The sequence below is a fragment of the Lagenorhynchus albirostris genome, chromosome 18 (genome assembly GCF_949774975.1).
Source record: "Lagenorhynchus albirostris chromosome 18, mLagAlb1.1, whole genome shotgun sequence".
NCBI lineage: Eukaryota > Metazoa > Chordata > Mammalia > Artiodactyla > Delphinidae > Lagenorhynchus > Lagenorhynchus albirostris.
In genome coordinates, this window is record NC_083112.1 from 19,806,841 (window position 1) to 19,951,019 (window position 144,179).

Below are 144,179 nucleotides of genomic sequence, written 5' to 3' on the forward strand. Positions count from 1 at the left end.
TGGCCAGAGATTCTGGGTGGGCCAGTTGGCAGGGTCTTTGGTCAGGCCAGCTGGCAGGGTCTGTGGGCAGCCTGCTGCCATGGTCCATAGGCAGGCAAGTCTGCTGCCAGAACCTCTGAGCATGCAGTTCTGCTGCTGGGTCCTTAGGTGAGCAGACCTATTGCTGGAGGCTGCAGGCAGGTCTGCTACCAGGGCCTCAGGCCAGCTATCACAATCTGCACACTGGTTGTTGAGAGTCCTTACCCCTTTCCTTTGTCCTTAGGGGATCTAGGTGTGCCACCTTAGTGTTCTGGGTGACAATGGCCTCTCAGGTACCCAAAGTCAAGGGAAGTCCAATATTAACTCTGTTCTCTCTTTCCTGCACAGGAGAATTTGTGGCTAAGGTGACCTCTTTCAGTGTTATGCTGTGCAGCTTGGGGGAGGAGAGATGTGGGTAAAGTGAAACTGTTCTTACCCTTTTCATTTTTTTAAAATCATTTCTGCATCACTGAGGTGCTATAATCTCTCATCTGGATTTCAGAGCTCTCATGATGGTACTTGCATCTGAGAATGGGTGTTAAATTACTGTTTCTGTGGGGTATGAAGGCTAGAACCTCCTATTTATGCCAGCTTGCTGATGTCAGCCCCTTCTTAATTCTTATAACACTATTACAAGTGCTATTTTTCTAATACAATAAATATTCTATTATTAATCAAAATACTTACAAGATATCAAAAAAGAAATTTTAATAAAGCCAAACTTTGAACTGCATATGCTGAGTGATATCAATGACAATATCAGCCTTCCTTACAAAACCATTTAAATGTACCACTTTTTTTTTTTTAGTGGGAATTTCTTAATATACGGCTATTTTTTAGAGAAAGAGTTTCTATAGTATCTCTATCTTTTCTGAGAACCCTAGTAATCCAGAAAGCGCTTTGTTAATACTTGTACCTTTGACAAGAAGACAATTTTAACTGTAAGATTGCCTCTGAAGCCCAATTTAACTTGGAAAGAGTTAATTACTCTTCACCATAAGTCAAAGAGTATTGTTCAAACCCTTCTAGATTTAAAATCAAAAAACTAGTAAAATGCAAAACTAAAACAGTCTAAAGAAAAATATTAGAAATACCAGGTGAATTACTTATGCATACTTTTGCTGAGTTTGGAGAACACTTCTAAACACTAAGGTGTTGCAATTAAATAAAGGGGGGAAAAAGAAAGGGAGAAGATAAATCAGAAGTACCAAATGTAGTTAAGATGTCCCATAGACCCAGAAACTCTCTGACTGTGATAAGTAGAATAATATGAAGTGAGAATAACTACATTTTTTCTTCTAAAAAGAATCAGTGATAGCAAGACATATTTTTGAGGTAGCTATATTCAGAGCATTACCTAGGACGGAGCTGAAGTTAAGAAATTAGAGATGGCTCTGTGACCAAAAGTGTTACCTTGTTCAGTCTCAGTTTAGATCTTAATCATAATCCTAGTAAATGCCACTCTTGTGGTAATGCCAAACCGCAAGGAAACTTTCATATGGAATAGTTTGCTGGAGTTATTCTTAGTTGAACTACTTTTAACTGCCCAGAGGAAAGGCAAATATTTGTGTACACCCTATTCCTCCTCAAAATGCACTTCTTTCCTTTCAGTGTAGTGAAGCAGAAAGAACACTGGCTTCTCTGTGAGCTGTTTGTCTATGAGCTTCACTTTTGTTATCTGTAAAATGGAGAGAATGATTCTGTGTAGGGTTATCGTGAGGTTTAAATGAGATAATATAAATCAAGCACGTCAGATGCAGAAGATATTTAATAAATGTTAGTGTTCTATTTCCAATGGGTCTTGAGTTTAGTGAGCAATTAATTTCCTTCAAGGCGTTAGCAGATAAGAGCTACAAATTCATTTCTCAAAAGAATATTTACATTTTAACAAGAGTCTCTGAGGATTCACAACACTTCAGGGCACCAAGAACATTTACAAAAGTGGAATTTTGGACGCTGTTCAACACATATTTATTGAGTGTCTCTTCTTTGCCAGTACTGAAAACACAAAGATCAATAATGTAGTACTTGTCCTTAATGAAGGTAGGATAGAGGAACAGGTGTTCTGATACCTCTTTCCTATTTCTCAGAGGTTAGCAAGAGGCTACCACAGGGAGAAGGATAGGAGATCAACTTTTGGTAGAAGGACTGAAGGGATTGTACTCTTAGGAGAAGGGAAGGGAAGAGAGGAGAAGAGGATTTCCTTCCAATAGACCTTTTCATTGTAGATTTTTTGGCAGGAAGATTAAATGATCTTCTGGACTCTGCCCTGATCCTATGACCATGGGTGTTTGGGCTCCTGGAAACTTTGGTGCTAGAGTTTTTAATTTATACAAGGACTATCTTCTGCATTGATGGCATCTTTGACTCTAGAAAACTGAGAAGTATGCTTCAGTTCAAACTCAAGTAAGAGAAAGCTGAGTGCTAACTCCATCGAAATAGTTTTAGCCCAAGCAAAAGATGTAAAGGGAATCTACAGGTTTCTCATTGTTCACCCTAGTTGATCGGGGTGGGAAAGGAGAGAATTTCTAGTAAAAAATTATATCTAGGAAGAAATCCTTGGCTGAAGTATACCTGGTTCTATACCTTAGAATAGTGAAAAGAAAAATGGGAAACTCCAGCAGTAGTAAACAGATATTGGCCATTGTAATTTCTTATGCTTCTGAAACAAATTGCTACAAATTTAGTGCCTAAAACATCACCAATTTATTATCCTACAGTTCTGGAGGTCAGCATCTGAAATTTGCCTCACTGGGCTGAAGATCAGGTGTACATTCCTTCCGGTTCTCATGGAGAATCTTTTGCTTTGCTTTTTTCTAGCTTCTAGAGGCCACCTGCATTGCTTGGCCCCCTTCCTCTATCTTCAAAGCCAGCAACCTAACATATTCAGATCTCTCACTTTGATGTCTGACACTATGTTCACAACCCCTTTGATGCTCGCCTTCTGTCTCTTTCTTACAAGAACTGTATGATTACTTTAGATCTACTTAGATAATCAAAAATAATCACGCCATTTCATGATCCTTAATTACATCAGCAAAGTCCTTTTTACTAACTATTGTAAGATCACATATTCATCAGTTTTAAGGATTAGGATTTGTATATGTTTGGGAGGCCACTATTCTGCATTCTATAGCCAGGATCTGAGAAGGTGGATATTAGCATTAACGGAAGTATAAAAATAAACATTGTGATGAGCGAAACTGGGATTTCAGCTTTGCTTTCTTACCATCAAGTGAACACACTTGCCTTTTCACCCAGTGAGTAAGCAGATTCCCCACAATAAATTATATTTAGCTCTAGCGCCAATGGGGGAGGGAGCCTATTTTGTGAAGACGCTCTGTCCCCTACCTTACTGGTAACCTTGGCTTTTCATACATTTACTACTGAATGATTTATTACCCTGATTATAATGTAGTCCAGTCAGTAAGGGATCATGGTTGCTTCCTCTTCCTATCTATCCTTTGGTTTTCTTCTCCCTACTTCTGATACCCAAAGTTCTGAGTTCAGATTTCCCCCATCTTTGACTCTACGCTGCACCATTTCACTTCCTTGTTTCACATACATAATGGCATCCTTCTCATACATAATCATTTCATTGGAAATACTGTGCTGGAGACAGATGTTCACACGTTGCACAGTTATCAGGAATCTTTACCTGGTTGGTTGTGTTGTGGGAAAACTGTGTGTCTGGGCCTCTGGCTGTCAAGGAAACAAAAATACTCTGTAGGAGGCTATTAAGCACATGTCCTATTATCTTCAACTCTGACCTAGATAAGGAACTGAAGACAACAGAGAAATATCCCCACTTGCAGTTCTATGAGTTGTCAGTGAATAGAGCCTGTCTCCTCTTTGCAAGTTTCATCTCCCTTCATGACAAAAGGACACCAGTTCAGATTTGTACTATATCCCTTGCCTCTATCCCAGCAGATCTCAGATGCTTCTGCTTGGGATGCGTGCAGCAGTTCCCTTGGCAATCAAGCACAAGAAACTCAGAAGTGCAGGGGAGTTAGTATCCCAGCAGGCAACACTCAAGTCATGGGGGTTGAAAGCCAATTGATAAAAGGCTCTTCTTTTCATTCCTTCAGTAGACAACTGTGAGGTTCATTCTTTACCATTCTGTAGAAAATCCTAGAATGACTGAGTACCATTGGCCCTCTCTCAAAAACAGCCAATTTTATAATACATTTTTGTACTGGCATTCCCTCTATTTTATTCCCCTCAGTCCCTCAAGCCTGCTCATTTCCTAAAGAAACTGCCCTCCCAGTAAGCATTCATCTCAGGCTCTGATTTTAGGAGAAATCCAGGATAAGAGAGTTGCTATCAGAAGCAGTCCAAGGATGCAAATCCTATGGATGAGTTTTTGGAACTGGATCAGCCACCTGTCAGACAGCAATAATAACCTCATTGCCAGTGTTAAGTGGATTGGTCATAATCCCCAATATGCAGTACCTTCAGATTGAGTAAGATTCTGATTTCAGTCATGGCTATAAGAATTTCCTTTCCTATTTTACTTGCTGTGGTCCCACTCTCCTGCTTAGTTCCCAGCTAAACTTCCTGTATACAAAATTGTATCGAAAGCCCAGACTCAAAACATACATAAGCCATACCATGTGACACCTCTGAACAAAAGACTCTAAAGCTTTTCATGTCACTCAATAAAATCCAAAGACCTAGACCTAATGTATAAGCCCCTACATTAGCCAGCTCCCACTACCTTTCTGACCCCATGGATCAGAGACTGCTAACTGCCTACTCAAAATCTATTCTTTCCTATTTTCCTACTGAAAGTATCCTCATGTTACGGGGATAGGTAAGTCCTCCAGCTAAAAAACCACTATTGGTCACATGGGCACACATAGCCTTCTTTGCAGCTAGGGGTATTCATGTGATATACCTAATTTGTGTCCAATGAGCATAAGTTGCTTAATAGCTTCCCAGCTGGAAAAATAAGTAGATAAAACCTTTAAGAAACTGAGTTCACATGAGGCCTTTGCATCTTCATCTTTCACTTTCTGCCTGCTTGAAAGCCAGAAGGGAAAATAGGAGTAGACCAGCCATCTTGATCATAAGACAACACATGCATTGAATTTATGCCAAGATTGGTAGAGAGAAAAGCGAGAAAGAATCTGGGTTCCTGAGGTCATTATGGAGCTTCCACATCAGCTTGTACACATGATACAAACAAAACCCCCATTTGGTTAAGCCATTGTAAATGCAGTTTTCAGTTGTGTGCAGTAGGACATAATTCTAACTGATGGCTCCACTCCAGCTCTACTGGCCTCCTTTTTAATCCTCAAACACATCAAGCATGCCTCTGCCTCAGATTTTGCACTTACTATGTCCTCTGTCTGGAGAACGCTTTCCCCAGATGTGCACACGATTCATGCCTTAACTTCATTCAGGTCTTACAGGCCACCTCATTAAGACGATTTCCCTAATGATCCTACCTAAGATCTCCCTCCAACTTCTTCCCTTACCATGCTTTGTTTCTTCATCACTTATTAGTCTTGACATAACTTTTATTTCTTAGTTTATTTATACTTATTTTATATATTTTATTTATTTTATACGTACTCATTTGTTAAGCTCCTTGACAGCAGAAACCTTGCATTTTTCACTGCTATATACCCAAAATATAGTAGAGAGTTATGGATAGTGGATTCACAATAAATTGCTATTGAATACGTGGGTAAATTGGGTACCAGAGGTAGGAGTTAATGTCTCAGCAGCTGCACATGAGCTTTTTTTACCTTTCCAAACTCTGAACCCTCTTAAAAAGCAAGTATTGATAAAACCAGACCAAAAAAACACAAGAAAACTATAGACCAAAATCTCTTACAGAAAGACTCAAAATTCTCAACAAAATACTAGCAGAATGAATCAAACACATATAAAAAGACTATGCACTATTAACAAGTGGGATTTAACCCAGGAATGCAAGGTTGTTTTAACATCCAAAAATCAATTACTAAAAAAATCTTATTAATAAAGGACAAAGCACATGATCATCTCAGAATAGGTGCAGAAAAACCATTTGACAAAATTCAACACCCCTTCATGATAAAGAAATACTCAATGAACCAGAAATAACAGGGAACTTCCTCAACCTGATAAAGGACATCTGTAAAAACCCCACACCTAACATCATTACATGAAACATTTGATATGTTTCCCCTAAGACCAGGAAAAAGACAAGGATGTCCATTCTTGCCACTTCTATTCAACACTGTACTGGAGGCCCTTGCTATGGCAATTAGGAAGGAAGGAAGGAAGGGAGGGAGAAAGGGAGGGAGGGAGGGAGGAAAGGTATCTGTGGGAAATAAAAAAGTAATCTATTTCTATTCTCAGAAGATGTAATCGATAGAAAATCCTAAGGAAAGGAATACATTAAAAATTAGAATAAATGAGTTCAGCAAAGTTGCAGAATACAAGATTAATACACAAAAATAAATGGTATTCCTATATGCTTGCAATTAACAACCTGAAAATGAAATTAAGAAAACAATTCCATTTAAAATAACATCAAAAAGAAAAAACTAATACTTAGGGATAAGTTTAACCAAAAAAAGTTGCAAAGCCTACATACTGAAAAATAAAATAAAAATCACTGAAAATTTATTTTCCCAATGAAAAATATTCTGAGTGTTATTTCAAGGTTAGTTTGACAGGGAAAGAAGAGAACAGTCATAGGAGTAGACAGGATTTTGGAGACAGACATAACAGGAGAACATAAGGCACCATAACCTGCAAAACTCATGGGACTTGCACCAAATACCCCACAGGACTTGAGAAAGGAGCTAAAGCCAATTTTAATTCCATTTAAACGACAGAAAACCTCAGCTACTATCTAGGTTATAACAGCAATGTTAACTTGAAAATAAAGCCATAAATAAATAAAGCTGAACACAACTTAATTTTTTTTGAGAATTTAAAGGGTGCTTCAAGACCCCATGTTTGGATATTGTTACTATAGAGATTAGAGAAGTGCAGATGGTAAAAAGATACCTAGTTCATGGAATGCTATCACTCTCTAAATTACCTTTATTTTTATTTCAAGTTTGGCATGAAATTGTGCTTTCAATCTCAGAATAGTTTCTCATAGGTTCTTTTATTGTTTAAGAATTATGTTATCAAAAGTATCTTTCCAGCTTTTATATTCAGCAAATAAGGCATCAATTAGGTCTTCTTTTCCTAATGTGCCATGGTATTTTACCTAAGAAAGTTATAATCAAATTCTATAGTGAATTTCTAGAATCTTAGCTAAAGTAAATTTTGATCCAAAAGGATTGTTTGGATACAGGTGCACTCACCTATGAAATGTCATGAACTCCATGGTAATTATGTTTGAGATGAGAGTAATTTCAATGTATTATTTACTTGCCTTTTGCAGAGTTTATATAATGACCACTGTAACAGATACTTATTTTGAAATACATAAAAGCAATGTTGTTTTAATTTTACTAAATTATAGCAGACAAAATAGTCTCTAGAATTGTCTAAATAAAACCTTGGTTCATTAGAGCATGTGATGGTAAGACTGATATTCCACTATGTACCATACATTTCAGCTTTTTTGAACTTCCTTTGAACATTTGAGAAAATACAAGAAACTGCTCCAAACTTAGATCAAATTGTTCTCTATATAGAAGCCACCCAACTTTTCCTTCCTGTTAGACACTCAACATAGGTAAATTATGTTTCCTTCCACCTGCAAAGTGAAAAATCCTCCTCCCTCATTCTTTTCACTTGGTTACCAAATCCCATTAATTGTCCCTCCTAGAATGAGCCTCCTAACTTCTTTTCCTACCAGTCTCTTCCTGCTCCAGTCTCTTGATGGTAACTGGAGGTACCTTTTTGAAAACACTGCCAGCAAGACGCTCAGCTTAAAAACTTCTGATGCATGTGTGGAGGCAGGGGGTAGATGAGAGCTCTCTGTACTTTCTGCTCAATATTGCTATGAATTTAAAACTGTTCTTAAAAATAGGCTATTAGGGGGAGGAGCTTCAAGATGGCAGAAGAGTAAGACGTGGAGATCACCTTCCTCCCCATAAATACATCAGAAATACATCTACATGTGGAACAACTCCTACAGAACGCTGGCAGAAGACCTCAGACCTCCCAAAAGGCAAGAAACTCCCCACGTGCCTGGGTAGGGCAAAAGAAAAAAAGACAGAGACAAAAGAATAGGGATGGGACCTGCACCAGTGGGAGAGAGCTGTGAAGGAGGAAATTTTTCCACACACTAGGAGCCCCTTCGTGGGCAGAGACTGCGGGTGGCGGAGACGGGGAGCTTCGGAGCCACAGAGGAGAGCGCAGCCACAGGGATGCAGAGGGCAAAGCGGAGAGATTCCCGCACAGAGGATCGGTGCCAACCAGCACTGACCAGCCCGAGAGGCTTGTCTGCTCACCCGCCGGGGCGGGAGGTGGCTGGGAGCTGAGGTTCGGGCTTCGGAGGTCAGATCGCAGGGAGAGGACTGGGGTTCGCGGCGTGAACACAGCCTGCAGGGGGTTAGTGCGCCACAGCTAGCCGGGAGGGAGTACGGGGAAAAGTCTGGAACTACCAAAGAGGCAAGAGACTTCTTCTTGCCTCTTTGTTTCGTGGTGCGCAGGGAGAGGGGATTAAGAGCGCCGCTTAAAGGAGCTCCAGAGGCAGGCGCGAGCCACGGCTAAAAGCGCGGACCCCAGAGACGGGCATGAGACGCTAAGGCTGCTGCTACAGCCACCAAGAAGCCTGTGTGCGAGCACAGGTAACTCTCCACACCTCCCCTTCCGGGAGCCTGTGCAGCCCGCCACTGCCAGGGGCCCGGGATCCAGGGACAACTTCCCCGGGAGAACGCACAGCGTGCCCCAGGCTGGTGCAACGTCATGCTGGCCTCTGCCGCCTCAGGCTCGCCCCGCATCCGTACCCCTCCCTCCCCACGGCCTGAGGGAGCCAGAGTCCCCGAATCAGCTGCTTCTTTAACCCCGTCCTGTCTGAGCAAAGAACAGATGCCCTCCGGTGACCTACATGCAGAAGCAGGTCCAAATCCAAAGCTGAACCCCAGGAGCTGTGCGAACAAAGAAGAGAAAGAGATGTTTCTCCCAGCAGCCTCAGGAGCAGCGGATTAAATCTCCACAATCAACTTGATGTACCCTGCATCTGTGGAATACCTGAATAGACAACAAATCATCCCAAACTGAGGAGGTGGATTTTGGAAGCAACGGTATATATATATTTTTTCCTTTTTCTCTTCTTGTGAGTGTGTATGTGTATGCTTCTGTGTGTGATTTTGTCTATATAGCTTTGCTTTTACCATTTGTCCTAGGGTTCTGTCTGTCTTTTTTTTTTTTTTCCTTTTTTTTAGGATACTTTTTAGCATTTGCAATCATTGGTGGATTTGTTTTTTGGTTTGGTTGCTTTTTCCTCTTTATTTTATTACTTAAAAAATTTTAATAACTTTTTTATTTTAATTATTTTATTTTATTTCATTTTATTTTATCTTTTTCATTCTTTTTTTCTCCATTTTATTCTGAGCTGTGTGGAAGACAGGCTCTTGGTGCTCCAGCCAGGCATCAGGGCTGTGCCTCTGAGGTGGGAGAGCCAAGTTCAGGACGTTGGTCCACCAGAGACCTCCCAGCTCTGCATAATATCAAAAGGCAAAAATCTCCCAGAGATCTCCATCTCAACGCCAAGACCCAGCTCCACTGAATGACCAGCAAGCTACAGTGCTGGACACCCTGTGCCAAACAACTAGCAAGACATGAACACAACTCCACCCATTAACAGAGAGGCTGCCTAAAATCATAATAAGGTCACAGACACCCCAAAACACAGCACCAGATGTGGACCTGCCCACCAGAAAGACAAGATCCAGCCTCATCCATCAGAACACAGGCACTAGTCCCCTCCACCAGGAAGCCTACACAACCCACTGAACCAACCTTAGCCACTGGGGACAGACACCGAAAACAACGGAAACTACGAACCTACAGCCTGCGAAAAGGAGACCCCAAACACAGTAAGATAAGCAAAATGAGAAGACAGAAAAACACACTGCAGATGAAGGAGGAAGATAAAAACCCACCAGACCTAACAAATGAAGAGGAAATAGGCAGTCTACCTGAAAAAGAATTCAGAATAATGATACTAAAGGTGATCCAAAATCTTGGAAATAGAATGGAGAAAATACAAGAAACGTTTAACAAGGACCTAGAAGAACGAAAGAGCAAACAATGATGAACAACACAATAAATGAAATTAACTATTCTCTAGAAGGGATCAATAGCAGAATAACTGAGGCAGAAGAACAGATAGGTGATCTGGAAGATAAAACAGTGCAAGTAACTACTGCAGAGCAGAATAAAGAAAAAAGAATGAAAAGAATTGAGGACAGTAGCAAAGACCTCTGGGACAACATTAAATGCACCAACATTCAAATCATAGGGGTCCCAGAAGAAGAGAAAAAGAAACGTACTGAGAAAATATTTGAAGAAAGTATAGTTGAAAACACCCCTAACATGGGAAAGGAAATAGTTAATAAAGTCCAGAAGGCACAGAGAGTCCAATACAGGATAAATCAAAGGAGAAACATGACAAGACACATATTAATCAAACTATCAAAAATTAAATCCAAGAAAAAATATTAAAAGCAGCAAGGGAAAAGCAATAAATAAAGTACAAGAAACTCTGGTTAACAGCTGATCTTTCACTAGAAACTCTGCAAGCCAGAAGGGAGTGGCAGGACATATTTAAAGTGATGAAAGGGAAAAAACTACAACCAAGATTACTCTACCCAGCAAGGATCTCATTTGGATTTGATGGAGAAATTAAAAACTTTACAGACAAGCAAAAGCTAAGAGAGTTCAGCACCACCAAACCAGCTTTACAACAAATGCTAAAGGAACGTCTCTAGGCAGGAAACACAAGAGAAGGAAAAGACCTACAAAAACAAACACAAAACAACTAAGAAAATGGGAATAGGAACATACATATCAATAACTACCTTAAATGTAAATGGATTAAACGCTCCAACCAAAAGACATAGACCGGCTGAATGGATACAAAAACAAGACCTGTATATATGCTGTCTACAAGAGACCCACTTCAGACCTAGGGACACATACAGACTGAAAGTGAGGGGATGGAAAAAGATATTCAATGTAAATGGAAATCAAAAGAAAGCTGGAGTAGCAAGTCTCATATCAGATAAAATCGACTTTAAAATAAAGACTACTACAAGAGACAAAGAAGGCCACTACATAATGATCAAGGGATCAATCCAAGAAGAAGATATAACAATTGTAAATATTTATGCACCCAACATGGGAGCACCTCAATACATAAGGCAAATACTAACAGCCATAAAAGGGGAAATCAACAGTAACACAATCATATTAGGGGACTTTAACACCCTACTTTCATCAATGGACAGATCATCCAAAATGCAAATAAATACGGAAACACAAGCTTTAAATGACACATTAAACAAGATGGACTTAATTGATATTTATAGGACATTCCATCCAAAAACAACAGAATACACTTTATTCTCAAGTGCTCATGGAACATTCTCCAGGATAGATCATAACTTGGGTCACAAATCAAGCCTTGGTAAATTTAAGAAAATTGAAATCGTATGAAGTATCTTCTGACCACAACACTATGAGACTAGATATCAATTACAGGAAAAAATAGGTAAAAAATACAAACACATGGAGGCTAAACAATACACTACTTAAAAACCAAGAGTTCACTGAAGAAATCAAAAAATACCTAGGAACAAATTACAATGAAAACACAATGACCCAAAACCTATGGGATGCAGCAAAAGCAGTTCTAAGAGGGAAGTTTATAGCAATAAAATCCTACCTTAAGAAACAAGAAATATCTCAAATAAACAACCTAACCTTACACCTAAAACAATTACAGAAAGAAGAGCAAGAAAACCCCAAAGTTAGCAGAAGGAAAGAAAGCATAAACATCAGATCAGAAATAAATGAAAAAGAAATGAAGGAAATGATAGCAAAGATCAATAAAACTAAAAGCGGGTTCTTTGAGAAGATAAACAAAATTGATAAACCATTAGCCGGACTCATCAAGATATAAGGGAGAAGACTCAAATTGATAGAATTAGAAATGAAAAAGAAGTAACAACTGACACTGCAAAAATACACAGGATCGTGAGAGATTACTACAAGCAACTCTATGCCCATAAAATGGACAACCTGGAAGAAATAGACAAATTCTTAGAAATGCACAACCTTCCAAGACTGAACCAGGAAGAAATAGAAAATATAAACAGACCAATCAGAAGCACTGAAATTGAAACTGTGATTAAAAATCTTCCAACAAACAAAAGCCCAGGACCAGATGGATTCACAGGCGAATTCTATCAAACGTTTAGAGAAGAGCTAACACCTATCCTTCTCAAACTCTTCCAAGATATAGCAGAGGGAGGAATACTCCCAAACTCATTCTATGAGGCAACCATCACCCTGATACCAAAACCAGAGAAAGATGTCACAAAGAAATAAAACTACAGGCCAATATCACTGATAAACATAGATGCTAATATCCTCAACAAAATACTAGCAAACAGAATCCAACAGCACATTAAAGGATCATACACCATGGTCAAGTGGGGTTTATCCCAGGAATGCAAGGATTCTTCAATATACTCAAATTAATCAATGTGATACACCATATTAACCAATTGAAAGACAAAAACCATATGATCATCTCAATAGATGCAGAGAAAGCTTTCAACAAAATTCAACACCCATTTATGATAAAAACCCTCCAGAAAGTAGGCATAGAGAGAACTTTCCTCAACATAATAAAGGCCATATATGACCAACCCACAGCCAACATCGTCCTCAATGGTGAAAAACTGAAAGCATTTCCACTAAGATCAGGAACAAGACAAGGTTGCTCACCACTCTTATTCAACATAGTTTTGGAAGTTTTAGCCCCAGCAATCAGAGAAGAAAAAGACATAAAATGAATCCAAATGGGAAAAGAAGAAGTAAAGCTGCCACTGTTTGCAGATGACATGATACTATACATAGAGAATCCTAAAGATGCTACCAGAAAACTACTAGAGCTAATCAATGAATTTGGTAAAGTAGCAGGATACAAAATTAATGCACAGAAATCTCTTGCATTCCTATACACTAATGATGAAAAATCTGAAAGTGAAATCCAGAAAACACTCCCATTTACCATTGCAAGAAAAAGAATAAAATACCTAGGAATAAACCTACCTAAGGACACAAAAGACCTGTATGCAGAAAACTATAAGACACTGATGAAAGAAATTACAGACAATACAAACAGATGGAGAGATATACCCTCTTCTTGGATTGGAAGAATCAACATTGTGAAAATGATTATGCTACCCAAAGCACTCTACAGATTCAGTGCACTCCCTAACAAACTACCACTGGCATTTTTCACAGAACTAGAACCAAAAATTTCACAATTTGTATGAAAACACAAAAGACCCCGAATAGCCAAAACAATTTTGAGAAAGAAAAACGTAACTGGAGGAATCAGCCTCCCTGACTTCAGACTATACTACAAAGCTACAGTAATAAAGACAGTATGGTATTGGAACAAAAACAGAAAGATAGATCAATGGAACAGGATAGAAAGCTCAGAGATAAACCCATGCACATATGGTCACCTTATCTTTGATAAAGGGGGCAAGAATATACAGTGGAGAAAGGACAGCCTCTTTAATAAGTGGTGCTGGGAAAATTGGACAGCTACATGTAAAAGAATGAAATCAGAACACTCCCTAACACCATACACAAAAATAAACTCAAAATGGATTAAAGACCTAAATGCAAGGCCAGACACTATAAAACTCTTAGAGGAAAACATAGGCAGAACACTCTATGACATAAATCACAGCAAGATCATTTTTAACCCACCTCCTAAAGAAATGGAAATAAAAACAAATAAACAAATGGGACCTAATGAAACTTCAAAGCTTTTGCACAGCAAAGGAAACCATAAACAAGACAAAAAGACGATCTTCAGAATGGGAGAAAATATTTGAAAATGAAGCAACTAAGGACTAATCTCCAAAATTTACAAGCAGCACACGCAGCTCAATATCAAAAAAACAAACAACCCAATCGCAAAATAGGCAGAAGACCTAAATAGACATTTCTCCAAAGAAGATATACAGACTGCCAACAAACACATGAAAGAATGCTCCAGATCATTAATCATTAGAGAAATGCAAATCAAAACTACAATGAGATATCATCTCACACGGGTCAGAATGTCCATCACCAAAAATCTAGAAACAATAAATGCTGGAGAGGGTGTGGAGAAAGGGAACACTCTTGCACTGTTGGTGGGAATGTAAATTGATACAGACACTGTGGAGAACAGTATGGAGGTTCCTTAAAAAACTAAAAATAGAACTACCATACGACCCAGCAATCCCACTACTGGGCATATACCCTGAGAAAGCTATAATTCAAAAAGAGCCATGTACCACAATGTTCATTGTAGCTCTATTTACAATAGCCAGTACATGGAAGCAACCTAAGTGTCCATCAGCAGACGAATGGGTAAAGAAGATGTGACACATATATGCAATGGAATATTACTCAGCCATAAAAAGAAACGAAATTGAGTTATTTGTAGTGAGGTGGATGGACCTAGAGTCTGTCATACAGAGTGAAGTAAGTCAGAAAGAGAAAAACAAATACCGTTTGTTAACACGTATATATGGACTCTTAAAAAAAAATGGTTATAAGGAACCTAGGGTCAAGATGGGAATAAAGACACAGACCTCCTAGAGAATGGGCTTGTGGACATAGGGAGGGGGAAGGGTAAGCTGGGACGAAGTGAGAGAGTGGCATGGACATATATACACTACCAAATGTAAAATAGATGGCTAGTGGGAAGCAGCCACATAGCACAGGGAGATCAGCTCAGTGCTTTGTGACCACCTAGAGGGGTGGGATAGGGAGGGTGGGAGGGAGGGAGACGCAAGAGGGAAGAGAAATGGGGATATATGTATCTGTATAACTGATTCACTTTGTTACAAGGCAGAAATAACACAACACCATTGTAAAGCAATTATACTCCAATAAGGATGTTCAAAAAAGGCTATTAAAAGACAATTTAAAAAGAAACTGAACTTCTGATGCCACTGCTTTGTTCACAAGATAAATCCCTAAATCTGTGATGTAGAAACCTACTTCTTCAGCCTTTCCTTCCTGCACTGTCTCTAGGGTCCTGTCCCTCAGAAACACTCAGCTCAGGCCACTCTAGGCATGGTGCCCTCTCCTGCTGCAGGACCCTTGGTTGAATGCTCCTACTTCTCTGTCATTCATGAGGCCTTCCTTTTTCATTCACTCAGAGCCAATTACTCCTTCCTGCACTCCTGCTGTGTTGAGTAGAGCCTAAAGCACAGTAAGCATCTCATTGCATAATTATATGTTTACATTGGTCTTCCTCATTAGGCTTCTTTGGAGGCAGGACTGAGTCTCATTTACTTATGCATTTCCGATGCCTATTATGAGGTGCTTTCCATTAAAAAAAAAAATCAACGTTTAATGAATAAATGGGGCCTGATGAGGCACAGTTTAACAAGGTCTTTGGTCTTCAAAGTCTCTTATCAGTTACTCAAAACCTTCACCAGCCTCCTTGAGGCCTCCTTACCCTTTCATTCTCGGCAGACAGAATCAATCTTACCTTATTGAGAAAATTTTGACTCTAAGGTGCATCCTTCCCACATTAGCTGTCCCTGCAACTTCTCTGAATCTGCTCTCAATGAAGTCTCAATGGCTTTTTAATTGCCATAAACCCCTACACTTTTAAGGTAGGTCAACTGTGCCAATTGTCAAATGTAAATTAATTCCACAGTGAAAAATAATTTCATATCCACCTTTGCAAGATGTGGAAAAATGGGAACTCCAGTGTATAGCCACTGAGAACATAAATTCATATAATCACTTTGGAAAAATAAAGGAAGGACTATCTAAGCAAACTGAAGATGTGCAGAGCCTTTCTGATCCACCAATTTCTCTCCTTGGCATAAATCTCAGGAACGTTCTGGCAAATGTACACCAGAAAACACATGCAAAAATTCCTTAGAGTAGTTTAAAAATAGGAAGCAATCCAAATGTCCGTTTTCCAGAAGAAATGGTAAATAAAACTGCAGCATATTCCTATAATGGCACACCATACAGTGCTGTAAGTGAAGAATAAACTGTAGTGAAACTGTCATGGTTAAATAAGCATCATGTTAAGCAGAAAAATGATAAGTTAGAAAATTTTATTCAGAGTAAAATTGATATAAATTTCAAAAATGTGTAAAAAGAAATGAAGTGATTTAGGATATCAGATACTTGTGTTAAAACCCCAAAGAAAAGAAAGGGAATAAAACCAAGAATTCAAGGCAATGGTTCTATTTCAGTAATAAGTTTAATGGGGAGGGGGAATGCCTCCAAGGAGAGGCATGGGAGCTTCAAAGTTATGGGTTTATGTCTTAAGTTCGGTGCTGTATACGTGTGTTCGTTTCACATATAAGTAATATTCTTACACCTAAGTAATTACACAAGAGTAATATCAAAACATCCATATAATTAATACACTTTTGTATGATTCAGTGGTCTTTAATTTTAAAAGGTAAGAAAAAAAATTTCTTCTAAGATGGCCACATTATTTTTCCGGCAAATTAGAGGTTTGAACTACTTCTGGATTAAAATATATTCCTGTTTTTGAATATTTCAAGGTCAGTGTGAATGACAGAGATTTTGGGGGTTCAGATACCCCAATCCAAATGAAAGCAAGTACTCTGAAATGTGTCCTTTCATGAGTAAACCAGAAAACTTGACTGTTGGAAAAGGTCTTTTTTATTTCTTGTATTTTCTAAAGGATTCACCACTAATACCCACTCAATACAGCAAAAGAAGTGGGGCTTTGGCTTTTCTGAGTGCAACTGACTGATTTCATCTTTTCTCTTTATAGAAAAGGTAACTTTAAATATCCATTTTAAGTTTCCACTAGTAATGTTCTTCCTAATTTCCACATACATCTAATTAAAGTAAGCATCATATAATATCATAGTTGGTATTAGACTAATGCAAATGATAAGAAAGACAGAAAATAAGAATGGCATGCCAGTGAAATACAATTTTACTACTAGCAGTTATTACCTCCTGAGAAGAGAGATTGGCAAATAAAAGGAATTTCACCTTTTTCTTTCTTCCCTTCTATAGTATTCAAATCTTTTACAAGTATGTGTTACTTTTGTAACAACACAAACAAAAGATATAGTATAGATATTACGTGTGTCAAATAATTTATTTATATTTAAGGACACATTTTCATGTGTTTACTCAGAAAACTAGATTTTATAGTAATTATGGCATTTTGTGTAAGGCAAAATTGGAACGCGGGTGAAGTTAGCCTTTGGTCATCTTCCACTTTGCCTTTGTTTCTGTAACCTTGCGTCACACCCTTGACCTAGCCAAGGCATCCACTCTCCAGTCACCCTCTGCCTGCTATAATTCTCTTTCCCGTGCAACAAAATTTCCCCTTCTTCTTTACCTAAATCCAATTCACGCAGTGTCCTCATTTAAGTTAGTCGTCACTAGAGTATCATAGGCTTCAATACAAGCAGACTTTGTACTGTTCTGATAAACAAATTTCAAATTCCATAGTATAGTTAAATACTACCAGTCCCCCTAAAACATGATTCAGATTTCATTACCACATATTAACCGTGAGTCATTGCATAAAGCACACACTTTGCTGCTAGCTCTTCAGTCTGCAAAGCACTAGGTGAATAACAAATGTGCGTCACCATCAGTGACCAATCACATCGTGCCTTTCACATTTTTCTCGGTGATTGGTCACTGCGCTCTGTTATTCAGTTCAGGCACAGGCAGCAAATTGTATTTGGGTTGCCGCCTTGTCTCCCAGGGATAAATCTACATGACCATTTATAAAAACAGATACTCAAAAGGGAGAATAGGCCGACAAAGACAAAAACACAGCAAAGAAGTGAAAGTGATAGCTCTGGAAGTGAAATTCAAATCCCGTGCAAATGGAGTTAGAGAAGAAATAGCTGATCACGGGAAAGTTGATGGTGCTTTGGTTCTAATATTCTGGATATGCACCAGAAGGAACTCTTGAAAGTACGTTTACTGACATAAATGAGGAAAGTGGTTGTAATGAAAAGAATAAAGATGTCCTAGAGGAAGTGACACTAGTGAAAACCTTCAGATTAACGGAACTCTGAGAGATATGTTCTGACATTAAAAAAGCAAAGGATAAAATGTTGGAAGCAGATCCGAACCTAGAAAGGGGTATTACAATTTGTCAAGGCACAGAGAAGATGATCACTCTAGATCGTAGGTTATATGACAAGAAGGCAAGCGCTATTCAAACTGCTCTTGATACTTTTTCTTTAACAAAGAAATAAAACATTTTAATTCTTAATGTGCCTAATGATTTACATTATAGTGTACTAAATAATATGTATACTCAAATACAGTATACTAAATAGTGTATTAAATAAATTAAAATGTTAGTTTTATTTTTTATTTCTCTATACGTGTACAACAGAGTTTTTAAAGTTTTGACAAAAATTTTCAAGTCAATGGAACATTTTAATTTTTTTACCCTGAGATCACTTTGCACAGTTTCAGCTTGCACAACCATCTTCACGGTTCTGTGCTACCATGCGAACTGTGGGATTCCTGTGTTTGACATGAAGGTCAATTAATGTCTGCTACACTAATTAAAACGTTTACAGCAGAAGATAGTAGAACTAGCATAGACCGCGGTGGACTGGACTTGAAGCTCTGACTCTGAAACTTGTTTGCTTTGTGACCTTCACTTTTTCACTTAACCTCTCAGAATTAGTTTTCTCATTTATTTGTACAAGAGAGATGTTAATACTACTTAATTTGTAGCCTGGTTGTGTGGATTAACTCAAGGGAACAAAAGCAGTAAATTATAAAGCATAATTCAAATATTAGTTGCTATCAAAAGGCATACGATTTGGAGGTGAGTGGATCAAACCCTCACGCACATCACATTCTAAAACATGGTGATGAGTGACATAATATGCTCTTCCAAAAAAAAAATTAATCGTAAAGGAGAGGTTTTCATACAGTATTTCAGCAACTAGTGCAAGGCATTTAAAAATACAAATTATTCCTGGAGCTTAAGTTCTACTCCAACCTTTCCTTCCTATTCATAGGTTCTATTAACTGCTTAAACTATTCCCATATTTAAACTTATTTCTCATATTATCATTTGGATTCCAAACTTTTTGAAGTCTGTATCCGTTCTCAAACAACAGCTCCCTGCTGTACTCTTGAATCATTTCATTGACTTAGTAAACTGAGATTCCAATGAACTGTTGATTATACTCAATGCATAACAAAATACTGAAAGGAGGAAAATGTTCAACTGGTTTCAAAAAGGATGTTTTAAATTTAGTTTGAAATTCTTGAATTTTCTAGAAGCCTAATAATTTCAGAACTGGCCTTCAGTGATAAGGTGGTATAAATACAACAAGGTGTCAGTTTTGGAAAGAATGAATGAGCTAGATCCAGAGCAAAATTTACAAATGGTCCCTGGTCATACCAACTTAATTTGTAATCCCAGAGATGGTCTGCAAGATACACCAACGAGCCCAGTCCTTGGCTAAGTAATAAAGTCTATACTGCCTTTAGTGCTCATCACCTTTCATGCCCTAATTTCATTAATTAGAGGACTTTCTTAAAGGGTGGACTCCATACAAAAGCTCTCAGGGACTGCTTGGTTCTCAGAGGAAGAGAGATGTGGGCGAGATCTCTTAAACCTGAATCCTCGAGCAGCTGGCTACTGCGGCCATAGTTTCAGAAGGGAAGTTACTAATGGGTACCTTCCTGATAAACCAATAGTCTTTAATACTGCCTGAAGGGTTGAACAAAAGCCCTGTTTGAATGCTAACCTGGGTACTGCTCTAGCCCTAAAAGCCTAACCAGCAGCAAACATTTTTAGGCTCTTTTATCAGAATATAAACCAGATCTTGGTCCAGAAACTCTTACCTTGCAACTCTGAAATTGCCTCAGATGGGACAAGGGAAAAACAAATCAAGGAAACTAGAAAATAGCTTTTTTCTTTTTAACCTGAGACTCGGAAGAGAACTCACTTAGGCCATGCGTGACATGCCTGCCTTTCCTCAGGTCCAAATTCAGACCTGCTAGGCTGTGAAGGCAAGCCCACTGCCCCAACCCCCACCCCGAGTTGGGAGGTACACTCGAGTTTTCATTTTACACCAGCGGTTAAAGAGCTGCACGAGTCCATCTAAAAGGAAAATGCTACAAATGAGAAAGGGTCTGGAAGATTCTAGAAAGAAGGAAAAAAATCACAGAGACAAAAGAGCTCCACACATCAAAAACCACATAAAAGTAGCGAGAACAGTAAAAAGGATCCCTACGTATCCATTGCCCAGACTCTGTAATTACCAACATTTTGGTAGTCTTGCCCTGTTATACGGGAGGTCAGTAAACTTTTTCTGTGAAGGGTCAGACAGTAAATATTTTGAGCTATTTGACCCGTATGGTCCCTGTCACAACTACTGCACTCTGTTGTTGTAGTGTGAAAGCAGCCATAGATTATAAACAAATGAGCACATATGTGTTCCAATGAATTTCATTTACAAAAACAGTGTATCCTCACCACCCACAGGAAATTCCTCTTCTGAATTCTTTCTTCACAGGTTATTCCTCATCTTGACCATCATTAAACCGTACCCTTTCGCTTCTTTCACTGAGCATAAATTTGCGATTATTTCATGTTGTTGTTTGTATCAGTAGTTCGTTACTTTTATTGCTAAATATTGATAGTATTCCATTATATGATAATGGAATAAATAAAAATATACCTGTTGTTTATCCCTTCTTCTGTTGATGGACATTTGGATTGTTTCCAATTTTTGTTGACATGAATAAAACTTCCTTCAACATTCATGTATAATTTTATAGAAATAAGGTTTAATTTCCTGAGGATGAAATTAATTATTGATTTATGATTTGTCAAAAGTGACTAGTACAGTGAGTGTATCATTGTATACTCCCTTCAGGAATGTATAAGAGATCTAGGTCATCCACATTCTTGCAAACTCTTGGTACTGTCAGTCTTTTAAAATCTTAGCCTTTCTAGTGGTTCTTCAGTGATATTTCATTGTGATTTTAATGTGCACTTCCATGATGATTAATGTGTTTAAGCATTTTTCAAGTATTGGCCATCCAATATATGACTTTTGTGAGTGTCTAAGACTTTTGGCCCTTTTTAATTGAGTTGCTTGCCTTTTAATTATTAGTGTTTCTAGATTTGAGTCTTTTGTCAGATACATGTATTGGGAATATTTTCTCCGAGTCTATAGCTTTCCTTTTTTTAATATTCTTATTCTTTACAGTACTTTTTTCCCATGTACCCTCTCTTTTACCTCCATATACCATTTCTTCTATTATTAATGATTTATATTAATATGGTATTTTTTTGCAATGTATAAGCCAATAGTGACAATTATTATTAAATAAAGACCATAGTTTAATTAGAGTTCATTCTTTTTGTTGTTCAATTCTGTGGGTTTTGATAAAAGCATAATGTCCCGTATCCACCATTACAGTATCATATATAGTAGTTTCACAGACCTGTAAATGTCTTGGGCTCCATTTATGTATTTATTCATTCCTAACCCTCCCCTTCCCACCAAGGCCTGGCAACCACTCATCTTTTTACTGTCTGTAGAGTTTTGCCTTTACTAGAATGTAATAGAGTTGGAATCATACAGTATGTAGCCTTTTCGGCTCCTTTCACTTCGCAATATGTATCTGAGGTTCCCCCTCGTCTTTTCATAGATTGGATAGCTCATGTCTTCTGGTTGCTGAACAATACTTCACTGAATGGATGTACTACAGCGTGTGATAAACACATTCACCTATTTAAGGACATCTTGGTTATTTCCAAATTCCCACTCTGAGCCTGTGCCTCCGGGCCTTGATCTTTACAAGTTTTTCTCAGATTCTTCCACCCCTTAGGTGAGATATGAAGGCTAGTGGGACCTGGGGCTGGGTGTTTCCCTTCCTTCACATCAAAGACTAGAAGAGAACGAAGTTCACTCTTCCCCTACTTCAAAGGCCAGAGGCGACCGAAGTTGATTATTTTCTTTCCCTGCATGAGTTAGGTTCTGGTAAAACATTTTGGTTGGTCTGTGATAAAATAGTTGCCCTTAAGGTCAGGGCTTTTTAAGGAAACTTGAATCCTCTGGCAGCATTTCGAAATGGTTACCTCCCTCTCCCCTGCTATGAGGGGTTTTTTCTCTGATCGCAGTGACAACCTCGAGAGGCTCCGGGGAGGGGAAGTAAAACTCACAGAAGTTTGGGGGTCCCCTAAGGCTGCACCCTCCAGAATTTTAATCTCTTCAACTGGTCCACTCTCAGTCTCCAGCAATTAGCCAATTATCCCTTATTCCTGCTAATTTCTGGCTCCAGGGAAGTTTTCTGCCCCTGGTAAACTGATTCTCTGTATTCACCTCTCTCTTTCCATTTTTCAGGTCAACAGTTTGCTTTGTGACTTCAGTTCTCTGAGGGATCTAAGAAGAATTGTTGATTTTCAATTTGTTCAGCTTTTTCTCACTGCAACGACTTCCAGGCTTTTTATATGCTTGACTAGAAACTGGAAGTTTTTGCTTTTTCATTCACAGCATCTTTTGAGAACAGAAGGTTTAAAATTTGATTAACTCGTTTATCGTTTTTCTTTCTTTTATAGTTAGAGCTTTTTGGAATTCCATATAAAAATAATCTTTGCCTAATTTCCAGTTTGCTAAGATTTTCCTTTCATTTTCTGCTGGGAGCTCTATAATTTTGGCTTTTACATCTAAGACTATAATCCATTTGATAATAATTTTTGTATATCATGCATCAGGATTTTTTCCACACAGATATCCAGTTGGTTATACAGCATCTATTGAAAAACCTGTTCTTTCTTCATTGAATTGCATTGATGCCTTTTTCAAATATTTGACTATACACATGGGTGTATTTTTGGATTTTAATTCTGTTGCATCCGTCTTTCCTAACTCCAGAACCGCACTGTCTTGATTACCTCATCTTAAAATCAGGAAGTAGAAGAGCTCCAACTTTATTCTTTTGCTATTCTAAAACGTTCCCTTTTGCGTACAGATTGTGATATCAGCTGGACAACTTTCATGAAAAACTCTTTGGCATTTTTTATTGTTATTTCATTGAATCTGTAGATTGGGGGGAAATAGTAAATCCTCCAATCTATTAGCATGATGTATTTCTTCATTTATATACATGAAGAGGTCTTCATTCCTCTCAACAAATGTTGTAGTTTTCAGTGAGGAATATTTATGTCTAGATATTTATAGTTATTTATACTTTTGTAAGTAGTGTTAATTTCTGAGTTTTAGTTGCTAATTGCTTTTGCTAGTAAATAGAAATATAACTGATTTTTTTTACATTGACATTATATCCTAAGACCTGTTTGAGCTCCTTTATTACAGCTAGTAGATTTTATGTGGATTTCTTTTGATGTTTTTCATCAATTTTGGAATATTTTCAGTTTATATTCCTTCAAGTATGTTTTTTTTCATTTTTTTTCTCTATGGTTCTGAGATTTCTAAATATATGCATGGTTTTTTTTTAAGGTTTAATTTATACTAGGGTACCTTAAATATCTTAGCTCAGTGTTTCCATATATCAAGAATGTACAGTATCAAAAAAAAGAACATTTGATCTCCAATCGTGGTCAAGAACAACTCATAACTAGCGTAAGTTTGAATCTGGTTATAGTAGAAAATCCAACTTGCTGTCCAACTCTGATATTAGAAAATAATTTAAGTAACAGATGTTGCAAAGTAAAGATACAGACACTAAAACATGATAGTTTAGTAATAAGGTGGCAGCATTCCTCATCTGTCACCATGAAACTGTAGTATCAGTTATTTATACTGTTACATACAGATATGTTTTTCATCAATGTTGGAAAATGTTCAGTTGATATTTCAAGTATTTTCTGATTCGTTTTCTTTCTCTAGTGTTCTGAGGTTTCCAAATATACATGTTAGACCACTTGATATATTGTCCCATTGGTGTCTAACACTGTCTTCTTTAGTCTTTTTTATCGTGTGCTTCATTGCATATAATCTGTACTAGGCTATTTTCAGTTTCACTTATACTTTCTTCAGTATTTATTTTGCTCTTAAAATCAATGTATTTTCTATTTCAGATATTTGTTTTACATACCCAAGATCTCTATGTGATTTTTCTTTAATACTTTCCATTTCTTTACTAATATTCCTTTCCTGTTGACCTATTCTTTCCATGTTTGCCTGAAAATCCTTGGACATTTATATTAATTATTTTAAAATCTTCATCTCCTTGTTCCAATACCTGGTTCACCTATGAATTGGTTCCTTCCTCTCCCCTGCCCACCAATTAAATTGGGGTTCTACATTCTTGCTTCTTTTTACACCTAGTGACTATTTTTTTTTTTTTTTTTTTTTGCCACCCTATGTGGCATGTGGTATCTTAGTTCCCCAGCCAGGGATTCAATCCATGCATTGGAAGTGTGGGGTCTTAACCACTGGATCACCAGGGAAGTCCTTATGCGTAGTGATTTTTGACTGATAACCAGACATTATGTATAGAAAAACAGAGGAGATTGAGAAATATTTTTGCATTGCTTTGTTTTCCCAGAGAGCAGGGTATCTAGTGTCTAAAATGAGATAAGCTGGATTTCACTGAGTGTTGATTTGATCTGTGACTGAGCTTCAGCTTTTAAGGGGTTAAATTTAAGTCTGATTTAGCCCAACCTCTAGTGCTGCCATCACCATGGACCTGTCACTGCCACCACAAATCACTCCCACTTCCAAATACCAGCTAGGGGCTACTTTTTCAAGAGTTTGAGCATTTCAAAGGGTCTTCTCTCTAGAAATCGGCTCATTAAAGCTTTCTCCTTTCCATCTCTCTTAGACAGTTCTATTAAAATACATGATTTTAATATTACCCAGGTTTTTCTTGGTGCTAATATGTCAGAAAAGATAATCTCTGTCTTTCCACATCTAAACCATAGATGGAAGCCCTCATATTTCTGGAGCACTATTTTAATCCAGAAATGATGTCATTTTACCACTGAGTACTTCAATAGGCTTCTCCAATTGGAAAGTTTAACAATCTCCAAACCATTATAACACCTAAAAATTAACTATAATTCCTCAATATCATTTTATACCCAATCCATATTTAAACTTCCCTATTTATCTAAAACACCCTCTTCCTGTTGGCTTATTCAAGTCAGTATTCAAAAAGGGTCTGTAGATTGCATGTGTTTGTTATGTCTCTTGGACTCTATATTTGACAGCAGTCACTCTATTTTGCTATTTTATTTTTACACACCATTCATTTGTTGGAGAAACCAGGTTGTCTCATGCAGTGTCCTACATTCTGGATTTGGATGGTTGCTCTCTTGTCCTTGCGGTTAATGTTTTCCTCTATCTCCCATAGTTATTGTAAAGTATTAGACCTAAAGATTTGGATTATATCCAGATTTATTTAATTTTAGTGCAGATATTTCATGTCTATATCTCATCAGGAGGCCCATAATACCTAGTTACCCCCTTGTGTAATTCCAAAATTGTTGTCAGTCTAACTCCATTATAACATTTTAACACTTAAAAGCTCTCATTGACATCTCACCAAGTGGTTTTAGTGGCTACTGTTTAACATTTTAACCAGTGGTCACAAAAGAATGACTTTCAAATTCTATCATTTCCTCTTCATTTATTAGCTGGAATTCTTCTATAAAGAATATCTTTCATCAACCACAGTCATTTCTTCTATAAAAGTGGTAAGTATATTCCCCAAATCACTGCATTATGGGATTTTGTCAATTAGGTGTAACAGGGTTTATAGGAAAATAAGGCTGAGGCTGGACATGAACTTGAATAATCTTACAGGTAATACAATATAAAGAAAACTCAGATATGTGACACAGTTTAAAATATTTAATTCCTAATAAAGAAAGAAATACTACAGTAAATAACGAACTTTACCTTAGCAGTAGACATCAAATTTGCTTGGCAAAAGTAGATGTGTTCAAGTGCTGTAACTGTTAATTTATGGAGAAGAAGAAGAAAATACATGATCATTCTTAAGATAAAATGTAATGAGGTCAGAGGCTCTAGCTCATTGTCCTGGTGGGTTTTATTGGTTGTTGTTTTTGTTTTTTGGTTGGTGATGGTGGTGATGTTTCTTCCCTACATTGGCTTAAAATATAAAATTGGATTTTGTTGTTTTACCAAGTTTCTCCCTTTCACAAAGCTGCAGCTTATACATCTCAGTGAGCTTATACATCTCAGCTTATACATCATCTTAGAGGCAAAGGTGCCTCTAAATGATACCCTGCTGTACTCAGCATCCTCATCTGTATCCTACAGCCCACTGCAAGCGCTTCTCAGGCCCAGTGAAAGCAAATAATTGTGATGTGTTAAGATCTATTGTTCCTTTTACTTTCACAGCATCGTATTTTAGGGTGCACAATTAGTGGATTCCTTTAGATCTATAGATACTCTCAATAGCACATATTCTCTTGTTTATTTCAAAACACTTTATTATTTCAAGCTTCTCTTCAATACATGAGGTTTTCCTTTTTCATTCATTGCCTGGATTCTTATAACCAGGATATTTACTTATGGTTTAGATTCTGTACCTAAGTTTTCAAACTCTGGAGAACATGTTTCACACAGATAGGGCAATGCATATGAGTAACTGAATAAGAGAGAATATGACACAAGAGTGTAGGTTTCGTATATTCTTCCACAAGCCATTATGCTCTTCTAAGATGAAATGACTGCACACAGTGGGTGTAACTTGGTAGTTCAAGACATTCACCTTGTAAAAAATTGTATATTTTGCATTTTGGTGATTTCTTCTTTTATCTACTACGTATGAACAGATTCAGGCATTACAGACAAGCATTATACCAAAAGGATTATATGTTGTATAGGAAAGATAGGAGAAAATCTTAATTCTTTCTTCTTATTGACCATTTTTCAAAGTAATGAGTTGGTGCCCCAGAAACTTTCAGTGCTGTCCTGTGAGCTGTTTTATACATTTCAGTATTAAGAACTTATGGATTTTTAGGTCGAATGTGCTTTACTCAGTTGCAGTTATTATGTTTTTAATGCTTAAATTTGTCCCATCCTGAGCCAGTGAGAGGCTCTTTTAGCTTGTTTCAGTGTTCTACTGAAATAACACCATTAATCTTTGATAACGTTTTTCGCTTCCCAGCATAATAAGGTATATCTCAGACTCATTTTGCTCATCGCCTATTTCAGGCCTGGAACTGAGCTAGTTTTTCAAGGAGTCCTGCTCCCTTTTAGTAGAAAATGATATTACAAACCACAATCTGGGTGATAAAAAAATTCATTGCTTTGGGATGTCATTGCAAACCTATCATTGCTTCTAGGTTTTTTAATGGACAAAGTCAGGAAACACATATATTAAAAAAATAAATTATAAGTTTGTACTGCTTTTTCTATTTCAAATTTAAGAATACAGAGCTTTTTCTTGACTTCTTTGATTTGACATTTTTACCTTTTTTTCTCTTTGCTGAAAAGTCTTAGTTCCTAAAGGTCTTAACATAATTACTTATTTGGTTTGTATATTATTTCTATGATAGTTTCAAAATCACAATATGATTAATGTTAACTGAATGAAGTTTATGTCAGTCTGTTTTGTCCATGAAATAAATCCCAATAGAGACATTCAGCTAAAATAAGTATGCCTTAAACTCAATTGAAGTAATTACTTCTCTGTGTTTATGTCAGCAACTTCATACAGTTAGGCTTATTTCCTTCTTTTTCTTCCCCCTAATTTTTAGATACTGCTTTTTATTCTCTTTTGAGTTTGATTTTTTTTTAATTATGTAAAAACTTTTACAGGGTTCCAGAAAGAAAAACTTTATGAGGTACATTCACAGAAGTCTCACTAGCATCTCTGTTCCTCCGTCTGGTTACCTCCTTGCCCATGCACATAACCATACTTATTAAGCTGGCGTTATCTTTCCAGTTTCTTTTACAAAATATAAGTAACTACACATATATACCCAAATTGCCTTCCTATTTCTCATACAAAGATAGCATTCTTCTTCATGTTGCCTTTTTAGACTCAACGGTATATTTTGGATATCAGGCCATATTCATATATTGATATCTTATCCATTCCTTTTCTCAGCTGCATAGCACTTCCTTGCGTTAATTAACCATAATTCATTGAACCAATTCCCTGTTAATGGGCATTTCAATTGCTATTATAAATAATGCTGCTATGAATAGGCTTGTTCAAAGACCATATAGTATTTTGCTAATGGGATAGATTTCGAGGCAAAGAGTGGATAAATATGCATATATTATTTCTAAATGGATTAGCAAACACCTAAAGAAAGTCCATGACATGAAAAGACCAAAAGAATCATGTAGCTATAGTGCTCCCAGCAGAAACAAAGATCCTTCTAGGGGACAATACTTTCAAAATAATATCACTATATTACTCAGAATAAAAGAGGAAGAAAAGAATAAAATGACATTAAACGAAGAACATTCAGTGGGACTTTCCTGGCAGCCCAGTGGTTAAGACTTTGCCTTCTAATGCAGGGCATGCGGGTTCAATCCCTGGTCGGGGAGCTAAGATCCCACATGTCTCACAGCCAAAAAACCAAAACATGAAACAGAAGCAATATTGTAACAAATTTAATAAAGACTTTAGAAAATGGTCCACATCAATAAAATCTTTAAAAAAAAAAAAAAGAACATTCAGAGAACAAAAATGAGCTCTTAAAAATTAAAATACTAGGGAAGAAATGAAAAATGCTGTAGTATATTTAGAAGATAAAAAAATCAAAGAAATTTATATGAAATTAGCCGAAGATATGAAAAATAGGAGAGGAAAAAAAAAAGCAAGAATATTAGATTAGATGGAAGGTCCAAACAGTGGAAATCCAGAAATAGAGGACTGAGAAAATAAAAGCAAGGAAGTCATCAAAAACAAATTTATGAAAACATTTCCATGAATAAATGACAAATGTTCCTAGATTAAAAGGATTCATTAGGAGACCAGCAGAGCAGATGAAAGTAAACACTCACCACAGCATGGCATGACATTTTAGCATTTCAGAACACTGAGGACAGTGAAGATTCTAAAAGATTTGAGAGAAGAAGGGGAGAGAGTTACATCACACACAAAGGTCAGAAATAGGACCGACTTCTGACGTCTCAGCAACAACATGGAAGCTAAAAGGCAGTGGACACCAAAAAAATTCTGAAGGAAAGAGGTTTCTAACTATATCAAAGGGGGCCCCAAGACCACCCCCAGGTTCCATGATTCACTAGGAGGACTCACAGGATATAGTTGTACTCACTGCTATGGTTTATAACAGCAAAAGGAGACAAGGCAAAATCAACTCATAGTTTTTCCCCTAAAAAGCTAATGACTTTTGTTACTAATTCTTTTTGGACTCAATCCCCTTATTAGAACAGCAAAAAAGTAATGGAAATAATTTGCTCTAACTGTAGCTTGCATTTATTAATGACTTTTCCCTGTAAAATGAGCCCTGTATAACAGCTCTCATTTGGTCCTCAGCAATGCTGAGAGCAGCAAGGTAGCTGTTATCCCTGTTGCTTAAAATAAGACAAAAACATTGAGTGTTACTGAAATTGTTAAGTCTTGATCAAGCTGACCCCACCGGTCAATAATGAAGCAAGAGCTGAATTCCAGATGTTCTAATGAAAACTCCAGACTCTTTCCACTGTCTTGCTGCCACCTGCTACCAATCTCACCAGGTCACTTGACTCTCAAATGAATAATGGTCATGATAGCCCAAGAGGAAGATGGAACAACATGCCATAAAATATTATTATTATTACACAGCTCTAATGAAGCAACTCACTACAACACTAATCGGTAAATCAAATGCAATGGCTCATCCTATCTGCCTCACAGAAACACTGTAATTAACCTTTTTAAATCCATCAGGCAGAAGAGCTTCTTGGAGATTTTTTTCTTTAATGTGCTTACATTCAAGCTGTGGATAAAGGCAGAAGTGTATGTGAATTACCCTGTGCTAAGTGCAACCCAGAGGCAGAAAAGTTCAACTTGGCTCTTCTGCTTCCCCCTCCCCATTGCGGTCAGTATAGAAACTCCTCTACTCCCTACACACCACCTGCAAGCATCCCACAGGCGTCTTCTCCTTCAAACGGCTGGAAGGTAGCAATTTGAGCAACAGGTGGATATAGCTTTTAATAATGAAGACATAGTGGATAACTCAGAACCAGAACACTTGTAAAGGACCTAAAAACAAATTTCACAAAAGAGAAGAGCCAACAGAAATTTAAAAGATTGCAACAATCACAACCTCCAATTACGTGGAAAACATTTTGGGAGATCATGGTGCCAACGTCATTTTTCACTGGTTGAATAGTGCATGTACAGAAGAGGGAGAGCAGGATGCACATCTGTCCTGCCCTGTTTCTACCGTATCAGGAAGAGAATTAAGTTCCAGAAGAGAAGAGAATCTAAATGACACTTCTTACTCTAAACATAATGTGAACACATGCAGGTTGCCGTGTATTTACTGGACAAACATGACAGAGCTCCCAGTATCCTGTGGTCAACATCATTTACAGTTTTGATTAGATCGAGTATGAAATATTACATAGAAACTCCTCTGTGCATTGATATCTGCACATCCCACAACTAAACCACATACCAAAGCCTTGTTTACACTTGATTTCAGTCACTGGACCACTGCTTGAATGATATACTATATTTTTCAAAGTGTGGAGCAATGATCACTTTCATTGGGATAATGTATAATCATGCTAAAAAATTTTCAGGCTAAAAATCATGTCAAAAGTGGTCCAGAGGGCTTCCCTGGTGGCGCAGTGGTTGAGAGTCCGCCTGCTGATGCAGGGGATGTGGGTTTGTGCCCCGGTCTGGGAAGATCCCATATGCCGCAGAGTGGCTAGGCCCGTGAGCCATGGCCGCTGAGCCTGCGCATCCGGAGTCTGTGCTCTGCAACGGGAGCCAGACCCGCTCCAGACTTATTGACTCAGTCTCCAGAGAGTGAATCTTGCAGATTCCTTTTAAATAGTCTTTCCAGATGATTGTTAACTACACTGAAGTTTGAGAACCAGTGAGCTTCGGGACTCCTATCTGAGTAATACCATCCATAGTGCTTACTGAGGACACTGAACTTTGTTTTTACCTGCATAATTCGTTTATTTTTTTAACCAGCAACTATTGATTGTGTTTTTTTAATAAGCTTTTTAAAAAAATAAATTTGTTTATTTACTTATTTTTGGCTGTGTTGGGTCTTCATTGCAGTGCTCAGGCTTTCTCTAGTTGCGGCAAGCAGGGGCTACTCTGTTGTGGTGCTCAGGCTTCTCACTGCAGCGGCCTCTCTTGTTGTGGAGCACAGGTTCTAGGTGCGCGGGATTCAGTAGTTGTGGCTCACGGGCTGTACAGCGCAGACTCAGTAGCTGTGGCGCACGGGCCACGTGGAGCTGTTGCTCCACGGCATGTGGGATCTTCCCGGACCAGGGCTCGAACCCGTGTCCCCTGTGCTGGCAGGCAGATTCTTAACCACTGCACCACCAGGGAAGTCCGATTGTGCTTTTTCTATATCATACCTTGTTCAAGATAACAAAGTATGATATTGAGCAAAACACACACGGTCCCTGCTGCTCACCAAGGCATTTACATCCTAATGCATCCCACTGTATCGTGAGATTATACTGAAGAGTTTTGGCAGCCACCACAGCAATGGGTATCAAACGTCACATGAGAAGCTTGTTAAACATCACACATATTCAGCATATCTGGAGTGGATTTTAGGAATCTACATAATTAACACACTGCCCAGGTGGTTACAACCACACTTTGAGAAACCCGATTCCGGAGAGTTGGGATATAGAATACATAATTTGTTGTATATGTTTAGGCTTAAGTTAACATGTTGTGCGACGTCTGTGGTTTCACTTAAAAAAAAGAGCACATATTTTATATCTGCCCAACATTTTCCTTCCAATTATTCAAGCAACTAGTTTTTACGAGTTGTAATTATAAATAAGAATATTTATTTAATAACTCAGCAAGTATTCAGCAAGCACTGTTGAGCACCTACTCTGTCTTGCTCCCTGATGGACACCGGGAAAACAGAGATTGAAAGGCTTTGTCTCCTCCCTCAGGGAGCGGACAGGGAGGGGGGCTTGGTAGCTGTCAGTTTCCTCAAATGCCTTAGCAACTCTTATGGACAAAAGTGAGCTGGGGGCACAGAGGAAAATGATGGACTGTGCCTAGGGAATCTGCAAAGTGTGCAGAGAGGAAGTGACATGGGGACAGGTTTAAAGAATCCTTCCAGACAGAGACGTAGAGGATTACAATATGTGCCAGGCATTGTGTGGAGTGTTTGTAAGCATGAGCTCATCCGTTTTCACACCATCCTTTGAGGTAAATGCTTTCATTATCACAATTTTATAGAAAAGGGACCTGCAGCCAGAGAGGGTACATGACTTGCCCCAGGTCACGTGCATAGTGAGCGGCTGAGCTGTCACACCCAGGCTGTGGGAGGCCAGAGCCTGAAGGCTTAGATGCTCTGCTCTGTCCCATCATAGGTGGAGGCAACTCTATGAAGAAGAGCCCGAAGGCATGGGAGACCCTGCTCAGGGATCTCAAACAGCACAGGACCCAGAGCAGAACATATGTGGAAGGAGGAGAAGTTAAGAGCAGAAGTATGGGTGGGGCTCTGATTCCCAAGACACACATAAAAACTGGTGTCCTGACTTGACACTCTGAACTTTACATTTCTATTTTCAGGATTCAATACAAGAATCCATTCATGTAGGCATAAAGAAATACTACAGTTGGTCCTCATTATTTGCAAATTCCATATCTGTGACTCATCAATGCACTCAAATATATTTATAACTCCAAAATCATTACTCGCAGTTTTTTCATGACCATTTGCGGACATGCACACACGCAGAGTAGTGAAAACTTTAAGTCCTCCCGTCACCCCCAACGCCCAAGTTCCTGGCTGAGGGGCACAAGAGCTTTCTGCTCTCATTATATAAGCAAAAGTGTGCTTTCTGCAGTCTATCTAGCATCACTGTTTTCACATGTTTGTGCTTTTTGTTGGTGATTTTGCTGTTTCAAATGGCCTTTAAGCACAGTGCTGAAGGGTTCTCTGGTGTTCTAAAAGCAAGAAGGCTGGCATGTGCATGATGGTGAAAATACACGTTAAGTAAGCTTCTTCAGGCGTGAGTTACAGTGCTGTTGGCCCTGAGTTCAATTAATTAAATATAAATTATAATAATATATATAAACACATAGCATATATTATAGAATATATTATGTACTATAATTATTATACTGTATTATATACTATAATATAGATATTGTTCAATATTGAACTCAGGGCCAACAGCACCATAACTCAGGCCTGAAGGAAGCTTCGCTAACACTTGTATGTTTTGGGTTGGCCAGAAAGTGTGTTTGTGCTTTCCCGTAAGATGCTATGGAAAAACCCAAACGAAGTTTTTGGCCAACCCAATAGTATCTGACACATACACACACACACACAATAAGGTGATTTTATTTATTTGTTTGTTTATTTGTAATGTATTTTTTTAACGTCTTTACTAGAGTATAATTGCTTTACAATGGTGTGTTAGTTTCTGCTGTATAACAAAGTGAATCAGCTATACGTATATCTCCATATCTCCTCCCTCTTGCGTCTCCCTCCCACCCTCCCTATCTCACCTCTCTAGGTGGACACAAAGCACCGAGCTGATCTCCCTGTGCTATGCAGCTGCTTCCCACTAGCTATTTTACATTTGGTAGTGTATATATGTCCATGCCACTCTCTCACTTCATCTCAGCTTACCCTTCCCCCTCCCCGTGTCCTCAAGTCAATTCTCTATGTCTGCATGGACATATATACACTGCCCCTAGGTTCTTCAGAACAATTTTTTTTTTTTTAGATTCCATATATATATGTGTTAGCACACGGTATTTGTTTTTCTCTTTATGACTTACTTCACTCTGTATCACTTCATCTCAGCTTACCCTTCCACCTCCCCGTGTCCTCAAGTCAATTCTCTATGTCTGCATGGACATATATACACTGCCCCTAGGTTCTTCAGAACAATTTTTTTTTTTTTTAGATTCCATATATATATGTGTTAGCACACGGTATTTGTTTTTCTCTTTATGACTTACTTCACTCTGTATGACAGTCTCTGTGTCCATCCACTTCACTACAAATAACTCAATTTTGTTTCCTTTTATGGCTGAGTAATATTCCATTGTATATATGTGCCACATCTTCTTTATCCATTCATCTGTTGATGGACACTTCAGTTGCTTCCATGTCCTGGCTATTGTAAACAGAGCTGCAATGAACATTGGGGTACATGTCTCTTTTTGAATTATGGTTTTCTCAGGGTATATGACCAGTAGTGGGATTGCTGGGTCGTATGGTAATTCTATTTTTAGTTTTTTAAGGAACCTCCATACTGTTCTCCATAGTGGCTGTACCAATTCACATTCCCACCAGCAGTGCAAGAAGGTTCTCTTTTCTCCACACCCTCTCCAGCATTTATTGTTTGTAGATTTTTTGATGATGGCCATTCTGACCGGTGTGAGGTGATACCTTATTGTAGTTTTGAATTGCATTTCTCTAATGATTAGTGATGTTGAGCATCATAAGGTGTCTTTAAACAGAAACACACGTAAAACAAGGTTACATATTGATCAGCTGATAAAAATGTTGTGATCAGAGGTTTGTAGGAACCCAATTTCTGTATTTTGGTTAAAGACAATTGTTCAATGTTTGCTAATTCAGTGTTCACAGTGATTGCATAGAATATAACTACCACAAATGACAAGTATAGTCTGTATTTTCAGAAGTGAAATGAAATTAATAATAATGATAATACCTTCAATATATTGAACATTTGCTCAGATACCATGCCAACTGCCTTATGCTTGTTAACCATTTTAATTTTTGTGACAGCTATATGAGGACAGTATTATTATTGCTGCCCTACAGAGGAGGAAACAAAGATACAAGAGACCAGTTATCTCCTCAGGATGATATAGCTAATTAAGTGACAGAGACAGACTTGAAACTAGGTCTGACTTCAAAGCCCAGGTGATAGGATGGAGCAAGTATTCATACAATCTCCAGAATTAAGGAAGCCCCATTTGTAAACACCAGTATCATCGTTGCATGTTCTCTAATTGAAACCATTTTGGATAAGGATTTTATTTGTTGGGTCACCAGTGTTAACTTCACCATCTTTCTACGTGCTAATAAGTTGGTCCTTTCATTTGGACACCTGTATTCTTCAGTTCCTGATGGGTAAATCTTCAGGACAAAATTTCTTCAGTTCCAGATGGGTAGGTCATACAAGGCAAGGTGGGTCATTCACATAAATGACTTTGGACCCCTCTATATTATTTATGCAACTTCCTGTAAACCTACAGTTATTTCAAAATAAGAAGTTTTTTTTAAATGACCTTTGAAATCCCTTCCAAATCTGAAATTCCATGACTTCCTGAGCTTGTTTTTCCTGATGCTTAGCACAGGATAATGTACTTGTGGATGTTAAAGAGACTCCAGAGGACTAAAGCAGTAATGGACGTACATCAGTTCTTTGCTGGTGCCTAGGAAGATCAGATTTCTAAGTGGTAATATCCCCGAAAGTCCAAGGCTATTTAAAGACAATGTACCTCCATAGATACTACATAGATACTGTGAGGACACTTTCAGAGGAAGGCCAAGTTAATAAAACAGAAATAGACCACATCTGTGTTGTAGAAGGCTTCAACAATATTAACACAGCAAGTGTGACTTGCCTTAAAATAGCTTACTTTCTTTGTAGAATTCACAGAACATAACCACACATCTAAACATCCAAAGTTATTGTAAAACAATATAGTTAGGAGACAACACACTAAAATGCAAAAATAAAACAAAACAACAACAAAAACTACCTGACTTCTTCCCCACTGACACATCGTATAACAAGATATATATTTGGAAGTCTAAACTACTCATCTGAAATACAATGTGCACAATATGGACAATTTGGGGATGTCCTGATTCTCAGGACATAACTTTTTAGCCAATTTATGTAAATAGCTTTTTGGACTTCTAATTACGCTGTTTAGAATCATAAAAATGTAGTTAGTGAAAAACTAATGCACAAAACCCAGCCTAAGTAAAGAACAAGGAAAGTCAAAACACTTGAGGCTACCCAGCCATTCTCTATCTTGTTGACTCATGAAATCTAATGGCTAAGTACTGCAGGCAATATTTTAGATGTTTTCTTTTTTTTTAATCACAGAGGTAGCTGCCAGTTTACTACATGAACAGCCATAATATAATGGAATTAATTTTTGGAAATTACGTATCTAGCAGGATATGAAGGTCATTCTTACAAAGTATTACACCATCAACAAAAATGCTAATGCCTCAAGTGTATTCAGTAGGAAGACTACATTGAATATTGATTTGATCAAGTTTTGATCACGTTTGTGTTCCTCCTGATGAATCTGTGATCAAGTATTCATAGTCTCAAAAGACTGGAACAAGTTTTATCTGCATCAATGATGTCACATGATGTCTCACTGACATTTCAAAAGGTGCAAAATCAAACAAATGTCATCAGGGAAGAGCCAGTTGGCCATATAAACCAGTCCCATAGGGTGACATATTCCCAATTATATTTATCTTTTCTTATTTATTACATTTGTCTATGTAGTTACCAATATGATTTAGTCAAAAAAAACCTTGTATTTTACTTTCTGGTTTGAATCACATTGGCCTCTGAAGTCCAATGCATTTTTTTCAAACTTTTATCATCCAGGCAATTGACTCTTATAGATCCACCTATGCCTTTTCCTGGAAATTATTTTTAACATGAATCTAAGTATAATGCTAGCATGTTTGGAAATGTTGACGATATTTGAATTTCAGACTTTCAGCCTTCTTATGAGCCTAGTTTGATTTAAAGTGAAAGCTGAAAGCATATATCTAATGTATTTTAGATTGAGGAACTCTCTTCAAGCAAGGGCTAATGAATATGTATTTGTTCGAAACAGTACTTAGGCTTTGTCCATATGTAAAGGTACTGAAAACTTTGTGATAAATTGAAAGCTACGTCCATTGAAGAAATAATTGATAAGCTGGACTTCATTAAGATTAAAAACTTCTGCTCTGCAAAAGACAAAACTTCTGCCCTCATTCAAGAGAATGAGAAGACAAGCCACAAACTGGGAGAAAATACTTGCAAAAAAAACACACCTTGTAAAGGACTGTTACAAAATGTACCAAAAAACTGTTAAAATTCAACAATAACAAACAACCCAATTAAAAAATGAGCCGAGGACCTTGAAAAAGAAGATATACAGATGGCAAATAAGCATATTAAAATATACTCTACATCAAGGAAATGCAAATTAAAACAAGATACTACTACGCGCTTATTAAAATGATCAAAGTCCAGAATACTGACAATATCAAATGCTTGTGAAGATGTGGAGCAATAGGAACTCTCATTGGTGGTTTGAATGCAAAATGTCACAGCCACTTTGGGAGACAGTTTGATGGTTTCTTACAAAACTAAACATACTCTTACAATATAATCCTGCAATTATGCTCCTTGGTATTTACCCAGAGGAGTTGAAAACATATCCACACAAAAATCTGCACATGGATGTTTCTACCACTTTATTCACAATTGCCAAAACTTGGAAGCAACCAAGATGTCCTTCAGTAGGTGGTACCTACAGATAATGGAATATTATTCAGAGCTAAGAAACAAATGAGCTATCAGGTCATGAAAAGACATAGAGGAAATTTAAATGTATATTACTAAATAAAAGAAGCCAATATGAAAAGGCTACATACTGTATGATTTCAACTATATGATATTCTGCAAAAGGCAAAACTATGAAGTGAGTCAAAGGATCAGTGGTTGCCAAGGGTTGGGGAGGATTGGAGATAAATAAGCAGAACACAGAGGATTTTTAGAGCAGTGAATATACGCTGTATGATATCATAATGATGGATACATGTCAATACACACTTGTCCAACCCCTAGAATGTAAAACATCAAGAGTGAACCTGAATGTAATCTATAGACTTTGGATGAGTATGATGTGTCAGTGTAGGTTCATCAGTTGCAACAAATGCACCACTCTGGTGGAGGATGTTGATAATAGGGCAGGCAATGCATGCATGGGAGCAGGGGTTCTATGGAAAAATCTCTGTACCTCCCATCCTTAACTTTGCTGTGAGCCTTAAACTGCTCTTAAAAAAGATAATGTCTTACAAAATTTGAAAGCTACTTTTGAAAAGCAAAGAATTCTAAATTTTGAACATAAAATTTGAGCTGTGCCCTCAATAGTAATTGAACCACCTGAAGATATGAGTTAGCCATGCTGGCCAAATATATATAGCATAACATAAGCAGATGATTCCTTTGATTCTGCTTTCATAAGTCAGGAAATAATATAGTTGCCTGAATTATCATAGTCATTGCAGCCATGGTTATCAGGCCACATTGGTTGCATTTTCCTTGAAGACCAATTCAAAACATTATTAGCCTGCAAAACTGTCCATAAACGTTCTTTGTTCTCTATTACCATAGCTACAACTCACCCACTGGTAAGATTGTGAGATATCATTTGATATGTCTACTTTCCCATTTTATTAAAACTGTCATTTCTGTCAAGTCTAATTTCTTTTTGGCACAGCTCAATTTCTTTTTAGATCCTGAGACTGGCAGCCCAATGTTAATTTGAATGTTCAAGCTCTATTACTCTATTGTGTGTATTGACTTTTATCACAATATGAAAACATTGCACACAAAATAAAATCCCTCTCTGGGCTCCACAGGATGTGGGAATCACCCACATATCTAACCTCATCTTCTTCTCCACTCCCTTTCCTCTCTAAGCTCCATCCACATGCCCATGGCCTGCTTTTTTTTTTTTTTTTTTTGCCTGTTGACCTTGACAAGGTCTTTCCTGCCTGACAGCCTTTGCATTTGCTATTCCCTCACTACAACATTCTGCCCCCAGACCTCTACCTGGGTGAGAACTTCTTGTAAAGTCTGTTCTCAACGACTGTATCATCTCCCCAGAGAGTCTTCCCAACCATACCATCAAACAAAGCCAACCTACCGTGTCCTCTTCCCCAAGCAAATTTCTGTCAAATCACCAGGCTTCATTTACCTCTCTGGATTTACCACCATCTAAAATGATACTGCTCATTGATTAGTCTACCTGTTTTTAATGTAGCCCAACTGTACTGTACTGCAGTTTGAAGAAGAATGTCAAGCCCTGCTTTTATCTTTGACATGGAATGACCCAGAGGAATCCCACGGGTAGAATGGACACCTGCAGAAACCTCAGTGTCCCCTCCTTTCACTATAATATGAAAATGTATTAACTTTTAAAGGAATATACCGTTTTATAGGCAATAGGTATACTGTTGAAAAGTTGTATGTGAGTGGGTTTTTTTTGTTTGGGTTTGTTTTAGAAATCAAATTATTTTTCAACTTCATTAGATAGGAAACTCCCTGTTTAAGAAACATTAATTCAAATTCACTTATAAATAACTTTTTAAATTATGATTTCTTTTATAATTAAGAAAATAAAACTTACTCATTGCAGACAATTTAAAAAGTCAAAAAAAAGTATAAGGAAAGTAATTAAAGTAAACAGCATCTTATCACAGATAACATCCTGGTAATATTTCCATTTGTCCTTTTCTTCTATGCACCTAAACATGGACCTAGAAATTATCACACTAAGTAAGTCAGACTGAGAAAGACAAATATTGTATGATATCACTTATATGTGGAGTCTAAAAAAAGGATACAAATGAACTTATTTACTGAATAGAAACAGACTCACAGACATAGAAAACAAACAAGATTATCAAAGGGGAAAGGTGGGAGGGAAGGATAAATTAGGAGGATGGGATTAACAGATAAACTCTACTTTAAAAAAAATGTATACTCAATATACATGCAAAGCCCTAAAGTGTATGCAATTTAGAACCCTACCTTTTTTGTGTGTGAGTTTCAGTTTTATTTTAGAAGCCTACTTTTTAACATTTCATTATATTTTCCTACGTCGTATTTCCTAAAATAAAATATTTAAGAGCTATATTGTATTCCTTCAAGTGAAGCCTTTATAACTGAGCATTTAAGTTACTGATAAAATTTTGATTATTATAAATAGAAGTGTGATGAATATCATCAAACATTTGTATACTCCAAATCATATCAAATTTGGACCAAATATTTCACCAAATGGACCTGTCTGTCCAAGAAACACACAGCTGACACTTATTAAGGTAAATCTAGATTGGTGCTCTTTAAAAACTAGTGATACCAAAAAAACAAATGATGACTCGCAACCAAGTAATTTAGCTGAAAGACTCACTGCTTCTCTTTACTAGCGCATATTAATGAAACCAAATTCACTATCCTTGCCTGGACCCAAGGCATTTCATTACATGACAGACATATGTGACGTTTCTGTGCTTCTCTAATCTTAAATTCAGAAGGAGAATTTAGTAGTCAGAACCAAGTCTAGGTTAAAACAACCACAAAAAGATCAGGGAAGACAAAATAAGGTTTGAAGAAGTTGCCATACGCTATGTTGTGGTATACTTGGAAGACATGGACCTTGGAGTCCAACTCAACTAGTTAGACTCATGGGTCCATTATTTCTAGAGGTTTGATCTTGGATAGTTTACCTATACTCCGAGATTTTTATTAACGGAAATGGAGATAATACCTATTTCACAGACTTCTTTTAAGGATTAAATGTGACAAACTCCTAAGTCAGTATATTGACAACATACTAGGTGCTCAATAAATAGTAGCTCTCTTTTATAAGGATCTAAAGGAAGGCAACGAATCATATACTAATAACCAAGTGACCACAACGAAAGTCTCAAGCTATAATCAAATGCATACAAATGTCAGAGAGCAGAGCAGGGCCAAGGTGTAGGGTATGAACAAAGTCGAGGATGAGAAAGGAGGCAAAAGCTGAAGGGGTGGGGAAGGGGACAGATAAGAAATCTAGGGTGAAACAAACACTCATCCGGAGAAGCTGAAAGCATAGGGAAGGGTAGGGTCAGGCAGGCAGAGGTGAACCAGGAGAGGTACCTGGGCAGCTAAGACAACCCTTGGCATAGAGTGTTATAGATTCTCTTTATGAGCAGCTGATAGTTGAACAGGGCTAGTGTAGGTCTTGAAGGTAAGTCAGAGCACCTGCTAGAGTTGGGAGTGATGGGACAAGTCTCAAACGTATTAACACCTATTCACTGGTTCCCCAAGAACAGCACAGATAAAGAATACTGTGCATCAGTTAGAATGCAATCAGGTGCAAGTAATGAAAAATCCAGTTAAGGCAATTAAAACGTAAACATGTTTGCTTACTTAACAAAAAGTCCAGAGGTAGACGTGGTTGGTTTAGAAACTCACTGACGTCATCATAGACCCAGGGACTTTGCATCCTTTCAGAAAGCCGTCTGCTTTACACAAGAAATGCCTTCCCACTGGTCACAGAATGCCTGAGCAACGCTCCACATGTCGAAGACAATGTCCCAAACCAGAACCAAAAATTGTGGTGGGAAAAAAAGATTTTTTCATCCTGTTCTCTCTTATTAAAGAGAACACACTGAAGAGGCCCCAGAGACCTCCAGTTTACATTGCAGTGGCTTGAACTGTGGTCCCATACCCACTCCTAGGGGATCACTAGCCACGAAGAGCATGCTTGCTGTTCTCCTCTTATATCAATAATGATTTCTCCCATGGGGATACTTCAAAGGGGAAATGAAACTGGGGTTCTCTTAACATGAAGGAAGCTGACTTTAGCTATAGGAAAGACCCCCAGAAGTGTGCCACAGGTTACGAGATAACACAAAGGGCACTGAACTTAGGTCGGATGACCTGGGTATTGGCCCTGTCTCTTTCTAAATCCACTGCTTGGGTATACCGATGATCTTTAAGACGATGTTCATTCTTCTGTAAACTGGAGATAATACTACTCTCACAAGGGCTTATCGTTATGTTATGAGTATTAAATGAGATACGCACATGACAATGCTTTGCAACCAGGCATGTGAAAGGGTCTAGCTATGACTTCAGTTGAATGACAGCAGGGCATTTTCTTTTAGCTTATGCTGTAAGACAAGGGAAGATTCCTTCAAGAGGAAAGGCACCACGTGGTATCAATACTATTATTACATCTTTTAGAGAGTAGGCAGACAGACCATTGTAATTGGTAATATACACTAAATGGCAAATTGGATGGCCTGGAGCTTTGAAAAACATACTGAGCCTACCTTGAAGGTATGACGTGGAAAACTGTTTACAGTGTATCTGACACAGTGGAAGCCACTTTAAATATTCTGTGGAAGACAGAAAAGTCTTGACTGTACCCCGGCAGGAAAATAACTTGTCGAAATCTCAGCAGAAGAAATTTTCAATTTATTAGAACTCTGAGTGTTATATGCTTGAATTACCCCTGGAACAAAACTCCACACATGAATAAACAGATAAATGCAAGGGAGACAAACCAGATGTTTTTCTAACCCGTTCTCACACAAGAATCAGCAAACAGCCATGAGAAGCTGACTGTTACCTCTTGTACCTGATAAATCAACTCAGCATCTTGGCGGTGACAAGGGAGGAAACACTTAACAGCCAAACAGTGATGTAACCCTCTGATCAGACTCCGAGTTTGCAGAAGCCTCTGCCCTCGTGCCCAGGCTGTATTGATTTCTATGTCGCACTGTCATGGCCGCCTGGAAACTGCTTTGTGAATTATTTATATGTTGGATTAGTAATCGGAAGTTTTCAGGTCAGGGTGGTTGGGTAATGACTGAGGGTCATCAGGCTGCTGGGGTCTCCCTTTTTCTACATGCAGAGGGAGGAGCATAATTGGGATGCCATGAGGAGCCCCGTACCCTCTTCCTCCACTGGGCTACGGGCAGGTGAGGAAAAGGTGCAAAGGGATGGACCAGACTGTCCTTCTGCTAATCACCTCCATGCTGCAAGCTTTTCAAACCCTGACTTCTCCTACCGCCGTATTTTCATGTGTGATCTTCCAGTTAAATGTCACAAGGTGTAAATAACTGACCCCATCACCTCTCTGATCTGGCTATCATGTCACTTCCGGTTACTGGTTCTCCTTTCTGAATACACTTTTGTAATAGCCTCCCCTGAAGATGCTGCAATAAAGAAGGCCAAGAGGTAATCGTTGCTGCCCAATTCGCTATTATTTATGCCATGTACAACCTAGAAATGGGATAAGAGGTAGGAAAAATAAGTGGCTATGTTGGAAAGGGGCGTAGGAACAAGAGGGAACTAGCAGGAAGAAATAGAAGCAGGAACAGGGGGTAGTTCAGTTTAGCTTAGCAAATAATTTACAGAGTGCCCAGTACATGCAGATACTGGGCTAAGGTTTGGAAATTAAACAGTGACTAAGAAGTTGGGAAGATTGATGAGGGTGTCAGATACAGTGAAAGATTTTTATTTTAAAATATGGTAAGTAAAAAAAGAGAGAGACTTTTGGGACGGAGTTTAGAGAAGGTGCTATGTGGGAGACAGGGCCTGACCTAAGTCTTAGAGGAAAAGTAAGAGAGTACAAATGGGGCAGGTGTTTCAAGCAAAGGGACTGACGTGAGGGAAGGCATGGAGTGAAAGAAACAGATTAGGCAGAAAGAGGGATGATTAGGCAAAAGACTTTCCCATGCTCAGAATCAACCAATGATCAAAATCACGATACGATGTATATTTTATAACATGCTTCGTTTACAATCCATTAGCTCATCTATTCCTTGTAACAGGACTACGAGAGACAGAAGCTGTCATTCCCATTTTACGGAGAAGACTGAGGTTCAGAGAAATCAATTCAGCAAGGAACGGTCATGCCCGGCAGAGCCTCTGGGCTCCATCTCCAGGGCCCTTTGCCGTCCCTGACTTTTGCTTCTTAACAGTATATTAAACTACTCAAGAGAAAAAACAAACAAACAAACAAAACTTGGGGTATCACGTAATCCAGTGACTTCCAAATTTTGAGCATAACCAGTAAAAAAACTAATTTTTCATTTCAGTCTAGTACCCCTCCCAAAATATACGTAAACAAAAGCATCACAAAACAAGATTTAGTATATACGATGTTTTCTGATGCCGTCTATTCTATTGTTTCAATTCATTTAAAATAAAAAATGCGGGTCAGAACCACTAGATTCATTTCACCACAACGAGACATTTGAGAAAATGGTGATACTCTCAGCCAGTTCATTTAGAGAGAATGAAACGGAGCCCTGAGAAAGGAAGGGGCTTGCTGAGGTCACCTGTGAGGTAGTGAGCTTCCTGGCGGTTCGGGAGACCACCAGAAGGGCACCACAGGTTACAAGGTGAGTAGTGGTCTGCCCAGAACAGAGCCAGCATTGACTGATTTTTTTTTTGCGTATCAGGCCTTGTCCTGGGTGCTTTACCAGCCCTAACTCATCTAATCCCTATAATCCTGTGAAGCAAATTCTTTTGCTAATCCCATCTCACTGGTGAACTGCATAAAGCACAGAAAGATTGCGCTGCTGCCTTGTTGATGGTTACACAGCTAATGGGGGAACTACTGATCCCCAGGCCAAGAAAAACTTTGTTCGGGGACCTCGGAATATTGATGGCTAGCTGTTTTCCATGTGAATTTAAATTATTAGGTTCTCCCCAGTTTGTAGTTTCTTCTCCTCAGAACGTTTATTTCTTCAAAGCTGTGCTCTGTGAACTGGCTGGGAGAATGTGCTCCAATACTTCATGAACTCCATCTGGATTTGAGGAACCCAAAGATGATCTTAGGATTTCTCAGTTCTAGAAATTACAATAGAGTAACTCTAGACTTGTTAGTATTGCTTCAATCCATTCGGTTTGAGGGTTAATTTTTTCTTGTTTCTGCAGAGGTAGAACAGTCTCTTAGTAAGCAGAAAATTGCAACTGCTACACCAGTGGAAAGGGCTACTCGCTTCTATTCACTCATGAGGCACAGACAACTTGGGGCATAGTAATCTACCAAATTGACAGATGATGTACCAGGGAATTTTAATGCACATTATATAATAGGGTGTTCACTTTCATATTGAAATCCCACTACTTCATTATCTCTACTTATTTTTCCTTCTTGTTGGCAGTTCCCCAATTAGTTGTTATGTTTCTACCCACAGGGGAATAGAAAAGTTTATGTAGGGTCTGGTCATTTACAATCAAACCTGTGCCCCAGGTGACAATATCAGGGTTCAGGAGGAAACTAAAAATAACAATAAAACTGGATTTTACAATGGGAATCTACTGAAAGTAGAGCTTAGAGGATTCAGGAATGCAATTCAATATATGCTTTAATGAAGTCTCCCTGACAGAGAATCAATCTTGAGGAAAAAATGTCTCAGTTTTCCTCCAAAGCAAGAGAAATGTTTGCGACAACAGTAAGAGATTCCAGAAAACAGAAATGTTTCGAGAGTATGACATGCCTTCAGCACAATCCTTCTTGCTCTTTTAATTTTTTTTCTCCCCTGGGAGTCACTTACATAATCTAGGCAATGATTGATCACTTTTATTTACTGTTACTTCTCCAGCATGGTAAACCTCCAGAAAACTTGAATCCTTAAGTGCTGTCACTTGAATAAGCAGTAAGCTTTCTTTCCCCCCAGTGCAAGAAATGACTTCATTATCCTAAGACAAAAGCCAGGGAAACCTTGTGGAACACATTTTTCAAAAGGATCCGAAGAGGCAGTTTCGTCTGTGTTCTGAAAGTGGCTCACTGTCAATGAACCATGTGGTCTTGAATACATCATGTCCCCTTTTGGAGCCCCACTTCCTCATCTGTAAAGTAGGAGGGCCAGATCAGATAATCTGCAGCTCCTTCCAGCTATGCCTCGAGGGCTCTTTATCTACATTGCCTTAACTCCTTCGACCTCTGCTTCCAAAAGCATTGGTTTGCTCAGGTCGCTGGATACCAAGTCAGCGTTTTCTTCCAGGTCGAAGGGCAACGTGCCCTCTCCAAGGAGAATTCTACTTCTCCGATGGCCAAAGTCTCCAGCAGCTGTCAGCCTTTTTGGGTATCTCTGAGGAAGGCTGGTTTTAACAAAATATTCTCAACTGTTAGTTACTCTGTCAAAGGCTTCAAGACAGACCCCTGGGTTTCCAAAGACATATTCTCTGGGATCTTCGATCTCCCCGGGACACAAAATGCAACTCTACTTCTGGCTTCTCCATCAGAGTTGCCCATCTCAAACCAGTCCATCTTTCAAACTTCCTGTTTCCTTCAATGCCTACCCTGGATTTCTCCCTTTTCTCAGTCATTACTTGTTCTTGCTTTTCCATCTGACTTCACAGGAGTCTGCCCTGTCTAAGCCCATTGATGGACAGCTCCCCAAGTTAGAACCATGCCCCTCAAATCATGGGCCTCCACCAAGCCTACTGCAGTGCCCCCCCCCCCCACTGAGGGAAGCATCAAATGTTTGTGGCCCATGTTTATGTCAAAGGCAAATTTTTACGCCAAGCATTTAAAAGTAAACGCATCTGTACATACATTAAAAAAATCAGGGCTGGTCAAAACAAAAGAAAATGGAATGAGTGAAAGAAAGCTGAGGTGGAAAGGAGAATGATATCTCCAATATTATTTATGCTTTATTTTACAAATGATAGAACTCAGGATTGTACTGAAAAGACAGAGACAAAATAAATTCTCCTAATTTAGCAGGGATTTGTGCCTCTATAAGGGATACAAACACACACACACACAAATAAATCAAATATATACACATATCGTGTGTGTGTATATACATCATATATATATAACTTGTGTGTATATATGCATATATCTTCTATATACTTGTGTATGTACACAAGTGTATATGTAAATATATGCATGTATATTATATATATCTGTGTATATATAACTTGTATGTATATATGTGTGTATTCATCTTATATATATACTTGAATATCTGTGTGCGTATATATGTATTATCTGTACATATGTATTTCATACACGCACACTTTTGTTTTTCATATAGAATATAAAACAATTTCACCCTTGACTTCCTTCTGTGGAATTTTCAAAAATTCTCTAAGAGGGAAAATCCCATTTTACAGACATGATATTACTATGGCAGGATGATTTATTGCACTATTAAATTGTGCTTTTCCTGCCTCTAATTTTCCTTCCCAGCTCATTTCACTGTCTTTCCCTGAAGCGAAGCAGAAAGAGAACATGACTTCGGTACCCAGCAAGGCTGGGAGGAGAGGTTCTTCGGGTCTGGGAAAGACACAGAGATTTCTGGGTCTCTAAGAAGCCAGAAGAACATCCTACCTTCAGGAAACTTCCCCTCTGGGGAAGCGGCAAAAACCACAGAGTCATGGTATTATGGTCTGCCCCCAGGTCCCAGCCTTGCCAGAGGTTCTTGAAGATGGAGCAGGGCATAGAAACTGAGCGGCTGCAGTCAGGTAGTGTTTGCGTGGCCCAGGGCAGCGGGTGGCCCGGTATGCACTACTGATGCCTTTGCTAGCAGAGCTTCCCCAATGCTTTGGACATGCAAAACTTTGGCACCCTGTGCCACCCATCCCGGGTGCAAGGAGCCCAGGAATAATGATTTTGAACTTTCCGCCAGCAGAGAGAAATAGGCACATACTCTCAAGAAAATAAACAAAGGCAGTGCTTCTTGCTCCCCTGGATTTGTGAACTCTGATTCTTTTCTGCTACTTTGGTTGTGTTGGTTTTGTCTCCGAATGTCTAGTTTAGGGACAATACATAATGTTAGGTTCGTTTTGCATAGAGGAGACGGGGTTGGAGGGTAAGAAGATATTTTATTTCTGGTGAGTATTCTGTATAAACAGAAGGATTTCTTGCTGAAAACTTGGATAAACAGCATTTTGTTCTCTACATCATGTATTACAATATCGCTAACAAAACCTCTGCTACAAGGCCACATTAGAAAATCATTGTCCTAGGATTCTCTGTCAGCAGTGATTAGATTTGGCAGTATTAAGTAAGTCACAGCAGGGCTGTCTTGAGAGCATGTTCACCTTGTATACGTCAGCCAAAAAACCCCAAACAAACAGCCCTGCTCACCCGTGGTGTATGGCTAAAAAGTTGATGGTGCACTATGATATGCCAAGAAGTCTGGGTGCAGCTCTGCCCTGGCTTCCCTGAGACTCTGTTTTAGCCACACTGAAGAGTCACTTGGGGTCTCGAAAATTTGAACTCAGTTTGTTCATGGACCACAGACATTAATTCATCACATAGGCTCAGTATTCTCAGCATGATAACCCTTCTCCTCTCAAAGGCAATGGAGAAATCCAACATGGGGCCTGGCCCAGGCTCTCTTTATATTCAGGGCTGATTGACTAGCACGGGACAGATTGTGTTGGTGAATGAGTCCTGTGGCCTCCATTCCTGGAAAATGATCAGGACCAAAGTCCAAGTGTGCTCACTTGGACTGCTCACTTGTGCAGGCATTTTTCCCATTAGTGGAAGCAAGTTGTAGACAAGGCAGTGGGTGCCACGGTAGAAATCCTGGGTTCTTGTTCCCAGTTTGCATTCCCCACTCACCCTCCCCATTTGACCTACACCCACTAGCTATGCTACCTTGGTGAGGTCCTGAGCCTCAGTTTTCTCCTTTATAAAGTAGGACGGCTCCAGATCAACTGTAGTAGTTATAAGTTTATATTGTTGTTATTACCAAGATAAGTTCACCTTACCTTTCATCATTTTAAGACAAGAAACAAAAACTAGGGTTGAACTGGTAGTATGATAAGATAATGAATCTATTTGACTCCCCGTAATGATCTCTTCTTTCCTCTTCTCCATTTTTATAAATCTCCTTGACATTTCCTTTTGTTAATTTTTCCCCACTCTGAGCTTTCCCCCTGCACACAAACACACTCTGATTTTATGGGGGAGGAGATCGTATATAAAGGAAAGCTTAAAACATTTACTTTTGCAGAAAATGTAGTCGTGCTGTATTTACTCTTTGATCAATGCCTTGTGTTGCATATGGTTGGAACCCTGAGTGTTTGGATCCTCTCTGGTTTTGATCGAGCCACATGGGCAGACCCAGTTCTCCTATGTGAGTGACTGAGGGAGCAAGCCTTGAACCTTCTGCAGCATAATGGAAAGTTTCGCCTCTCCCCAGCTGAGCTTCCACCGTACAGAGAACATTGCAGGTTACAGGAGTTGGCTGCTGGAATGTACAGAGAACAGCCCCTGTTTCTCTCCCAGTCACTTCCACCCTTTATGACTTCTACCACCATAGTTGAGCAAGAGAGAGCAGTGCAGAATGCAGCCAGGCTCAGGAGAAAAGGAGCTGGCTTTGCAACGAGATAAACCTAGTTTTGAATCTCACACTGTGTGCTTTTAGGTAAGCACATCAACTCTGTGAATATAAATTTCCTTTGATAATTAACACCTACTTTTACAATGACACGTCTTTGCAGGGTGCTGCAAGGATTACAAAATATATAAGGAATGTGCCTTGCACCATATGAGCATGCAATGAATCTTAGCCATTGATCAATACTCACTCAACTTCAATTTCACTTAGTTTTCTCTCACCTCTAGCCTTTCACCAGAGGTGGGATCATTTTTATAAAGTATGTTCTTATTTGATAAATATAACATACATTTTAAAAACTGTTAGATATATGCATAGTTTAAATAATAATGAAATGAACTGTAATTATAACTGTAAGGCATTGATGAAGGAAATTGAAAAAGACACAAGTAAATGGAAAAATGTTCCATGCTCATGGATTGGAAGAATTAATAATGTTAAAATGTCCATACTACCCAAAGCAATCTACAGACTCAATGCAATCCCAGTAAAAATTCCAATGGCATTTTTCACAGAAATAGAACAAACACCCCTAAACCTTGTATGGAACCACCAAAGACCCCAAATAGCAAAAGCTATCTTGAGAAAGAAGAACAAAGCTGAAGACATCATGAGCTACAGTAAACAAAACAGTATGACACTGGGCAAAAGAATGAAATCAGACCCCTATCTCACACCACACACAACAAATTAACTCAAAATGGATCAAAGACTTGAACATAGGACCTGAAACCATAAAACTCCTAGAAACACAGGTGATAAACTTCTTGACATCAGTCTTAGAGATGATTTTTTGGATTTAACACTGAAAGCAAAGAAACCAAGCAGGACCACATCAAAGTAAAAAGCTTCAGCACAGCAAAGGAAACCATCAGCAAAATGAAAAGGCAACCTACCAAATGGGAGAAAACATTTGCAAACTGTGTATCTGAAAAATGGTTAATATCGAAAATACAGAAAGAATTCATATAACTCAATAGCAAAAAAAAAAAAGAGAGAGAAAAAAATATGATTAAAAAATGGGCAGAAGACCTGAGTAAACATTTTTCAAAAGAAGACACACAGATGGCCAACAGGTATATGAAAAGGTGCTCAACATCACCAATCATCAGTGAAATGAAAATCAAAACCACAGAATGGCTACTATCAAAAAGAAAAGAAATAACAATTCTTGACAAGGAAAAAAGGGAACCTCATGCATTGTTGACGGAAATGTAAATTGGTGTAGCCACTATCAAAAACAGTACGGCAGTTTCTCAAAAAAGATTAAAAACAGAACTACAATATGATCCAGCAATTTCACTTCTGAGTGTTTTCTTTTTCTTTAGATAAATACTAATTCGAAAAGATACCTGCACCACCATGGTCACTGCAGCATTATTTACAATAGCCATGACATGGAAACCACTTAAGTATCTACTGATGGGTGAATAGATTAAAAAAAAAATGTGGCATACACACACACACACACACACACACACACACACATACAATGGCTTATTATTCAGCCCTAAAAGAGATGAAAATTCTGCCATTTTTGACAACATGGATGGAATGTGAAGACATTATGCTAGGTAAAATAAGTCAGACAAAGAAAGATAAATACTGTATGATCTCACTTACATATGGAATCTTTAAAAAAAGAATGGACTCATAGATACAGAGAATAGATTAGTGGTTGGCAGAGGTTGGGAGTGGGCAAAATGGGTGAAGGTAGTTAAAAAGGCACAAACTTGGGGCTTCCCTGGTGGTGTAGTGGTTAAGAATCTGCCTGCCAATGCAGGGGACACGGGTTCAAGCCCTGGCCCGGGAAGGTCCCACATGCTTCAGAGCAAGCCCATGCACCACATCTACTGAGCCTGCGCTCTAGAACCCACAAGTCGAAACTACTGAGCCCGTGTGCCACAACTACTGAAGCCCGTGGGCCTAGAGCCCATGCTCCGCAACAAGAGAAGCCACCACAATGAGAAACCGCACACGGCACCGAAGAGTAGCTCCCGCTCGCCGCAACTAGAGAAAGCTGTGCACAGCAACGAAGAACCAAAGCAGCCAAAAACAAATAAATAAAATAAATTTTTTTTAAAAGGCACAAGTTTGCAATTATAAAATAAACGAGTCTTGGGGATGTACTGTACAGCGTGGTGACTACAGTTAATAATTCTGGGTTGTATATTTAAAAGTTGCTAGAGAGTAGATCTTCAAAGTTCTCATCACAAAAAAAATTGTAATCACGTGTGGTGATGGATGATAACTAGACATTGTGGTGATCATTCTGCAATATGTACAAATATTGAATCATGTTATACACCTAAACTAATATGATGTTATATGTAAATGATGTCTCAATAAAAAATAATAGACCTATTTACCTCCCACTGAGATCCTAAAATAGAATACAACCAATACCTTCCAAGTCCAGTATTTGATACTTCCCAAATATCATAAATTCTGTGCTGACTATTCTTCTCCTAGTCACTGTTACCTCTCTCTATATATACATCTATATGAGTTTATTTACATATAAACTTAAGATATGTGATAAAGCTGAATAGGAACTCACAAAACAAGTTATGAGCCCATATGAATCCATGTTAATATATTGATATGAATGTTCTCATTCTCTACGTACCTTTAATAACTTACTTTTTCAGCCAATATTTTGTTTTTAACATACATCCCCATGGGTTCATATAACTTATCTCACAAATTCCTTTCCAACTTTGTCACATATCTTAAGTTTCTAATTTCAATTAATGTAACTTTTTAATGTGAAGTTCTTAGTTCTTTTTTTAATATTTTTCATCACTTTTGATAATCTTCTGGTTTTTCCACATGCTTTCAATACCTCATTTCTTTAATGATACAAAGCATATATTTTTTAATTTCTTTCTAAAAATTTCAATGTCAACCACCCATGCTGGTCTTATTCTGTTTTATTCTATTGTTTATTTGCAGTACATTTCCGTTCTTAGTAACGGCAGCTCATCTCCTCACTTGTTAGAGACTTTTAATTGTGAGCCCATTTCTTGGAGCTCAGTTGGCGGGAGCTGTTTGCAATCTGCCCAGTTTGAAAGCATGTTTCTTTGGAAAAGCTTTAATTTGCTTCTGTCAAGCACCTGAAGCCTATCAATCTGGGATCCCTGTTAATCCTGAGCTTTGGTTTCTGACCACAGATACTGTGACCTTTAGCTTCAAACACACGTGAAAATCGATTTACATCAGGAATCAAGGGAAATTTTTTTTCCTACTGCCTCCGCAAAGCTTTTTTTTCTCTCTTATTCACCCACGAAGCGTCATCCTTTGGTGGCCTCTGCCTTGTACGCAGGTCTCTAATCTAACTTTGCATCTGTTCAGGTCCCAGGCATGATTACCTGTCTCCAGGACACACCCTTTCAGACCCAGCATCCCAGCTATTAGGGATCAGCAATTTTCCCCAGGAAACATGCTGGTGTCAGTACTACTTACTTCTCTGGATTAATATTTCCCCTTCATTTCTGGCCTCCCACCCCAGCTCCCCACTCGGCCCCTCCCCCTATGTATATACAATACTTTCATGCACTTAAAGGCATGTTTTAAAAATATCTTATCAAGGGGCTTCCCTGGTGGCGCAGTGGTTGAGAGTCCGCCTGCCGATGCAGGGGACGCGGGTTCGTGCCCCGGTCTGGGAGGATCCCATATGCCGCGGAGCGGCTGGGCCCGTGAGCCATGGCCGCTGAGCCTGAGCATCCGGAGCCTGTGCTCCGCAACGGGAGAGGCCACAGCAGTGAGAGGCCTGCGTACCACAAAAAAAAAAAAAATATATATATATATATATATCTTATCAAGAATCTTTAGGTGTTATGCACAAGAAGGGATCTCCCTGGACATTTGGTTCACCACTGCTGGACACACAAGTGATTTCACGCTCTACGCCCTTGCGTCTTCCTTCCCACTAGGCCCATTACCCTCTAATCAGCTCCCAGTGACCTGCAGACCTCTTTTCCATGGCCCTGGCCCTGCCTCCGTGAGCCACACACACACTTTTCTTTGCTCTGGACCTCCCCTTTCTTACCCCAACTCAAATTTTCATTTAAGATAAAGAGAGAAAATGAAAGCTCTGGGGTCAGAAGACCTAGAGTTGAATCTTGTCTCTCCCTTGTCCTCACTCTGTGATTTAGGATTGTGAGATAATAGAAAATGTATATTGGTCTCTGTTCCCGGTTCCTGGCACAGAACTCCCCAAACCCTTGTAATTTCCAAAGTTATAGGAGCATCCTTTGTTCTGCTGAGTGACCCTGGAGGGGCTCCTGGATGGAGGGGGGGTGGTCATCAGGAAGACCAAGCCATGATTAGAAGCTTGGAATTTTCAGCCCCATCCCTGATACTCCAGAGAAGGGAGGGGGGACTAGAAATGGAGTTAATAACTGATCACGCTTATGTGAGAAATTCTCCATAATATCCCAACAGCACGGGCTTTAAGCAACTTCCAGACTGGTGAACACATTCAGACCAGGAGAATGCCGCACCCCAGCTCCACAGGGACGGAAGCTCCCGTGATCTGGACCCTCCCAGACCTTGGCATGTGCATCTCCATCTATATCTTTCATCATAGCCTTTAATAAACTGGTAAAGGTAAGTGTTTCCCTGAGTTCTGTTAGTCGTTATAGCAAACTGATCAAACCAGAGGAGCAGGTCATGGGAACCTCCAATTTGTAGGTAAGTTGGACAGAAGTTCTTAGTAATCTGGAGACCTACTACTTGCAATTGGCATCTGAAGTAGGGTGGGAGCGGTCTTCTGGGAGATCTGACACTATCTCCAGGTAGATAGTGTTAAAATTGAATTAAATTGTAGGACACCCAGCTGGTATTGCAGAAAAATGGTTGGTGTGAGAAAAACACATTTGATGACCAGAAGTGTCAGAGTCAGGTGTTTTCTTGTGAAGGTAAAGAAGAGACATAAGAAAGATATAGGAGGGAAGAACTGGGTTTTTCTCTACACAGGAGGTAGGCTGAACTGAGCTTTCCTAATACAGGGGTAAATCACCTGTAAAATATAAATAATAAATCCTGCCCACTTGTCATAAATAATTGTGCTGAGAAGCCAATAAGGCAATGTATTTAAGAATTTTTTTTATAATCTTTGTTGGAGTATAATTGCTTTACAATGTTGTGTTAGTTTCTGCTGTAAAACAAAGTGAATCAGTTATATGTATACATATATACCCATGTCCCCTCCCTCTTGTGCCTCCTGATTTCTTAAGGTAGAGCCCAAACTCCCAAATCACAGATTCTGGGCAAATGTTTCGGCATTCTCTGCTTTACTACGAGAACAGCTCCCATTCTTTTGCTTCTGTGAACACTCAATTACAAACTCCCTCAGGGTGTTGGGATAGGATAGTCTGTTCTACTTTTTTACCTATCTATGAGCTGTAATCTCCATTTAAGGGACTCACAAATATCTAATATATCCATTCTTTTCACTATTTTCTCTGTTCATCACTTTTTGGGGGTCATTTTCTCATCTATATCCTCATTCTAATTTCTGTCACTGAATAGTTTTGGTATAAAATGCCATTTTTTTTTTCTACAAGATACTTTCAGCATTTCCAGGATGTTTCCCTCTCTCTATATTAGTGCTTTCTGTCCATTAAAGTTGTATACGTTTTGTAAACTGGCATCATCAATTCAGTAAGAGAAGGGGGGAGTGTGGCTATAACCTGTTATACAAATGACTGTGTTAGCTTCTCATCCAGGGTCCAAGACCGTAAGAAGTTTTACAATTGGTAAAGTGTGCTAAAATGTAATCCATTCATAGAATGTGACCTACAAATTAAGAGTGGTTCTTCCCATCCTCTGTGCTCGAGGAAAGGACCTAATGAATGATTTTATACTGAATGCATTGTACTTCAAGTTTCACTTGTATTTTAATGGAGAAATATGCCTAACGCAAAAGAAATCAGCCCTAAGTGTTTTCAGGATGCTGGGCTGGGTATTTTTGGACGGTGGTTTTCCTTCGTCCTTGTGCCTCTGTTATCAGCACATAGACGTACAGAGGAGGCCAACATTTCTCTCACCTCCAGAAACCACCTAACCCCTAATTTCTGGTAATTGCTTGCATAGCAGTGATGACTGCAGAAAGGAAAGGCCACTCCATGGCACACATCGCACAGGCCAGCTCTTACCAACTCCTGTGGGGCATGGCACAAAGCTTTGACGGATGCCAATTTGAAAACGTAAAATACTAAAAGTTAGTTTTAACACTTCCCCAAGAGGTGATGCCTGATGCCCCTATTGGAATTTAAACTGAAAGATGGCTCCAGACATCGGTTAAACAGCCACAGAACCTCCACAGCTGCTCCCCGTGGGCCACTGTTAGTTAGTCTTGTGGCTATCCCTCTGCCCTGCTGGGAAGCTGAGTGAGTGGAATTCATAAACGGGGAAAAAGCAGATGTGCAGTGTCAGCCAGGGAAAGTATGCCAGGAAGGAAAGGCAGCATTTAGCACAGATGAAGGTGAGGGAGATTCTCCAAGGTTCATATATTCTTAAGGTGGCAAGTCGGCCAGGAACTCAAGCTTTGTGTGTTTTATGGAGCTCCTAATATTTTAGCTTTGGCCTGATTCCTGATATTTTGAACAAACACACATACCCACACTTGATCTGGAGTGGTTATTATGTCTTTATCTTGAAGTCCTGAAAGTTGGTTTTGGCCCCCTACACATGAATCCTCCTGTCTGCCCATATTCCACTTTTCAGTGATCTTTGGCTAAGTGTAAGTCTGCGGGCCTCTCACTGTTGTGGCCTCTCCCGTTGCGGAGCACAGGCTCTGGACGCACAGGCTCAGTGGCCATGGCTCACGGGGCCAGTTGCTCCGCGGCATGTGGGATCTTCCCAGACCGGGGCACGAACCCGCGTCCCCTGCATCGGCAGGCGGACTCCCAACCCCTGCACCACCAGGGAAGCCCTAAGTGTAAGTTTTATCAGACCATTGAAACTGAGTTGAATCCAGCAGCAGCTATCTGAGATGCCCATTGGGAAGAAGCAGAAGTACAGGGCTTGACAAATGAAAGGGTCATCTATGGCCCACGTGACAATCTAGCTGTCCAGAAGCCAAGACGACGGAGGCAGGTACAACCAACGGGCCATTGGAATTAGGAGCTAGTCCAAGGCAGGAGCTGGGAAAGACGCGAAGTTGGCCACAAGGATGGGAGCCGTGCAGGTAGGCAGTGTGGGATGACTTGGTGTATGAATATGATACACTCACCAGCGTACTTGTGTGCCAACTGAACCAAATCTGACACATTGCTTGTACTGCTGCTGTGGACTTACTTTCAATGTTTACCTAAATTAGTAAATATCCACAGGCTGATTTATTCATTGTTGAATGTAATATATTTAAAAAAATAGGCTTCGCTAATCTATATGTCCTGATTTCAAAGGGTAAAAAAGCCTGTATTAGTCATATATTCAATTAATACTATTAACAATGAAGAGAAAACAAGCCTGGACCAGCAGAATAATTACCAAGTCTAAATTCTAAATGCCATCATACAGCATTCAAGTATCTTCATAAGCTGTATGTCCCATCACCTAGTCATTCTCTCCCACTTTTCATGAGCCAAAATTTCTTCCACTCTTTTCCTTAATTCAATTATATTCAGGCGTCTCTCACCCTTTTCTCGTGACTTTCTCCTTATGTGGGTATGTAGTTTAAAGCAAGTTACATGTATACAACATAGTTACCAAGTCGAAAATCAGTTTCAGAAGTCTTGGGGATTAATAATAGAAAAGCTCGGTAAAGTTGCAAGTCTCCTAGGTAGGAAGCAAGTCAAAAACTTCTCCATGATTTTAAAGTCGATTCCTTGATCGTGTTTAGTGAGGTTGTTGGTTTGAAAGTTGCTTGCCTGCATATAACCTTGCTTCAAACTACATTCTCGGGCTTCCCTGGTGGCGCAGTGGTTGAGAGTCCGCCTGCCGATGCAGGGGACACGGGTTCATGCCCCGGTCCGGGAAGATCCCACGTGCCGCGGAGCGGCTGGGCCCGTGAGCCATGGCCGCTGAGCCTGCGCGTCCGGAGTCTGTGCTCCGCAACGGGAGAGGCCACAACAGTGAGAGGCCCGCGTATCGCAAAAAAAACAAAAAACAAACAAAAAATCCCCCTACATTCTCATAAAAGGAGAAAGTTGTGAAAAAAGGGCAAATGATGCCTGAATAGAGTTTCATTAGAAAAAAAAAGTAGAACAACTTTCAAGCAGGAGAGAGTGAGTGGGAGACAGGACACACAGATCAGGGGGACGCTTGACGCTGGGGAAGATGTTTAGAATTAGCCTGGGGGCTGGTGGTTTTCAATCTCTATTCAGGAACTAGGGCTCCTTCGGCTGTGTCTCAGAAACCACCTTGAGGGGAAAGGAGGAAAGAAATCTTTCTGATAGGTACAGCCACCATCTGACGGCCCTTCCAAGCACAGAGCACCTGGGAGGTCGGCTGGAGTCTAACTGCCTAGACCTACTACTGTCCTTGGTTAACCAGGTGGAATGGAATACAGCATTCATCCCCACCGAGATCCTATTTTTCCCTTTGCTTATAACGGTGCTATTATTCCTCCCATGGGATTCAAAATTATATATGATATTGCTGTGAGAATATAGTCCCTACAGCTATCAAGATAAGGTTTTCATGATCAGAATGCCCTGGGTTCTTAAAATACAGAAATCACCAAAATTTTTCTCGCATTTGCTACAACTTCAACTGTGGAACCACGATCATCTGGGCGATTTGCTCATTGATACTCGTTTTAATTACTTCCATATCCTTGCGAATCATCTCACTGTGGCCGCAGCTCAACTGGGCCTTTCAGGGACATAAAATGTAACTATTTGCCCAAACTATCCCCTCATCTTCATTTTTAGCATCTCTCTTTCGTGTTTGCATCCTCTACACCCCTCTACCCAGATACACCTCAGAAGAATTTTGTTTCTATACATTTAAATTCTTTGAAAATTTTATTCAAGAAAATATTTAAATGGAGATAAAGTTTAGATGAAAGCATCACTATTATTTATTTCTAGCTATGACTGCCAACATGCGTTCATGTTCTGCAAGTCAGATGTGAAATGCGACCCATGTACGAAGCCACATCTTCCGTCAAAGGACCTCTTTTATCCATCCTGAAACCACACACCGAAGCTGACAAAATATACCACAAATGCTACAAAGGTTGCTACTCGCTGCAGGATAGTTGATATGGTTGTTTGCAAAGCTTTCCCTTATTAGCCCCAGATTTCTCTTTAGTGATACTCAGGTTGCATCCTCACAGCAGCCTTGTGACAAATAAAACCCCAGAGAACATCAATCAGCCAAGCAGATGGCACAAAACGTACATCACTGTGCGTAAGTGCCACTCCGGATGCTGGCATCTGGTCCATGTGACTCTTGGCCTTCAAGAGGTGTAATTCAGCAGGAAAGAAAGAGCAAACAAAGGTACACAGGAACAAAAACTAGATGATAAATGGTGGAACTAAGGTCAAGGGCATCAGTTCTGAGACTATATTCCCTCCGTTCATATCACAAGTCCTACTTCCAGGCTGAGTGATCTCGGGTGAGTTAATTAACTCCTCTGTGCCTCTGTTTCCTCATACATAAAACTAAAACATTATCAAATTTAGAGGATTTTTGTAAGGATCAGATAAATGAATGGTTTTAAATGCTTAGGACAATGCCTGACAAGTAGCGCTCAGTAGGTGTCAGCTCTTATAACACTTCTTATCAAGGAGAAGCAACCGACACAGTCTTCAGTAAGGTCTGATTCATATTTTTCTTTTTGGTTCTAAAATGTATTTGATCTATGCTCTCCTGTCTTCCATGATAAGGTCCTCAGCTACCTCTGTGGTCTGTCCTCGACTATTTCTTGCTGTCACGTTACATTCTGCTTCCCTTTGATTGCTAGTTATGTTCTAGCTCACTATTTGTTCTGCAAGGAAGGCGCTTCCTATAGAGATTCAAAAAGGAGGAAATCTGGGGACATGCAGTGAAGTAGAGAGGTATGTGAGCTCAGGAGGAAGAAACGTCACCAGGCTGTCACCCACACTTCCCAGCAAAGTGGTCTTTGGTGCCCAGGGAACCCACCACTCTTTATCTCCAACACAGAGGCGTGATTGGCCAGCCCACTGCACACAGATACCCCTCTGAGAATCAAATTCACAAACTCACCGAAGTGGGCTAAGTGATGTCCCCAAGGATATCAGCTCCCAACCCCCGGAACACTGCGTAGCAGACAAGTGGTGCTTAAACAACGTTTCCCTTATTCATCTTAATCACGAAATAATCTTCCTCATATCATTTGTAGGCCAACGAATCAAACTGAATCTCAACCACACTAAAGTGGACGGCTGAAATGGAGCAGGACCCTGTGGTCCTTGCCCCCCATGTCCTCCGTCTGCCTTTTGTCTGTAGAAAAACTAGCCAAAGAATAAGTTTAATCAGAGAAGTGAGAAAATGCGGAAACAAAGGAAAGCAGTCCAACAAGACCAAATAGTAATAGCATAGTCATGAAACAAAGTCAAGGACCTTTAGTTCCTCCTCAAGGGCTGTAGATAATACTCTGAGCCGTATCCTGTGAGCTGTCTTGTAGATACTGAAACTCCCACCAGGTGGAAGAAGTTAACTACATGATGACTAGACTGTAGCCGTGACATAAGCTGCCACGATTCCGAAAACTGGCCAAAGAAACGGAAACAAACCGACCCTGGAACTAAAGACTAACTGTACTTAAAACAATCAAGATGGCGCTGGTCAGACCACCGCATGACCAGTATCAAGATGAGTGTCAGAGCTGACTGGGCTGTTTCCACATGCAGCCCCCTCCCTCCGTGTATAAAAGCTCTTACCTACTGATCTGGTGGGAAGGGGGAGAGCTGGCTTTTAGACACGAGTCTGCCCTCCTCTCCCCCAGTTGCCAGCCTCCAAAATAAAGCAAACTTTCCTCTCCACCAACCTTGCCTCCCGAGTATTGGCTTTTGAGTTGTGAGCAGCTGAACCCCACTTTCAGCAACGTGGGCACTAACTATGCAAAAGCATTCCCTCAGCCTTTGTTTCCCAGTTTCTTGCTTGCTTCTTCGGCCTTCCAGAACATTCTCTAGTATCTCAGCCTCCTTCTCCTCACAGCTTCCCCACATCCACACCCTGCAGCCTCCGCCCTAGCTGGCTGCCTGCCACTTTAAAGGCTCCTAGGACCACCAGCTCCCCATTTACTTCCCAACTGCTGCTTTCCCTGCCGTCACCCATAAGGAAACAGCTCTCAAAATACCCAGTAAAAGTGCTGCTAACACTTGGAGCTTGTCTTGAACGTTATTGTGTCTAAAAAATCAAAATAAAAAATTGTTTTAAAAAGCCCCTTAATTCTTAAAATATCCGGCCTGGGATCACGTCTTTTCATTTGCATGCTAATGGACTCTAAAATGTCTCGGGAAAATAACTTGGAGTCTAATGGTCATGGGTATTGATTTTGCAGGAGAGAAGGAGCATTAAATAAAAGTAGCCTAATTAACTGTAGCTGAACAGAGACATAAGCCAGTCTACGATACAAAATACATAGAAAGATAGAAAGGTACCACCCTAGGAAACGTTCTCTATCATGGTAAAGAAACAGCATGACAGTTATCTTCTTATGACTAACTTCTCTCACTAGATTTCTTCAATATACATACAGCATAACACGTGCATGTTCTGTAAAGAAGCAGATAGGCATTGAGAACAGAAGTGTTTTTTGGTAAAATGTCTAATTAAAGCCTAACTTGCAGAGTTGCAGCCACCTCGTGTGTATCTACTTTGTATGTAATTCCTTATTGGTATGGTGTCCAGTTAATCCCCTAAATAGCTGTCGTTCAATTAGTCAGCATTACGTCTCCACGTTTCACTTTCCTACATTTTAATGAATTTTATCTCCATTAGCGTTTTTCAGGAGGATTAAAGAGACATGAATACATTTTGTGCTACTACTTGCTAACATGTTCACTTGGCTATCTATTACAAATCTCATACTTCTCATGTCCAAAACTAAAACTCTGACCTCTTCCCGCCAAAAGCAAACAAAACCTACCCCAATCACATCCTTCCTCTTCTCAGGGAATGGAAACTTAAACTTCCAGTATTTTAAGTCCAAAACCTTGCAGTCATTCTTCATGACTTCTTTCTCACATACCACACATCTAATCTATTAACTGTACTTCCAAAACAGATGCAGAATCAACCGCTTTTCACCATCCACTGCCACCACCCTGGTCTGAGCCACCATCATGGCCTACATATAGGACTTCACTTTGCTTCTTCCATGGTCTCTTCCCCAACAGGGTACCCAGAAGAATCCTTTTAAAATGTAAGTCAGACCATGCCCTCCCTTTGCTCAAAACACTGCAATGCCTCTCCTCTCACTCAGAGTAAAAGCCAAAGTCCTTCCAATGTCTTATGTATTAGTTTTCTAGGGCTGTAATAATGAAGTACCACCCCAACTGGGTGGCTTAAACACAGAAATTCAATGCCTTGGAGTGCTGGAGGCTGGAAGTCCAGGATCAAGGTGTCAGCAGGGTTGGCTCCTTCGAGGGTGTAAGGGAGAATCTTTCTATCTCCCCTAGCTTCTGGTGGTTTGCAGTAATCTTTGGCGTCTCTTGACTTACAGAAGCATCAACCCAGTCTGTACCTCCATCTTCAAGTGGTGTTCTCCCTGTGTGTCTGTCTCCAAATTTCCCCTCCATGTGACACCAGTCATATTGGGTTAGGGGCCCACTCTAACCCCAGTATGACCTCATCTTAAGTTTTTATACTTGCAATGGTCCTATTTCCAAATAAGGTCACATTTTCAGGTACTGGAGTTAGGACTTCAATATATGAATTTGGAGGACACAGTTCAACTCATGACGTTCTACATGGCCCAGAGGATCTGATTTTAGTCCCCCTCCTTTCTCTGACCTCCACTCTGCCTCTCTCCCCTCCAGCCACACTGGCCTCCTTCCTGCCCATGCACACACCAGGATGCCCCCCTTTGAGGCCTTTGCACTGGCTGTCCTCGGCACCTGCAAGCTCTCTTCCATCAGGAGAGCTAACTTTGCAACTTCAAGTCTTCGCTCCAAAAGTCACTTGCTCAGTGAGCTCCACACAAACCACCCTGCTTTAAATTGAAACCTAAACCCTTCCCTCCACCCAAAACACTCCCAATCCTCTTTACCTTGCTCCATTTTTCTTCCCATAGCACTTATCACCTTCTAATATAACATGTAACTTACTATTTATTATGTTTATTATTTGTTTGTCTTCCCCCACTAGAATGTAAGCTCCTCGAGGGGAACTATTTTTGTTTATTTTATCACTGATATATTCCAAGTACTTAGAACTGTGCCTAGGACCTAGTAAGCTGTCAAAAAAATTGTTGAATGGACAAGTGGAAATTCACAAATTCTCCTGATTCATCACGAAAATCACAAATTAGAGCTCTTTATCAGGAAGTTCTAAAGAAACAGTTTTAAAAATAGATAACTCTAAAAAGGAGTGCCTAGGGAGGTATGTAATTTTTCAATCTGAATATGTAAGCCTGGAGAACCAGGGAAGCAGCCCTTTCGCAGCAAAGAGTAGAGGTTATGTCCGCAAGAAGCAAACTAGATCAATAGAGACAAGGCAAAGCAATCAAATCATTTAGCCTAAAAATTCACTTTATTTTTTCTGTTTAGAATTTGGAGTTAACTCTTTTGCCTCTACAATCAGAAATCCCTACTTAAGTACAATTTCTCATTTTATTGGAGGCCATGTAGATATGAGAAACCCTGAGGGTGAGCTGTTTTTATTAAAATGTGTGAATATGCTCCTACTACAATAGGCCACAACAGTAAAAATAATAATAATAATTGAACTTCATGATTTGATAGTCCTTGCTATAGGATGCCATGCATAGGTAATAAAATTTTATTTTAAGCAAAATGTTCTTCAGAGGAAAAATAAGTAAGTTTGTTTGGGGAAATTAAAAAGTATGTGAGGGCTTCCCTGGTGGCGCAGTGGTTGAGAGTCCGCCTGCCGATGCAGGGGACGCGGGTTTGTGCCCCGGTCCGGGAAGATCCCACATGCCGCAGAGCGGCTGGGCCCGTGAGCCATGGCCGCTGAGCCTGTGCGTCCGGAGCCTGTGCTCCGCAACGGGAGAGGCCACAGCAGTGAGAGGCCCGCGTACCGCAAAAAAAAAAAAAAAAAAAAGTATGTGACTTTCTTTTATTTATTTATTTTTAAATTCTTTTCATTTTCAAAAAAAACAGTGAATTTTTTTTCAGATGGTCTTCACGCAGAAAGAATCAGAATGGAGTCAAACCCAGGAGTCTTGTGTTCGTGGTTTATTTGTTCATCAGAGTTAATGTTTTCCTAGTAACTTTGGTGGCTCCACACTGAATCACCTACACTCTCACCTGCTCTCTTGGGACTAGCAGCATCCTTTTCTAAGATAACTGAGCAGATTTCGGAGGTAGACTTCCTTGAAATCTGGCAGCTTGGATGTCCCTGAATTCCAAGAGATACCTCGGGATCCTTACAATGAATGCTTTCTTTTGCCTAAGTTAACTCTGCTACTTCCAACCAAATATACCTGTATCTGACATCTGTTTTCCAGAGTCTAAACTGTATGGCCTGTGTTTCCTTAATGTAATTTTCCAGTATGTGATATAAACTCTCTCCTCCACGGTAAGAGTAAATCCTTTTAAAACTATTCTTATTGACAGTGGATATTTACAAAGTGAAACAGCGATATTTCCATATGTAATGCTTCTACTGCCAAAGAAAAAGAGCATTAAGCTAGGAAGTAGGCACAAAGATTCATGGTGTATAAGCAAAGTTTCTTTGATCAAAATTCTCATACATTTATACAGGCCTTTAAAATTTTAAATATGCTTATTCTACCATCAGGATAAATAAATGCATAGTCACACTGCCTCAGTAGAGACATTTATATTATACCCAGGTTTGCAAATATGAATACAAGCCCTACATTCAGGTCACTGAACATCTGTGCTCCACTGATTCCTTCATTCACATGACATTTGTAAAATTACTGCTATAGTTCTCTTTACATGTTAGGGCCTAGCTTCAACCCTGTAATTTTAAAATGCATTATTGAAATCCTAACTTTAATGGTCACTTTAAATAAGCCATTTCTTTGTTTCTGAAAATCAATCAGCCTCCCCTGCCACCTTCTTTCTTACTGACTAGGAATACTGTTTTACAAAAAAGGGCAGAGAGGCAGGAAAATGGTAAATATTTACATTGACACCCTCATCTCTACAAAGTCATATCATCCAAAAGTTTTCGAAGTCTCTAAAAACTACAGTCTCTCCTTCCAGAACCTACACCCTGAAGCTCATGGGGCGGCTACACCAACTGCTGAGGCAGAGCTGTGGAGCCCCATTCCCGAGCTGGCCACCAACCAAGGGCCAGAAACCTGATTCATTTCTGATTGCTCATCCTCCAGCCATGTGGCTGACAGGGTCTTGGTGCTCCAGCCTGGCATGAGGCCTGAGCCTCTGAGGTGCGAGAGCTGAGTTCAGGACACTGGTCCACCAGAGACCGCCTGGCCCCACAACGTATCAATTGGTGAGAGCTCTCCCAGAGATTGCCGTCACAACACTAAGACCCAACTCCACTCAACGACCAGCAAGCTCCAGTGCTTGACACCCCATGCCAAACAACTAGCAAGACAGGAACACCACCCCACCCATTAGCAGAGAGGCTGCCTAAAATCATAATAAGTTCACAGACACTCCAGAAAACACACCAGATGCTGTCCTGCCCACCAGAAAGACAAGATCCAGCCTCACCCACCAGAACACAAGCACCAGTCCCCTCCACCAGGAAGACTACACAACCCACTGACCAATCTTACCCACAGGAGGCAGACACCAAAAACAACAGGAATTAAAAAACTGCAGCCTGCAAAAAGGAGACCCCAAACATGGTAAGTTAAGCAAAATGAGAAGACAGAGAAATACACAGCAGATGAAGGAACAAAGTAAAACCCATCAGACCAAACAAAGGACAAGGAAGTAGGCAGTCTACCTGAAAAAGAATTCAGAGTAATGATAGTAAAAATGATCCAAAATCTTGGAAATAGAATGGAGAAAATACAAGAAACATTTAACAAGGACCTGGAAGAAATAAAAGGCAAACAAACAGTGATGAACAACACAATAAATGAAATTAAAAATTCTCTAGAAGGGATCAATACCAGAATAACTGAGGCAGAAGAACAGATAAGTGACCTGGAAGATAAAATAGTGGAAATAACTACCACAGAGCAGAATAAAGAAAAAAGAATGAAAAGAATTGAGGACAGTATCGGAGACCTCTGGGATAACAATAAACACACCAAAATTCGAATTATAGGGATCCCAGAAGAAGAAGAGAAAAAGAAAGGGACTGAGAGAATATTTCAAGAGATTATAGATGAAACTTTCTCTAATATGGGAAAGGAAATAGTCACTCAAATCCAGGAAGTGCAGAGAGTCCCACAGAGGATAAATCCAAGGAGAAAGAGGCCAAGACACATATTAATCAAACTATCAAAAATTAAATACAAAGAAAAAATATTAAAAGCAGCAAGGGAAAAGCAATAAATAACATACAAGGGAATCAGGTTAATAGCTGATCTTTCAGTAGAAACTCTGCAAGCCAGAAGGGAGTGGCAGAACATAGTTAAATTGGTGAAAGGGAAAAACCTACAACCAAGGTTACTCTAGCCAACAAGGATCTCATTCAGATTCGACAGAGAAATCAAAAGCTTTACAGACAAGCAAAAGCTAAGAGAATTCAGCACCACCAAGCCAGCTTTACAACAAATGCTAAAAGAACTTCTCTAGGCAGGAAACACAAGAGAAGAAAAAGACCTACAATAACAAACCCAAAACAATTCAGAAAATGGTAATAGGAACATACATATCAATAATTACCTTAAATATAAATGGATTAAATGCTCCAACCAAAAGATACAGACTGGCTAAATGGCTACAAAAACAAGGCCCATACATATGGTGTCTACAAGAGACCCACTTCAGATCTAGGGACACATACAGACTGAAAATGAGGGAATGGAAAAAGATATTCCATGCAAATGGAAATCAAAAGAAAGCTGGAGTAGCACTTCTCATATGAGACAAAATAGACTTTAAAATAAAGACTATTACAAGAGACAAAGAAGGAAACTACATAATGATCAAGGGATTGATCCAAGAAGAAGATATAACAATTGTAAATATTTATGCACCCAACACAGGAGCACCTCAATACATAAGGCAAATGCTAACAGTCATAAAACGGGAAACTAACACAATCATAGTAAGGGACTTCAAAACCCCACTTTCACCAATGGACAGATCACCCAAAATGAAAATAAATAAGGAAACAGAAGCTTTACATAATACATTAAACAAGATGGAACCGATATTTATAGGACATTCCATCCAAAAAAAACAGAATACACATTTTTCTCAAGTGCTCATGGAACATTCTCCAGGATAGATCATATCTTGGGTCACAAATCCAGCCTTGGTAAAGTTAAGAAAATTGATATTGTATCAAGTACCCTTTGTGACAGCAACACTATGAGACTAGATTTCAATTACAGGAAAAAAATCTGTAAAAAATACAAACACATGGAAGCTAAACAATACACTGCTTAATAACCAAGAGATCATGGAAGAAATCAAAGAGGAAATCAAAAAATACCTAGAAACAAATGACAATGAATACATGATGACCCCAAACCTATGGGATGCAGCAAAAGGAGTTCTAAGAGGGAAGTTACAATCCCACCTCAAGAAACAAGAAAAATCTCAAACAACCTAACCTTACACCTAAAGCAATTACAGAAAGAGGAACAACAACAACAACAAAAAAAAAAAACCCAAAGTTAGCAGAAGGAAAGAAATCATAAAGATCAGAAATAAATGAAAAAGAAATGAAGGAAACAATAGCAAAGATCACTAAAACTAAAAGCTGCTTCTTTGAGAAGGCAAACAAAATTGATAAACCTTTTTTTTTTTTTTTTTGCTGTACGCAAGCCTCTCATTGTTATGGCCTCTCCCATTGCAGAGCACCAGCTGTGGACACGCAGGCTCAGCAGCCATGGCTCATGGGCCTAGCCGCTCCCCAGGCATGTGGGATCTTCCCAGACCAGGGCACGAACCCGTGTTCCCTGGATCGGTAGGCAGACTCTCAACCACTGAGCCACCAGGGAAGCCCGATAAACCATTAGTCAGACGCATCAAGAAAAAAACGGAGAAGACTCAAATCAATACAATTAGGAATGAAAACAGAGAAGTAACAACTGACACTGCAGAAATACAAAGGATCATGAGAGATTACTACAAGCAACTCTATGCCCATAAAATGGACAACCTGGAAGAAATGAACAAATTCTTAGAAAAGCACAACCTTCCAAGACTGAACAAGGAAGAAATAGAAAATATGAACAGACCAATCACAAGCACTGAAATAGAAACTGTGATTAAAATTCTTCCATGAAACAAAAGCCCAGGACCACATGGCTTCACAGGCGAATTCTATCAAACATTTCGAGAAGAGCTAACTAACACCTACCCTTCTCAAACTCTTCCAAAATATAGAAGAGAGAGGAACACTCCCAAATGCATTCTATGAGGCCACCATGACCCAGATACCAAAACCAGACAAAGATGTCACAAAAATAGAAAACTATAGGCCAGTATCACTGATGAACATAGATGCAAAAATCCTCAACAAAATGCTAGCAAACAGAATGCAACAGCACATGAAAGGGATCATACACCATGATCAAGTGGGGTTTATCCCAGGAATGCAAGGACTCTCCAATATACACAAATAAATCAATGTGATATACCATATTAACAAATTGAAGGAGAAAACCATATGATTATCTCAATAGATGCAGAAAAACATTTCAACAAAATTCAACACCCATTTATGATAAAAACCCTCCAGAAAGTAGGCATAGAGTGAACTTTCATCAAAATAATAAAGGCCATATATGACAAATCCACAGCCAACATCATACTCAATGGTGAAAAACTGAAACCATTTCCACTAAGATCAGGAACAAGACAAGGTTGCCCACTCTCACCACTATTATTCAACATAGTTTTGGAAGTTTTAGCCACTGCAATCAGAGAAGAAAAAGACATAAAAGGAATCCAAATCAGAAAAGAAGTAAAGCTGTCACTGTTTGCAGATGACATGATACAATACACAGAGAATCCTAAAGATTCTACCAGAAAACCAGTAGAGCTAATCAATGAATTTGGTAAAGTAGCAGGATACAAAATTAATGCACAGAAATCTCTGGCATTCCTATACACTAATGATGAAAAATCTGAAAGGGAAATTAAGGAAACATTGCCATTTACCATTGCAACAAAAAGAATAGAATACCTAGGAATAAACCTACCTAAGGAGACAAAAGACCTCTATGCACAAAACTAGAAGACACTGATGATAGAAATTAAAGAGGATACAAACAGATGGAGAGATATACCATGTTCTTGGATTGGAAGAATCAACATTGTGAAAATGACTATACTACCCAAAGCAGTCTACAGATTCAATGCAATCCTTATCAAATTACCACTGGCATTTTTCACAGAATTAGAACAAAAAAAATCTTAAAATTTTTACGGAGACAAAAAAGACCCCGAATAGCCAAAACAATCTTGAGAAAGAAAAACGGAGCTGGAGGAATCAGGCTCCCTGACTTCAGACTATACTACAAAGCTACAGTAATCAAGACAGTATAGTACTGGCATAAAAATAGAAATATAGATCAATGGAACAGGATGGAAAGCCCAGAGATAAACCCACGCACATATAGTCAGCTTACTTTTGATAAAGGAGGCAAGAATATACAGTGGAGAAAAGACAGCCCTTTCAATAAGTGGTGCTGGGAAAACTGGACAGGTACATGTAAAAGAATGAAATTAGAGCACTCCTTAACACCATACACAAAAATAAACTCAAAATGGATTAAAGACCTAAAAGTAAGGCCAGACACTATAAAACTCTTAGAGGAAAACATAGGCAGAACACTCTATAATATAAATCACAGCAAGATCCTTTTTGACCCACTTCCTAGAGAAATGGAAATATAAACAAAAATAAACAAATAGGACCTAATGAAACTTAAAAGCTTCTGCGCAGCAAAGGAAAACATATACAAGATGAAAAGACAACCCTCAGAATGGGAGACAATATTTGCAAATGAAGCAACTGACAAAGGATTAATCTCCAAAATTTACAAGCAGCTCATGCACCTCGATATCAAAGAAACAAACAACCCAATCCCAAAATTGGCAGAAGACCTAAATAGACATTTCTCCAAAGAGGATATACAGATTGCCAACAAACACATGAAAGGATGCTCAACATCACTAATCATTAGAGAAAGGCAAATCAAAACTACAATGAGGTATCACCTCACACCAGTCAGAGTGGCCATCATCAAAAAATCTACAAACAATAAATGCTGAGGAGCGTGTGGAGAAAAGGGAACCCTCTTGCACTGCTGGTGGGAATGTGAATTGGTACAGCCACTATAGAGAACAGTATGGAGGTTCCTTAAAAAACTAAAAATAAAACTACCATACGACCCAGCCATCCCACTACTCAGCATATACCCTGAGTAAACCATAATTCAAAAAGAGTCATGTACCACAATGTTCATTGCAGCTCTATTTACAATAGCCAGGACATGGAAGCAGCCTAAGTGTCCATCGACAGATGAATGTATAAAGAGGATGTGGCACATATATACAATGGAATGTTACTCACCCATAAAAAGAACTAAACTGAGTTGTTTGTAGTGAGGTGGATGGACCTAGAGTCTGTCATACAGAGTGAAGTAAGTCAGAAAGAGAAAAACAAATACCGTATGCTAACACATATATATGGAATCCAAAAAAAAAACTGTTCTGAAGAACCTAGGAGCAGAACATGAATAAAGATGCAGACATAGAGAATGAACTTGAGGACACAGGGAAGGGGAAAGGTAAGCTGGGACATAGTGAGAGAGTGGTACTGACATATATACACTACCAAATATAAAATAGGTAGTTAGTGGCAAGCAGCTGCATAGCACAGGGAGATCAGCTCCGTGCTTTGTGACCACGTAGAGGGGTAGGATAGAAGGGAAATGCAAGAGGGAGGGGATATGGGAATATATGTATATGTATAGCTGCTTCACTTTGTTATACAGCATAAACTAACACAAAATTCTAAAGCAATTATACTCCAATAAAGATGTTAATAATAATAAAATTTTAAAAAAACTATATGCTTTAATTATATTTCATCCTTGGAAGCAGCAGCAGAGCTAGTATAAATAGACCCCCATGGAAAGGTTGGGATGCCCTGCCCCCCACCCCACCTCCTACCCATGGACCCAAGACTTGTTACAATATTTTTGTCTCCCACGAGCCTCTCTCTGATCTCCCATTTGGCATGGATATGGTAAACTAAGAATTTTTATGTGATGGAGAGTGACACAGAAAGATGCCGTTGAGGGGTGGGGGTGACGGAAAAGGAACAGAGAGGGACGTGCACTGTGACCACCTGTCCCTGACCTATTTGTTTATCCAACATGGATTTGCTGATTGCAAACCATGTGTCAGACTCCAATAGTAGCTACAGAGGAGAGTAAAACACAATCATACATGGATTTTATGTGTTATGGAGAAGTCAGGGACACAGCTGGAGCACCACACCCAGGGTCCCCTCGCAGTCCCTGCTCCCTAATGGCACACCCTGCTTGGACTCAGCAGCGGGTCTGCCCACTCAGCCACATTACATGGTGGGATGACTCACTTTGTAGATGAGCAGAGCGGGATTAGAAAGGCTCAGGGATTTGCCTGAAGTTGCAAAGTTTATGATTCATGAAAGTGGATCTAGCTGGGACCACAATGCTGATTAGCCTGGGACTAAAGTGTTTCCCAGGACATGAATCCCAGTCATGGGCAGACCAGAGGATTGTTCACCTTAGCAGACCCTGGGTCTCCTTAATCCATGTCAAGCTTTTTCCTCAAACCACCAGTACTTATAGTTTCTTCATTTTATAGTTTACTATTGATCTTGTCAAGCTTTCCAGGCTTTGCCAATGTATTCGTGGGGGCAGGAGGAGAATTCATAATAGAAGAAAAAAAATTCTCCGGTGACTAATGAAAAAACAAATCTCTTTGTACCAAAAAAACTGTATACCCTTCTAGAAGATCTTATTGGCTAATAATTTTTATTAATGCCATTTAATTTTGTATATATTTTATACATTTCATTATAAACAAAATCAGCAGTCTCCTGAAAAAGCAACATATTGACAGCAGTGATTTAATTGTGCCCGTATTTCTACATTAAGATCTTTCATGTTGAGTATAGTATTGAGGTTTTCTACTTTGTATTGGATTTTCCTCATATTTTCAATCTAGTTCCAGAGTTCTTTTCTACCTTCATCTTCAAAGACAGTCATTTCATCTAATCATCTATTTGATCTCTTTTATAATGTCTTTTAATGGTTCATTAACAATTTCCTACAGTTTCTCAGTTTTTCTTGAAACAAAGTACAACCAGATGACCAAGAACTTGGGCACTGACATTAGGGCATGGATTCAAGTCAAGATACGTGCACCCCAATGTTCATATAGAAGAACTATTTACAAGAGCCAAGAAAATGAAAGCAACCTAAATGTCCATCGACAGAGGAATGAATAAAGATGTGGTACATATATACAATGGAATATTAGCCATAAAAAAGAACTAAATAATGCCATTTGCAGCAACATGGATGGACCTAGAGATCATCCTAAGTGAAGTAAGACAAAGACAAATATCATATGGTATCACTAATATGTGGAATCTAATTTTCTAAAAATTGATATAAATGAACTTATTTACAAAACAGAAACAGACTCACAATTTTGAAAACAAACTTATGGTTACCAAAGGGGAAATGTGGTATTGAGGAGGAAAAATTAGGAGCTTGGGATTAACATACACACACTACTGTATATAGAATACTGATGGATAACCAACAAGGACCTACTGTGTAGCACTGGGAACTCCACTCAATATTCGTAATAACCTATATGGGAAAGAATTTGAAAAAGAGTATGTGTATACATATAACTGAATCACTGTGCTGTACACCTGAAACTAGCACAACACTGTAAATCAACTATACTCCAATAAAATTTTTTAAATAAATAATTTTTTAAAAAGCCAGTTCCTGGAACACAGTACATGCCTAATAAGTGTTAGCTAATATTTTCATAAATGGTTCAATAATTTTTATTTTAATATTCTAAGATCATAACTAAGATTTTTAACAGTCAGAAATATAAACAATTCCAGCAAATATATATTCCGATTAAGCAGATGATACTGATTTAATGTTACAGTTTTTAGAAAATATGATTCCCTTCATAATATGTGATCTGACAATGGAGTAGGGTTGCTGACTAGTATGTGGGAAAATATTTAGGTCTAAAACTCAAGGGAGAGGTTTGAGGAGATGGGTGATAGTTGACAGTGGTCTTGGAAATGGAAGAAAATGGTCTTCCAGTTTTATTTTGCAGAGCTAGGAGGGAAGAGATCCCAAAGAAGATCCCAGGAACAAATGAAGGAAATGGATCCTAAGAAAGAGAAGAGCCCTCAAAGAGATAGAAGAAGGGGATGTTTAACTCTGGTCATAGTCAAGTAAGTTAAGGATTAAGGCATCCCCTCTGAAGATAGCAACAGCGTGATGGCTCACTGGCCATCTTGGTAAGAAAAGTGAAGTGTAGGGATGAAGACAAAATAGGGGCTGCAGTGGGTGCAGGAGTGAATGGGAGGGAAGGAAGTGAAGACAGCAACAACAGCAAATCCTTGCAAAGCTAGAAAGGAAGAGAGATTGTGACAGTACAAGAGGATTCATGTCGAAGAAATGTGGCCCATTCCTCCTCATCATGATAGATGGAAGCAAAGGTAGGATTCCCCACATCTTTGGGAGACCTCTACACCAGGAAAAGCACAAAGCTGAGACCCCATGGAAAGCCAAGTCAGGACAAAATAAGAGTTCAAAGGAATAGTTGACACCATCCAGGATAAAAACAGTGACTGCAACTACAGCACTGGAGACCTAAGATCAAAATGGCTGAAAGCAAAGAGCAGTGAGGGAAAAGTGGAGGATAAGACAGGAATTGGGCAGGATTTATCTTTTGCAGGTGGCTTCTTTGTGTCAGCTGCCATGTATGTGGCTCACTTGGAAGGGATTGCATAGACTCGCAGAGAGCTCCAAAGCTGAAAGAATGAGAATGAGGGCTTGGAGATTTTAGATATAAAGGATGTCATAGTTGGAAGGGGTTATGGAAGCCATGGAGTTAAAGTCTTCCATTTTATCTGTTAATTCATTTGAACAATGACTACTCACTATCACGTGCTACAAATGACATTGCATGCCGGACATGGATACAGGACAGCTTTGCAGTAATGTTACCTATAGAGTCTTCGGTACAGATTCTACTTCCGTGGTATTTAATGAACCCAACTTTTCTTTGTTTTCAGAAATTCATTCCATTTTTGACTTCCCTTAATTCAATATTTTATTTTTCTCAACAGATTGTAACAGGGAAGAGCTAAATCAGATTCCATGTACAATCTGCTTCTTTCACTTTCACCTTTGCTTTTTGTTGCTTTTGTAATTATGATCATACATAATGGCCTGCTTCAGGTTACCCTGTCCACCTGTGTATGCCTGCAAGAAAAAAGGAACTAACACATCCCCTCACCGAGGCTGGTCATTCCAGATGTTTTGCAAGACTGATGACCCTTTTACTTTACTTCCTCACCGTCTCTCCCTCTCTGATTCTATAAAAGAAACTGGCAATCAGACCCTGATAAGATGGTTTTTCAGAGACACTAGTCTACCGTCTCCTCGGTCTGCCAGCTGTCTGAATAAAGTCGTGTTCCTTGCCTGAACACCTCATCTCTGATTCACTGGACTGTCATGCGGCGAGCAAACCGAGCCTGGACTCGTTAACAAGATCACTCAGCTTTTTAGACCACCCACTTGTGACATACTTATCTCTTCTCATTTTTTTGCCCTCCTTCTAAATAGTGCCAAGTCACTAACTGGAGATCAGCAGTCAAGCATCATTCCCCCACTCACCCTTTACTTCCTCAGAGTGAATCCCACTTTCCCTCAATCCATGATGCCTTAGCACCCGTCTCATCTGGTCCTTAGTACCTGCCAACTTCCCAATTTCCAACCAAGTGATAAGCCCTTAAATGGAATAGACCCTTCAGAATTGTTTATTACAGTAAACTGGAGTTCAGGAAGTGAAGATATAATTATCATTAGGCAATAAACTAACACAGGGAAGAGGTTAAAAAGTGATATTTTATAAGATTATCCCTTGTATCAGCAAATATGCATTTGCCCCCCAAAATTAATATTTAATAGGAATTAAGGAATAGTAAGCACACAAGACTCACTCCCCAATAAGCATCCATACCAGACAACTGGAATTAGTGGAAGAGTGTAACCACTTTAGCCACATAAAAATTGGCATTTCATTTTAGAGTCAACCCCACCCCCGCGTATCTGAATCCAAGACAGGGGTTGGCCTGTCCTCTCCCATCTAGTCCTGGGTAATAGTGAGAATATTCTGTTGCATCCTGGGAGCCAACCATTAAACAGGAGATTAACAGACACTTTTCCAAAGGAGAACAAAAAGGATTGAGAAGTTTCCAGAATATGACAAAGAGTTTAAAGAAGCATATGACAAAGAGTTGAAAACCCGGAGACAATGTAGCTTAAAACAAGGAAGTTTTCAGGAGAAGAGATAACGGAGATGAAAGGGAAAGCCAATTAGCCTTCTACAAATATGCCAAAGATTATCAGGAGAATGAGGTTTTCAAGTTATGACGAAAAAATTGTGACAAGAAATTTTAGTTCTGGCATGTTTTGTTGCATTTTGTTATTGATAATACCCTGTCGCCCTCTAAGAAGGGTGGATTCTGGTATCTGTTGGGTCCTTTGTTTGCTGAGTGGGAGGCAGGCATGGGGAAAAGAAAGGACTACATCTGCGTCTTTATTCCTGTCCTGCCCCTAGTTTCATCAGAACTTTTCTTTTTTTTTTTTTAGATTCCATGTGTATGTGTTAGCATACAGTATTTGTTTTTCTCTTTCTGACTTACTTCACTCTGTATGACAGACTCTAGGGCCATCCACCTCACTACAAATAACTCAATTCCGTTTCTTTTTATGGCTGAGTAATATTCCATTGTATATATGTGCCACATCTTCTTTATTCATTCATCTGTTGATGGACACTTAGGTTGCTTCCATGTCCTGGTTATTGTAAATAGTGCTGCAATGAACATTGTGGTACATGACTCTTTTTGAATTACAGTTTTCTCAGGGTGTACGCCCAGTAGTGGGATTGCTGGGTCATATGGTAGTTCTATTTTTAGTTTTTTAAGGAACCTCCATACTGTTAGCACAGGGAGATCAGCTCAGTGCTTTGTGACCACCCAGAGGGGTGGGATAGGGAGGGTGGGAGGGAGATGCAAGAGGGAGGGGATGTGGGGATATATGTATACATATAGCTGATGCACTGTGTTATATAGCAGAAACTAACACAACACTGTAAAGCAATCATACTCCAATAAAGATGTTTTAAAAAAAATCTCCTGGACCTTCTCGGGACATTCACCAGTTTCACAAACTTCAGACTCCCCTTGAAAATTATGGTGAACCTCAATATTGCATTGAGCTCCTTTGAGAGGAAAAATAAATCAGAGGAAAAAAAAGAAAAAAAGAAAGAAAGGACTAAACTCACTGACTAAGAATAGGAGAGAGATGTAAGGACTCAGAGGACTGAGCTCAAAGGGGAATGGGATTCTGGGAGATTTGGAGGCTGCCCTGGGGCAGGAGATTCAAGAAGGAAAAGAACCAGCACAAGGCAGTCAAAGAGAAAATCCAAAGAAGGAATATTCAAATATAATGTTTTGTTTATCAAAATAATAAGTGGTATGGCTAAAAAAATTAAGTAACACAAAAATGTTTATAATAAAACAAAGTCTCCCATCCCATCCCAACAAGTATGTTGCCCCCCACCCCAAACTCCTTTTCAGAGGTAGTAATTTAATTTCTGGTTTTAGTTCTTCATTTTCAAATACCATACTTGTATTTTAAATATCATACTTATATATTATCTGTTGATTTATCGACTTTAAAAATTATGAGTTACTCTTATAACTGTAAGTATTTAAAATGCTTAAAATTCTTTATCCTCTTCACATTCCCCAATATAGCCCAACACTATTAGATCTCTTTTTTAGTTTTTAATAAAATATTTTTACCTTCATTATTTCCATCAGCTGTATTCACACCCCAACCCTCATCCTTCGCTGCCTCTCTCCTTCCCTTTTCCCACCTCTGCACTTCGCGTTATCAAGGTTGAAAACATTTATATTTTATTCTGTAACCAGAGTTTTATTCCTTGCTTTGTTTACAGGCAACTGCAAAATTGAAAGGCATAAATAGCATTTTCACTCTAATGACTGAGTAAATATTATTTACCTCAGAAACTAGCAGTGTCGTTTCTGAAGTACATAATATTCCTCCATGGTTCCAAAGCTCACAATTTCAGTGCCACCCTGCGAAGACTGCACAAAGGAGCCTCATTCTGACACTCCACCAAGAGCCCAGTCACACTGCATCTGAATTTCCCAAATGGAGTATGCGTTGCTTGTAAGGTTTATGTGATGCTTGTTTTACCTGGAATTTCAGGTTGCCTTGTATGTGTGTGCTGTCAAAGAAAACTTGCACTGGACAGCATTAAACAGGCAAAGATGACTTTATTCAAGACTATTACCACAAAAGAGATTGAATTCAACTCCCCTGAAACAACAGGTGGGTGATTTTGAAGAGATGGGGTAAACTAGTGGAAAAGAACTAGAAGACATGAGAGGGAGCTTAGTCTATGTAATTAGACCATATGTGCTTGCTAATTGTTGCGTATTAAAATGAGGCTCCTACTTTCCCACAGAAACTGGAAGATAGGGGCACTGGTCAAGACAGGGGAGCCCAGGCAATGAAGAATCTATAGTAGGATTGGAAAATCAACACTCAGCCATCTACCATGCTCTTAACCTCCCTGCATTGTATTCATCCTCCATTGACGTTCAGTAAAGTTTTGCAAATTATTTCCCTGTGCTAAGAGAAGCCAAGTGAACGGTCCATGGCCACTCTCTGGCCACACTCGGTAGTAATGATGAGGAGAAATATACTGCAGTAACAACAAATCTCAAGGGCAACTGAGTCAGGGCTGCTTATTGTGAAGACCTCTTTCCACATGGTGAGTCTCATTCTCTGCTTGATTTCGCATTTCTGAGCATTTTTTAAGGACGGAAGCAATCCACTTACAGCTTTTAGTGCTGAACTCTTCCTCTGTCTCAGCCATGCTCAAACTTCTCATCCTAATTCTAGGTTAATGTCAAATGCCACTCTCTCATTCCTTTCTCTGCTGTGCCATTAAGGTATATTATTTTACTCAAAATCTTCATGCGGGTGTTTCCTAATCCAAAAATGTGGAGGTGAAACCCTCTCTCCCAGGGACACAGTGAGGATTAAATAAGGTAACATATTGTAAAGCTCCTGGCATGGTCCCTGGCATCCTCCTTCTTTATGGTGGTACTTGGCTCCTGTGGCTGTGATATTCCTTTTACATGGGGCCCTGACATCCTTAAATTGTGTCCACCTTGAAGGAAGAGGCTGTATTTTGTTCATTATTATATCCCCAGCACCTAGGACAGCCCCAAGGACAAAGAACAATAAATATTGGCTGAGTTGAATAGTGGTGAATTAGTTTAATCAGTTTGCTTTCCTATTAAAACCTACCTGAAATCAGACTAAATTGAAGGTGTTCAGGGGACATTAGGAGGAGAGTGAGTTGCTTTTGAAGCATTTGAAGTTATTTTGCAGCAGTGGAGTGACTTTAAGATGCCAAAAAACAGCACAAGTTGTGCTGGAAGGGGAATCATGTAGAGAAACAAGATGGTGCCAAACCTATATATCACCCATTCCTGCAAATTCCCTTGAGTTCTCTTTGAGGCCAAGCGTTTTTTGGAGCAGAACTAATGGAGGATTTTTCCCTGGCAAACGAAGGACTGTGAACAATGCACCTGCATTTATAGGGGCTCCTGGACTTCCTGATACTATAGGTCCTTGTGTCACCAGATAGTGAGTTGCAAATTGGAGAGAGGATTATCAAAGCAGATCCTTTCACATCGGAGCTTTCCACTCCCAGTCCTTTTAAGTCAGTTATTTGAAGATCTTGAGACCTAGTAAAGGCCTTAAGATAAAGATCTTAAGAAATCAGTAAGACTGTGTTTAATTACTGGAAATTTCTCCTCACATTCCCTCTGCAATCATAAGGTATAAATAACCTAAAACAAGCTTATTGCAACAAGCAACCTGAAAAGCTGATGAGTGATGAATAAGATACTGAATGCCACCAACGCTTAACCAACTGCCATTTCTGTTCCATGAACCTTGGGTTTTTTCACAAATGCACAAGTTTTGCTTTTTGCCTTATTTGCCTATTTCCTTATGTAACTGACCTTAAGCGATTGTATAACACTGCAAGACTGTGATTCAGTGCACTGTTCCTCCCTACTTAGTATTATTAGAAGCTATTGGAGAAGCACGGCTGGTGCTCTCCAAAAAGAATCTTTTAATATTCTATTTAAAGATCTTCTTGTGTTTTCCTGTGAAGGGGAATAAAAGATAAAATTGTCACATGCAAAATTGTAAAATGTTAATTGTTGATTTTTATGAAAAATGTTTGTCTCCAGAACATTTCATGTGGTAGAGAACTAAGAAAAAAAGTTAACTATAATTAACACGTGATACATTCACAACAGGTATTCCATAGATAACACATTACCAAAGACATCAGCATGGACAAGTATAGTCATTTTCTTAAAATTCTTATCTAAAATGATATGAAAAGAGAAAATTAAGTTATATTCATAAGTGCCACTATATTGTACATGTGGAATAATCTTGAATTTTCTTCCTAAAAATTCTACAGTAATGCATGTGAAAATACATTGAAAATCTAGGAAAAAACTTTCCTCAGTGACCAGAGAGCACCACAAAGGTTGCTGGTATGCTTCACAAGAAAAAATTTGCAGTGTCCAAAAGGAACTGCTTAGAAAACCAACCAAACAACAAGAGGAATAAAAAACAAAAAAACCCAAAACACTAAACAAAGCAAGTTCACCAATGTTCTTTCATTTTGTTTTTGATCTCTGATGGCTACACGCCAGTGCCTTTGTACAAGGTTGCAGTGGCAATGATTTTCTTCCCTCCCTAAAATTTATTTGATTCCCTAAGACAGATGCCATTAAACTGTCACTGCTCCAGACTTGAATCCTGAACTTCCAGTCCCTTGCCAAACACTCATTTTTCACCTCCCCGGCTTGCTTGGTTCTTTCCTCTTATTTAGCAATTCCAATCTGTGAGACATTTATTCTACACTGTCGATTTATTTAGTTTACCGTGATGGATACAATCAACAACCTTATCCTTAAGGGAAGATTGCTTCCTTTTTGCGTCACCATCTCCTGCCCCACCCTATATACAGTTAAGTTGGCCTATCTATTATGGGGCTATAGGATAATAGTATCTGAACCACAAATTTAAGATAATTCTATGTATGTTAAGAGTTAGCACCTAAACTATAACAGACAAGTCACTGTCTCCCAGGAGAATGATCTAAAGTTGAAAGGAAGCCTTACTTTGTACTTCTGAGAGATTAACGTAAACAGCTGTACCAAATCAGAAGCTCTACTAGAATCTCCTTTTATCTCAACATACAGACCTAGGTCTCTACGGAATATGGGGCCAGCTCTATTTTGAAGCCTGAGCTCTGATTTCATCTTCCGGCAACTCATTTCTAAAGCTGTAGATAAACTGGAAAAGGCTCAGATGGAAGCAAGACGACTGATTCATGGCTTGGATGAACTAATTAACTAAGGAAGGTTATAGGAATTTTCAGAGTTACAGGTCACCCTAGCAGGTCTAAAGGAATTTCATGGCTTTGTATCTCATGAGAGAAAGGCATACCAACATCTTTGCTGGGTTATAAAGAAATTATACAAAACAAGGATTTGTCTTTTGTATCAAAAGGAAAAATTCAGATCCTCTTCCTTCAGTGCCCAAATATGATCATATTGGGACTCCCATCCTTATGAGTAAAAAGAGTACTATGAAAGAATAAAAATATGACAAAAATACAGTACAACATACCTATGTATCAAGCCTCCGAACGAGATTCAAATATACAATTGTGCAGACAGCTTTCCAAAAATGCACAGACACTAGAATAAACTTAGCAGAATGTAATGAGCAAAGAAGGAAAACAACAAAAATACCTTCTTTTAAGACATAACCCAAATAAAATGATGTGATATCAGAGATTCCTTTAAAATAATAAAGGGAGACAGAAAGAGAAAACAAGATTGGCCATGAGATGACAAATTGATTAAATTGGGTGATGTATACATATAGTTCATTATAATCTTTTCCCTACTTTTGTGTATATTAGGAAATGTCTATAATAAGCAAAGAAAAAAGATACCAATTTGATAAATTTTTAAAGAGACTGAGATCCACATTTAATAGCAAGACTGCTCAAAAAGAATAATCAAAACTGTTAAAATGGCCTTTATGCTAATTTTCTTAATACTAAAAAGGTACTTGGCCCCAATCCAGATACAGTACCTGTGTGCCAACTGAAAGCTAAAGATTATTAACTTTGATCGCTTCATCTTAAACCAGTTGCTTAGATTGGTTCCTAGCTGTATACAGAGTGCCTTGATTCACCTATTAAAATACAAATAATTTTAATTATCTTCCTGTTTTCTGGAGAAGAATGTGTGATATAGAATAGCTTGAAGAGAATGAAGTCCTGAGTGTATCCTTTGATACAAAAAATATTCTGTTTACTGGGAGACAATTCTCCTTGGGTCTTCTGTGTTTCCATAAGCAAAAACATGTCTTACGTGTCTTACAAGCAAAAACACAGACGACCCTTTGTTCAAGTCTATCTTTTCAAAGATCTTTGTGTAGCAACAGCCTTGCAAAATAGAAATAATTTCTCTCTCTGGAGCAAAGGGCAAGCAGACTTACTTCCCGTTATAAAAGTTTTACATTCCCTAGGCTTAGGGTTCTAACACAACTACAAGGGCAGGTATCATCTGTCTTCTTTCCTTACAAGGACTGGGTCTCAGGGAATCAAAATAAAATATCCTGATGCTCATGCTGCTTGCTGTGCCTTCCGTAATACATCCTTTGTCTCAGACCCAGGAGTCTCGTGTCTCTTGCTAGCGTCCACGAAAAGGTAACAGGATAATCCATTAGCTTGCAAGTAGGATAAAATCTCAGACCCTTCACAAATCTTGACCCTGCTAAAACTGAGATTGTAAATATAATGTGCCTGGCATCAAAGTGACCTATATTGAGACTGACTGCAAAGAAGGCTTCAGCTGAATTCATTTTGAAAGACTGTAGTTAAACATTAGCGATGCCTGCCAAGCGAGCCAGCAGGTAGGCTGCATCACTTACACCATTAATGCTGACCTTGTGAAGTTACTTGTTTCAGTACCAGCTACATAGAAAGTGCTCAATAAATGATTACTCAACTGAAATGCTTGTTAAAATTCTAGAATCTGATTCCAGATTTTAATGGATTAGGTATGAAGAGTCACACATTACTTACGGCAATAATTTGGTTTATTGATTTTTTTTAATCAGAAGTTCTTCAAAAATTCAATATAAAAAGGAGGAAAGCATTTACACTTTGTATGCAAGATATAAGTAGTGAAACTTCAATAAAACGTTAACATAAAACATTAGAGAAAAGTTCACATATTTTCTTCATTACTGTTGAAAGAGAATTTAAAAACCAAAATTATTATCACAAGTAATATTTATTATTTTAAACTCTAAATAACTAGAAAATAATACCATACCAAAATTGAAGTCTCATGTATTATGTCAAAATGGTTGCTAAGTTCTCACACAGCTGAAATGCCCCCATTTTCCTGGCGTAATAGTTAGCCAAGGTCTTCAAAATAATTTAGAGATAACGTATATCTAGAGTCAAACCAGGACAGGCGCTCCAACAACACTGATAAATCCCTGAGATGATTTACATTATCCACAATGAATAATATGTGACTCATCCAAATGGGGGTAATCAACAGGTTTGGGGGAAATAAAATGAAAAAAAAATTGGCTCAACTTTGGACTTTTCTACCATAGCCACTTATTTGGCACAGGTTCATTTCCTACAATGCCTTACACAGATATAAAAATGTCACTGAAAAACATACGAAAAGGGAAATCTTACTGCTCTCAAACATAACAGAAGAGTACAACACCTTTTTTTTTTTTTTTTTTTTTTTGCGGTACGTGGGCCTCTCACTGTCGTGGCCTCTCCCGTTGCGGAGCACAGGCTCTGGACACACAGGCTCAGCGGCCATGGCTCACGGGCCCAGCCACTCCGCGGCACGTGGGATCTTCCCGGACCGGGGCACGAACCCGTGTCCCCTGCATCGGCAGGAGGACTCTCAACCCCTGCGCCACCAGGGAAGCCCAGTATAACACCTTGAATTGATGATTATTTTAGTAAAGCACTTGTGGGTAAGCCCATGAATAGGCTTGTGAACCTGCTGCTTCTACCAAAAGGATCTGTAAAAACGCAGTATTAATTTATTTTAGTGGATGCAGATCTGGACCAAAGAGAGAGAGCGCGAGCAAGTGCGCTCAAAGATGTCAATGGCAAAGGTCATTATAAAGTATGACTTTGTCCTTTAATCTGTATTTAATATGCAGTTGTGATTCAATGCTTGGAAATTGTTCTAAACATAATTTTAATTGATATATGATTTAAAGCATGTAAGATAAACTCTTAGCAGAAACTCAGATTAAATTATTATGGTTTAAGGTATTCCCAGGATTACAGCTTAGTCAAGTGGATGGATTATTTATTAGAGAAGACTGGAGGAGGAACGGGAGGAAAGGAAAGGTGTTTATGAAATATTTAAGCAAATATGAAATACAAAATTAAAGTGAATATGAAACGTGTATGTGAAAATGACCAGCATCAAGGAGATGCCTTCAAAGAAGATGATTTGGTATCTGTCAAAATGCAGATGGCATCTAAAGCCCTGATAATGAATTAAATTATCTAGGGAGAGAATGAGAGAGAGAAGGGATTTCTGTACTGAGTTGTATAAAACTCCAATACTTACAGGAGGAGATAAGGAAAGGAGACAGGAGGGATATTCAGTGAGGTAAGTGGAAACGAAAGCCATGGCCTCAAAGATGGGAGAAATCAACTTCGATGAGAGTTACTGATGGATCATGCAGAATAAGAACTTTGAGGATTTTGAAATGTGGAAGTATCTAGTAACCTTGAAAAAACAATTTCTTTATATGGAAGGAAGCAAGAATGGAATGAGTCAAAGGATTAAAAAAAGATGCGGACTAAGAGAGAAAATGTGTAGACAATATTTTTGAGAATTTAAGCAATAGAGAACAACGGAATGGTAACTGAAGGGGGATATAGTGTCAATGAAGGGGTTTGTATGATTGAACAGATATGATAGAAAGAAAGTGAATTTACAGAAAAGAGAATAAATTCCTGCAGTAAGAAAGTCTTTGGGATGATGAAAATGGAAGGGATCCGGAGCACATGTGGCGAGCGTGGATGCAGGAGGAAAGGAGAGATGAATCAAGGTGCATTCGTGTGTGTAGATTTGGAGACGGGAAGATTCAGACATATCTGGGTCATAATCTATGTTTTCTTCAGCAACATATAAGACAAGGTCATTAGATAAAGTGGTGAGTGGGGCTAGATGGAAAGTGTGAGGAGAGAGTTGAAGTATGAAACTGTCATTGCAGAGGGTGGGAGAGTGAGGTTCTTAGAGAAACACAGTAGATCAGTGATAACAGGATTGCTTGGCATCTGCAGCTAAACATTGCTTTATGGTACACTACCTTCATGTGCAAGGTAACTCATCTTAATGAAACGAAAGGCTCACTTAAATGTGTCAGTTACACTTCTGACAATGATATGTTATAGTGTTATTCGTAATTTTGGCAGCTCTCAACTGTTTCATTTTCTCCTGTGGATGTCAAGGATTCATTGACATTCTGGGATATTTTGAACCTGTGGGTCCTCAAAAATTTAGGAGTAGTAATGAAGGTAGGGACAAGATTCCCTGGAAATATAGTGCCAAAGAGACAGCGTCCTTAAATCATCTTGGTTTGTGTCTCACTATCCACAAAACCAGGTAAATGATTACTCTGAGCCAAGGCAGTGCTAGTGAGTCCTTGCACAAGGATTTGTACGCTCAAAGGGGAAGATCTTTTTTTTTTTTTTTTTTTTTTTTTTTGCCGTACACAGGCTTCTCACTGTTGTGACCTCTCCCGTTGCGGAGCCCAGGCTCCGGACGCGCAGGCTCAGTGGCCATGGCTCACGGGCCCAGCCGCTCCATGGCATGTGGGATCTTCCCGGACCGGGGCACGAACCCGTGTCCCCTGCATTGGCAGGAGGACTCCCAACCACTGTGCCACCAGGGAAGCCCGGGGAAGATCTTTTAACATTACCATGTCATTAGAGGACATCCATGGAACAAGGCAATGATAAGCCAAAAAAATACACAGGTCAAGACTCAGAATATTCACTACGGCTTCCATCAAGGGCTTCTTTTCTCAGGCCCCGTCTATTTCTGTGAAATTCAACATGCTCTCACTGTGCGACCCTCTCCTCTGGTGACAGCCATCTGGATGGAGTAGGCCTATGCTCCAGCGGCCTAAAATGGGATTGCACCTGAAGCTCTGCATAACAGGGATGTCAGAAGGTGACTAGTTGGAACAATCATATATTCTTTGATATTTAAAATTCAAAATAATGAGAGAAAAAGAAAGAGAGCTGAGCTATTGGTAGACAGCCCAAAGCCAAATGATGTACAAATGATTGGAGGAGGAACAGTAATGGTAGAGCATTAGCACAGAGATCTATGAATTCCTGGTGCAATGCGGTAACCCAGTTATATGTGTGTATTTCTTGCCAGCATCCTGGGAGTCTCCCACATTCGTAGCACCAACATCGAATTAAGGGCAACCTTCAGCTTTCTTCTGTGGTAGACTGTTAAAAAGTCTGCTTACAAAGGGTCCCTTAATGACCCCCACCTCTCAGGAGGCATGCCTTTATGTCATCTGTTCCTTCATCGACTCTGAGCTTATCTGGTGGACTAGGGAACATTAGCAAGTGTGATGCAATCTGAGGCTTGATAAGTATTTGCACATTGAAACTTGTCCTGTTGGAACTCTTTCCCTTGGCAAGCCAGGGGCCATGCTGTACAGAAGCTCAAACTAGGTGACTAAATGATGAAAGGCCATGTGGAGAGATGCCCCAAAGGATGAGGGGCCATCGTGAACATTCCATCAGCAGCTGAGTTCCCAGCTGAATCTGATGCATGAGTGACCTCAAATACACCACATGGAGCTGAAGAACTATCTAGCTGAATCAGTCCACAGAATAATGAGAAACAATAAAGTGCTATTGTTTTTAAGCCACTGAGTTTGGCAGGTGGTTTGTTACACAGCCATGGATCATCAAAACACTTCTAGTATCTTGAAAAATCTTCCAAAATAGCCATCCTTCCTCAAAGACAGAGGCAGACACAGTATATGAGGAATTAGAGAAGCCTGAATTTCAGTTCTTACTATACTACTTATTTCTACAAATAAGATTTTCTGGCCTCACTTTTTTTTTCTGCATCACTTTTGTCCTACCTGCCCTAATAGATTGTCCTCACGTATAGCAAGTGTGCAGTAAATACTTAGGTACCAAACATATAAATGAATAAAATCTGTACTAGTTTGCTAGGGCTGCCATAATAAAATACCACAGACTCATGGCTTAAACAAGAGAAATTAATTTTCACCCAGTGCTGGAGGCTGGAAGTCCAAGATCATGGTGTAGGGAGATTTGGTTTCTCCAGAGGCCTCTGTCCTTGGCTTGCAGATGACCAGCTTGTTGCTGTGTCCTTTCTCCACCTTTCCTCTGTGCATACACACCCCTGGTGTCTCCTCCCTCTCTTATAGGATTAGGGCTCCACCCTAGTGACCTCAGTTAAAATTAGTCATCTCTTTGAAGGCCCCATCTCCAAACATAGTCACGTTGATTATGGCCCACCTATAGGACCTCATGTTACCTCCTTGAAGGCCCTATCTCCAAATGTATTACATTCAGAAGTTCTGGGAGTTGGAACTTCGACAAATAAACAGATTTTGAGGGGGACACTGTCAGCCCATAGCAATAGCTAAATTAAAATGACCTTAGGAACCTGAATAATTATACAAATATCCAGTGTTTTTAAATTTCCATGAGTAAGAAAGAAATCCCATAATAAATGAGATGAGAAACGATCCAAGTGGGTCTCAATCCTGAACCACAGGTGACATACAAGGTAAGTTGTACTATGGGTCAGTTAGCATCAGGTAGCAACTATTATTTTCATGTTTCTGCATGGTCAGGTCTCCCTGATCAGAGCACTAGCAGTCTGGGTTAAAGGATGCTAAATGGCAAACCAGCCTGAGAAGTTAAAGACAGAGATATCTGGAGAGGATTACCGGTTTATCTCCCCAGAAGCCATTTGTTAACATTCTAAACAGTAATAGACCTAGGGACCTGGGTTCATCTCTCTAGAGAGGATCTGTTTACATCCCACAGAATAAAAGCTCAAAAGTGTTGCCCTCTCTTTCTCTGAAGGAGAGGAAGGGCAGGTATGCTCCTGTATAAGCTCCCAAAGTCATAATAGAGCTCCTCTCCTGTGGCATGAACCCACTGTATGTGCAGGTGACATCTGCCCTCACCATGTCACCCCATGAGGGACTGAGGCCTGGGGAACTGTCACAGATGTTCTGTAAGTTAGTAATTGGTCTGTTCTCTGATCCAACCACCTCATGTGTCCTGTCAGGATAAAATAAATACATAGAGATTTTAAAAATAACCCCAAAATTAGAGGCTACAGTCTCTAGATTTAAGATCCTAAAATTTCTGAAGGCCAAGATCTAAAGAAAAGCAGGTAAAAATATTTAGAACAAGGTGCCTTTAAGAGTAGGCAACCAAGTACTAGATTTGATTAGCTATTTTCCCCTTTCCAGACAGACAACTATTCACTGCAAGTGGCTTAAAAAAAAAATCTTTAGTTTCTAAAAATCTTGGTGAGCTTTTTACTGGACCAAATTTTTAGCTTGTCTTTTGTAATAAGCACAATAAATTTTAATATCAAGATCACTTTGTTTCTGTTGGTGACGTGATGATTGTTTGTAGGACGTTATATCAACATGTTACCTGAAACTTGTCCTGTTGTCTTTGAATTGGTGCAGAACACTCTAAAGCTGCAAAGATATGTCCCCCACTTTGCGCTGATCAGAAGACAAAAACAGCCCTATCGATATGCTCAGAAAAGTTTAATGAAATTTTTAATTAGATAGAAATACTTTAAACAAATAAAGAGCTATTACAATTTAAGAAAACAAAAATAAGATGCCTTGTCTCCAAAGGTAAAGTCTTCTCTCAAAGTAGTGCTGCTTTTAGCTACACTTCTACTCCATTGCGCAACTTTTCTGTTCTTTCAAATCTCGTGACAAATGTGACGAACTGTTGTGCTTTAGCGGTTCCTTACCTCCTTCAGCAAACACCTAATTAAAACTTTTAAATGAAATTAAAGAGCTGCTGAAATAAATTTACTTAGTGACAAAGTATAACCTTACACCTGCCGACAGACTTATTGATTGTAGATGGGCAGCAAGGTGAACTTATCAGGAATTATATTCAAATACAAACCACTCTCCACCTACTGACAAGGTGTGTGTGTTTTTAAAGCTTCTTTCACAGAATCTGAGTTTGAGAGGACCTCGGATCATCTAAACCATCCATCGATCAAAAATTTACAATACTCTTGCAGAAGGACATGCAGCCTGAACAAGTACCGTAGAAGAGGTCTGTCATCTTACAAATCCACTCATTCCATCACTGGGACTCTCTAGATGCTAGAAACTCCTTCTTTATATGGAACCAAAATTCACCTCCCCATAAATTACACATATTGATGCTAAGTCTGGCTTATGGATCATAACAATTAAGTCTTTTTTTCAATCAATAATTCTTCAGACACATGGAGATCACTGCCATGTCTGTTTTAATCTTCTTCTTCAGTTGGTTATTGATTCTAACATCCAAATCTGTGTTCCTTCATGCTCTTTTGATCAAAGCTTTCTATGCCTTGGACTCATTAGTAGTACCCCAGCACTCACACCAGGATCAAACTCTACCTCAGCGTCAAGCTGTTTTATCTTCCAGACATGATAGACACATTGCCTTGGACTTACAAGCTTTTCAGAGCTGAAAATAGATGAAAGTGAGCTATTGGCTCCACAATACTAAACAAAACCTTAAAAACTGAAATAAAAGTTTTATCAGATATCTGTAAAACTTATCGTTTTGCCAGATTCATTATTAAAGTTAATATTCATTGAAAATAATTACATATGAAAACAACCTGTAGGTTAGTTTTGACTTCTCAATAATTTCCAAGAATGCACGATTGCAGAGAAATGAGAGCTCATCATAAATTAAATGAGTTATTGCAGCTAAATCACTTCAAAGGCAAAAACCATAAAAGTCTTTACAAATTATAAGCAATATGTTATACATATATATTTATAATATTAATGATTTTTGCGTTTAAACAGAAGTAGAAGATTCTATAAAGGTCTCAAAAATGACCTTTAAAATTAGGAACCACAAACTCGCTAAGAATCACCTAGGGGATATATGATAAATTCAGGGTTCTGACCCCCGCCTCAGCCCTACTAAATTAATACTCTAAAGTTTCACTTCTGCTGATTTTAACCCAAACTTCCAGGTCCTATTCCTGACTTTTCCTCAATATTTAGTCACTCATCTCTGACTTCTGACCTGCAACCCATTTCTTGTCAGGTACGCTGACATTTGAATCCCTCTGGCTGGAAGCCGTCAAGTCCTCACATTATTACTATAGTGTTCAGACTGTGTACCAAAATCCACATAGAAACGTTCATTTCAATTTTATCCACAGTGAATGCCAACAAAAGAATGACACGACGATGAATTGTCAAAATTAAATCTTTCCCAGCGTCCCCAATGCTCAAGTATCATCCACTTTTATTTTTTCCTTCTTGCTTCCAGCTTGAATAGCCTCAGGCATGTATGGAAACTCTGCTGCCCTGAGTGCACAAGGGAAGTTAATCCCTCCAAGGAGAAATGGTCCCTAATCTGGGGTGAGGGTGATTTACAGCTCAAGAAATGCATCTCTAGATCAGATCAGGTCATTCTGGCTACAAGACCTTAAAGTGAGGAGAATCTCATTTCTCGAGCCACTTAAATCAGTAGGAAATGCAAAGATTTTTTTTTTAAGACTTATTACCAAGCCATGGAGCATCACCAGTTTTTTCCCCTAGCAGTAGATTTTGGTTAGTCATTTTTCTAAAAATGATTCTAGCACTTACTGTGCCTTAAATGGTCTCCAATGAACCTGAAATAGTAACAGAGTCTCCTTAAATACTACTAGGGTATGACTTAGAGCCCAGGAATTACAGAGTTCAATAAATATTAATGAGTTTTAATGTTAATATCAAAAAATATTCCTATAGGATATTCAGCTTATCTGCTTTTTATATCATTTTCTACAGGAGAACTTCATCTCCTGTAGAAAATGACACAGCCAACATTCACCTAATACCAATATCTAAAGAGACAAAATATTTATTATAAAAAATGTTATAAAAAACTGTTATAACAGTTAAAAATAGTAACTGTTATAAAAATAGTAACTTCTTTCTTAAGTTAAAATCAACTTCTTTGAAATCAAATATATCCATGTAAGGCCATGATACTAAAAGGAAAAAAAAAAACCTTGGGGAGGATTTTTAATATTAGACTTGTCAATGTATCTGTGCTTTGCTGAAAATAAACTAAACAGAGTGCTAAAGACAGATTTGGCAACAGAATTTACCATAATTACTGAATCTTCAGAATGGAACACTCATAAAAATAAACACTGGACACGTGCCTGGGCCCATATAGAAACTGGGCCTGATTTTGTGTAAAACAGCACACTTAACACATCCAAACATTTTTGCTATAGATTAGCAAACCCTAGAAGAGTTACATATGATGGACGTATTTTTTTTAACAATCATAAACTCACTGGACAAAGAAAAAAAGAGAGGCAATAATAACAACAGAATTTTGGAAACTCAAAAGCAAATGGACAAGTGCCAACTCACTTGGCAGAACTGAAAGAGCAAAATCCTAAACCAGCAATGGGGAAAGCTATGAAATAATCTGGTATACACGGTAGATTCTCGAAAGGCTAAGAATTCTACCCCTCCTAGGGTAGGGCTCCAGAGGGATGCTATAATGAGACAAATTAATTTAAAGACATATGAGAGGCATTATATTCTGTATATCTCATACTCACTTCATGCTGCTGGGTTACGGCCCCTCCCCCAGTACAGCAGAACGCTAGAGATTTACTCTCTGAAGAGAGTAAAGCACGGAGTTTCTGGACTGAGGGGAACACACATACAGAAGAAAGTGGGGACACCTCACTGCAAACAGGGGAGTTTAGCAAACTTCACACGATGGCTGCTGAGATCTCTCAAGTCAATTCCTTTATTGGTTCCCAGGACAATGGCAGCCCTGTCATTACTCTCCAGGCAAGAGGTTGCATGAATTTTCTCTGGGGAATTAGCTCAGCCTAACAGGAAATATCTAAAGATACCAACTTCCACATCTGGAATTTCCTCAACAGCCAGATCACCCTAAAGCAAAGGACACCAAAGAAAATCCTGCCCAATGCTGTGAGCTTTCAATCACCTTTGCTAGGCCCCACTCTTACATGAAGACAAACAGAGATCCCCAGAGATCTCAGGAGAGCCTCAAGATAGATACCAAAACACACAAACAGAAGAAAGCAACTTAGTAGAAACAGAGAGTATCTGAAAAGAAGCAAATTCCAAAAACATAACTGTCCATATCCTCTGAGATAAGAGAAATATTGCATCCATGAAACAAGAATATGATAATTTAATAAGGAACATGAAAAGCAGCAGTTCTCAAACTTTCTGTTCTAAGGATCCCTTTCCCTAATACTCTTAAAAACTTGAGGATCCCAAAAAGTTTTTGTTTATGTAGATCATATCCATCAGTATTTATCATATTAGAAATTAAAACAGATAAATTTAAAATATTTATTGATTCAATATAACAAAACATTATATAATATATAACCAATATAAAAACATAAGTAACGTATTTTTATGAAAAAATAATTATATCTTCCAAAACAAAAAATAATCAGTGACAATAGTGACTTGGCTTTACATTTTTTCAGTTCTCTTTAATCTCTGAGTTAATAAAAGACAGCTGGATTCTCAAATCTGTTTCTGCACTCCAGTGGTGGCAGATCATCCAATAGGTACATGATAAGAAGTTCCAGAAAGAGGAAACACAGAAAGGATACCATTATAAAAATGATTAAAGAGAGTTTTTCAGACATAAGTTTCAGATTGAAAAGTCCCATCAAGTGCACAAACAAATGAATAAGTCTACATGAATAAGTCACCCAAGTCTACATCAGTGTAGACATTTCTGAATCAGAGCTAAAGAGCAATCATACAAGCCTTCTGAGAGAAAAAAAATAGGTCACATCCAAAAGATGAGGAAGCAGAAAAAACTCAAACTTCTCAAATAGCAGTTCTGAAATCTATCAGAAAATAAAACAGTACCTTCAAAATCCTGAAAGATAATTATTTACAACTATACTCTCATCAAGTGTAAGGGTAGAACAGAGACATTTATAGAAATGTAAAATTTCAGAAAATTTTTCTTCATAATCCATTCCCAAGAAACTATCAAAAAATGTATTCCAACCAAGTAAGTCCTTACACCACATGTTAAAAAATAAAGCCAAGGGATACAGGAAACAGAAGATTCAACACAGAAGACAGGAAAAGGGAATATTGGGAATACTCAGGATGATGATGATGACAAATTCCTAACTAACACATCTGTTCCCCAGGTGTAGAGAGCAAGCAGTCCAGAATGAAGGGTGCCAAGATCTATAAAAAGATGAACCTGATGAGAATGCCTGTATAGAGAATAGATTTAGACAACTGTTGGAAAGTTCAGGATTAAATTAACGTTATACAAATAGAAAATCAAGCAAATAAGTAATCATAGGTAATTATTAACTCCAGGGAAAACAAAAGGCAGTGCATGAAAGGAAGTATGATCATAGCCTCCTAACTGACTCAACTCAAAATAGCATATACATAGTCTTAATAATAAAATCTAACATAAATTATAATCCAGCTATATTGAGACAATAGAATGGGGGAAGGTAAGTATGCCTGTCAAGGTAAAATGGGGGAAAGAAAACTACCTAATTCCTCATCTTTCAAAGTGGGAATTCAATAGAAAATATCAAAAATTGATTTAAAGAAAGAAAGAGTAATACATGCATATTATTTATAGACATGGAAGGAAATTCTGAAACCTAAGCTAAAAATATTTAAAGAGGGTACCTTTGGGGAAGGAGAAAAAAGATGACTTTTCATCTATAACAAATCTTTCGTAGTTAACTCTTTAAATGTACAACTATGATGAGAATACAACTTTTTTTTAGGTTAAATATATATTCATTTTAATGTACACAAATGAAAGGGGATTATATTATATTTTAGGTATTTGGGTATATTTCAAGGATATGTTAAATTTGCTGGTAGGAAAGTGAAGGTAAAAGTTAAAATTAGAACATGTAAACTCAGAGTGAAGGCCAAAATGCATGAAATTCCTTAATGCAAACCTGAGCACTTACATTTACTAAAGAATATAAGGTTTTTAAAATGTTGCACAAGTTTCAAAAAGCAAAATAAATCAAATCCATCAAAAATCAAGCAATTGGGTCAAAAGAAAGCTACTCTACTGTCTCATTCTGGTTAGGTCTTCCCAAACATTTGAACTTTTGAGGAGACTGAACACATTTACCACGAACTGAGGCTAATGTTCTTAAACATTACATCATTGGTGAATTTTAGAACTCCCAGATGAACAGAGATAATGCCACTGGCCTGTGTGAATTGGGAAAATGCAAATCTGCCTGGTGACATACTCTTAGCAAACTGAAAATTTTGATAATTATTTTTTAAGCTAACTTAATCACAGAAGGAATCTTCTCATCACTGCTGTGTACAGGCTTGTTTGTTTAGTATTACTGCTTCAAAGATAGAATATCTATTAAAGCTAAAAGTTAGACTCATGTGTGGTCTTACTAAGGATATAACCAAAGAGAGATTTTCATTGCATCTGATATAAATTGTGGTATAGAATCACCTGTAGGTATTTTGGGTTCCTCTCCAGTACATGGCACATACGAACTTCTCAGTGTATGCGAATGTTAATAATGATGATGATACATTTGAAATCAATTCTGCTAAAGTCACAAGTCAGTCCAGTTGATTCTATGTCCTATACTTTTAGTATTGAGGACATCAACTGGTGACCAGTGTCAGTTTTGACACGGCTGAGCATTTGGGCTGAATTTATCAAGTATTTACTAAGTACCATCCTTTTGTTTCAGGTACTGTGTTAGGCTGTGCACAAAATGGGAGGTTCACATGACAAAGCCTCAGGAAGTGCTTGGACTATTTCTCTATATTAGTCATAAGAAACTGTCCTTGTTCTTCCCATTAAATTCCAGTATGCCTTGCCTGTGAGGATCATCCAAGTTACCCTGGAACAGAACTGGAGTTGCTCATTGCCTGGGAGAAAATAGTCATCAAATTTCCCAGGGACAGTGGTGGGGTGGGCTTCCTGGACCTTTCCCGAAAGGCATTCCTTTGTCTCATACAGTCATAAGCTCAGCTGCTTTGGGAGAAACCCTCACCTAAGCTATATTAAAATAGCAACGGGAGAATAAAGTACAAGGGGTCAAGCATGTTTGGGGATTCACTACTGCTCTCTATCATTGGGAATGATGGGTCTTCAGCCGCATAGAACCAGCAAAGAGTGATAATGAACAAGGAACAGGAAAAGGCCCATTGGTGATGGTGGGGTGGGGCCTGGGGATCCATGCTGGTGAAAGGTGGGAAGGCAGTAAGGAAAATAACAGAAAGCACAAAGGTTTGAAATCAAAGACCTAGGTTTAAATATCAGGCCTACCCCTTCCCTGGTGTATTTTTTTAGCAAATAATTTATCCTTTTTGAGCTTCAGTTCTTGTTTGTAAAACAGAAATGTTAATACCTATTTTGGGGGTCATTTGAAAATTTTTTTTTTTTTTTTTTTTTTTTTTTTGCGGTACGCGGGCCTCTCACTGTTGTGGCCTCTCCCGTTGCAGAGCACAGGCTCCGGACGCGCAGGCTCAGCGGCCATGGCTCACGGGCCCAGCCGCTCCACAGCATGTGGGATCCTCCCGGACTGGGGCACGAACCTGTGTCCCCTGCATCGGCAGGCGGACTCTCAACCACTGCGCCACCAAGGGAAGCCCTGAAAATGTTTAATAATTCATATAAACTCCCAAAGCACTGGACTATATTGCTGCTGTTGTTGTATAATGTAAGTCACAGTGACACCAGGGCAGGTCAATCTCAGTTATGACCCTGAAAATGGCCTTTACAGCACAGAGACAGTGAATCCAGGAAGCAACATTCAGTATTCTGGTGTCAAGTAGGAGGGGAGGTCATGAGAAGATCAGACTCGTTGGAGGCAGTGTCTCAGCCAGACGTGAAGGTCCAGGGGCAAGTTAGGCACACACTTCTTCCCTACTGCCCTGGTTTTCACAATGACAGAGTGGGACAGACAGAATAACGTCATCCTCAAAGATGGCCACAACCATGTTATGCTACACGGCGAAAGGGACTTGGCGGGTGTGATTAAGTTAAGGATCTTGAAATGGGGAGGGTATCCTGGAAGTTTTCAGGAGTAGGTCCGATGTAATCACAGGTATCCTTGTAAAAGAGAGGCAGGAGGGTCACTGTCAGAGAAGGAGACGTGACGGTGGAAGCAGAGGTCAGAGGGATGCCCTTGCTGGAGGGGAGCCATAAGCCAAGCGATGTGGGCAGCCACTGGAAGCTGGAAAAGCCAAGGACCGATTCTTTCCTAGAGCCTCCAGAAGGAACACTGCCGATACCTTGATGTTAGCCCAGGGAGACTTATTTTCACACTTCTGACCTCCAAAACTGTAAGATAACTGTGTTGGTTTAAGCCACTAAATTTGTGACACATTGTCAGAACAGCAAGAGGTACTAAGACACAGACGTTCCCTGAATACCCCTGGCCTGTCCCCACCCCTTAGTGCTCTCCCTGGAGTTTGAGAGAAGAATCACATGATCAACGCTCCCTACCTCCTGGGGGGCAGCCCTTGCAGGAAGCATATAGCTCTGGCCCCTCTATGCCGTTGCTTCCACAGGCACTGACCCCAAAACAGGGTGGGTGGGAGGTGTCTGCAGTCTTTCAGCACTGCCTGTGTCTGGATGAGCAAGTCCAGTTCTGGAGTTAGGTACAGGGAACCCACTAGGGCAGCATAGGTAAACTGTGTTTTCCAATCCAGCTTGGGAAACTTTCAGTACAAAGTTACTGTTTTGATCTTCATCTGTCTGCTTTCTCTCTCAAATGATTCAGAACTCAGATGGGGAAAGGGAAAGAATCCAGCTTCAAGCACCAAGACTCTCAAAACCTGTACGTGATGTGGGGTTCGTTCTCAAGAGGGTCCATCAGGACAGAAATCCATCTGAATCTCAGAATCTTATACTGAGCTGATGTGGAAAACCTACCTTGCTACCCTTAAGAGTAGGTGAGTGTTGAAACTATATCCAAGGTCTGATGAAGGTAGACACTATAAAAATTTACCAGGACACAAGAGGACAGAAAGCTATGATAAATACTTTATTAGGATTGGCTGAGGAAGTAGGGCACATCTGAGACTGCAGGTGAGGTTATCGGTGGATGTGGCTTCAGGGCATTAGAGAAGCAAGACGAGAGCTGGCATTCTAGGCACATAGCCCATGAAAAGCCCAGAGACCTAGCCCAACCTGCCAGCCTAAGATGTGTCCACATTCTGTCTCCAGATAAATCCTGCCTTCAAAAGCAGACAAAATACTGCAAGAACGTGTGTTGGCATCTTCAGTCTTCCAAAGAAGGGAAGGCAGCAACCCTCGGATTTCTCAATTTCACCAGCTTGTGTTTCCACGATTCCATCATTAAAATCCTATTTGAGGCCACAAGGAGAACCACTGATGGCAACTATAAATGTATAAAGCAATTCTATTGGGGCCTAATTATTGCTGAATTTGTTACAGCAAATATGTGAAACTCTGTTCCACTCCCTTCCAGATGACTTGTAGATATTCATCATACTCCCCTTAGGCATGAAGCAAACAAAAAGTTCTGTATCTCTTTTATTAATTTTTCAGTCAAAAGGCGGCCATTAAGAAACAGATTGATTGCCATTATCAATCATTTCACAAAATCGGGAAGTCATTCCCCAGCTGTGGATTGATCACTGGCGAGTCTGGTTCAAATGATCTCGGTCATTATCACGGCCAGGAGCAGCCTATGAGAGCCACAGCCCTCGCAGCAAGGGTTTCCAGCGCAAATGAAATTTCATTACTCAAGGAAGTAGTGACTAAATCTCAGCAGATCATTCCTGCCTCCCTTCTCTTCGTTTGCTTGCCTTTAGCTTTTACAGCATTCCCAAGACTAATGCATTCCCGAGAATTACCCAAGGGAATTGAGGAAAGTTCCTTCTCGAAGAATCTGGAGCTTGCGGGTTACCTGGATGAAATGCAGGGGACAGGAAAAGCACGTGGATAGAGAAGGTGGAGAAAGACTTCTACCTTGGAAACATAGAAGAAATGAGAGGAATGAACTCTTTGTCTCTGTTTATAAAAACTATTTCTCCATTTACAAACCATGTCAGTTTTGAGGAAGTATCTGAATAGTTAGGCCCCATGGCATCTGAGCCAAGTATCACATGTTTACGAATTGACTTGGCGTACAAAAGAAAAAGTCACATTATAGAAAGGGTCTGATTATGGACAAATTCCCATTTCTCAGACAGAGAAGAAGCTTGGTATGTGGTAAGTTAAATGGCTGTAAAATTTTCATTGGAATAAGGCAGTCTCAAGGAAGTTATATAGTCAAAGAGGTTTTTTACTTCTTTACAAAGGTAAACAGAAAACAAGACCGTGGGAGGATCCTTTCCACCAAGGGTCATGTGAGCACAGGGATCAGATTTGAGAATGTTGATGGTATCGAATTCTATCACAGAAAAGTGTGAGAAACTGAAGATATATTTTATTATCTACAAACAGTACAATTTCCTTGTTAAGGTCCTCACCTATCTTAGTACGTTTATTCACTCAACACGTATTCACTGAGCACCTACTATATGCCAGGCACCGAGTCAGGCTTGGAAATAGAAAATTAAAAAACAGAGACTCTGCCATTAAGGAGTTCAGAATCCACAGAAAAGGCAGACATGCAACGAAACTGTAAAACACAGGGAAGAGTATTTGTGATATTTTTGCCTTAAGGCATGCTAGTTACTACTCAAATGGTTGACCTCATCTGCCAACTGCTAGTTACCAGTCTAGCAAGGAAAGAAATATAGAAATTGAGAATACACCTTTAGAAACTCATAAAAGTTTGAAATGACCGTGACATCCAAGCACATTATCACTTTTCTGGTAATTCATTTATATTGTATGTTACAGAATGTCAGACCATGACGGATAGGAAATTAAAAAAAAACAAAACAAACAAATCAGTCCTTAACTGTAGATCTTTTGAGAGACACTGCTTAAGGTTTTAGAGACATTATATTAAAACTACATAAAGTGAAACTATATACACAGATAGGAACACTATAATTCTTTGTCACATGCCCCATTAGTTTAATGGGATTAGATAATTTTTCTTAAACACTGCAAACCACAGAAACTGGCCTAAAGACTTTCTTTTAGCTACTAGCCTGGGAGTGTGCTGGCTATCCAGGATTCTTAGAAAAGTTTTGTTGGCCTGCAGAGTATTTTTTAATTTGATTTTATATTCCACATTTAAAGTTTAGGTAATTTCAGAAAAATCCTGATAATTGCCTTTTCTTAAGGAAATGTGGGAACACAGGCCTATAGCCCACAGGGCTGTGGCTGAGAAAATGCAGCTTCTCATCCTGGTACCTGGGTTCCTCCTTTAAACTGTCTACCTGTTGTTTGTATATATGTGAGTTTAAACAACCTTTCCTTGTCTGCATTTTATTGGTCTGGTTGGAGATGTTGGTACATCCCTGCCACTCTCCCGTATATCTTGTCTATAACATTTTGTAACGCAAATAGAAAACTGTCCCCTCTGGTAAATAAAATGTGGATGGGTTTTAAGTTTCAAAAGCAGCATACCAGCCTTGGTTCAAGAAATTCTGAGATGATCAGAAAAGGAGAGGTTTTTGCAAATGCCACACATTGTAGGCAACTCCCAAAAAGATGGCTGGTAAAAACCCTTACTCTTGCAGTATAATGAAGAAGAGATTTTATGTACCAAAATGAACTCCTGGGGTAATGGAAGATGGCAGAGGAATAGGTGGACGTGGAGTTTCTCTCTCTCCACAGATGCGTCAGGAATACAGCTATAGATGCAACAGTTCTTACAGAACACCGGCTAAAAACTAACAGAAGATCAGGGACACTGTAAAGGACTATAACGATCCCTGCGTAACTGGGTAGGACAGAAAAAAGAAGGGAGTGGGAGGAGGAGAGGAAGCAGGACAGGACCTGCACCCTGGGGTGGGGGAGCTGAAGCAGAGGAGAGATTCCCGAATTTGGGGAAACCCCCACTCCATTGGGGAAATCAACTGGGACAGAAGAGAAGCATCTGAGGCTGTCGGGGGAGGGTGACGTGGCCAATCTGTGGCAGACGGGACAGAGCGAGAAATACACAGATGGTCCAAACCACGGCCCTACGTGGCCCAGACTGAGACTTGTGTTCACAGGTGTGCAAGGGGGCTGGGAGCTGGTGCATGGGGACTGGAGAACAGGCCCAGAGCGAGAACTGCTGTTGGCTGTGGGGAGACAGACTGGGGGATGGGAGGGAGGAAATCAGCAGGGAATGCCTACGGAGGAAGACCGGACTGCCATGGAAGCAGGCGCTACTGCTGAATCACACGCAGCGGGAGGAGCCACTATTGTAGCCTCTCTCTCCCCACATGCTGGTGCCTGCCAACGACAATAAAAGAAGCCCTCTCAGGGCTGGCTCTTGCGTGCCGGCTGCTGAACAATAAAAAAAAGCCCCCTCAGAGCTGGCCCTCCCGTGCCTTACGCCAGGCGCCAGAAAAGGCCCTCACTAGGGCCATATCTCCTGTGCCCGTGGCCACCGCTTCCCTGTGCATTTGGCACCACCAGGGTTCCGTGATCCAAGCAGTCAGACCACCTCTGCGCCTGGTCCACACAGGGGCAGACCCAAGAGCTCCAAGGCAGCCTCAGGACTCCTGTGGGTGGACCACACACAGAGGTGGGGATAAAACCAAAGCTGAACCCCAGGGATGGGGTGACTAAGGAAGAAGATCGAAAATCTTTCCATCAGCTGTACAAGCTTCAGATTAAATCCCGTCTATGGAATATCTGAGCAGACAACAAGGGTTCCCACAACTGAAAACGGTCTAGCTCTGGCAGCTATGGACTTTGGGGGCAGCACACGCAGGAACTGGGCCAGATGAGAGTCTGAGGGGTCCCTACAGGGCCCACAGCAGGTTCAGAGACCAGCCCAGAGGCAAAGGAGAGCCTCTTGGGGACGCGGAGGTGGGCTGTGGCTCAGGGCATGTGCAAGGACACTCACAATAGAGATCCCAGGGAAATTTAGTTATTACTACTAATTTTATTATGTTTTGATTCATTCTGTTGTTGGTTCTAGCTTTTTTTTGGTTTCTTTTTCTGTTTGTTTCTTATTTTAGTTAATTGCTTTTTTTAATTTAGTCTTTTGGGATATCTGTGTTTTATAACATATTTTTATTTTTTAAACGTTTCTATATCTACTTTGCTTTTCTGTTGTGCTGTGCTCTTTTCCCATATTTTGTTCTTATTTTTCTTTAATATATTTTTCTTTTCTTTTTATATTTCCATTTCTGCTTTGCTGTTCTCTTGTCCTGTGTTCTTTCCCTTTTTACTTTATTTTATTATTATTTTTAAATCACTTTTTTCGGTTTGTTCGGTTTCCTTGCTTTATTCTTCACTTGGCACACTGGTTTTGTTTTGGTTTTAGGTTATGTGTTTTTGTTAGTTTTAATCCTAATTGTTTGATTTCAATTTTGAGTTCTTCTATTTGTCTGGCTGCTCTCTTGCTTTCCGTTTTATTTTGCTCTGTTTTTGTTTCTTTTATGTGTGTGTGTGCACTTCCCTGTTTCTGTTTGTTTGATTTTGTTTTTCACCATTTCTCTGGGGTTTTGTCTTTTTTTTTCTTTAATATATTTTCTATTTTGTTTTTTATGTTTCTATTTCTATGTGGCTTTTCTGTTCTGTCTTCTTTCCCCTTTCTCTTTTTCTTTTTTTAATGATTTTTGTCAGTTTGTTTTGTTTCTTTGCTCCATTCTTCAGTTGGCACTCTGCTTTGGTTTTGTTTTATGGTTTTGTGTTTTTGTCAGTTTTGTTTTTAATTGTTTGATTTCATTCTTGGGTTCTCTTGTTTGTCTGGATAGTCTCTTCCTTTTTGATTTATCTGGTTCTGTTTTTGTTTCTTTTGTGTGTGTGCATGTTTCCTTTTTTCTGTTTGTTCGATTTTACGTTTTACCATTTGTCTGGGATGTTGTTAGTCTTTTTTTTTTTTTTAATCCCCTTTATTGCTGGGATAAGGGACTTGCGGGGTCTTGGTCTGCCAACCACAAGTCAGGTCTGAGGCTCTGGGGTGGGAACACCGAGTCCAGAACATTGGACCACTAGAGAATTGGCATCCCAGGGAACACTAATCACCAAGAGCTCTCATGGTGGCCTCCATCTGAATCCAAGACCCACCTCCACCCAACTGCCAGCAGCTCCCAGTGCTGGATGCCTCACACCAAACAACAAACGAGACAGGAACACAAACCCACCCATCAGCACACAGACTACCTAAAGTCATACGAAGCTCAGAGACACCCCAAAACACATCACCTGACATGGCCTTGCTCAGCAGAGGGAAAAGACTCAGCCCCACCCACCAGGACGCAGGCACCAGTCCCTCCCATTAGGAAGCCTATGCAAGCCACTGAACAAACCTCACCACCAGGGGCAGAGAATGGAAGCAAGAGGAAATACGACTCTGCAGCCTAGGGAAAGGAGACCTCAAATACTGTACATAAGACATTTATTTACATTTACATTACATTTATTTACATAAGACATTTATTTACATTTACATTACATTACATTTAGGAGAAATACCTTGCAGGCAAAGGAGCAAGCTAAAAACCCACAAGACCAAATAAATAAAGAGGAAATAGGCAAACTACCTGAAAAAGAATTCAGAATAATGATAGTAAAAATGATCCAAAATCTTAGAAATAGAAAAGAGAAAACCCAGAAAACGTTTAACAAGGACCTAGAAGAACTAAAGAGCAAACAAACAGTGATGAACAATACAATAACTGAAGTTAAAAACACTCTAGAACGAATCATAGAATAACTGAGGCAGAAGAATGGATAAGTGAGCTGGAAGACAGATGGTGGAAATAAGTGCTGCAGAGCAGAATAAAGGAAAAACAATGAAAAGAATGGAGGACAGCCTCAGAGACCTCTAAGACAACATTAAGCACACCAACATTCGAATTATAGGGGTCCCAGAAGAAGAAAAAATGAAAGGTCTGAGAACATATTTGAAGAGATTATAGTCAAAAACTTCCCCAACATGGGAAAGGAAATAGTCAATCAAGTCCAGGAAGCACAGAGTGTCCCATACAGGAAAAACCCAAGGAGAAACATGCCGAGACATGTATTAATCAAACTAACAAAAATTAAACACAAAGAAAAAAATATTCAAAGCAGCAAGGTAAAAGCAACAAATGACATACAAGGGAATCTGCATAAGGTTAAGAGTTGATCTTTCAGCAGAAACTCTACAGGCCAGTAGGGAGTGGCAAGATATATTTAAAGTGATGAAAGGGAAAAACCTACAACCAAGATTACTCTACCCAGTGAGGATCTCATTCAGATTCAATGGACAAATCAAAATTTACAGACACACAAAAGTTAAGAGAATTCAGCACCACCAAACCAGCTTTATAATAAATGCTAAAGGAACTTATCTAGGCAGGAAACACAAGAGAAGGAAAAGACTTACAAAAACAAACCCAAAACAATTAAGAAAATGGTAATAGGAACATACATGTCAATAATTACCTTAAATGTAAATGGATTAAATGCCCCAACCAAAAGACACAGACTGGCTGAATAGATACCAAAAAAAGACCCATATATATGCTGTCTACAAGAGACCCACTTCAGACCTAGGGACAAATACATACTGAAAGTTAGGGGATGTAAAAAAGTTATTCCATGCAAATGGAAATCAAAAGAAAGCTGGTGGAGCAATTCTCGTTATCAGACAAAATAGACTTTAAAATAAAGACTATTAAAAGAGACAAGTAAGGACACTACATAATGATCAAGGGATCAATCCAAGAAGATATAACAATTGTAAATATTTATGCACCCGACATAGGAGCACCTCAATACGTAAGGCAAATGCTAATTGCCATAAAAGGGGAAATTGATAGTAACACAATAATAGTAGAGGACTTTAACACCCCACTTACACCACAGGAAAGATCATCCCAACAGAATATTAAAAAGGAAACACAAGCTTTAAATGACACATTAGATCAGATGGACTTAACTGATATTTATAGGACATTCCATCTAAAACCAACAGAATACACTTTCTCCTCAAGTGCACACGAAACATTCTCCAGTACAGATCATATTTGGGTCATCAATCAAGCCTCAGTAAATTTAAGAAGACTGAAACCGTATCAAGCATCTTTTCTGACCACAACGCTATGAGACTAGATATCAATTACAAGAAAAAAAAAACTGTAATAAAAACAAACACATGGAGGCTAAACAATACACTACTAAACAACCAAGAGATCACTGGAAAAATCAAAGAGGAAATCAAAAAAATACCTAGAAACAAATGACAGTGAAAACACAATGACCCAGTACCTATGGGATGCAGCAAAAGGAGTCCAAAGAGGTAAGTTTAGGGCTGCCCTGGTGGCACAGTGGTTGAGAGTCTGCCTGCCAATGCAGGGGACATGGGTTCATGCCCCAGTGTGGGAGGATCCCACATGCTGCGCAGAGGCTGGGCCATGAGCCATGGCTGCTGGGCCTGCACTGGGCCTCTGGATCATGTGCTCCACAACGGGAGAGGCCACAGCAGTGAGAGGCCCGCATACTGCAAAACAAAACAAAACAAAAAAAGAGGGAAGTTTATAGCAATAAAATCCTACCTCAAGAAACAAGAAAAACCTCAAATAAACAACCTAACTTTACACCTAAAGCAATTAAAAAAGAACAAAAAAAAACCTAAAGTTAGCAGAAGGAAAGAAATAATAAAGATCAGATCAGAAATAAATGAAAAAGAAATGAAGGAAACAATAACAAAGATCAATAAAACTAAAAGCTGGTTCATTGAGAAGATAAACAAAATTGATAAACCATTAGCCAGACTCATCAGGAAAAAAAGGGAGAAGACTCAAATCAACAGGATTAGAAATGAGAAGTTACAGCTGACACCGAAGAAATACAAAGGAACATGAAAGACTACTACAAGCAACTATATGCCAATAAAATGGACAACCTGGAAGAAATGGACAAACTCTCAGAAAAGTACAACCTTCCAAGACTGAACTAGGAAGAAACAGAAAATATGAACAGACTAGTCACAAGCACTGAAATTGAAACTGTGATTGAAAATCTTCCAACAGAAGTCCAGGACCAGAGAGCTTCACAGGTGAATTCTCTCAAACATTTCGAGAAGAGCTAACTAACACCTATCCTTCTCAAATGCTTCCAAACTATAGCAGAGGGAGAAACACTCCCAAACTCACTCTATGAGGCCACCATCACCCTGATACCAAAACCATACAAAGATGTCACAAAGAAAGAAAACTATAGGCCAATATCACTGATGAACATAGATGCAAAAATCCTCAACAAAATACTAGCCAACAGAATGCAGCAGCACATTAAAAGGATCATACACCATGATCAAGTGGGGTTTATCCCAGGAATGCAAGGATTCTTCAATATATGCAAATCAATCAATGTGATACACCAGGGGTCCCCAACTCCCAGGCCGCAGACTAGTACTTCTCCGAGGCCAATTAGGAACTGGGCCACTGAGAAGGAGGTGAACAGCAAGTGAAGGAATCTTAGGCTGCTTCTCCCCATCGCTCACATTACTGCCTGAACCATCCCTCCACCACTGATCTGTAGAAAAACTGTCTTCCACAAAAGCAGTCCCTCGTGCCAAAAACGTTGGGGACCACTGTGATACACCATAGTAACAAACTGAATGAAAAAACATATGATAATCTCAATAAATGAATGCAGAAAAATCTTTTGACAAAATTCAAAACCCATTTATGATAAAAACTCTCCAGAAAGTGGGCATAGAGGGTACCTACCTGAACATAATGGAAGCCATATATGACAAACCCACAGCCAACATCATTCTCAATGGTGAAAAAGTGAAACATTTCCTCTAACATCAGGAACAAGACAAGGATGTCCACTCTCACCACTGTTGTTCAACATAGTTTTGGAAGTCCTAGCCACGGCAATGAGAGAAAAAAAGAAATAAAAGGAATACAAATTGGAAAAGAAAAAGTAAAACTGTCACTGTTTGCAGATGACATGATACTACACATAGAGAATCCTAAAGGTGCCACCAGAAAACTACTAGAGCTAATCAATGAATTTGGTAAAGTAGCAGGATACAAAATTAATGCACAGAAATCTCTTGCATTCCTATACACTAACAATGAAAGATCAGAAAGAGAAATGAAGGAAATAATCCCATTTACCACTGCAACAAAAAGAATAAAATACCTAGGAATAAACCTACCTAAGGAGGCAAAAGACAGGTATGCAGAAAACTATAATACACTGATGAAAGAAATCAAAGTCAATACAAACAGATGGAAAGATATACCATGTTCTTGGATTGGAAGAATCAACATTGTGAGAATGACTATACTACCCAAAGCCATCTACAGATTCAATGCAGTCCTTATCAAATTACCAATGACATTTTTCACAGATCTAGAACAAAAAATTTTACAATTTGCATGGAAACACAAAAGACCCCTGAATACAAAAACAATCTTGAGAAAGAAAAATGGAGCTGGAGGAATCAGGCTCCCTGACTTCAGACTATACTACAAAGCTACAGTAATCAAGACAGTATGGTACTGGCACAAAAACAGAAATATAGATCAATGGAACAGGACAGAAAGCCCAGAGATAAACCCACACACATATGGTCACCTTATCTTTGACAAAGGAGGCAGGAATATACAGTGGAGAAAAGACAGCCTCTTTAATAAGTGATGCTGGGAAAACTGGACAGCTACATGTAGAAGAATGAAATTAGAACACTCCCTCACACCATACACAGAAATAAACTCAAAATGGATTAAAGACCTAAATATAAGGCCAGCTATTATAAAACTCTTAGAGGAAAACATAGGCAGAACACTCTATGACATAAATCACAACAAGACCCTTTTTGACCCACCTCCTAGAGTAATGGAAACAAAATAAATAAACAAATGGGACCTAATGAAACTTCAAAGCTTTTGCACAGCAAATGAAACCATAAACAAGATGAAAAGAGAACCCTTAGAATAGCAGAAAATATTTGCAAATGAAGCAACTAACGAAGGATTAATCTCCAAAATATATAAACAGCTCATGGAGCTCAATATCAAAAAAACAAACAACCCAATCTAAAATGGGCAGAAGACCTAAATACACATCTCTCCAAAGTAGACACACAGATTGCCAACAAACACATGAAAAGAAACTCAAAATCACTAGTCACTACAGATACACAAATCAAAACCACAATGAGGTATCACCTCACACTGGTCAGAATGGCCATCATCAAATATCTAGAAACAATAAATGCTGGAGAGGGTGTGGAGAAAAGGGAACACTCTTGCACTGTGGTGGGAATGGAAATTGATACAGCCACTATGGAGAACAGTATGGAGGTTCCTTAAAAAACTACAAATAGAACTACCATATGACCCAGCAATCCCACTACTGAGCATATACTCTGAAAAAACCATGATTCAAAAAGAGACATGTACTCCAATGTTCATTGCAGCTCTATTTACAATAGCCAGGACGTGGAAACAACCTAAGTGCCCATCATCAGATGAATGGATAAAGAAGATGTGGCACATATATACAATGGAATATTACTCCGCCATAAAATGAAAGGAAATTGAGTTATTTGTAGTGAAGTGGACGGTCCTAGAGTCTGTCATACAGAGTGAAGTAAGTCAGAAAGAGAAAAACAAATACCGTATGCTAACACACATATACGGAATCTAAAAAACAGTACTGATGAACCTACTGGCACGGCAGGAATAAAGACACAGACACAGAGAATGGACTTGAGGACATGGGGCGGGAAGGGTAAGCTGGGATGAAGTGAGAGAGTAGCATTGACATATATACACTACCAAATGTAAAATAGATAGCTAGTGGGAAGCAGCCGCATAGCACAGGGAGATCAGTTTGATGCTTTGTGATGACCTAGAGGGGTGGGATAGGGAGGGTGGGAGGGAGACGCAAGAGGGAGGGGATATGGGGATACATGTATACATACAGCTGATTCACTTTGTTATAAAGCAGAAGCTAACGTAACATTGTAAAGCAATTATACTCCAATAAAGATATATATTTTTAAAAAATGAACTCCTAAGAGAAGAACTTGAGAAACCTTATCTTTTTCCCATAGCACTCTTTTTGTTGTTGTTGCTGTTATTGTGCTTGTTTTTTCAATTTAATTTTTATTTTATATTGGGGTATAGTTGAATCCCACAGCACTTCTTCATTTTATAAGGATTTATTCACTCAACAAATAGGTATACAGTACTTTCTATGCAGGAAGTACATCCTGTATATTGTGGATTCAGTTGTGAACAAAATTAAATCCCTACCCTATGGAGCTTACATTCCAATGGAGAGAGAGAGATAATTAACACCTAAAAATGTATAAAGAATAATGTAATTTCAGATAATAATTTTAATGAAGAAAACAAAATAGGACAATGGGATAGATAGAAACTGTGACTAAAATGATGAGGAGGAAAGAAGCACACGAAGATTTTGTGGGAGACAAAAAGCTATAGACAAGGAGGCTATGGGGGACTGACAAGGATGTACCAAAGTCCTCAGCCAGACTGCTGTACTGAAGAAAAGCAGAGGTGATACAAATACCTACAGACAGGTAGACAGCTCAACCAAGGGAACTGAGAAGAGCATTCCAGGCAGAGTTCTTGTTACCTCCCCAGGTTGTACAGGCTCTGCTGTTTTCTATTTGGTACATCCTAGCCTAGAAGGAAGGGCAGGAGTGATTCTCTTTGATTCTGGTTCAGCCTTAGTCTCACACAGGCCCTGTGTCGCTGGGTCTTGGATGTGGCGCTTTCTTGGAGAATAAGTATGCAGGTCCTCAGATGGGAGCAAGTTTCAACTGTTGTGGAACTTATAATAAATCTCGCATATCTATGAACTTCCTCTATCTCCACATTTTCTAAATTTCCCCAGGATGCTCAACGAACCACTGTTGATGGAGTAAAACATCATTTACTGACTTTAGCTTACTCCTCACGGCCTCTGCCATGTGTTCACCTTCACATCGTCTCTGCCCCATTCCCCAGTCCTTCCTAACATCCCTGTCAGCACTACCATCACCATGACCAAAGTCTCAGACAGCCCTTTGAATTTACTGTCAAGTGATATGCCAGGTAATGACACCCAATCAGGTATGCAACGTGCAGGCATAAAATGGAAGGAGTGTTTGTTATTTGAAGGTTTTTCCTAACCTTGGTTTGTGCATCTTAATAACACATGTCTTTAAGACCCTAGAAGAATTTCAGTGACAAAGGAGAATTCAAAACAAAAAATAGTTTAAGGCTTAACAAAAGTTAAACAATAATCAGACTTCAAAAGGTCCAGCATCGATTGAGAACCTGAAGAACTTAAAAAGCTGAGTATCATCATAAGTTTCAAGAACAACCATATTGTGTACAGTACAAGGACTGAAGAATGAAGCTATTGATTATTTAAAAAATTAATCACCACTTACTGTGATTATGTCTACCACTTGCTAACATGGAATCAAATCAGTAACATTAACCCCTCAAAGTAATTGATATGGAACTAACAAAACGTTTCAGAAGTAAAAATAATGTGAATCATTCCAAGAATATGAAATTATATAATTCATATTTGAAGATTAAAAATAAAGAATGAGAATATTTAATAACTTCCTTCACTGAAAGGAATTATTTATGTTGGTACAATGAGTAAAATTAAATAGGATGAATAAGAACATGATAACTCAAGACTAGTGTAAAAATTCCCAGATGGTGGGAAATACACAGATTATCTCATTGTTATTGTTCAATATGTATTAAACATCCTGTTTTCCAAATGTCGCCAATTATAAAATTACAAGTGTATGTATCTTAGTAAAGGATCTGGAATGGTTTGTAGGCTCAAAAAATTATAGAACTGTTGAAGTTTGTCTTTGAATGATCTTCCCACCTTCCTTTCAATACAATTCAACTACCAGTTATTGGAAAGCTACTAGGGATGAGGCACTGAGTCACAGGCCAACTCTGGCCTCCTGTCCAGGTTGTCAACTCATAAATTACCCACCTTCCATACAAGCCCATCAAAATTCTTAGGCTCTCATCTATGAAAAAAGAGCACTTGGATTCAAGTAATTCACCCTCTATTGAGAATGACTAACAGGTTTAATCCACTGATACTAGATGCTGTTGTTGCCTATATCTCTGGGTCCTCACACAGCATTTCCGTGCCTGGGGCTGCTTCTGGAACTGTGGAAGGTTGAATTGTGCATGAATCAGGCCAGAAGTGCTAGAGAATTAACACTAGCCTGGAGTAGCCTTCAACCAATGACTCTAGGGAACTGGTGGTATAAATACCCCAGCTCCCTCCTCCTCAAGTTAGAGAACTATGGTTGCTGGCATCACGATGCACCCTTTATCCTTTGATATACCTCCTCTGTCTCACTTCTCTACTTTCCTACCAGTGTTCTTTGTATCTCCCAACTAAACTACTTGCACTCAAAATTCTGTTAGGATCTGCTTTTAAGGGACACAAACTAGTATACCAGCCATTAAGATGTTTGCATATCAGAAGACGAACTTGTTTAGCCAAATGGATTTTCTCAATACCAGTAGGTAAGGAGAAACTGTGATTCATGAGGCTTCCCTATGTTCAGGGCTTACATTAGCACCCAATCTTCCTCTGATCTGTCTTCCTTCCTCTGATCTTCTTTACACCCTGCTCAATCTTTGGGCCATCCCAAGCCTCACCCCTAAGCATATTCTGCTGTTTCCCAGCCCTAGTGATCTCTTCCACATCTAGAATCATGTTTCATTTATTGTTTCTTCCACTTTCCCAGCAGTTCTTTCCATCAGAAGACAACCTCACCTGACTTTCTGTGTGACTTTCTCACACAGGTGAGATCCTTTGTGTTTGAACCTGTCTAGTCACTCTTTCTGCAAGGCCCATGCTTCTTTGAGGGGCAAGGTGAGAAGTCCTAGATCAAGGCTTAAAAATGCCCTCACTCTTGGGCTTCCCTGGTGGCGCAGTGGTTGAGAGTCCGCCTGCCGATGCAGGGGACACGGGTTCATGCCCCGGTCTGGGAAGATCCCCCATGCAGCAGAGCGGCTGGGCCCGTGAGCCATGGCCACTGAGCCTGCGCGTCCGGAGCCTGTGCTCCGCAACGGGGGAGGCCACAACAGTGAGAGGCCTGTGTATCGGGGGAAAAAAAAAATGCCCTCACTCCTTTGGGCACCTGAGATCTGGACTCTGACCTGGCCTCAGCTGCTCCTGAGTGTTTGTTAGGTATTATTTGTAGCTCATCAATGCAGGTGATTTATTTGCACTTTATTGGTGTTATCCTTTCACTTGATTCCTTTAAAAACAGTGTTCAGTTGTAAATCTTTATTTCTCAAAAGACTAACCTGCCAACTTTCAAATCTAAACTCTTCTTCCCCACCTTTCAGAAAAAACCTTGCGAAACCTCCGACTATAGACACTCCCTCAATGGTTCCCAGAACTACTTAGCTTCACAGACTATAGTTGGATGTAAGTATCCTGATACTTGAGTTAACTTCATTCTGCTTCTGAGCAGAGAGGTCATCATCACTCACAGAGCCTTCAACAAAGATCATTTCCACAGACTGAAAAGTTAATTTTGGGTTTATTCCCATGTGTGTCTTTTAGGAAGTGTCTTTTAGCTTCTTTGTAACATCCTTAATTCTAGTTTGGTTTAAAGACATCCATAATATCCACCCAAATTATAATGAACCTCCCTATGGCAAAAATGAAATCCAGGTAATATCTTTCTATTGAGTGGTACAAGTGTGCATGCATCCTCCAAGCAGACACCTTGCTTTTGAGTGAGCTTCCCCTGTGTTTTTGCTTTCTTTTCCTAAAGTAAATTTATAGCAGAGATGGACTTCTTTGGGATCATTCTGGTCACCATCCTAAATATCTAACAATTTCTGACCATTTTCCAAGCAAATTTCTCTCGTAGATTTTCCAAGTATCAAATAGTTAACAGGGCTTCCCTAGTGGCGCAGTGGTTGAGAGCCCGCCTGCTGATGCAGGGGACACGGGTTCGTGCCCCGGTCCGGGAGGATCCGACATGCCGTGGAGTGGCTGAGCCCGTGAGCCATGGCTGCTGAGCCTGCGCGTCCGGAGCCTGTGCTCCGCAACGGGAGAGTCCACCACAGTGAGTGGCCCACGTACCGCAAAAAAAAAAAAAAAAAAGTTAACAATCACAATCAACCAGGCTTTAGACTTGTAGCACTAACCCTCCAATGCTGCGTCTTCATCATGTAATCTTCTCAGGAGATCTCAGCACTTACACCACACGTTGCCTACTTTTCCTCAGTATGCATAAAATGGTATGCAACCTCCCAGCAGTAAAATGTTGAAGTTCTGCTTTCTAGCCACATGGATCTAAAACACAGCTGTGTTTTCCATGAATTCTTTACTGCAAAGTACAAACATGCCACAGAAACTGGTATCCTATTTTCAAGCTACTGTTGCTTCACAATTTTTTCAATCTGTTGCTGAAGCTGTTCTGAAAAAACATTGTGTAACAAAATATAGTTGTCTCTTTCTTTCCAAAAAAGCAGTTGGGCTTGATTCTCACTGCACTATATAGGACTCTGTGATAGACCTCTTTCCTAGGGGTTTCTCCCAGTACTGCTTCCAGGTTCTGCGCAAAACGCGTAACCCCCCGCTCCTCGTTGATGGCTTTCTATTTCAGTTTTCTTGTCCTGCCCCGCAATGTCCCTGACTTGGTTCACTTTTTCCCTTTGAATTTCAGTTTTCTTGTAATTTCTCTGCAGGAAGCTCTCTAGCTCCTGCACTGACAAAAGATGCCAAAGAGAATTCAGCAAGAAAAAAATAACGACTTAGCAAGCATTACAATTTGGATCTATAAGTGAATCACTTTTCATAACCTTTGGGAAAAAACTGGAGAAGAGTGTAGTCAAATGTAAATTACAGATGTGGAGTTCATACAAGGGCTGGTGTCGCGAGTGGTCTAGAGCGAGTCTACCTTGCTGTAGGTCCTGGCTCTCCCCCTTACCAGGTATTAAATAGCTGCTATTGGTGACCTTGCACAAGTTTCTTAATCTCTGTTTTCATTTCCTCATCTGCAAAATGGGCAACAATAGCATCTATCTTATAGGCTGGAGGTAAAGGTTACATGAAAATACATGCTGATAATTAATTGCATACCTTATCATAAATGTTAGCTATTTTTATTGTTCAGCCTAACGCAAAGTGCAGAACAAAGGAGACTGTTTATTTTCAGGAATTGCTGACATGTCATTTGGAGCACTGGGCTCAGAGGGAAGTCTCTGTCCTTTCTGCTTCCTCACCATCTCTAGGGTAAAGTCTCCCAGGTCTAACTGCCTTTCTGCACACCCCAACAAGCTGGGTGCTCTGTTACCTTCCTTCTGAATCCACCTCGCTGTTGGCTTTCTTTCTGGGCGCATGACACTGCATTGAACTGAATGACTGTGTTGAGGCACAAAGGGGCTCAATAAATGATACCTCTCATCCTTAGAGGGGTTCTGAACCAATTAAGAAATAAAACAATATAGTAAGGCAAGTAGAAAAAAATAGATACACAGTATAACACCTTTACCCTAATAAAGATGGTCTTGGAGAAGATAGCTTGTATCTGCAAGGAAGTGGGTTTCCTTATACTAAGTGTCCCAAACATACAGACTTCCCCTCCCAGGTTGTAACCACAGATCTTCTCAACCTTGACTGTGAAACTGATCACATAGACAAGCGCAGATGTGCTGGCTGGGCAGATTTGCTCCCAAGGAAAAAGGGGAAAGGAAGGAATTGAAATGTACATGCCTGGTTTCTCCTTCTCAAATCCCCCCTGAGATTGTCATATCTCCCTGTAGGGAACTTGCATGACGGGGCAGAGGCGGGCTGACAGCAATGCTAGGGACGCTGCATCTACAGGAAAGAAGACATCAGGAGCGGGGTTGGGAAGAAGCTCTCCTCCCCACACAGGCTGGAAGCTATTACAGCATAAGACCGGCCAATAGTCATGTTAGAGGAGAAGTCGAAATGCAAACTCACAGTCCCTATCATCAGAGCCTTGCTTTCCTGTTTCCTGCCCTGAATTTCTGAACAAAAGAAAAAAAAAGGAGAGAAAGAGAAAGAGAATAAGAGTTACCCACAAAGCCACATTTGAGTTTTAAATAACTCAACTTTTCTTTAATTTGACATGTCTATTATATTCCCTGACATTCCAGGAAGCCCTGCAAAGCTGAAAGATACAGCCAGTGCTACACGAAGGTGCTTTCTGGTGCCGCACGTGTGCATGAAATGATGCAGCTGGTGACTGACAACGTCTACATCCACCTTCCCCGTTTCATCCCAGTCTCACCAAAATGCAAGATGACTCTTGACACTGACCACAGATAGTGTGACACAGTATTTTTTGATAGGCTCCTAAACACAGTGACCCTAGAATTTGACAAGAGAAAAAAACCGTGGTGGGTGGCAAATGTTGTCTTCATTATGACTTCTCATGGCTTTGTTATGTTTCATTTCTGAAGTCCATAGGATTTAATGGTCAAATCTATTGTTTTCTCTTTGTCTTGCTTAATTTTTTTTTAAAAAAGCAACTTCCCTGCCTTGCCCACAGATGTGGCGGAGGACTTCAGAAGTTGTCTAGCTCCACGCCACACCCAAGCAAGGATGTTAACCTTGTACCCAAGCTTTCTCCTTTTTCTCTCCCACTCCCTCAACCACTCTATTTTCTCCATCTTGTGGGTGTTGTGCTAGGTTTCAGAAATAAGCCCGAGTAGAAAAAAGAGCTAATTTATTCCTTTGAATTTCCAGAGGTATCATCTTCTGATGCAAACACAGGTTTTGCTGAAGAAAGTTTCACTTGCTGGAACCCCAGCTGACCAAAGGTCTAAAACCCCAGGGAAGACAAGGCGGTAAGAACATTAGAGACACACTTGCCTCCCAAGGGCATCACTGGGAGAAGAGACATTTTGGAAAATGTTTAATCTCTGAGGTAGAAGCATTGGAATAGAGACAAACTTTTAATATTTTTTCTCTGATGAGGATACAATGTTAAGAAATTCCATGAGTACATAAATAACATGATCTTTCTACTGCCGAATTTTCTCTGACACTCCCAAATTGAAGCATTCCTCCAAAGAATTGCCAACAGAGTAACAAATGCTACCACCATGCCCAGGTAAGTCAGCAGTTTTTCTTTCAATAGGCTGTCTCTCTGGGGTGTTGGCTTTCTTTCTCATTAACAGATAATAGTCCCTTTTTAGGTGAATAAAGTGAACTTCCATGAATGTGTCCAGAAAGTTGGAGGATTCTGAAAAGCATGATTGTAAATACAAAATCCTCATCTTAAACACACTGACGATGCAGAATAACACCACACGTTATGGAAAAATGAGTTTCCTTTCATTTATACTAAAACGTTTATTTAAATCGCAGCGTATAAACCACCCATTTCCCAAGGGCATACTTAACGGTGTCACCTCCTAAATGTTACAATTTGCCAAAAGGCAAAATAGAGCTCAAAGTCTGTCCAGCTTTAGCCACGAAATGAAACAAACTGAATTTTAAACATCTACATTAAAAAAAAAAATGTTGGACGTGGGCAGGAACAAGAATAAAATATGTTTCAGAATGGAAAGGATAGGACTGTATTAAGTCAGCCTCCCAAAGCACGACGGCTTCATCACCCTGCAGAGACACACCATCCAGGTGCACACCCATTAGTGTTGCCAGATAAAATGGAGGAGGCCTAGTTAAATCTGATTTTCCACTAAGCAATAAACAATTCTTTTAGTATAAGCATATTCCAAATATCGCATGGGACATGCTTTCGTGAAAAAAATTATTGTCTGAAATTCAAATTTAACCAGGCATCCTGTATTTTTATTTGCTAAAGAGAGTAACTCTACACCTTGAGCTTTCACCCCTCAATGGGGCTGTTAAACCCTGGTCACTGGATACGAGAAATTAAGGTGCCTCATTAGCAAGATCAAGGCAGAAATGGCATCACTCACACTGGCTAAGTCTCAACTTTGTTTTATTTTTCACCTATAGTTCAGAGGAAGATTTTGAGAAAGAATATCAATCCACCCTTCTACTTCCTTAAAAAACAAAAATATACCTTCAGCAATCCACTTTGCTGTATTAATAGCTATTATCTATAAAATCTTTACCATATGTAAGGCAATGTTCTAAACTGCCCTACGTATGCCTCTATGAAATTGGCACCACTGTTAGCACAGTTTTACCAATCAGGAATCTCAAGCAAAGAGAAATTAAGGCACTTTACCCAAAGCGAGTGATCGTGGAGACTGACACTGAACCCAGGAATTCTGACTCCGGAGCTGCCACTTTAAGCAACTAAAAATGCTTCCTTAATTACCTTAATCAGTCTTTATCTCTGAATTTAGGCAAACTTCTTTTGACCTTAACGATATCTCTTCTAACATTTAGGAATATATCTCCAATAGCCTTGATTTTCCTTAAAAACCATATGACTCATTCTTTCTAAATACATGCTTAAATCTTTCTTAAAGGTACTGATTTCTTGACCACACTACCCCTTAAATAATAACGTCCGTAAATTCACTACCTGCTCTATGTCTTAAAAACTACTTACTTCCAGCTACGTGAAGTAATCCTAGCTCTGGATTCCCAGATGTGACAAAGAAGTCCACATTCTCTATAACCATAGATTTGTGATTATGTAAAATTCAATCTTCGCATGTATTCCTCATCTCGTTCTCATTAAAATGAAGAATTAATCCTACAGCTTTTCAGTGGTGTTTCCCAAACCTGTCAATATAAGCTTGACTGCGTAAAAAACTTTTAAAAACAGAAGAAACTTTGAAACATTTTTAAAGCAGAAGAAACAGTCAAAAGGCAAATGACAAGCTGGGAAAAAATACATAGTCACACATGATAGACTACTTATTTCCTTAACACAAAGGTAACTCTTATAAATCAACAAAAAAGATGAATGGAATAAAAATAAGCAAAAAGTGAGCAAACAACATGAACAGAGTTCACAGGAAAAGAAACACAATAGCCAAGAAATCTATAAAGAGATGCTTATCTCACGTGCAAAGGAATGTGGATTAAAACAGTAATATGCTCTTTTTCACCTAAAAGTTTAGAAAAGATTTAAAAGAGTAACACTATCTAGTATGGGAAAGGTAAGAAGAAATGAGTACTCTAATTACCTCTTGTAAGAAGAATTATTGTAACTGTTGACAATACCAATAAAAATAACTTAAATTTGCATAATACTTAACCCAGGAAATGCTAGGAATTTATCCAACAGACAGACTTGCAAATATATATTTAGAAAATCCATTCAATAGAATAATTGCCCTTAAGATCTTTCTCTGTGTATTTATATAGAAAATATTTTCTTAACAAAGCAATTTGCTGAAACTTATGTATGGAATAATACAATTGGTATACAATGAGATAGACTGTTGGGTGGATGGATAAATGCTTTAAACCCATAGCATTTTCTTTAAACCCGTAGAAAATAAAGTAGAAAACTTGATAGTGCTTGAGCCTGAGGAGTGGGAATAAAGGTGGGCTAGGAGCAGGAGTGATGGCAGCAGTGGACGAATCCAACTTTTTTTTTTTTTTTTTTTTTTTTTTTGCGGCACGCGGGTCTCTCACAGTTGTGGCCTCTCCCGTTGCGGAGCACAGGCTCCGGACGCGCAGGCTCAGCGGCCATGGCTCACGAGCCCAGCCACTCCGCGGCATGTGAGATCCTCCCGGACCGGGGCACGAACCCGTGTCCCCTGCATCGGCAGGCGGACTCTCAACCACTGCGCCACCAGGGAAGCCCACGAATCCAACTTTTCACTTTATTCCCTTTGCACTATCTAAATTGTTTTCACAGTCAACGTGTTACTTTGGTAACTAAAAATTCTACTTAAAGAAACAATAAAAGGAAAAACAGGCCCAGCTAAAATGGATCCTTTACGTAGCAGGCAACCATAAAAGTATGCCTTAAGGACTGGGTCCTGAACCCTTTCACCTTCCCCATAGTTGAAGCTGTGTGTCATTTCTCTGGGGTTTTCTTGTTTGTTTTTTTCCTGCTGCCAAGTTCACTGCTCTCTCTGGTCTCACTCTCTCCTCATCAATACACATATTTCACTTTCTCCTGGTCACAACCTCGGCAGCTTCATATATTACACTCCTGTCTCTTGTCTCTGCAACACAGTCACAGGTGACCTTGGCTATTGCCTGCCCAGCCTGGTGCTCTCCAGGGTCCTGCCACCAGATCTGTTCCAGTCAGGGTTTCAAGGGGATGCTGATGAATTGGAAGAATGGCTATGGTATTCTTCAGAACACTAAATAAAATAACCCTTCAAACAATGCACCCACACAGTTTAATAGCAGTCTTCATACGTAAAATAGCACATTGTTTGTTTTTCATATATCAGAGAAAAATACAAAGGCAGGGACACCCTAAGAAACCATTCAACAGCCATTCTCGAAATTCTTTTCTTTCTGATCTCAAAGATTTCACATACGATTGTAGAAAATAAATAGGAAATAAAATTAGCAAAGAGAAGGAAACACGTTAAAATAGTATAATTACTTTTTCGCATTTTGATATGAATAAAATACATGGTTGTTTTACAAAAACGGGTTCATCTCTATATGTACACTTCTCTCACTGCAATCATTGTTCTGTGTGAATAAATATGCAGCCATATGGTCATTTTTAACCACTACTTAATATTATGTTCCATTATTTCATGCATTCATTCATTCAACAAATATTCAGGAGCTCGTTCTGGGCTCTGAATATATAATCGTGAATAGAAATATCCTTGCACTCATGGGTTTAGAGTCTAGAGGGAGAGCAACAGATAAACAAATATATATTATAAATGCAAGTAGGGACAAGCATGATAAAGAAAAAGATAATGCAATGTTGCACAGAAGGGTTGGACAGGGGAGGGCCAGGATTTTGGACAAGGCTGGCAAGAAAGGTGACTTTTGAGCAGAGATTTGAGTGAAGCAGAAATGAGCTACGTGGTTGGAAGTAGGGAGGCACAGTTCCAGGCAAAGAAAACAGAAAGGGAAAAGGCCTGAAGGTTGGACCAATATCCTCTTGGTCAATATTTAGTTCATTTCACTCAAAGATTGCATGAGCATTCTCCTATGTCTACCTCTGGTATTTGGGAAGGAGGGTTCAAATTTTCTCATTTAAATCTTTGATTCAAACCAATGTATCTGCTATGAGATAGGGATCTTAACTTTTGTGAATAATTAAACATGTCAGTGTATATGCCCTATTATTTCCCTAGGATAACTTCTTAGATATAGAAAGAATAGATTTTTTAAAATTGACTTTTTAAAGATTTTTTTTCATGCACATTGCCAAAGTGCCCACCAGGAAGATTTTAAAAATTTGAAGTGTTTGAAAGGATGCATTTCACCACACCTTTGAATATATATGAAATTAGCAATCTTTTATCTTCTGTCATCTGGGAAGAGAAAAAGAGCATCACAGGTTTTTCTATTGCAGTTTTTTAAAATTGTTTTATGTATATACGTGTGTATCTTTTTACTTGGTTTTGGTTTTTTATTTTATCCTTTTCCTCCTTATTTATTCTTAATCATTTTTTAGTGTCTGTATTTTAGTACTGTGATATTCTCCTATACATTATGGTCAATGAAAATTACACCACTTTTTTGGTAATCCCCTTCCTTATAACACACAATTCTACCTTTGATCAATTTAATGTTTCACATTTTAAAATCCACGTTTTTCAGAAAATATTGCAGCCCAACTCTACGTTTTCATTATATGGGATGTTTTGTTTGTTTTTTTACTTGTAGTTTTTCTGAGACACTGTGTTACTTGTTAATGGTATAGAGTTTCATTTGGGTTTAGTACCCAATCTGATATATATGTATTAAATTGACTTTGTTATTTAAATTTATTATCATTTCAAGCATAGTGGGTCTTATTTCTGATACTTGTTTTATATTTTTAACTTCTTAATTTTCCAGTTGTTTCTTTTGTTTTTTGTTTCTCTGCTAATTTCAAAGTTCTGTAGCTTGCTTTTATTTTTATTAGGGGTTACTGTTCATGTTTTAGGAAACAATGTAAACATTTTTCTAAACATCAGTGGAATTTTTAAATTTTTTCTTTCTATATAAGGTTAAGCAATACAAACATCACCTTCTTTCCTTTCTCCACATTTTCTTTTTTTTAATATGATTTTGAATTCTTATCTTATTATGGTCATTATTGTTTTTCTGCTATATCCTATACATTCTCTTTTAAGCATATTAATATTTGCATCTTCCCTTCTAATTGTATTTACACTATTTAGAATTAATTTTTTCTCAAATAGTCTTCATATTCAGTGTTATTTCTCTGGTATTGTGACTTCTTGATTTGCGAACTTTTATTTTAAATTGTTTCTCAGTTGACTGAGATAAATCTTTAAGTAATTTTTTTCCAGATAGAGTATGTGAAAGGAACAATACTTTAGCCCTTACATATCTGGGACTATATTTTCATAGTGTTCATAAATGAAAAATCACCTGGCTTGACATACCCTTGGATGGGGTGGGCACAAAAATACTCCTCAAACACTTTAGGTATTGTTCCAATCTTTTTTTCTGGTAACTAATATTTCAAGTCTGAGACCAGTTTGATATTTCCCCTCTTTCCTTGCAACATTTTTTCTCCCTGGATTCTTATAGGTCTCTCAAAATTCCAAACTTTCACTATGTCTAGATTTTCATCCCTCTTCATTAACTTTGCTTGGTGCAGAATGGGCTCTTTGACCTGCGGGTTTGTGACTTTCTTCAATTCAGAATTGTTCTCATTTTATCTAAGAACACCATCATCAATTCAATTCGTTGTTTACTTCTTTAGAAAAAACAAATTATCTGTGTGTTGGGTCTTCATTGAATGTCCTCCATACCTGCTGTTGTCTCAACTTCTATCACTTTCATCTCTTCATCCTTTAAGATGAAGCCTTACAATCTTGGTACCCACCTCACTGATTCAATTTTCAACACAATCCATTCCACTCTTTACAGCATCTAACATTATTTTTATTTGTGCTAATTACATGTTGTGGTTTTACATTTCCTTGAATCCTTTTCTCAGCACTACCAGATTCCCACTCACCAAAATCTGTTGTTTTCTCTCTTTTTATTTTCCAGAGTCCGTTTTCTTTCATTTAGATGAGAGCAGAAAGCAGATTCTGTCTGAAGTGTGCTTTCTTGCTTGTAATAAACCTTTAAAAATATGTTCTTCCTCTATCTCTTTAACTTGCCATGATTATATCATTAATTTATGGTACAAAATATCTTTCAAAAAATCTCATTTTTCCATTTCCATTTTTAGGAATGCAGTATTTCCCTAAACCTGATATTTGTTCAAAAACAGTGTGATGGAATCTTCACAATTTACCTAAGTGTGTATTTGGAATTCTCCTCTGGGCTATTAATCTGGAGTGTTAGATAATCTAGTTTTGAGTAATTTCAAATATCTAGGAGCCTAAAGACAATGCCAAGTGAGTGGGGCCATGGAACACCCAAATGAGGGAGCTGCCTTTTTGCATGGTTTGTCTCTATGTATTTTAACTTTTGCATCTGTACATTTATATCTGATTATCTGTTTGGTCTGGTCCCTACTTCAAGTATATGGACTAATTGCATCTAGCCCTTTTTCTAGTGCTTCCGTCTGTTGAGTTGGAGAGTGGAATTTTCATTGCAACCACCAATTATTGAATCTTCAGGGGAAGCATCTGCCTACTCACACACTTTGCTTACTATGGCAGATACTGCTTTTCCATTCTCTGCTGACACCCTTGAAAGTCTGTATCTGTGAAGCTAAAATTGGCTTAAAATGAAACAGTCCTTGGTTTCCCACGGCACTCCTCATGTCTATCCCTGGACCCGCAAAATTAGGAGCATTGTGGTCTTCTTCAAAAACTGACTATGTACTTCCTAGAATTCTGCTCCATTTTACTGGGGGAAGAGAGAGAGAGATGAGCTGGCCCTTTATGACTTCCTTCAAAATAATACCAGGCAGACTATACTTAGAGATTTCTCAGGGTCCTGGCATGTGGTTGGCACCATTCCCTAGTTTCAGCACTGAGGCAAGGGAGCCACTGACCTAAACCACCTGCCTTGGCCAGGCACGATAATCATCTCTTACATGAGTTGTCTTGCAACAGGAGGTCCTGATAAGGAACATGGTGCTGTCACCAAAAACTAACTGGGAGAATTCGGGAGGGGCCACAAGGAGGGAGGAGATGCCAGCCCATAATATGTCCTGCCAACCTCCCAGAAACCCTCACACTGGATCCATCTTGGCTGAGAGATGTGCATGCCACCAGGAAGGACCCTGAATCAGACCACGTATGGATACAAGCAAGATGACTGGCCAGAAACAACCTGGAAGGCTAACCCCACCACCATAAAACCCAAGACTGTGAGCCACATGGCAGAGAAGTTCTCCTGGGTTCCCTTACCCTGCTGCTCTCCACCCGGGCGCCCCTTCCCAATAAAGTTTTTTGCTTTGTCAGTACGTGTCTCCCCTCGGACAACTCATTTCCAAGTGGTAGATGTGAGCCCACTCTCAGGCCCTGGAAGGGGTCCCCTTCCAGTAACACCTCGACTTGTGTTTGTTTTCAGTTATCACAGACAGTTTCTATAAAGGGCATTTCTGTGCTTGCTCTTATATTAATATTTTTTCCTGAAACACGCCAACTCTTTTGATTACATATTATGCATTGATCACAGTTCTAGGTAATCAAAGACAACTTAAGGGCTCTCCCTAACATCAGACAGATTTTTTTTTAACATGACCAGAGTAAGAACTGAGTCAACTCACTCATGCTTGCTGCCTCTTCTCACTTCTGTGTATAAACGTAGCCACCTGCCACGACTGGGTTGTTCACTTGGCTGTCAGGAATCAGTCAGAAAGACATGTGAATAGAGCAGTTTCCAGAATCAAAGAGAAGAGAACTAGACCAGGCTGTTCTTTTGAAAAGAATTAACGAGAACATAGAGGGCAGGAGTTTCCTTCTTAGTGGTATCATTATCTCAGAAGCAGAACTAGGAAACAGACTAAAAAAGATTTCACGGGGAGATGGAAAGAGTGGTGAGGAAAAAAGCAATAACAACAAAAACACCCTACGGTCATTTGAAGTTTGAAAGCTCTGATTGAAACACTGAGAACTTCCCAGCTGATTAAATTTTTGAAAGCCGTGCCTGTGTTCAGGGGTAGTAGGGAGGGAGGACAGATTTCAGGCTTTATTTCAACTGCTTCAAACTAAGACATGATAGTTGATCATTCTTCTGAAAAGCAACAGTCTTAGAGAACAACCTGGGTGAGTGTAGTGCTTTAGAGGCAAGTTACTATAGTTCTTTTACTACGAATGCAGAGCAGTTTTTTGTTTGCTTTGTTGTGTTGGTTTTTGTCCTAACGCCCAAGGAGGACTTTAAAGAATGAAATTAGATAAGAACTTCAGTAACTTTCATTTCTCACTGTCTGAAAAATTAAAAATGTGGTTCTGTAGAGGTCAAATAAGTCTCTGTATAAATATAAAAAACAAACTTCCAATTGCCTCTTAATTGTAACTGTTGTTTGTTAAGTATGGAAGACATACAGAACAAGCGAAGACAAGGCCAGTCATTCCCATGAAAGGCCTACATTCTCTAAGTTGTTTCAACAGCAGGTAGACTAGTTGACAGAGAAAGGAGAAAGCAAAAGAAATCAGTCTCAGACGTATGATGTCCTTGAGCAACCATTGTTTTCTTTTTGGTTTCACATCTCAACTACTAATAAGAGAAAGTTCTATTTCTACTTTATTGTGTTTTTTGTTTTTGGTTTTTGCATGCTTTGTAATTTTTTATTGGATTCCAGCCATTGTGAATTTTAACTTTTAGGTACACAACATTTTTATGTCCTTATAAATATTCTTGAACTTTTTTCTGGGATATAGCTAAACTTCCTTGGAAACAGTTTGATCCTTCTGAATATTATTTTATTCTTTGCTAAATGAGGCAAGAGCAGTTTGGACTAGGGCTAATCATACTCCATTGCTGAAGCAAGACTCTTCCGACTTCTCTAGCCAATGTCCCGTGAATTATGGGTTTTTCTAGCCTGGCTGATGAAAACAGGCACAATTCCTGGAGCTGTGTGAGCTCCAGGGACTGTCACTTCTCATTCTTTTTGGTGGTTCTTTCTCCAACCTTGAGTAGTTTCTTCCTATGTATATACTGATCATTCTCTGCTAAACACCCAAGGAGGATCCTCATCAGGTCTCTGGAGTTTTCTCTATGCAGCTCTCTTCTCTCCTGTGTTTTGCCCTACACACTCCAGCTGCCTTATTCTCCCCTGACTCTCAGCCCCATCTAACTCAACTCAAGGAGTCCTCCTGCGTTCCTCCTCCTTGCCCCCATGGACTGGAAGCTCCCTCAAGGCAATGTTTGGGGCAATCATAGTGTACACTTCACTGGTTTCTCATCTCTTAGGGATCACATCCTGCCTGATGTGATCAGAGATCACATTCATTGGCTAATGTCCAATGTCTTCAAAATTACTGCTTTATACATTCTTGTCTGAGTCTTTTAGTTGTCTTAGGCAGTATCGTAAATCTAGTTCCTCTTTTTCCAGCTTGGCCAAAAATGGTAATCTCTAATGAAAGGTTTTTGAAATTTCCACATGTGAGCCTCACCGTAATGAATGTGGGTACTCTCTCTTCGTTGCTCTCTGATAGGAAAACAGAGGCCTACAGATTCATTAGTTCCTACCAACTACGTAACAAGGAACCCAGCTGGTTGAAAGGGGTCTATTGTTTTTTGGAACTCCAAGGCAAGCTGTTGACTTAATGTAGAGGACACCAGGGGTATATAAACCAGCACTCTGGTTTCCCTTTATAATTGCCCCAGTGTGTGCCTCAGTCCCTTGGTGCTGCAAACAGAAGACATTCAGCAGTTGGGGACAGTGTGTGTGTCTCTTTCTCTCTCTTCCCCCCTCTCTTTCCCTGTCTTCCCTTCTTCCCTTCCATTTTTTTTTTTTAAACTTACCACCTGCTTCACATCTCCCAAGAAAAATCAAGGGAAGGACTCGTACCCACACTCAGTTTAGAGACCATAACAGGGCCTGGTATATCCCTTAAGGACAGCATTAAAACACCATTGAAATGAAAGCTCCCCTCACCCACCAAAGAGGCAAAAATCAGAAGAGTCAGAGTTGCCTGGTCTAGCCATCCCACTCCCTCTCCAACTACCTGAAAGTCTCTCCTGTTGAAGGTAAGATCTTGGTAGACTTGAATTTAGTTTGAGTCAAGAAAGGAGTTTCCTGTATGTCTCTCACCCCAACTAAACACAGTCATTGCCTCATTGACAAAGAGGCAGTAGAGTCAACCCATGAGTGAGTCACACCGACCCTGAGGGAACAGACCCCTGAGAGGTGCAACCTATGTGGCAGAGGGGGGTGGGTAGGGAGTAAATGTATAGAAAGCGTAACGGAGGAAAATTCAGAGAAGCAGTAAAACAGTATTTCACAAGGGCAGCCACTGTGACAGGCGCTGTGCCTATACTACCGTCAATTCCTACAACATTTAAACACAGCTCTTATGCTCCCCATTTACAGATGAGGAAACCGAGATTCAGAGTTAAATGACTTGCTCCAAATACAATGCGGTGAGTAAATGATACAAATATATACTTAAATTGAAGTCCATCTGATTCTAAAACATATGCCCACAACACCATAATAATAATAGCACACTCCCTTTCTCCAAATGAAGACACGGCTCTGCCAGCTAATGGGATAAAAATTAACAGGTTCTCAAATGCATAATCAGACCAAACTCCTACATCCTTTTCTACAGCACCATTACCAAGTGGGTTACAGTTCTATTCCCCACCTTCCCCCACTCAATTCTTTACCTTCTTAGGGCTGCCCTTCAGCATCATTTAAAAATCCTCTTGACTCCCTGGTTACAAATAGAGGGGGTAGTGGGGTGAGGGTTTGGCAGACAGGCAGCCCATAGGCAAGGAAAGAAGAGGTACTGAAAAGCACCCTCCTGTTACCCCATACTCTACTAGGGAGTTTCCTGGTAGAAAAATGCCCTGATTGGCTGCATGTCCATCATGTGAAAATGCTTTCCTGCCCCTCATTTCCTTATTGTTCTCTTTCTACTAAATATTTATCAGCAGTACTGTTATCACTTGGATTGTAACTCTCTGGAACGGATGCTTGGTTGATTTGTGTAGGATGAACAGGAGAGATCTATAAAATTCCCTCCTCTGTCTGCTACAAATTAGTAAAAGAGCCAATGCACAGTCTTCTTTTTCTATTTATAAATCTCACAGAAGCCAAATCTAAAGTATGTAAACTCTGCATCGCTTGTATACTGGTCCCTTGACTTGAAATCATGACAAATGGAACATCAAGTTATTTGGTAAAGATAATGTAGTGTAAATGCCCTGAAAATGCTAATGTCTTGAACAAATGCAACGCTGTTATGAGGAAAAAAGGGCAAGTACTAGGAGGATAAGACACAAAATATGCTTCCAGAAATCATATAAGCAAACAACACATATGCACTAAAATAGACAAAATCTATTATCTTTAATAGCAATTTCTAAGGTTTCAATTTATCTTTGCTTTCCTTGGTACTTATCATTAGACCACATGCCCTTTCATACACCCACGCCAGTCTGAAGGTACATGATCGTGAACTCAGGCAGAAGCAAACTGCTTCTACTTCTGGGTTATTTTTTTCTTTCAATAAAAAATTGTCCGACAAAACAAGTAGTCAGGTTTGATTATGATGTGTTAAGACATCATTCTAGTACCCAGGTCATCCTTCAAACATTGCATCAACAGCTCCATTCAGCACTTTTCCGACCTGCGAGACACCTTAATCCCTCCTGAGTACTGGAGATGAAGAAGGTTCTGTGCACAGTGAATGAGCTCTGTGACAGAATGTGAGATCTGGTGCGTTCGGAGGGGAAGGATAAATCCTGGCAGAACGCTGACCCCATCGGTCATGCACTGTCTGAAAGCCATGCAATAAAAACCACCACCCGTTTTACTTCACACGCGTTGCTACAAATCAGAACACAAAATAAAGCTCTCTTTAACATATGTCAGAACTACGCTAATTCCACTGAAAGTTACTATTCTATGGATTTCATTTGAATAGGTTGTTTTCAACTCCAGCTAAAACCCTCTTCCTTAGGGAAATTCGGGATCTAGAATGACACTTCCAGTTTTCCTCCTGGTGGTTTTTTTTGTTTTGTTTTGTTTTTCCTGAATAACTAAGGTGATCCAGCCTAGGGAGTGTTTATTCATGAGAATTGCCTTTCCAGCGAACCAAAAACTTGTCTTCAGACTGACGAGGCCAGTCTGCCTGAACCAGCTTACTATATTCCATACAAGGGGTGACTGTGGCTTTCCTGGTAGCAGTGTGATGTACACCTGATACTGGAATCACCTATAAGATAGCAAAAACCATAAGGACACTGATTACATGCACGTAAGACAGTTTTGTTAGCCTGAGGATTGCCATTTTTACCAAAGTTTCACAAAGTCAAGAAAAACACAATTTATCTCTCATGTGTTCATTCTCAGCAAGTGTTTATTGAACCTCTGCTCTGCACCAGGTGCTGTACTAGGAAAATTCTGAGTAAGTCAGATAAAGTCCCTGCCTTTGTGAAGCTTAGTGAGAGAGACAGGTAATAACGAACAAACGTACTATAATGTCAGGTAGGAATGATGGCAATGAAGAAAGTAAAATCGGTTCAAGGCATAGAAAGTAGGAGTGAGCCCGACTATATATAGGAGGATCAGACAGGGTCTCCCCGGGGATACAGCATTGGAGCAAAGATATAAACAATGTGAAAGAGAATGTTGGTGAAAACAGTGTTACTGGCAGAGGGAAGGGCGAGTAAAAAACTGCAGAGATGTAAATGAGCCTGGCATGTTCTGGGAACAAGAATATTCCTGTGGGGCTTCCCTGGTGGCGCAGTGGTTGAGTCCGCCTGCCGATGCAGGGGACATGGGTTCGTGCCCCGGTCCGGGAAGATCCCACATGCTGCGGAGTGGCTGGGCCCGTGAACCATGGCCACTGAGCCTGCGCGTCCAGAGCCTGTGCTCTGCAACGGGAGAGGCCACAACAGTGAGAGGCCCACGTACCGCAAAAAAAAAAAAAAAAGAATACTCCTGTGTGGTTGGAGCCAAACAGGGTACACAGGAAGGAGAAGGGGGTACGGATTAAGAGATAGGCAGGGACCAGGTTGTGTAGGCCCTGTGAGACATGGAAAAGCAAAGATACAAAGATAGTATGGAGAATGGAGCCTGGAGTACGCTTTCCAAGATGACTCCTTTGGCTGTTTTGGGGAAACAGACCTTAGAGGAGCAAAAGCAGAAGCAGGGTGCAGTTGGTAGGGAATTAGACACAAAGATGAAAATTGGTAGTGATCCGGACCAGAGGGGTAGAGTAGAGTTAATTGTGCTCTTTTCCGCATGTTGAAGCTGTGATGCCTACTAAGAATCTAAGTGGACAACAATTGGGTCTAGAGTCTGGAGGTGAGGAGACAGGGCAGGACTAGAGAGACAAGCTCAGGAGAGCGCAGCAGGAGAGGTTATTGAAAACCATGGAACTGTTTGAGATCTCAAGGGAAAGCTGTGTAAGGAGAGAAAAGACTCCAGTATGTTGATGTTAAGAAGAGCCAGAGCCAGGGCAGGAAACCCAGGGAGTAGGAAGGAATCTGGAAGTCACGTGAAGAAAGTGTTTTTGAACAGTACAGAAGTTACTTCTGACAAACGCTACTGAAACGCTAAGGGAAATGTGACTGACTTGACCACTGGGTCTTCAATCAATTTCCAGAAAGCTCGTTACCCTAAAGGACAGCTTGCAGAAAAGCGAATTTTCTGAATGTATCAAATTGTTATAATTTTTAACAGGAATGTTTAAGAAATTTAACAAGAATGTTTCAACAGCTTTAACAATATTGTTCAATTTTTATTACTTCTAATGAAATATTTAGGGAAGTATATTTCACTAGCAACAATCAAAACATCATTATTTCATATGTGATTTTTCTTTACCTTACAATCATTTTTCCTACAGGATTACTGGGCTAACTCTGATTCCTTTCATTTCTGTTGAATATGATTGAGATAGTTCTGTGATATTGATTCAAATATGCAAAATATTTCTAATTGAAATTAGAATTCTGAGTTGTATCCTAGTTAAATATAATTTTAATTAAACTTAATTTTAAATTAATTTTAAATTTATACTTATTGAAAATGGCTAATATCCTCTCAGGGATTTGCAAAAGAAAACTAAAAATAGTTAAAGTTTGAGCAAATAGAAAGATGTTATTTAAAAGCATCTAAAGGAAATTGAAGTTAGAACAATCTGGACAAATGTGAAGTGCTCATAACAAGGGTAATTGTGACATGAGTCATCAGTAGAAGTTTGCAGAAACACGAAAAAGCAAAGGATAAAGTCAGATAGATAGGCAATGAGGACAATTGAGTACTCCAGAAAAGGTTACTATTCTGCATCAGTAAATCTGAACTAGTGAGAAAATAACACAGATATGTCAAAACAAACACCTCAAATATTAAATCTGAGATACTAATCGCTAAACCTAGAAAACCAAAGTTGGCAAGCTACCAGAGAAAATGCACAACAGAATATTTAAAAGGTGGAACGTTTGGAAAGAAAAACATATATGACAAAAATACTTAAACTGAATTTAAATTTCTTTAAAAGCATCAGAAAAGCATTTTACAAATGATGTGAATTAAAAGCCATTTTAATCTCAATTTAAGATTTTCAATTCAAAAGCATCCAAAGTATACCAGAACTAGCAACACAACCACAGAACAGAAGTCCTATATTGTAAGCGTCAGTGTAAATGGCAATAGTTGCTATTTTCTATCTCAAATTCTCAGGAGAGAAACCTTCAAGAGGTCCAGTTCATCTAGATAAGCCAAGACACAAAAATTGTAAGTGACTGTCCAGCCAACAGTTTGGCGTTTGGGGGGTCGGGGTCCTTCCCTGTCATTTGTGCTGAGGAGAAACAGAGACAAGAGGTACAGGGCGGACATTAGGGCACTGCGGTTCACAGCCTCATCTCTGGAGCCAGACTCCAGGGTTCAACCCTTGGATCTTTCATTTACAAGCTGCGTGACCTTGGGCAAGTTATTTAATGATTCTGTGTCTTAGTTTCCTGGTCTGTAAAAGGATAATAGTAATATCTACCTTACAGAGTTGTTGTGAGGATTAAGTGAAATAACGGGTGAAATATTGAGAACGGTACTTAGAACAGTACTTGGCACACAGTAAGCTAATCAAGTAATGTACGTTATTATTATAGTCTGAGTGAAGCCAGAATTAAGAATATGAGCTTCATCCGGGAGAAAACAAACACTGGTGGTTTTAGAGCAGGAGAGTATGGTATGTAAGAAAACTAATCTGACGGTCTTGGGAATGAAATTTGCATCTATAGCTTATCTCCGCTACTAGATGACAAGGTCCCTCCCTGAGGACAGAATTTATATTGTGTTGTTGGTATGTTTGCTGTTGATACCATAGCTTTTAGCACAGAGCTGTGCCTAGTGAGAGCCGTCCAGTAGATGGGTTTGTAGAATTGAACAGAGTTAATTTAAAGGAAGAATTGGTGGGATTTTGTGACAACAGAAATATAAAGAAAGATAAAGAAGATACAAGCATACTTTGCATGTTATGAGAGTGCATCGTTCGGAGATGATGGCTACCGTTTTTTTTTAAAAGGAAAGCTGGAAATAAGAAAATAAGTTTAAGACATTTTGAATTTGAGGTGTGGGTGGTACATTTAGGTGCAAATGTCTAACAGATATTTAGAAATGTGAGACTCAGCTTGGAAGATAAGACAGGGCTATAAATACAAATTTGGCAATCATCTGCCTCAATGTGTGAGTTACCGTTGTAAGAGTAGGTGCAATGATAAGAAAGAGAACTTGGGAAGAAAGGAAGAGCGAAAGGCAGGACTTGGGGAAAGCCAAGTGGTTAGAGAGGTTTACTGAGTCATATTCTGGAAGGAACAAGACAGGATTGCAATGAACGCAGAGGTAGAGCAGTTAATTTCAGAAATCTACTGAGACACCACTTCCTTGATTAATGACTCAATCACATTCCCTTGGCCTGCCATAAACAAATACCACCTAGCTTCCAAAAATCAACATAGCTTTTAAACATTTCTGCCTTCATTTTCTTTCTATGGACTAGTTTTATCACAGAAATTTTATCATAACAGCTATTTTCTCCTTTTCCTCAGTAAATGCTGGAGCGCTCAATATCAAAATTCTGAAATGATTTATTTCATACACTTGAGCAGAGCTAAAGTAGGAATTGACATTCTTGCAAGGTAACGGTAAAAACTGATGATATCAAATAAAGCACTTTTTTTTCCTCCCCTCAGTAGGAATTTTCACTTTGTTAAGGTTTATTTATTTATTTTTTTAACTTCATATTTTCAGTAAGTTAATCTGGGCTTGACTGAAACTTTTTTTGAGGTGAATGACATAATAATAACTAGAATATTAATTGGCGTGTTCAGGCAGGTATGAAAAACTATGTGAGGATAATGTAAGTTGCAAGTACAGGAAGGGGGTGCTTAAAAATCTGGAAGCACAAGTACAAGCTGAATCTTACTTCTTTATTTCGTTTTCACACTCTTAGTAACTGATGCTTGAGCAAACCATGTGGAAGAATCAGGGATGAGTAGTTTCCGACCTATGCTGATAGCCTCTAAGAAACGTGTAAAAGTTTACCTAAGGGATGATAGGTATTTTACAAAGATTTTTTTTCTTTTAAATGTGAATACATGGAAAACAAAGATATTAGGGTTTGCATGGGACTGTATCCTGGAAAAGAACCCTAAAATTATGGAAATATCTTTACTATCTCTTATAATTAACATATTTACTTATACTGTAACTGCAACAGGGCATTAATTCTTAGGAAAGAAACGAATGTTCAGAACATGACTTTTCAAATACAAGTATGCTAATCAATTTACACTTGATTCTTACAGATGATCATAAAGAACCACGTTTCACCCCCCCCCAACAAATGAGTCTTTTTTCATAAAAAGGAATGAAATTGGGTCATTTGCAGAGACATGGATGGACCTAGACAGTGTCATACAGAGTGAAGTCAGAAAGAGAAAAGCAAATATTGTATAATAACACATATTTGTGGAATCTAGAAAAATGGTATAGATGATCTTATTTGCAGAGCAGAAATAGAGACACAGACGTAGAAAACAAATGTATGAATACCAAGGGGGAAAGAGGTGGGGTGGGAGGAATTGGGAGATTGGGATTGACACATGCACATTATTGATACTATGTATAAAATAGACAACTGATGGGAACATGCTGTATAGCACAGGGAACTCTACCTAATGCACTGTGGTAACCTAAATGGGAGGGAAGTCCAAAAGTGAGGGGATATCTGAATGTGTATGGTTGATTCATTTTGTTGTGCAGTGGAGGCTAACACAACATCGTAAAGCAACCATACTCCAATAAGAATAAAAATACAATTGAGGCTTTTTAATTTTCTTAAGGGCCACTGAAGCCTCTGATATTCAAATCATTATTTTTAAGTCCATCACTTCATGACCTTTGTTTCTCTTCAACTGTTAAATAGTGTAAGTCTACTGCATTTTCAACTCTCAGTGGCTTTTCATGTGATTAGTCACTTTCATGGATGTTATAAAATCTAAACTCTCCCCACAGTATCTGAGATTTCACTTTGCAACTGATTTCCACTGCATTTGCATTGAATTTTCAGATGTTTACAATATCTGACACTGAACAAGGCTCTTCTATACAGATATTTTCACAGTGGGTGGGGATAGATGCTCACGTTGTGACCAGTGAGATGCTAGAAAACAGAATCATTTTGTAAAAGTGCAGTTCAACAGAGGAATGTGTTCACGTAAAGACAGTTTTGTCTTCCTCTTTATCTGTGTGACAATGGGAGCTTCAATCATAATCATCAATTCCACAGACTCGTCAGGCTATAGTTTTTCAGGTTGGATCATCTCTGTCTCTTACCCCAGAGACATGGCATAAAAGAACAGGATAAACATCCAGGATGCACTTCAAGGTGAATAGTAAAGAAGGGACTATTTCTCTGTATTCCAGTGTTCAACATCAATATGTGAATTGAAAGTAAAGGAGCACTTTTCACTGGCAGTAAGTATATGAGGGATCAGATATGAGGGATATGAGGGATCATTATCACCCAATAATGTTTCACTTGCCTTAATCCCACTTTTCTTTCACTCTCACATAACCCATTGAGATGGGTATATCACCTCCATTTAACAGAGGGCAAAAGTGAGGCCCAGAAAGGCTAGGGAACTTGCTCAAGTTTACAAAGCCAGTAAAAAAAAAATCTTTTTTTTAAATTATGAGATCACAAGGGGTAAGATAGGGGTAGGGAATTAAGAGATACAAACTACTATGTCTAAAATAAGCTACAAGGATATATTGTACAGCTCAGGGAATACAGCCAATGTTTTGTAATAACTGTAAATGGAGTATAACCTTTAAAAGTTGTGAATCATTATGCTGTACCCTTGAAACTTATATAATACTATAAATCAACTATACCTCAATAAAAAATTATAAGATATACAAACTGACATGGTTTATGTAAGAAAGATTACAGATTTTGGTGCAATGGCATATGCAAACATTAGATCCTTTGGGGGAATGGTAGTTCTTAGACTTAGACTTAATCACTAGCTCATAGATAGGAGAGCTTACTCATGGTGTCTAGAGATAAAAATAGAGATGACAGACCAACACATTCTTTATGTGTCAAATAAACTATGACCGTATGTTTCTGAGTCAGACTAGTTTTATTCCATACAGTAGCCACGAAGGACTGGAAAAATCCAGGATAATCTTTTGAGAACAGAGATTAATCCAGAATTCCTTAGACCCATAATGTTGTCTAAAAGGGTATAACTGCTGATGTAGTCATGCTGCCTCATTTATCCAGTAATCACTACATCGAACATTGTGTTTCCTTCAGCACTTGGATGAACTACCAACAGCTAGAAAACCATGACCATTAATTACTTAAACAGTGAAAATATAAGCCAATGAAGTCAAATCAGTAACAGTAGGGTGTAGGTGTTCATTTGCGAATTACGACTACTAGTAAGCCTTAGGAGAGAGTGATATTAGAAGACGATAGTATCCAATTGATAAACTGGGTTTAGACAGATATTCTGAGCATTAGGAATAATTCCCAAAGTGCCTCCTTCTATGAAACCAGTATAAACAAATCCTTTCCCGTAAAATCCGTTGATGGGTTATTTTGAAGAAATGGCAGAAACATGGACCAAGAATCTCTATCTCTAATCTATCTCTAATCTATCTCTAATCTCTAATCTATATTAAGTTATTCTTCAAACATTCTAAAAATTTCAAAGCTTTACAATTCCTTTTGCTAGTTCTCCCATACTTATCACACTATACATTCATCAGTGCAAATCTAACCCCCAAAAAAGCAAATAAATAAATGAGCAAATAAAAACCTAACAGATCTACTACCTCCTTGGATACCACTGATGTATTCTGGGATCTTTTCTAAGAGGTCTTTCAGATGATTATTCAGTTCCCATCTATAGAGAAAAATGCTATCCTTGACCAAACTTGAGCCAGCCTCCTCTGAGCCATTTGCTGGACTAGGCTTGACCTTCGGTTTCTGTCTCTGTAGAGTCAAGTGTTAGCAAGAATCTAAGTCAGTTTAGGCAGAATTCCCACCCAAATTACTCATTGTCTACATCCTCCATGTAATAGTTCATCACCCTGGTGTACCTTCAGCAAGAATCGTATCAGTTCAGTTTAGCAAAGAATTACCCTACTCGTAGTAATTGTCCGTCCAGTCACCCCTACCCTGCTCCTTGGCTCTAAATCCCCACTTGCCCATGCTGTATTTGGAATGGAGCCCAGTTCTATACTGAGTTATCTTTTCCCCAATTGCAGCAGTTCCTGAGTAAAATCTGTTTTGACTGCTTTAACCACCACCCAGTTCTGGTTTATTGTGACAAATGGATCAATTCCAATAGATGATATTGATGTTAATGATGACTATGGTCCAGATAGTCTTCAAACATCTACAACTGTCTTTGAACCTATGCCTTAGTTTCCTCATCTCTAAGTAGGAGATGAGGATCGAATCTCCTTCACTTTGAGGACTCAACGAGTTAATACAGGTAAAACACTTAGAAGAGCACCTGGCACATGCCAAATATTCAATACATGTTATCTACTTTTATTGTTATTATTACCAAATTCTGTACCTATAAGTTATCCTAAACCTCTAGTGATTTAGTCATATGAATATTTCAGTATTATAAAATCTTTTTATTAAGCTCTACATACTTGCTCTTCAAGCAAAATTTTCAAATACCATGCAAGTGTCCCACAAGTAACTCCAAGTTAAGAAGTGGATATCTGTAAGTCACACATGAAAAATCCTTTTATTGCTTTTTGTTCACATATAAACATATCAGTATAAGAATACAAACGCATGCTACATATTCACATGTGAATGGATTTAAAATCTTTCATGGTTTTAAAGAGAAATATTACCTACAGAGAGGTATGAAAAGTGAGTAATTAAGAAAGTAAGGTGGGTATTAACAAATCAACTACCAGAGGGAGGGCACAAAAGAAAGGTATCAATAATATTCTGTCACACAGAACCATGTCTGACTCTTACTAGACTCTGAATAATTTTTTTTTTTTAGTTGAAATAATCTGAAGATGCCACACTATAAGCTTTCCTGGGGGCTCAGTAAATGAGCTATCAATGAAAAGTGCTAATTCACTTTCAACTCATATATTTGGTATTTGCAACACCTTTCAGAGTTCCTAACCCAAAGGCTCTAGGGAAACTTGTTACACAAATAAATTGATAAGTAAATAAATGAATTAATTAAATCAATGTCATTGTAATGTGAGCATCTCTGGTCTTCTGCCTTTACTCTGTCTAGGGCTTAAATTTTCCTTCTCTCTACCTGTGTATGTCTTCCTCTTGGGGATTGCTTCCTCCCTCCATTTCCTTTGTTTACTCTCTTTTTTGTATGTGTGTCACCTTTTTTTCCTTTTCAATCTCTCCTTAACTGATTACATGAACAAATTGGTAAGATTTAGGTCAAAAATGGAAGATTAAAGACACATTTTAAACTTCCTTTTCTTCTCAGAACACAACTAAAATGAAAATATGGATTTGTTTTCGCAAAAGTCTAAATCCTCAAGGACAAAGAGAACAAGGAAGAGACACCATCAACAAGATATTAAAAGGTAGAAATCAGACAGATGAGTGGTAAATGACTTAGCAAACCTGCAAACCCTGAAACTGGTCTGGTTAATGGGGAGGCCCCAAAGCAGCCAGTGTACATGACAAATCCTAGAGGTGTTCAGGAATTGAAGTTACCTGGTACCTCTGAAAGGACTGGGTGAAGGCAGGGCTAACAGGTTGAAAGTCTGTCTAGAAAGAAAATAGATACCCTCTCCAATCTCAACAAAAGATACAAAATTTGCTCTCTGGATAGCATAAACTGGGGAATTCTAGGGAGTATCAGGCACAGTTAGGAACAGGGATACTAAACCAGAAATTGTTAGATTGAGTGAAAGTCTATTCACTGAATGGGGAGATCCCTAGCCTCTTCCCCAACTCAGATCCCAGAACAGAGTCAACTAGATTCGTACCTTTCAAAGGTAACTCAAAGTCTTTTCAAGGAAATATGATCACCCAAAGAGGAACAACCTAATGATACAGACAGGTGAGTGATATGCTACACCAATGGTGTAGAGGAACCTCCATCCCCAACACATACATAGGGTGCTTAGAATCAGGATTTTCAGTCTTCAACCTTAAATAAGAGTGGTAAGCCTGAGAGCACCAGACATCTGAGGAGAGCCGCTCATACAGCAGAGACTGAATCCATCAGGAAAAAAGGAAATTGAAAGAAACAGACATTGCAGAGAGAAGAAAACAAACCAAAAATCCTTCTCTCTCAGGCAGATGACAGAAGATCTTACAGTCATGAAAAAAGAACAGGATACTACAAATATGTAATGTTCTGGGACAAAAGAGAGCTCATAGAAGTTAAAAATGCAATAACAGAAAGAAAGAAAAACAACTCCCAGAGAAGGACCAGAATGTAAAGTTGCAGAAATCCCTCAGGAAGTAGCTCAAAAAAAGTAAAAACAACAAAAAAGAAAATCAGAGAATCAACGTAGGAAGCTCAGATAATAATAGAAGCTCTTGCAAATAATAGAATTCCAGAAACAACAAAGCAAAGAAAGTTGATGAAAATAAATCAAAGAACTGATTCAGAAAAAATTTCCAGAACGGACATACCTAAACTTTCAAATTGAAGAGCCCTCTGAGTGTCTAGCTCAAGAGAAAAGAGGAAACCCAAAAAGCCCCTTCCTAGTGAAATTCAGAGTAAAGGGAAGATTTCACAGACTCCATTCTTTAAAGTTGGGTCCTAGCCAAAGAGGAATCAGAATGACGTTGATCTTCTCAATGCGACTCTGAAAACCAGCAGACAACAGAACGACACAAATATTCAAGAAAACTTATTCCTAATCTAATTTTCCCTGAAAAGGAAAACTACTAATTGTGGGGATTTAGAAAAAAGAAGAGAAAGAGGTCTCAAAATTTACTCTCCTGTGTCTTTTCTTAGGAAGCTGTTGGATGAACTGTGCCGTAACAGGAATATAAACAAAGAAAGAAAACAACGTGGAATATAGAACCCAGGGCCACCAACACAGAAGAGAGACAAAGATAATCCCCAGGATAATTGCTAGGGAGATTCTAGGAATAAAGTTGCACGACAGGTGTAGAGAGGGTACAGTCCTGGTTAGAGCAGAAACACAGAGGGCTCCCAGCAGGAAGTCACCACGAAGATTTGAGTTTACAGGCTGTTTGATGTCTCTGAACATATACAGAAGAGGTTTACATTTCAAGCAGTCTTGAGGGGAATTAGTAATAGATATCTAAAAATTAAGTAAACCAGAATGTAATTATTATCAAGGAACATATACGAAAAAAGGGGGAATAGAGTATACTACGTGACCTGGTTCTGAAGAAATGTCACAGTCACAATAATATAAAAACTGAATACAGTTCAAACTAAAAATTATATACAGGAAGATGGGGGAAGGTTGTACGTGTGTGGCCTGGAGGAGAAAGTAAGACGATGAAATCTTCCTCCTTCACACAGTGTGTTCAACCGGGAAAAAAATAACTCATTAAAAATAAATTATTTAGCAATACGGATATAAATACTCAAAGAGGCAGCTAAAACAGATGAAAGGGGTTATCTTTGGAAAATAGGAATGGAGGGAGAAGGGAACCAGAGAGCTCTGTTGCTTACAATCGACCTTGTGGAACCATCTGACTTCTTAAAAATTATGGGTGTGGACCACTATAATAAAAATAAAAACAAAACTGACGAAGAAATTAAGGGATTTTATTTATTATTTTAATTTTAAAATGTCTTGCTTCTTATTAATATTTTTAAAACTCAGGTGGTTTGAGATGGCTGCAATTTTCTCTTTTACCTGAAAGATCACATTTTAAAAAAATGTACGTGTGATCGTCAGTTTATTTACCCCCTGTGGGTTATGGGTTTGGAGTAAGAATTCAGTAAGCCATTTCTACTGCAGTGAGGAAATCCTCCATGAACTGTCCCCCGCCCTCCTCCACTCTGTCCTTTGTACTCTTTTAGGACCTAACTACAGTCCTCTCATAGCAATTCCAATTCTTTCTTATAATTATTTCTTTCCATGTCTAACTTTTGTTAGTAGACACTGAATTGCTTGAAGACAATATATCTTATTCATTTTTGTATATCTAGTATCTAGCCTAGAGCCCAGAAAAAAATAGAGGGTATTCAATAAAAGTCCATTAACTTAAGGAAGGAGGGAGGGAGGGAGGGAGAGAGAGAGCGATTATAAGGGGGAAAGGGTACTGGTTGTGAGCAAATGTCTGGACATTGGATATGACTCATAGAAAAAGAGACATCTGGAACGCTCCAAGATTTAGTAGTGCAGTAGAGGAAGAGAAGTTAGTGAAAAAGAATGAGACAGAGCTGCCAGGGAGTCAGAAGGAAAATGGGAGACGTGGGATCGCAGAAGGACAGGTACGTACAGAGGCTTCACGAAGGAGCACTTCCTTGATTGACAACATCAGCGCTACCGAGAGACCCGGCTCAATGAGGACAGATTTACCCACAGGCTTTGCACGCTGACGTAGCTGGTGTCCTCAGCAAGAGCCACTTCCAGGGAGAGGTGGAAGGAAAAGCCACACTGGACTGGTTTGAGGGAAAATGTAACTGGAAAAGCAGAGACAGTAAGAAGAGCCGGCCCTGTAGAGGAGTTTGCTAGGACAGAGGGCGGTAGCAGGAGAGAGACGTGGAGTCGATAAAAACATGAATGCAAATATTACTGAGGCGTAATTGTGTGCAGATAGCAACAATCCAGTGTAGAGGCGGAAACTGGTGTTAGAGGAAGAGGACACTACGGCAAGAACAAATGTTGTGAGAAGAGAGGGGCTATGGAAAGGCTTGCTTGGTCTTAGCAGGAAGAACAAACACTTCTATTCTAAGGGCAGGGGGACACTCTGTAGGAACAGAGGAAGAGGACTTGATCGAATTGGCAATAAGAAGGTGAAGTAGTTCTCATCGGATTGCCTCTAGTTTTCTGATAAATATGCAGCATTTACAGACAATGAAAGGAGAGCTTTTTCTTTTAAAAGGAGTAAAAGTGAGTCGTACAAACAAGGAAAAATTCCAAACAGTTTTTTTGAATAAGATATATTTGCTGGGGAAAAACAGTAACTACAGTGCCAAGCTCTGAAACATGCCTCTAGGAAATATTAAAAGGTGTTCTATATCTGTAAAGGGAGAGGTACGTAATTTGACTTTACAAGCCAAGAAACCACTGCAGTGCTTTTGAACTCAAGGTAATAGTCCCCAGTGCAGAGTTATTCAGAGAGCATTTAACAATAGACATTTTCAAAATGTAAAACAGGAAAAACCATGTCTATTCGGTGTTTACATATATTTTACATACTTTATTTTCTTTAATTCTCATGACAACCCTATGAAATAATTATTTCTCTTTTGAAAATAAGCAAACTGACACTCTAAAAGATTAATTCATCTAAGTCACACAGTTGTCAAATAGCCAAAGTGGAATCAAAACTACATCTGTCTGATTGCTAAGTTCAGTTCTTTCTATGACCCTCCACTTGGAGCCTTCCATGACTTCATGAAATGCCATAATTTTTTAAATGTTCACTTTAGCTAGCACTCCAAGTTTTAAAAGATTCATCATTTTTAAGCTCTATTTTTCAGTTTATTCAGAATTATGTATAACTCAGTTTTATAGTGATACATGCAGAATTCATTCCTCTTCTGTATACATATTAATAAACATCGCTTAGGAATACCTCTTGAGAATGGTGAGACATGTAACTTGAAACAAGAATCTAGTTAGAAATAGCTTTAAGAGCAACAGGCTTCGTTTGAGGCTCAGGTGCTCAAAATACATGCATACATTAAAACAGAAAGAAAACATTTTCTGTAAAAGGACAGAAGTACAGAAGCAAGATCTCCAATATAATGTCTGGCACAAAGAGCTCAGTAAATGTTAGTTTTATTCTCTTTTGCTCCTAGCGTGTCAGAAACTAGAAAGATCAAAGATCAGGTCTAAATAAGTCCTTTAAAATAGTCTATTATCTAAGAGACTGAGAAAATTGCTGGTGACAAATTTTAGAAGTTCTATGGATAAATATCACTGATCCATTCATGGGACACCTGTGTCTCTGAAATACTGGGTCACCTTGATCTCACAGTTCACATTTCTCAAAACTTTATAACAGCATAAAATAATATACTTTAATGGAAATGATTTTCAAAACACTTTTTAATGAGGACACATTAGCTGCAGTATATCTCAAGGCTCTGTTGGATGCACACACAACTAAAGCAAGTGATCTCTCTCGTTGACGTATGCTTCCTGGATGTGCCCCAGTCTCCAGGCAATTCTAAGTCAAGTATGATCAGGCTAAGCACAGGAATGGGGGAGAGAAACGGGAGAATCCATCCTTTCCTCTTTGACTGTCCCAACCCATGCATCTATAAAATCTGGGTGCATAGTACTCTGGGGAAGTGGGGAGAACACATCTCATAATTGAAAATCAAAAAGCCTGGTTATAAGTACCTCTTCCTCAAAGTATTATGCACTCAGTTTTATAGGCACCCAGGAAGGGACTCTTTTAATGATACTAAAGGAAGCCTGGCTTTCCGGTGTGAGACCCAAAGCTTAGAAACCATAAAAAAGACACTTGGCCTCAAAAAATTTATATCTTTTGTGTATCAAAGAAAATTATATAAAAAAGTAAAGACAAAGAACTGGGAAACAATGTTTACACCATCTTTAAAAGGAAAAGATTTATTATGTAGAATAGATTGCCTACTCAGCTAGCCATACTGCACTCTCCAAGGAACAACTACAAGTCTCTAGGAATGGAAGACGCCCTTCTTTTGTCCCTTCCTCATGCCTATGTTGTCCCCAGAAACAACAACGAGACCCATTCAGACAGATACCTGCTAAAATTGTTTTCAAAATCAGTGTGCTACTCTATGGACAGAAGCATAACCAGGGACTATGGAATATACACGATTTCTTCTATCAAAATTGTAACTCCTAGTTAGAGTGTATAAACAGTGTCAATTTAAAGATGAGAATTGGAGGCACAGAAGCGAAGGGCCTTACAGTCCCCTGATCACAGGAGGGACTCTCACACCCCCTAGCACTCCAAGATTATATTCTGAAACCTCCAATCAGACACAGATTGAAGGGAAATTAAATATAAGGAACTTCAGTTATTTGCTTCAAATCTAAATGTGGTAAATGTGGAGAAAACGGAAGGAAAGCACTGAACTATCAGTAGAGATCTGAGTGCTGGACCTGGGTAGGCTGTAACTGACGACAAGGTCATGTGCCATCGTCCCCCTCCTGTCTGGCCCCATTTCTCTCTCACAAGTTAAATGAGAGGTTTGGCCTCCTTCAGTGGTCTTCAACCCTGGCTACACATTGGGATCTCTCGAGGAGCTATAAAACAATATGGGGTCTGCACTGTAAATCAACTATACTTCAATAAAATTAAAACACAAAAAAACACATTAGAGAGTCTGAGTCAACCCAGATCAATTAAATGAGACTCTCAGGTGGTGGGACCCAGGCACTGATAATGTTTAAAACCTCCCCAGAGGATTCTAATGCGTAGCAAGGGACTGAGAATCTCCAAACCCAATGATGAGTTCTGTGTTGGAAAGTTCATGATGCTTTAGCCAGAGCTGTGGCTGGGCTCTTGATTAGAGACCAAATCATAATGATTAACCTCCATTGTACCTTTTTCAGTATATTGGAATGAGCTCACGCCAGTGCTTAAAATTCTCCCACCTTTGTTTCAGAGTAGTTGAATTCAATCTCTCTTCCCTACTGCAAGAGTCTAGAATAAAGTTTCCTTGCCTATTTGACTCTGGTGTAATTTTTCTTTGACAGTGAGTTTGAGTTTTGAGTGACACTCCCTGCAGATAAGTGCAGATAAGCTGAGTGGTCTCTTTTCAAGGAGATTCAGAAGCAGAACTTATAAAACAAAGTTCTCTCTTCTGCTATCAGTACTGCACCCCGGGGGCCAGGTTCATCTCTTAAAGACCTCAGCGTCTTTGGGATTAGAAATCCTGTCAGGCCCCTTCCTTGTTGTTGAAATTAATTTGGTGACTTAAGTCTGCACTCGTTCATTTATTCATATGTTTATTCAACATCTACACACATCACCCAGCACTGAATGGGACCTTCTACAGAAATCAAGCTTACCAAAAATAATAATAGTGTTGAAATTAACTGATTTCAATTAATACTCCCTGGGGTGCAGCACTGATAGCAGAAGAGAGAATTTTGGTTAAAATTAAAGAGAATGCACTTTTCTATTTCTTGCAATCAAAATGAACTCAGACGATGTGTAATTTCTCCCTTGACACCAAGCATCAACACTGTCATTTGCGTATTGCTCCAATACCAACTTGGGATTCGAGGTAGGTTGCTTCTCCTCTCTGTGTCTCAGTTCCTTCAGCTCTAAAATGAGGGCATGGTACTAGATCCTCTTATTTTTTGCATTATAAACATGACTTGTCTTCTACCCCAGCGTGATAGAGGGGTTAGAATGGAACAGAATCAATGTGGTGGTGGAGGAATTGGGCCTGAGATTCCCCCCACCTCAGCTAGCACACACGCAGATACTGTCTTGATCAAACCAATGATGACACGAAAGACATTCTCATTCATTTTCCAGATGGCATCAAGATGAAGTACCTTGCCAAAGGGTTAGAACAGGGATTCTCAACCTTGACTACACGTTAGAATCGCCTGGGGAGTTTTAAAAGAAAACCGATTCCTGAGTCCAGCACCCCGGAGCCTAATTTAATTGGTCTGGAGCTCAGCCTAGGGATCAGTTGTTAAAGCTCCTCAGGTGATTCTAATATGTAACCAAGGGTGGGAACCACTGCCTTAGAAGATGGAATTTAAATTCCCTAACGCATTTCAGAGGTGCTTCATTGCAGTGTCAAACTAATCAAAGAATATGCCAGAACGCACATCTAGGAGCAGCAAACTGCATTAATATTGTAAGCAGTGTAAGTGGAGCAGAGAAAAAAGTGGGCATGACGATGAACCAAGACATGGTGACCTGCATAAAGGAGAAGAAGCTAATACGAACGTAAAGCAGCGTACCCAGCAAGGGTAAGCTATGCATAGAAAAACAGGTGAAAGAAAAAGAGGACGCTGCATGCATTCAGTGTCTACTGTATTAGGCATTTGGCTTATGTTATCCTATTATGTTTTTAACAGCCCCTGGAGACAGGTGTTATGAGATAGCTATTGTTATTATTTTAAATTTCGGAAGGTGGCTCAGTGACATTATATAACTTCCCCAAGGTCATCCAGGGCCCATGCTTGTACTAAAAATGCAGGTCCATCTAAAGCTCAGTCTATTTTGTCCAGATTATTAATGAAATTACTAAGAACAGACTTGGAATTTATCAGTTTGACAACTACTTCTTTCCCCAAGATAGACATGCACCTTTATGTGCTTGCACTCTGCCCATGTCTACTTTTCAATGTCTGGACATGGGCAGGAAAAAGTATATTAATTTGATGACTAAGACTAGGCAGTTTCATAGGTAAGTCAGCTGTGCCTACTCAAAGACTATTTTAAGAAGAAATTTTATATTTCTACTACAAAGGTTATATTTATAACTTGGATCATCTCATAGATGTTGAGTTTTTCCTTGTCTTTTTAGACATAGAGGTGATGTGTTCTTGCTGTTCTGTTTTTCTAAAATTGCCCATGTACAGGCTAGTTTAAAAGCTATTTTCTCGTTTTGACCATGAAATTTTATTTCCTTCATTCAGTTTCCTTGGA